The sequence below is a fragment of the Xenopus tropicalis genome, chromosome 10, assembly GCF_000004195.4.
Source record: "Xenopus tropicalis strain Nigerian chromosome 10, UCB_Xtro_10.0, whole genome shotgun sequence".
NCBI lineage: Eukaryota > Metazoa > Chordata > Amphibia > Anura > Pipidae > Xenopus > Xenopus tropicalis.
The window spans coordinates 11573218-11716753 of NC_030686.2; the positions used below are offsets into that span (position 1 = coordinate 11573218).

Genomic DNA, 143536 nt, shown 5'->3' on the forward strand with positions numbered 1-143536 from the left:
AGTCCTACACTCACTCACCCCCCGTCTGGCCAGTCCTACACTCACCCCCGGTCTGGCCAGTTCTACACTCACCCCCGGTCTGGCCAGTCCTACACTCACTCACCCCCCCCGTTTGGCCAGTCCTACATTCACTCACCCCCGGTCTGGCCAGTCCTACACTCACCCCCGGTCTGGCCAGTTCTACACTCACCCCCGGTCTGGCCAGTCCTACACTCACCCCCGGTCTGGCCAGTTCTACACTCACCCCCGGTCTGGCCAGTCCTACACTCACCCCCGGTCTGGCCAGTTCTACACTCACCCCCGGTCTGGCCAGTCCTACACTCACCCCCGGTCTGGCCAGTTCTACACTCACCCCCGGTCTGGCCAGTTCTACACTCACCCCCGGTCTGGCAAGTCCTACACTCACTTTTATCTGATTCATTGCGAATTCTACTGCTTCAATACACATTTAACAAAGGAACTGAGTTCTATCAAGGTTAAAACCCCCAAATGGTTTCCTTTTTTTTGGCTTCACTGGGATCACCTGACTGTAGCTGAGAAGGGTGGGAGCTACAACATGGAGTTGGCCACTGCTCCTGTATAAACTATAGCAAACAAGGGTAAGTTGTGCTCAACCACTACATTTTTAACCATTCGGCAGGGGTGCAATGAGGCTGTGACAACAACATTCATACAGACAGCAACAAGAGGTCCTCTGCACTCACCCGTTATCAATATATATAGGACATTAAGCTACCAAGAAATGCCCTCCCCTTTAAACAATATACTTCAAGCTGGCCAACAACATCAAAGTCATCCCTGGAACGGTCAGTCCTACACTCAATTTTATTAACAATTCTACTCCATGGAAGATGGAGAGAGAGAATACTCTTTGGTGATCACAATATGATTTTACCTGTAAACACTTATTCATTACAAACCCAGGTGCCCCAAATAGGCCCCAAGTTTGAGTTCTGCTCAGGGTGTCAGGTTGTTTTTACCCATCTCTATGAGACAAATGTTTCTTGCAACAATAGTGAATGGAAGGCAGGGCGGCTGAAACATAGGTGAGGCACAATATATGGATTGTGGGAGTAGGTGGGAGAACTAGGTCCACCCTGTCCCATCATGCCTCACAGAAGTTCTCATAGATAAGAAAGGCTGGTTTCTGGAAGCGTATATATTGCACCAGTGAAAAGAAAGACAGTGGAAAGCACCTACTTACTGTATACACCGAATTGTTATAGAAGATTAAAGTGATACTGTCATGATTTTTATGGGGTACTTTCTATGTCTAAATGACACTGTTTACATAGCAAATAATTCCCTCTGCCATTTAAAATTTTATTCTTGAACCAACAAATTTTTTTTCTTTAGCTGTAATATTGGTGTGTAGGCGCCATCTCAGTGCATTGTGCCTGAGTCTGAGCTTTCAGCCAGCGCTACACATTAGAACTGCTTTCAGCTAACCTATTGTTTCTCCTACTCCCATGTAACTGGAGGAGTCCCAAGCCGGACTTGGATTTCTTACTATTGAGTGCTATTCTGATACCTACTGGGAGCTGCCATCTTGCTCCCTTCCCATTGTTCTGCTGATTGGCTGCTGGGAGGGGGGGGGGGATATCACTCCAACTTGCAGCGCAGCAGTAAAGTGTGACTGAAGTTTATCAGAGCACAGGTCACATGGCTGTGGCACCCTGGGAAATGAAGAATATGGCTAGCCCCATGTGACATTTCAAAATGAAATATAAAAAAATCTGTTTGCAGATGACAATACAGGATTCTGCTGGAGAAACTCTATTAACTGATGGGTTTTCAAAAAAAACATGTTTTTCCATGACAGTATTCCTTTAACCAAAATGCAGTAAGATGGCAAACCCATCATTTCTTATAGAGAGGATATATGTTGTTTATTCCTTCATTGTTTCCCAAAGTCGCTGAATCAGTATAATGAAATGTGATGATTAAGCGGATGCTTTCATTTCAGTATCAGCAACTATTTCCTTTACAAACAGATTGAAGTCAATGAGCTGAAAGAGAATAAAATGGCTAAAGTAGTTTCAAATAGGACCAGACAATCTTAATTCACTTCCATTAGGATCAGCCATGCTCAGTATTTGCACCTGAAAGAGGGATGATTGCTTTCAATGTTCACCCTGCAGCTGGCTGTAAAAAATCTGACCACTGATTGGTTGCTATGGGTTACTGCCCAGGTGCAAATTTGCTCAATGTTTATGAATGAGCCCCATTATGCTATTATGGCAACAGGACAGTGGCCCATTGACTTCTACACGACCTCAACAGCTTTTAGTTTTTTAAAGTTTTGTACTAGTGGTTTTCAGGGTTTTGACGCTTAATAAATTTCAAGAGAAATTCACGTTTTAGCACAAAAAAATAAAACAATTAGGGATGCACCGAATCCCGGATTCGGTTTGGGATTCAGTCGAATCCCGGCGTTTTTTTTTAGGATTCGGTTTCGGCTGGATCTGTGGTCCCGGTCAAAATTTGCGCTAATTAGGATTCGGATTTGGTTTGGGATTCGGCCGAATCCTTCTCGGTGGGTTTGGAGGTTTGGCCAAACCCAAAAAAGTGGGTTCGGTGCATCCCTAGCAATAAAATACAATAGTTAGTAAATGCCCCCTTAGATGGGTTTTTCACCTTTGAGTTTTAGTATGATGTAGAGAGCATTATTCATAGAAAATTTGCAATTGGTCTTCATTTTTTATTACTAGTGGCTTTTAATTTTTTCTCCAGTCTGAAATTTTTATCAGTTATCTGGTTGCTTCAGTCCAAATTACCTTAGCAACCAGGGAGTGGTTTGAATGAGAGGAGAGGACTTAAATAGAAAAATAAGTAATAAAAAGTAACAATAACAATAAAATTGTAGCTTCACAGAGCAATAGTTTTTTAAAGCTGCAAAGAGTCAGAAAAAGAAGACAAATAATTACAAAACTATACAAAATAAATAATGAAGACCAATTAAAAAGTTGCTTAGAATTGGCCATTCTACTAAAAGAGAGTAAGTGAAGGGGAAGGGGTATAGGGTATAGGTACCCCAGGTAGCTATAAAAAAAAGTGACAGACATGGGTTTTACCTGCCACATTGGTAGGCCCCAGGGCCGGAACTAGGGGTAGGCTAGGGCACGATGCTGGGGGGCACTAGGCACTTCTTCTACCCGCCTATTCTGTGCCCTTGCCCCCCCCCAGTCCGCTTCTTTATGGTAATAGAGCGGGTGTTGCACTTATCATAGCGCACTCATCTCATCCCCCCTCCCCTTGCTGCCAGTGTGCATAAAAATGTGCCCGAGAACCAGTGCACATATGCGTGTTGACTGAGAGTAGGATAACGCAACGGGAGAGGGGCGGTGGGTGAGCTGCCTAGGGCGCCCAGCCACCCAGGCCCGGAACTGGTAAGCCAACATATAGGGGTGTTACATAGTAAGTTAGGTTGAAAAAAGACATACGTCCATCACGTTCAACCATAATGCCTATATATAACCTGCCTAACTGCTAGTTGATCCAGAGGAAGGAAAAAAAACCCATCTGAAGCCTCTCCAATTTGCCGCAGAGGGGAAAAAAATCCTTCCTGAATCCAAGATGGCAATCGGACCAGTCCCTGGATTAACTTGTACTAAGAGCTATCTCCCATAAGGCTGATGCCACACGTGGCGTAGGGCTGATATTTTCGGCAAGCAGAAAAACGCTTGGTGAAAATTCAGCCCTACGCCTACTACTTGTGCTTGCACCCGAATGAACGGAATACACTCGGGTGCAGGCACATGTAGCCGATATACGCATGAAAACGCGTGAGAATGCAAAGTCTCGCGTTTTCATGCGTATATCGGCTACATGTGCCTGCACCAGAGCGTATTCCATTCATTCGGGTGCAGGCACAAGTAGCAGGCGTAGGGCTGAATTTTCACCAAGCGTTTTTCCGCTTGCCAAAAATATCAGCCCTACGCCACGTGTGGCATCAGCCTAACCCTGTATTCCCTCACTTGCTAAGAAGCCACCCAGCCCCTTCTTAAAACTACAAACAAAGCAGCAGGTGGTGGCCAGGACTGTAGGGGGTCCAGTAAGGCCCTATTTAATGAGCAATTTCACTATACCTTGGTAGAATAAATCACATTACTAATGTTTTGGGGCCCTAAATTGAATTTGCTGTGGGACCCAGTAACATCTAGTTACACTTCTGCCCACATACAAGCACATGCTGCTACATGGACATGTCTACCATGCGTAGGCCTACAAAGAAGAATACACATTAAAGAGTAGGAAACAAACACATCTCGGACCTTCAGAAAGGACATGAGCTGTCATTATGCTCGGATATGACTGTGCTCCTGTTTGAAGTCAGCGCCACCGCAGGATTAAAGGCTGTGCTTAGTGCAGCTGGAGGAGCGGATGAACGCTCAGCACAGTCTCTCCACCGGGGGAATCACAGCAGGCACAACAATTACCTGGAACTCACAGGACTGCGCACGAGGACAGACGTTGCTTTGTTGTGGGTAATGACACACCTTGGGAGCGTGGTGATGACAAGCCAAATAAGATCAGTGCAGCGAGGAGGAGATGAGGCAGACAGACTGCTGCTTTCCTTTCTTCCTGTGTCTCTGTATTACAGTCTAGATTCATTGGACACTATGGGGGCAATTCCGATTTGAATTTTTCAAGATTTCCAATGTGTCCAATTCGCCGGCTAAAACTTAGTAGAAGTCAGCGGCAGATGTCCCTTTCCTGATCAGATCTTTTCATGGTGGTTTTTGTTTTCAGACAATTTGAAAAATTTGAGTTTTCGAGGTGACAATTTCGAAAAAAGTCTTCCCGCGCTGGCTTTTTCGGTTCGCATTTTTTTTGTAAATGTCATTTGTAGAAATAAATTTAGCCACATTTTTAAAAATAAACTTTGAAAATTGTTTCAAAGAGTTTTCAAAGAGTTTTAGTAAATCTGCCACTATAGGAATTTATATTTTTTATACATACATATATATATATAAATAATATACGAGGACAGTGAATATTAAATTGATTTAATATTATTTAATATTAATTTAATATTATTTATGTTAAGTATATATATATATATATATATATATATATACAGGTATAGGACCCGTTATCCAGAATGCTCGGGACCAAGGGTATTCCAGATAAGGGGTCTTTCCGTAACTTAGATCTCCATACCTTAAGTCTACTAAAAATGCAATAAAACATTAATTAAACCCAATAGGATTATTTTGCATCCAGTAAGGATTAATTATATCTTAGTTGGGATCAAGTACAGGTACTGTTTTATTATTACAGAGAAAAGGGAATCATTTAACCATGAAATTAACCCAATAGGGCTGTTCTGCCCCCAATAAGGGGTAATTATATCTTAGTTGGGATCAAGTACAGGTACTGTTTTATTATTACAGAGAAAAGGGAATCATTTAACCATTAAATAAACCCAATAGGGCTGTTCTGCCCCCAATAAGGGGTAATTATATCTTAGTTGGGATCAAGTACAGGTACTGTTTTATTATTACAGAGAAAAGGGAATCATTTAACCATGAAATAAACCCAATAGGGCTGTTCTGCCCCCAATAAGCGGTAATTATATCTTAGTTGGGCTCAAATATAAAGCACTTTTTTATTTTTACAGAGATAAAGGAAATCAATTTTTAAAATCTGAATTATTTGAATAAAATGGAGTCTATGGGAGACAGGCTTTTTGTAATTCGGAGCTTTCTGGATTTTGGGTTTACGGATAACGGATCCCATACCTGTTGTGTGTATATTATTTAAGTGCTTAGTGATGTTATCAGTTATAATCAGTGCTTAGCAATGTAATTTCTGTCACATGACTCAATTGAACTTGTGTATTATAATAAATAAAGTGCCCCCTGTTTTAAAATATGAGGATACTAGAAGCCACCTCGGAGTGCCATGACCTGCATAAAAGCACTTTGCCTTCTTACTGATAAGAGTGAGATTTTAGAGATAGATGCAATTTGTATGCTAGATATACACTTGTTGTTATGACTTGTTGCTAATGTAACTGCCTATGGTATATGTCAATTTCTGATTTCCCTTTTCCCCTTTTGCCTTCTGTATCCCCCATTTCAGTGTTGAAAAATAAAAATAAAGAATATTTAAAAAAAAAAAAAAAAAGCACTTGGCCTTCGGCCTCATGACTTTATATGTTCATCAAACTCATCTTATATTTTACATTAGGGGCTACATTATTCTCTCTATTATATACATGGCAGTCCTAATCGATTGTGAGCTTCCATTCTTGATGTTATGTCTGCCATACCATGATACTGGTTATCTGCTTTTGCTGATGTCAGAGAGATATCATTATGGAAATATTATATTAGCAATTCTGACATCACTCAGGTATTATATTATAAATATATCCCTAATGTACCCCCAACAACATTTGTTTCCATTTATTTACTTATTTTTTGCGATTGGTTTTCATTATTTCTCTTTTTAATAATTTTTAAATTATTTACCTTCTTCTGACTCTTTCAATCTTTCACATGTGGGGCACTGACCCCGGCAGCCAAAAGACTATTGATGTGTGAGGCTACAGTTTTATTGTTATTGTTACTTTTTTAAAAAAAAACAACTATATTTCTATTCAGGGCCTCACCTGTTCATATTCCAGCCTCTTGCCTGGTTTCAAGGGTGATGATCATAGAATATTATTGTCTACATCATACAAAAAAATAATTTAAAGGTGAACAACCTCTTTAATCTTAGATTGTATTCATTCATCAAGACTCTGACACAAGTAGGGCCTGTTCTTCTTAGTAAAGGTCCCCATACATGGTAAGATCCGCTCGCTTGGCGAGATCGCCAAACGAGCGGATCTTCCCCCGATATCGCCCACCCGTAGGTGGGGAGCTTGAAGTTAAAAAAAAAAAATAATCCGATCGTTTGGCCCTGGGGCCAAATGACCGGATTATGTAGGCGGCAATGGGGCAGTCGGTTCGGGGACCACATCAACGAGCCAATGCGGCCCCCGATCCGACTGAATCTTTTAACCTGGCCGATCGATATCTGCCCAATTTCAGGCCAGATATTGGTCGGCCAGCCCGCTCGTTTCTGCCCCTACACGGGCAGATAAGCTGCCGAGTCGGTCCAAGGGACCAATATCGGCAGCTTCTATCGGCCCGTGTATGGGGGCCTTAACTGTGCATCAGTATTAGAGCATAACTGACAGTCCACAGTCATATAAGAGTCCCATTATCATATAAAGGCACAAGGCCGTGGCAATATTATGTATTATACCCCTGTATGTACCCCTTTTCTATGTCACTTGGGCTCATTGCCACAGGCTGAATACCTTTATACAGGGCACATAATTAAAAGATGCCTTTTATTAATCTTGTACTTTTGCATATGGGGCACATAGATATATTAAAAAGCACATGTTACTATTTTGGAAGCCATAAACAAAATAGATATTTAAAGCCAGCCACCTTACGTAAGGTTTAATTCCGATTACACTAACAAGGTCAACTCATTCTGTTGCCATTAGATCATGGCAGATGTGCTCAATGATTAAAGACTTTCAGCACTGGTGTCTGCAAAGACTGGAATTCCCATTATTCAAGGCAGTTTTTCCTGGAAAAAAAAGCAGTGGCAGCTAGAAAATGCAGTTTTCTGCTCGTATCCCTCAAAATCCTCTCTGGTTATGATCTGTAAATGGTACAGAAAGTCTACAAGCCCCACAATGGGCCACAAGGCCCTCAATGAGAGGAGGGCACATTCTGTAGCAAGAACTTATAGCTCTGGCTGTTTGGTTTTACGTTTCTCACGTTTTTACGTCTTCCACGTTAGCCTTACCGAACTGGCATGCATAAAATAAAGCTGTTTATAAAGGGAATCCTGTACCCCCCCCCCCCCCATTGTATTACACGTGACACTACTAGGAATTGAATATAACTAATTACATCTCTAAGTACTGCTTTTATTTAACAGGTTATTCATGTTTTAAGGAACAGGAAGCTGTACTGATAAAAAAGGTCTTTTTGTAGAATAAGGTTATTGTTGTACGGGTATCGGACCCTTTATCCAGAATGTTCGGGACCAAGGGTATTCTGGATAAAGGGGTCTTTCTGTAATTTGGATTTCCATACCTTAGGTATACTAAAAAAAATCAGTAAAACATTAATTAAACCCAATATGGTTGTTTTGCATCCAGTAATGATACATTATATCTTGGGATCAAATACAAGGTACTGTTTTATTATTACAGAGAAAACGGAAATCAATTGAGAGACAGGCTTTCCGTTATTTGGATCTGGATAACAGGTCTTCGGATAACGGATCACATACCTGTACAGTAATTAATATAAATATTATTTGTCATTTAGCTATAATGTACGGTATATGTTTGCAGCAAGATATCAGTAAAAGATTTTTTTCCCCAAATATCTTACACTAAGGATGGGAGACTACTCATACAATGGGAATGAGCAGCCCCTGACCACAGGGTCTGTTCCCGTTTTGGGTATAGGATCCCTTATTCAAAAACCCCCTTTTCCGAAAGCTCTGAATTACAGAAAGGCCATCTTCTATAGAGTCCATTTTAAGCAAAACTCTCTAATTTTTTAAAAATGATTTCCTTTTATGTTCTGTAATAATAAAACAGTACCTGTACTTGATCCCAACTAAGATATAATTACCCTTATTGGGGCAGAACAGCCCTATTGGGTTTATTTCATGGTTAAATGATTTCCCTTTTCTCTGTAATAATAAAACAGTACCTGTACTTGATCCCAACTAAGATATAATTACCCCTTATTGGGGGCAGAACAGCCCTATTGGGTTTATTTCATGGTTAAATGATTCCCTTTTCTCTGTAATAATAAAACAGTACCTGTACTTGATCCCAACTAAGATATAATTACCCCTTATTGGGGGCAGAACAGCCCTATTGGGTTTATTTCATGGTTAAATGATTCCCTTTTCTCTGTAATAATAAAACAGTACCTGTACTTGATCCCAACTAAGATATAATTACCCCTTATTGGGGGCAGAACAGCCCTATTGGGTTTATTTCATGTTTAAATGATTCCCTTTTCTCTGTAATAATAAAACAGTACCTGTACTTGATAGTAACTAATCTGCAAGAATCCATATTTGTGGCAAAACAATCCTGTTGGGTTTATTTTATATTTAAATGTTTTTTAAAAGACAAGGTAAAATGATCCAAATTACAGATTCATTATCTTTAAAACCTCAGGTCCTAAGCATTCCAGATAATGAACATTTGCCCTTCTACATACACTTAAAAGCCCAGCTTGAAGGTCAATTAGGGTGAAATTTTGGGTGAATATTTGCTGTCCTACATAATCTTGGAAATATGAACAGTCCTATTGGGTTTATTTCATGTTTAAATGATTCCCTTTTCTCTGTAATAATAAAACAGTACCTGTACTTGATCCCAACTAAGATATAATTACCCCTTATTGGGGGCAGAACAGTCCTATTGGGTTTATTTAATGGTTAAATGATTCCCTTTTCTCTGTAATAATAAAACAGTACCTTTACTTGATCCCAACTAAGATATAATTACAGCTAATACAGGTATAGGACCTATTATCCAGAATGCTTGGGACCAGGGTCTCCATACCTTAAGCCTAAATATTGATTAAACCCAATAGGATTGTTTTGCCTACAATAAGGATTATTTATATCTTAGTTGGGATCAAGTACAGGTACTGTTTTATTATTACAGAGAAAAGGGAATCATTTAACCATTAAATAAACCCAATAGGGCTGTTCTGCCCCCAATAAGGGGTAATTATATCTTAGTTGGGATCAAGTACAGGTACTGTTTTATTATTACAGAGAAAAGGGAATCATTTAACCATGAAATAAACCCAATAGGGCTGTTCTGCCCCAATAAGGGGTAATTATATCTTAGTTGGGATCAAGTACAGGTACTGTTTTATTATTACAGAGAAAAGGGAATCATTTAACCATGAAATAAACCCAATAGGATTGTTCTGCCCCCAATAAGGGGTAATTATATCTTAGTTGGGATCAAGTACAGGTACTGTTTTATTACAGGGAAAAAGGAAATCTATTTGAAAATGTTGAATTATTTGATGGAGTCTATGGGATGTGGCCTTCCCGTAATTTGGAACTTTCTGGATAACGGGTTTCTAGATAACAGATCTCATACGAACACTAATATTTTTTTCGACATCTAAACTTCAAGGAGGGCCCTAGACTAAGGTTGAACATTTAGGTGAGGCTTAAACTTGACATCCACTGCTCTAAGAAGTAGGGTTCTTGCCCAGAATTCCTATTTCCTGCTTTTTTTTACTCTGGTGGCTGTTGGGTATGGTAGACATAAGGATATATTGATCCTGCCCAATGAATACCAGATAACATTGCTAATTAATTAGTTAATTGCTGGCCTTGTTCACAATCCACTCAGGCCCAATCAGACTGCTGCCCTGAATATATTTTCTCTGGTGGCCAATGATAATTTACATTTGCCAAAGTGGCGTGCAGATGGAAGGATTTACTAACATGCCTGACTGAGATCATAAATCATCTAATTTAAAGGAAAACTATGCCCCCCGAACAATGTAGGTCTCTATAAAAATATATTGTATAAAACAGCTCATAAGTAAAACCCTGCTTTATCTAAATAAACCATTTTCATAAAAATATACATTTTTTAGCAGTATGGGCCATCGGGTAATTCTAGAACACTAAAGGGCTGCCTCAGGATCATACAATTCACAGTGCACACATACATGCTAGGCCCCATCAGCCAATGAATGGACAAAGTTCTGCCTGTTACTCCCACACTACTTCCTGTTACAGTTAGAGCTGCATTATTTCCTGTCAGCTGATCTCTGAGGGAGCACACAGCCCAGCACAAAATGGCGGCTCAAGGGAAAAGATGTAAAAGGGCAATATTTACTGATATATATTTTCCAGGTTGGAGAGATTCTTTAATAGGCCACTTAATATGATATAAACTAACTGTTGGTTAAGTATTCATTCTGGGGATATAGTTTTTCTTTAAAGAGGAATGAAAGGTATGATCACTGGGGCCAGGGGTGTATTAAGTAAGTAAATACACCCCTACGTTGTGTGTGTGAGACGACCGCCCTACTCCCTCCCTAGCTCTGTTGTTGCATATTTTTTTTAATAAAAAAGAAAATATATGCCCCCAAGGGCCATCCCCGAAAATCTGCCACCCTAGGCACAGGCACTCAGGTACCTTATTATAAATATGGCCCTAACTGAGGGGTGCCACAATGTAAGGCATCCCACAGTGATTGTAATCGCTAACCTGATACCCCAGGCCCGGGGGGTACCTATGAGTGATCCTCTTCCTTCTTTTGTCTTTGTGCCAAAGAGCCGAACTGTACCGCACAGCCCCGGAATGAAAAACAAATAAGACTGGAGGAAGAGGATTGCTTGCACACAGGCAGGGCCGGAACTAGGGGTAGGCAGAAGAGGCAGCTGCCTAGGGCGCAACGACTGGGGGGCGCCAGGCAGCAGCCTCTCCTGCCTACCCCTAGTACAGTTTGCGTCGCACTGCTTCGTATCGCGCATCGCACACCGCGCCGCGCTCGAACTGCGCATGCGCGTTAAAACATACAGGGGGGGGTGCGATGTAGCAGTGCAGGGGCGAGGTAGCCAACCGGGTTGCCTAGGGTGCCTGGTCGCCTCGGCCCGCCCCTGCACAAGTATGAAAATTGGCTAAACTGGGTAAATCTTAATATATGTGTATGCATGCAGCTGTAATGAAAACAGGCTCCTTGGGACTGTCTGGCCCTTAGATGGCAAAGCCAGAGGCTGTTGGGAAATGCTGGGACTATAAGTAAGAAGGATGCAGGTTGGTCAGCCCAGATTTAAATGGCAACACCAGCCTTTGATGTTGTATATAAATAATAATGTTCAGTATATCATTAGCAGCTATTTTCATCTTTCATCCTCTCCACCCCCAGCGCACACACACACAAATTGCTACAGTAAATCTGCTTATAAAAATCAAACAAAAGCAACTTAGCACATCAAACAGAGAGAAAAGAAATGACAGGCCACGCGCTCTGTAAAGGTCAATTAAGTAAAACTTTATTTCTATACTTTCCTTTTCCTCATGCTACACATTGAATTAACAGGCGAGGAGAGACAAATCTGCTTTATTCCTCTTTTTAAAAAAACATAAATCCCTTAATGTGGTAGGAAGCCAGAATGAAATTTAATTGCTCTATTTGCCAGACTGGGCTAGGTCTTAAAGGGCCGTCTTCATATTTTATTTTTCCAGGTGGATTTTTTGCAATTCAAGTGAATAGGATTTGGCATTGGCTTCTCCATAGGTGAATATATGCTAGTGACCTAAGTGCAGTGAAGACACACAGAGCTACTAGTAGCAGCTACTTGTCACGGCTACTAAACACAAAAAAATACACTGCCATAGACAATACTGAGAATTGCCTCTGCTAAAACACACATAGTTATCAACTGACAGTTATCAGTAAATGATCAGCATTATCAATTTCTGTAGCCTCGACAAGTAGCTCTGTGCTTCTTCGCCCTTAGGGTGAAGACACACAGAGCTACTTAGTAGCAGCTACTTGTCATGGCTACTAAACACCAGAAAATCCCCTGCCATATACAATACTGAGAACTGCCTCTGCTAAAACACATGAAGAGACAATTATCAGTAAATGATCAGCATTGTCTATTTCTGTAGCCTTGAGAAGTAGCTGCTACAGGTAGCTCCGTTTGTCTACACCCTTAGGGTAAAAACCTAAGGAGCAGATGAGTCGTCAACGATAGATCGCTCTTATTGTTGCAGGTGGAAAGCCTTTTCGGAGCTGTTTGTGGGCCATGATAGCAGAGATCTATCATGGGTGACTCAACTGCTCCACAATTCCCTGCATGTCAATAAGAAAAGGAACACAGTGCAATGCATTGTGGGGTATGTAGTTCCTGCATGCTGTCTGTAAGCTGTGGAGAAGTTGTTATAACCTGTAACATCAATGTTTTAGTTCCTCCTCCCCTGCCAGGATTTCAAATCATGTAGAAAGTGAACAACTGTTTTGCAGCTGGATTCCAGCATATAAAAATTGTATTTACTCATATTTAGGAACAGATTACAGTGATAGGGATATTAGGGGTTTCTGTGTTGTGTTGGGCTCTTTAACAAATTTTGGTTTGGAAGCTGGAGTTCCCCTTTACTTACAAATAATTCTGGTTGCTGGGGGTTTGCATACACATGCCAGTCTGCAGAGCTGCAGCAGCTACAGTTATACAGTTGCAAATTATCTCAGAATATCAGTCTTCGTTGTAATAAAAGAATATTACAAAGTGAACTGGCCCTTTAAATTAATTCCAGTGGAGCCCGTAGGACTTCCTCATACACAGGATGTCACGTTTGCATCGCTCAGTGGAGCAAATAAGGACACGGCAATATTCTAATAACATAAATACACACAAATACTCCAGTTTAGACTCCAGCCTGAACTGGCTTCTCCCTTCTCCTGACTCCATTCAGCTGCTCCTGACTCCCCTCCTCACGTCTAGAACATAAATCTGTCAGTCAGGACCTGATGCCTCCTGGAAAAAAAGAGACATCTCCGCAGCGATTAGTGACTCCGTCTGCTAAACACTAAATCCCAGTATAAAATAACAGGGCATCTTATACAGACTGAGCCCAAATGTTGCTTCATAGGTGCAAGGACAGAGCCAAGATTCCATTAGACAAGTAATAAAAGTCACGAGCAGCAAAAAAAAAAATAAATAAAATATGACACTTACTACATTGCAGATTGTGCATAGTGCATTTTTGACACCTGCTTAAAGGTGGTGTTTTTTTGCCACAAAAATTGCCGGAGATGGTAATTCCTACTGGCACCAATGCAAAGGTATTTTCAGGAGATTTGTTGCCCACAGGTAGCGCAGATTTCCCGTGGCTGTCAGATATTCCTTTATGCCATAACCCTTAAGGGCAATGAGACATGGGGTGTTCTTTCTCTGTAGCTGGAGAATGCCTCAGATAATAAAAATACACAAAGGTGGGTCATTTACAAAGGGCGAGAGCATGCCCTTTAGCACCCATTCTAAAAGTGTTTGTGTCCAGGGTCTGGCTGGGCTCGAGCGCTAGATTGTTACCTATTGCCAATGGGCAGAAGGCAGCCCTATTCTTACTGCCTGCCATAAAGCAAGAGGGCTCTGCTGTGACCAGCCGGCACTGCCTAACTTGCTGTCTGGATGAAGTGGATGGGTAAGGGAAGCCTAAGCACCCCTGCCCATATACCAATCATGAATAAAACACTGCTGAATGCAGGCAGCACTGTATTCACACATACATGTCAACGTCCCTGGTTTCCATGTGAGTTACCAGTTTTATAGCCCATCCCCTGCACTCCTGTCGTTACTGCCCATTCCCCTGGTATTTTACAATTTTAGACACGTGACAGGGCCAGGTACTAAGGTGCTTAGTGCAAAGAACATGGCAGAGTGAACTGACTGACTTATTAGCACATTAATTATTCATTATTTATATGAACTGCTGATTAGAGAGAGCTGTTTATATTTGGTTCTATTTACTGAATTATATCAGCATCTCCTACATGAACTTTTCAGCAGGGGAATGTTATGTAACTAACATATAAACTCCACTGATCCACCGCAATTAAAAGACTGACTTATTAGCACATTAATTATTTTTACTATTTTTATGAACTACTACTGACTGGTTATTGGGCCTCACAGGAAGTTCATTGGGGCCCTATATTTATGCAGTTTGTGTAACTTATGCAAAAACTTATATAACTTCCATATCAAGCAATCAGAACACAGAGCAGGGGCAGGTAGGTGGGATGGGGTTAAAGCTAGGCTGAAACTCCACTCACCCATAGTAAACTGAATGATATTTTAGCTCATTAATCAATGGAACTCTGTATATGAAACTCCAAACATTTTGGTACTGCGTGTTTGTGTTCACGGGGAGGATCCATATAAATAACTTGTATGGGGCCCCAAAGTCTCTGATGGCGGCCCTGAGGGCAGGCTTAGGAATTTCTGAGTTTCCATACAGCGTGTGGCGAACGAACATGAAAATCAGACAAGATCTCTGTGGATTAAAGTGATATGCAAGACCCCAAAGTCTCCCACCTGTTCCCAGTAGGAAGCGCAGGAACTCCTCCACCCCATACACAGTCTAACCCACTGGCAGACATAGAAGCAGCTGTGTCAGGATTAGTGGATGCAACAAAAGTAGATAATAGGCACATCCTGTGCGCTGTCTGCAGCCCTGAAATTACCCGGCAGCCTGTAATTCACAATCAGACAGCCAGAAAAGCAGCACTGGGCACCGCATCAAAGGCATGTTGGCTTGTAGAGGACAGCGACAGGAGACAATATAACAGGGAAGGATAGGTGGATTGGGGACAGGACTCATAAGTACTAACCCTGTATCTGTAGAGATGCCTCATCAGTCCCTTATTTACCCTTTAAAAGTACAGTGACACTAAAACATATTTGTATTCTTGTATTCTTCTTGCAAACCTTTTCTTATGCCTATTGCCCTGCAGTGAATGGATGCCTACCTACCAGAAATGGTGCAACTTGAAACCTATAGGTTTCTATGTATGAGCAAAGGATGGTTCCCTGTACCCCCAATACAACACTGGTTGCCCCCAAACACCATGCCTGATATCACTACCCACTACTACTAGGCCCTCGATCCACTTATGCCTCATACCCCCGTGTTTATAATTGTGGAATAGTCACTTTATATTGCAGTTAGTGATGTGCAGGTTGGGCCAAACCCTGCGGGACTGGTGGGTTTACCTGCGGATGCGGATGGGGCAGGTTTGGCCGAACCTTCACACAACAGTCGCGGGCAGGTTCATGCCAAGCTCTTCCTGTCACCCTCCTCACCTGCGACCTTACTGAGCCCTGCTTCTTCCTTCGGCAGCGTTATAGGCTTGCGCCTATCCCCACCAGCTCCATGATGCCAGAGATGGGTGGGTCAAGCACGGGTCTATAGACGTAGACCCTCAGGTCGGGTTGGGAGCAGGCAGATTAGGGTCAGGTATGTGTAGGAATATTTGTTTACCTGCATAGTTTTCTTGAACTTTTAATGGGAAAGAATGACTTCTTTGTGCACCCCCCTTTGCCTCCCCCTTCCTATGGTGTCCAATTCATATCTTTGGAGGCTACTGGGAGATAAGGTCCCTTAAAGCTGAAGGGTCACGGGATGAACAACCATAATGATTTTGTAGAACAGAGATAAATAAGGTGACAGGGCAATCCAGACTCCAAAAGAATGTTAGCAACCACACAGATGATTTAAAAATGAAGGCATATGGGACTTTGTAGTTAGGGGGATGGAGCAATCCATTCACAGGTCCCCCACATTAATACAGTTTTGTGAAAATAATGGTATTTTTAAAGGGTAACTATGCTTGCAATTAGCAAGCATGTTTGAGGCATCGCACCTTATGTAGCCACTGTACCTTCTGCTAATGCACAGCACCCAAGCTGCTATCATTTTCAATTTCAATACCATATATTTTTTAGTGAATTGAATTGGATTATTTTTCTCCCCGGTAAATATCCCTATACTCAGTCTGTTGTTTAAAAAAAGGGTGTTAAGTAACGTTCTGTTCCCATTATATTTTACAGGTCAGGAAAAAAAGGTACAGTCAAGCTTTGGCTCCTTTCCAGCTCATAAAAGCCACCACACAAGATAATTGTGCTCGTAATGCCATGTACAGATCAGCTCACTGGTTCTCCCAATCCCACAAGTCACTGCCCCTCCACCGCGCATGGAAGATGGAAGCGAGGCAAGTCAGGGCTGGCACCGTGGATGTTTCCTGAAACCATCCCTCTCTACATCAAAGCCAAAGGTAGCAGCGGAAGCAGCGCTAAAATGTAAAATCCCATCATCCCCGGCCTCCTCGTGTAACCTTCCTAGTGAGGAGAGAAGTGTACAGACTTCCAGGGGCCACTGCCAAATTCTGCAGCATTACCAAAAATATGCAGTTTCTGAATTAAATATTTAATTCAACAAGAATATATTTTATAACAACAGCTTTACAATCCTCAAAAAGCAAGGACACTAAACCTATCAAGAGCACAACTCCCATGATCCTCAGCTAGCTAATGTCCACTCAGCAATGAGGCAGACCTGACAGGGAACTGAAGCCAACTTTTCCTGAGTAAATGCAGAGTTGTGATTGGCTATTCCCCTGCTGTGCTTCTGGCAGGGACCAACAGGCCATGTCTACCACTCACATCAACACAAAGGATTGGTGAGGAGCTCCAAAAAGGGGTCATTTTTAAAGGGATACTGTCTTGATTTTTATGGTATAATTTTTATTTCTAAATTACACTGTTTACAAACAAATAATTCACTCTGCCATTTAAAATTTTGTTCTTGAACCAACAAATGTATTTTTAGTTGTAATATTGGTGTGTAGGTGCCATCTCAGTGCATTGTGCCTGAGTCTGAGCTTTCAGCCAGCGCTACACATTAGAACTGCTTTCAGCTAACCTATTGTTTCTCCTACTCCCATGTAACTGGAGGAGTCCCAAGCCGGACTTGGATTTCTTACTATTGAGTGCTATTCTGATACCTACTGGGAGCTGCTATCTTGCTCCCTTCCCATTGTTCTGCTGATTGGCTGCGGAAAAAAAACATGTTTTCCCATGACAGTATTTCTTCAAAGTTATGAAGCTGACACATATATTAATCATTACTTTTTAGACTTAATTCTACTTGATACTGTACTCATCATTAACTCAGACAGGCATTCGTTTCAGATTCCCGTTGCAAAGCAGCATTATATTATAGTGTATTTATTGAGGCTAAAATGTATTAAATACAGCATTTCTCCATTTAATTAAAGAACATTATCCGACTGATGGGAAAGAAAAGCCCCCAGTCCTGAATAAGAGTGACTATTGGAATTATTTTGCATACTTAGCTACACCCTCATTGGCTACAAATAATGGCTGCATCAAGCAAGTTTTTAAACAGTTTTTATTGGGTTTTCAAGGTGTGAACAGATAATTGTCACATTTACAAGACTGTTTGCAATAAAACAAAAATGTCACGGGGCGTTGTAGTTACATTTCCTTTATCCCCCCAGGGGTGGAGATAGAAAGAGAGAGAAAGATAAAGAAGAAGGAGGAAGGCAAGGATAGAAGCAAGAGGGTGGGAGTTAGATCTACTCGACCAGAGCATGGCCAACTGGCCAGACACTCTAGGCAACCCCGCTGGCCACCTCACGCCACCCCCCCCCCCACATTTTTACAAATGCGTGTATGCACAGTGATGACACCAGGGGAAGCACACAGTGACAATGCCAGCAGCGGCAAGAGAGCCCGGACTGGGAGTAGGCAGAAGTGCCTTCCCAGTGTCCTACCACCATTGCGCCCTAGGCAGCTGCCCACACAGGGCTTACATTTAATAAAGTGTCAACATATTCCACAGAGCTGTACAATAGAAGGCTGTATACATAAAATAGACACAAGGTTGGACTGGGCTGGTGGGACACTGGGAAAAAACCTAGTGGGCCCCAACGACCCAGAACTGATCCCCACAGGATGCATTGGCGCTCCACCTCAGACTTCCCTCCACCAGTTGTACTTGAGTTAAGTATGAGATACTGGTGCTTGGGGGGGAAGGCAAGCGGTGGGGGCCCCAGAGGGGGTGTGTGTGGCTCCTGAGGTGGCACACCCCAGTCCAACCCTGAATATACAAATGAAAACTGGTACCAAGAGATAAAGAAGGCCTTGACAAAAATGCCTGCCTGGATCCAAGAGCAGCTTGGCCACTCCTGTCATGCCCCAGTGTTTCCTATTCCACTACTTTAGACAACATTGTAGCATGTAAGTTAGGCTGAGAGTTCAGAGCCTTGCCTTTGAGGCACTTTGCAAGGCAAAAGGTAACATTTTTTGGTTGGCTATCCAAAAACAAACATTTGATTAATTGCTATAGGTTACTTTGGTAGAAATAATATAAACGCCAGCTATCAACTAAATGGTAGTTTGTTGGGGGTTTCCTTAATGGAGAAGGATCTGGGGGTTTATGTAGATAACAAGTTGTCTAATTCCAGGCAGTGTCATTCTGTGGCTACTAAAGCAAATAAAGTGCTGTCTTATATAAAAAAGGGCATTGACTCAAGGGATGAAAACATAATTTTGCCTCTTTATAGGTCCCTGGTAAGGCCTCACCTTGAGTATGGGGGGCAGTTTTGGGCTCCAGTCCTTAAGAAGGATATTAATGAGCTGGAGAGAGTGCAGAGACTGCAACTAAACTGGTAAAGGGGATAGAAGATTTAAGATATGAGGTTAGACTGTCAGGGTTGGGGTTGTTTTCTCTGGAAAAGAGGCGCTTGCGAGGGGACATGATTACTCTGTACAAGTACATTAGAGGGGATTATAGGCAGATAGGGGGGGGTTCTTTTTTCCCATAAAAACAATCAACGCACCAGAGGCCCCCCCCTTTAGATTAGAGGAACGGAGCTTCCATTTGAAGCAGCGTAGGGGGTTCCTCACGGTGAGGGCAGTGAGGTTGGGGAATGCCCTTCCTAGTGATGGGGTAATGGCAGATTCTGTTAATGCCTATAAGAGGGGCCTGGATGAGTTCTTGAACAAGCAGAATATCCAAGGCTATTGTGATACTAATATCTACAGTTAGTATTAGTGGTTGTATATATAGTTTATGTATGTGAGTGTATAGATAGGTAAGTATAGGTTGTGGGTGCTGGGTTTACTTGGAAGGGTTGAACTTGATGGACTCTGGTCTTTTTTCAACCCTATGTAACTAGACCCTGCAGAGCAGAGGCAGCAAAGCAAGAACAGATTTGGCTGAAGGTTGAGCATGAGAGGTGCGTGGGTGGTGGGCCCTTGAGTTGGGCACCTGAATAGCCCATTCTGAAAAGGGTTTACTACCCCATACCCACCATGGCTTTTTTTTAAGTGGATTATATATTTGAGAATAATTGAGAAGGTAAGGTTGGCTGTGGGTAGAAGTCTAAGGATCATGAAGTAAGAATGAAACTGCAAGCTGAGCCAGTGGGAGAACCACTGAATATATGGGATTAGTGGTCACTGTTGTAACTGACAATTATCAGAACAAAATTGAAGTACCTTTCCCTCTGCAAAAGCTGCCATTTATAATAGCTGGGAAAGGCTTTGGGAAAGGCAAAGACCCCTTAAAATGGACATATTATGCAAAAAACAAGAATGCACCATTTCATTATATTCCTCTAAATAGAAGGAATGTGCTGGGAAAAGTTGTGTTTTAGCTCTTCAAAATTCCCCTCAAACCCCGCTAGTCTCGCCCAACTGTTCCACCTCCTGCTGGTTGTTTTTCCAAGCTGTGCGGGGAAGCCAGTGCTACTCAGCACACTGCACTGTGGGACAGAAACCAATCAGCAACTAGGCAGACCTGACAGGGAACTGAAGCCAAGTTTGCCTCAGTAGAAGCAAAGTTGTTATTGGCTATTCTCCTGCTGTGCTTGTGGCAGGGACCAATTGCACACTAGGGATGTAGCGAACCCGCGCAAAAACGTTCGTGAACCCGTTCGCGGACTTTCGCCAAAACTCGCGAATATTCGCGAACTTTGCGAACCCCATAGACTTCAATGGGAAGGCGAACTTTAAAACCTAGAAAAGCCATTTCTGGCCAGAAAACTGATTTTAAAGTTGTTTAAAGGGTGCCACCACCCGGACAGTGGCATGCAGGAGGGGGATCAAGGGCAAAAACTTGTAAAATACTTGTAAAAAAAACGCCAAAAAAAAGCGCCAAAAAAAAAAAAACCGCAAAAAAATAACGCAAAAAAAAAAACGCCAAAAAATAACGCCAAAAAAAAAAAACGCAAGCTATTCCTATGTATATGCATAGGCGATAAAACGAAGCGGAAAAAACGCGGCGGAAAACCAAGGAGAAAAAACGCGGCACCAAAAAAAAAACGCGGCGAACCCAAAGTGGCGAACATCGGCAAACGTCCGCGAATTTGCGCGAACGCGAACACCCGATGTTCGCGCAAATTAGTTCGCCGGCGAACAGTTCGCTACATCTCTATTGCACACATCCATTACTCATATAAAACAAAGACAAGGAAACAAAGAAGATCGATGGGAGCTCCAGAAAGGGATCATTTTTAAAATGAATGATCATTTTTAGCCTTAAGTAAAAGCTAACACATTTATCATTCATCATTGTCCACAAGCTAGAAACATGTTTTTTTCAAAACCCATCAGTTAATAGAGCTTCTCCAGCAGAATCCTGCATTGTAATCTGTTTCTAAAAAACACAGATTTTTTTAAATTTCATTTTGAAATTTCACATCGGGCTAGCCATATTCTTCATTTCCCAGGGTGCCACAGCCATGTGACCTGTGCTCTGATAAACTTCAGTCACACTTTACTGCTGCGCTGCAAGTTGGAGTGATATCCCCCCCCCAGCAGGCGATCAGCAGAACAATGGGAAGGGAGCAAGATAGCAGCTCCCAGTAGGTATCAGAATAGCACTCAAAAGTAAGAAATCCAAGTCCAGCTTGGGACTCCCCCAGTTACATGGGAGTAGGAGAAACAATAGGTTAGCTGAAAGCAGTTCTAATGTGTAGCGCTGGCTGAAAGCTCAGACTCAGGCACAAGGCACTGAGATGGCGCCTACACACCAATATTACAGCTACAAATACATTTGTTGGTTCATGAATAAAAGTTTAAATGGCAGAGGGAATTATTTGCTATGTAACAGTGACATAGAAAGTACCCCATAAAAATCATGACAGAATCCCTTTACCATGTTATGCTATATGTCTCCTTTAAAGCAATACCAAGGTTTTAAACATGGAATAAGCACTTTATTTAACCTGCCATATGTTCTTGGAGGTTTTATATATAAAACAGGTGATGCATTTATTCTACCATGGGTTCTGGGTATGAAACATAGAACTGTATCTATCCTGCCGGGTGAGCTAGGGTGTATTATAAATCGAATAGGCACTGTGTCTAAGAGATACAGTATATTTTCATGTTAATGGGGATCCTATTGTCGTATTATTTACAATAAATCTTAATCCTATTTTGTCAGTGTAGCAGTGATGCACATGTACTAATTATGGCCGCACTTCCATGAAAAGAAAGCCAGCAACCCACATTATATCAACCCATGAGTGGTGTATTAAGGGTAGGGCTTAGCACCTATTTTCATTTATAGCTTGTGGTGACCACTTTAGTGACCACAATGACGTTGGTATGGCCCTGGACTTAGCACCTTTGTCCGTGTCTGAGCTATGGTGAGTTTACACGCAGCACACAACAACACATTTAGTTAAACCTCCAAAACCTTCTATTATTTTCAGCATATTCCTCCCTGATAAAAACCTAAAGCATAGCTGGACTGCAGTTGTGTGCCACCTGATGGTCAGAATCAAACGCAACAAGCTCAAGTCAGATAGACCGAAACGCATTGAATAAGTTGTTTCCAACATAATTGTGTTTCAGTAAATGGCACACAAGTTGCAGGCAACATTTGGAGTCACTTTTGGCATGCCAATACATGGAGCGTTGGCATTAGCATGTGATTCACATGGTACTTACTCAGTTACAGATATTGATACATCATATGAAAAGGACCCCAGAATTACCAGCATGTCTAGGGTGGCAGTGACTGCAAGGTTGCATTTATATGTGCAATCTACAAAACCACATAAAGTACACATAGCTCAGGTCTATTATGAGAAGCCAATCCCTTGGATGAATAGCTGGTATGATGGTGCAGATGGACTCTAATCTTGAATTTCTGAACCAGAACCAGAATCCAGTCTCCAATCCCTTGATGCTCTCTACACCAGAAGAAGAACTAAATAGACTCCTTTGCCCCATTCTTGAGAGGGAACAGGAACAAATGCTTCTTGATCTAATAAAAGCTGAAGATAACAAAGAATGACCTAACTCTACATTCTTGGGGAAGGGACAAATAGGTCTTTGACTGGAAGGGAGGTAAAACTCCCTTTTCCCTTCTTTGCAGGATGGCTTGAACCCAGCGATCTGAGACATATCTTCTGCAAGTATGAAAAAAAAATTTGCTTCCACCTTTCCTGCTTTAACACACGGGTAGTCAGGAAGATTTCTTGGGAGACTGAGATGACTTTCCAAGCTAATCCAGACTGACTGCCTTTCCAGGTAAAGGATGAAAAGAGCTCCCTAGAGCCCCTGGCTCCTTGCTAAACAATCCCTGAGCCTCAAAAATATTGCATTTAAAAGCATAACGTTTGGCTTCCTTTTGTCAAAAGGCAAAAACTGTCTTTTTCCTCCAGATGCCTTTGTAATCACCTTTTCCAGTTTGGTCCCAAAAAGGCACAGCCCCTCAAAAGTCAAGGTGCATTAACTCACTTTGAAGGACACATCTGACAACTATAAATTAAGGCACACTAACTGATGCACATAAACTGAGAAAGCCATGGAGCTGAGAACCTTGTAAAGTCAGCTGCTCCCAGAGTAGCCACCCAAGCATTAAGCTGATACCTACTAAAGATTTAAAAAATGGGAGAGTGCCTGAACTATGGATCCCTGCGCCAAGGGGTTGTTTTTTGAACCACCAACCTGACACTCAACTTTCATCCATTTTCACTGAACACAGACTCTGCCCTCCAAGACAGTCATCTACAAATCTTTGCACAGAAAGAAGGTAGACCTGCAGTGCTCACATAATGAATAAGGAACATTATTCCAGCCAAGAAAACCACATAAAAACTGATCAGAAGAACATGAAATAAACAAGATGTGGTATGTTGGTTAGTGGTCCCTGTCACAAAGTTAGCTAGGAGAGGGACATTCTGACCTGGGGAGGGGGCAGGAGGACCCCAGGTGTATATGCTGACATAGAGTGGCCTGGAAATGACGTTTTTTTATGCCATTCTAAACATATGCCTTTATGCTTGCAGTAAAATGGGATTCCTATGGCAAGAGAAGAAATGTTCACAAGCATTACAGTTATACATTGCTTGTATGGGATATACATGAGGTATAGCCGGCTTGAGCCAGTGCTACCTCTAAACTATTAACGAGTTTAGCAATAGCAAAACATTTGCACTTCCTAAAATGATGTCTAACTCAATGTATTTTGTAGAGTTCAAGCTCCCTCTGTTGGCCAAATATAGAAATCAGAAGTAAAAGGGATCTGAAGCACGAGACACTGGCAGCTATAAGGGGAGAGGAGAAGCACATCATACACGAGGTTGGCCCTTGGCAGCCTTGGGCACCGTATCTCTTGTCCCTACTCGGATTTATTAGTTATTACTAAAGAATTCAAATTCATGTTACACGGAAGCATAGTCAACTTTTTCAGATTCGGCCGAACCCCCGAAACCTTCGTAAAGGATTCAGACGAATATTGAACCAACTCCTAATTAGCATATGCGTGACAAAAAGTCGCATGATTTTTAGGATTTGGATTCATTTTGGCCAGGAGCGTGGATTCGCCCGAATCCAAATCCTGCCAAAAGCCGAATCTTAAACTGAATCCTGCATTCGGTGCATCCCCAATAGAAACGTGCATCGGAGTTGATTACGAACACTGTAGCATCAACTTCCTTGACCGATATAACCTCACTTTTTGCTAATGTCTTTGCTAAAGTCTGTTCATGGGTAACTGTGGCTGACAGGCGATACGGTCTAACTCCTCTGTGAAACAGGGGAAACCCCTGCCAGCACTGGTCTTCACCAACACCCTTTTGGGGCCCCAGAACATTCTGCTGCGGAACTAACAGGGAAACCTGCACATATTGGAATTAGGACCAGAGGAACCAAAGAGGAAAACTTACTCTTGGCCAAGTTCACCCACTGTCTTCTCCTAGACTAGCCATTGGTCCCTAAATTTTGAAGTCTGACCCTTGTTTCTGTCAAAAAATACCCCAAAACACTGGAACCCTTAAGATTACTTCTGAAATTTTTCAGTCATTAGATTCTCCTAAATAAGCCCATACGTTGTCCATAAATTGTGAAACATAGTCATTATTGTCACTTAAAGCCCCAGACCAGAACTCAAAACAAGTCTGTTCATGGGTAACTGTGGCTGACAGGCGGTGCGGTCTAACTCCTCTCTGAAACAGGTAAACCCCTGCCAGCACCGGTCTTCACCGACGCCCTTTTGGGGCCCCGGAACTTTCTGCTCGTGGGTAACTGTGGCTGACAGGCGTTGCGGTCTAACTCCTCTGTAAACCGGGGAAACCCTTGTTAGAACCGATTTTCACCAACGGGGCCCCGGAACTTTCTGCTGCGGAACTAACAGGGGACCTGCACACGTCGGAATTAGGACCAGAGGAACCAAAGAGGAAAAAATACTCTTGGGCAAGTTCACCCACTGCCTTCTCCTAGACTAGCCATTTGTCCCTAAATTTTGAAGTCTGACCCTTGTTTCTGTCAAAAAATACCCCAAAACACTGGAACCCTTAAGATTACTTCTGAAATTTTTCAGTCATTAGATTCTCCTAAATAAGCCCATACGTTGTCCCTAAATTGTGAAAAATAGTCATTAACTTCACATAAAGCCCCAGACCAGAACTCAAAACAAGTAAAAGTCTGCTCGTGGGTAACTGTGGCTGACAGGCGGTGCGGTCTAACTCCTCTGTAAACCGGGGAAACCCTTGTTAGAACCGATTTTCACCAACGCCCTTTTGGGGCCCCGGAACTTTCTGCTGCGGAACTAACAGGGGACCTGCACACTTTGGAATTAGGACCAGAGGAACCAAAGAGGAAAAAATATTTTTGGCCAAGTTCACCCACTGTCTTCTCCTAGACTAGCCATTGGTCCCTAAATTTTGAAGTCTGACCCTTGTTTCTGTCAAAAAATACCCCAAAACACTGGAACCCTTAAGATTACTTCTGAAATTTTTCAGTCATTAGATTCTCCTAAATAAGCCCATACGTTGTCCCTAAATTGTGAAAAATAGTCATTATCTTCACATAAAGCCCCAGACCAAAACTCAAAACAAGTAAATCTGTTCATGGGTAACTGTGGCTGACAAGCGGTGCGGTCTAACTCCTCTGTGAAACAGGGGAAACCCCTGCCAGCACCGGTCTTCACCGATGCCCTTTTGGGGCCCCGGAACTTTCTGCGGCGGAACTAACAGGGGACCTGCACACTTTGGAATTAGGACCAGACCAGAGGAACCAAAGAGGAAAACATACTCTTGGCCAAGTTCACCAGCTGTCTTCTCCTAGACTAGCCATTGGTCCCTTAATTTTGAAGTCTGACCCTTGTTTCTGCCAAAAAATACCCACAAACACTGGAACCCTCAAGATTACTATTGAAATTCTCCTAAATAAGCCCATATGTTGTCCCTAAATTGTGAAAAATAGTCATTATCGTTACATAAAGCCCCAGAAGAAAACTCAAAACAAGTAAGTCTTTTCATGGGTAACTGTGGCTGACAGGCGGTGCGGTCTAACTCCTCTGTGAAACGGGTAAACCCCTGCCAGCACCGGTCTTCACCGACGCCCTTTTGGGGCCCCGGAACTTTCTGCTGCGGATCTAACAGGGGACCTGCACACGTCGGAATTAGGCCCAGACCAGAGGAAACAAAGAGGAAAACATACTCTTGGCCAAGTTCACCCACTGTCTTCTCCTAAACTAGCCATTGGTCCCTAAATTTTGAAGTCTGACCCTTGTTCCTGCCAAAAAATACCCACAAACACTGGAACCCTCTAGATTACTGTTGAAATTCTCCTAAATAAGCCCATATGTTGTCCATAAATTGTGAAACATAGTCATTATTGTCACTTAAAGCCCCAGACCAGAACTCAAAACAAGTCTGTTCATGGGTAACTGTGGCTGACAGGCGGTGCGGTCTAACTCCTCTGTGAAATAGGTAAACCCCTGCCAGCACCGGTCTTCACCGACGCCCTTTTGGGGCCCCGGAACTTTCTGCTGCGGAACTACTAGGGGACCTGCACACTTTGGAATTAGAACCAGAGGAACCAAAGAGGAAAACTTACTCTTGGCCAAGTTCACCCACTGTCTTCTCCTAGACTAGCCATTGGTCCCTAAATTTTGAAGTCTGACCCTTGTTCCTGCCAAAAAATACCCACAAACACTGGAACCCTCAAGATTACTGTTGATATTCTCCTAAATAAGCCCATATGTTGTCCCTTAATTGTGAAAAATAATCATTATCGTCACATAAAGCCCCAGACCAGAACTCAAAACAAGTCTGTTCATGGGTAACTGTGGCTGACAGGCGGTGCGGTCTAACTCCTCTGTGAAACAGGGAAACCCCTGCCAGCACCGGTCTTCACTGATGCCCTTTTGGGGCCCCGGAACTTTCTGCTGCGGAACTAACAGGGAAACCTGCACACATTGGAATTAGGACCAGAGGAACCAAAGAGGAAAAAATACTCTTGGGCAAGTTCACCCACTGTCTTCTCCTAGACTAGCCATTGGTCCCTAAATTTTGAAGTCTGACCCTTGTTTCTGTCAAAAAATATCCCAAAACACTGGAACCCTTAAGATTACTGTTGAAAATTTTCAGTCATTAGATTCTCTTAAATAAGCCCATACGTTGTCCCTAAATTGTAAAAAATAGTCATTAACTTCACATAAAGCCCCAGACCAGAACTCAAAACAAGTAAAAGTCTGCTCGTGGGTAACTGTGGCTGACAGGCGGTGCGGTCTAACTCCTCTGTGAAACAGGGGAAACCCCTGCCAGCACCGGTATTCACCGACGCCCTTTTGGGGCCCCAGAACTTTCTGCTGCGGAACTAACAGGGGACCTGCACACTTTGGAATTAGGACCAGACCAGAGGAACCAAAGAGGAAAACTTACTCTTGGCCAAGTTCACCCACTGTCTTTTCCTAGACTAGCCATTGGTCCCTAAATTTTGAAGTCTGACCCTTGTTCCTGCCAAAAAATACCCACAAACACTGGAACCCTCTAGATTACTGTTGAAATTCTCCTAAATAAGCCCATATGTTGTCCCTAAATTGTGAAACATAGTCATTATTGTCACTTAAAGCCCCAGACCAGAACTCAAAACAAGTCTGTTCATGGGTAACTGTGGCTGACAGGCGGTGCTGTCTAACTCCTCTGTGAAACTGGTAAACCCCTGCCAGCAACGGTCTTCACTCGGCGCCCTTTTGGGGCTGACAGGCTGACAGGCGATGCGGTCTAACTCCTCTGTGAAACAGGGGAAACCCCTGCCAGCACCGGTCTTCACCGATGCCCTTTTGGGGCCCCGGAACTTTCTGCTGCGGAACTAACAGGGGACCTACACACGTCGGAATTAGGACCAGAGGAACCAAAGAGGAAGAAATCCTCTTGGCCAAGTTCACCCACCGTCTTCTCCAAAAGTAAATCTTATTCTGTCCTTGAATTGAGTAAAATCTTTCCCTATTTCACACTAAAAATGAAAGCTCCGGAGACAACGCCACAAAAAAAGCGGGGGCAAAAAAAAAAAAATCCAGTTTAGACTTAATTCTACTAGATACTTTTTGTGAATTTCCCCAACTGCCTTCTCCCAAATAGTTTCACAAAAACCCTATAAATTGTACATTATTTCACTTTGCACTAGGTTGCACAAAACTCTTAATAAGATTGCGCTCTGAGGGCGACAAGGAGCAGCAATAAACGTATATTTTATTCCCATTAACAAGTCAGACCCCCTGAGGGAACAATATAAATCACTTCTGGGAACTGAGATTCTGTGGGCAGCAGGCAAAGCTGCTGCAGGCTAATACACACTGCGTGAAGCCCTACTATGGCGGCTAAAGATTACGTAAACCTCAGTTACGCAGCCCCTCCCCCTACGCGGCTACGTGACGCCTACGTGCTGTCGTGACGCCCCAATCTCGCGTGATGAGACTTGTGACGTCGGGATTTCCTGTAACACAGGAGCCAAGGAGCTTGCGATTAACGGCGCTGCGGGGCGTGTAAGTAGCGATCCGGGGTGTGGTAAATACATAGATTCTGTCGCACAGATAGAGGGACGGCTATATTATTAAACTTACCCAAGCTAGGCTTCCTAATGGCCTTGGGACTGGAGTCCCCATTTCCTCCCCAGTCAGCAATTACCCCCATGTACTGCACAGCTGGTGTGTAAGCAGATACTGTATATAACCAGCCCAGGATATACTGCCTGAGCCACACTAATAAGCTGTACACTGTGGCTCTATACAATGCTGTGTTTATGTGTTACTGTAGGGATATGTGTAATCATTACAGCAGGGAAGTACTGAATCCATAGCTTTTGGATTGGACTGAATATGTTTGAATGTCCAAAAATGTAACAAAATAGATAATTGAATATATTTGTTGCCTAATATTAGTCACAGGGGTTAAGTAGCAGCCCTGGCAAAAGTGCTGAGATGCGTCCCAAACCCAAGTTAGTGATACCCCGGAACCGACAGAACATGGTTTCATCCAATAGAATAATGGTGTGTATTTTATTTTGGACCAGCTGACTGAGGGACAGAAGCTGTTTCTTTAACTGAGCACTCAACCCAAACACAGCTTTTTGAAAAGAAAACCTAAGTTCAGGCAACTTTGCAATATACATCAATTAAAAAAAATGCAGCCTTTTCATGATTATTAATGTAATTTGGAACAGTTTCCTAAGCCCCGCCCCCTGCTGATCTGGCTGACTACTTTGTCACTCAAATAAAATGTAACAGTAGCGCCTGTCCACATTACATTACATTAACATTTATTTATAAAGTGCCAACATATCCCGCAGCGCTGTACAATAAGTGGGTTACATACATTGGACATACAGAGTAACATATAAAGCAATCAGTAACCGATACAAGAGGGGAAGAGAGCCCTGCCCAAAAGAGCTTACAATCTACAAGGAGAAAGGGTTGAGACACAAGGTGTGGGAATGGGCAAGACCAGAGTTGTGAGAGGTGGGGCACAGGGTATTGCTAAACTAGGGTAAATTAGGGTAAGCTTCTCTGAATAAATGTGTTTTTAGAGATCTCTTGAAGGCAGAGAGATTGGGAGAAAGTCTGACAGTTTGTGGGAGCGAATTCCAGAGAAGGGGGGCAGCCCTTGCAAAGTCTTGAATGCGAGCGTGTGAGGAGGGAATGAGAGAGGAGTTGAGGAGCAGGTCAGTAGAGGAGCGTAACAAGCAGGTTGGATGGTACCTAGAGATAAGTTCAGAGATGTAGGGTGGGGCAGAGTTATGAACTGCTTTGAATGTAAGGGTCATTAGTCCTCAGCCTGCATCCTCCCAATCCCACAATTCCCTGCTGAGCACGTGATGTCAATAAGGAAAGGAACATCCCAGTGCAATGCATTGTGTCTTATGTAGTTCCTGCATGCTGTTTGTAAGCTGCGGAGAAGTTGATATGAATTGTAACTTCAATGTTTTAGTCCCTCCTCCCCTGCCAGGATTTCAGATGATGCAGAAAGAGAAAAACTGTTTTGCAGCTGGATTTCAGCATATACAAATGGTATTTATGCATACTTTGTAAAGTAACAGATTACAGTGATAGGGATATTAGGGGTTTCTGTGTTATGTGGGGCTCTTTTTGGTTTCAAAATTTTGGTTTTAAAGCCCGAGTTTTCCTTAGGCGAAGACACACAGAGATAGTAGTTGTGGCTACTAAAATAGACAGTGCTGATCATTTACTGATAATTGTCTATATGTGAGTTTTAGCAGAGGCAATTCTCAGTATTGTCTATGGCAGGGGATTTTCTGGTGTTTAGTAGCCTTGAAAAAGTAGCTGCTACTAGTAGCTCCATGTGTCTTCACCCTTAAGAACGCTAGAGCACTGAATGCTATGTACATATTAATATCTTTCAGTTTCCTGTATGTTGTGATTAAATAAGTAATGTCACGTGACTGGTATGGTAGTTTTTGACTTTATCTACCATCAATTTCTTCTTCCAGGTCAGTATGACAGCAACAGCTGCCGTGAGTCCAAGTGAGTACCTACAGCCAGCTGCCAGTGCCGGGCAGGTAAGTAAATGTGGCATAGCAGCGCACTTGGGCTCGGGGGGTGTTGGGCCCGTGTTTTGCAGGTAGTTTAGTGGCGGGACAATAGCCATTCCAGTAATGAACATCTAATACTCTTTAGATAACAAGTGCTGAATTTCCTCCTGTGTTATCTAAATCTCCCCTAGCACAGAGCAGGGAATGGAGCACGCAAAGCTACTGTATGTTTTCTCCTATTTATTAATATGTGCAAAGGAAGCTAGGCAATACCATGGGTATTCAGCAAGCCAGGAACACACAAAATGCCTTTCATTGTTTCGTCTTACAATGCCAGTAAAAGGCTAACAGCTGATTACATTTTTGTGCATTATTGGTGAACAGGCAACAATGAACTCATTATATATTGAGGCAACATCCATGCATATAGTGATTGAGCCAAGATGAACTATTCCAGCTCTGCCTTTCTTGCGTTGTTGTATAATGGTGCATGTAATTTTACTTTTACTTCACTCATTCTTTACAACAGGATGCACAGCCCTCACCCCTGGCTCTCCTTGCAGCCACATGCAGTAAGATTGGCCCCCCCGCTGTTGAATCTACTGTGACATCTGCAGCGCCACCTCGACCAGCACGCAAGAGATTGGTACCTATTAAGCCAGCCCCTTTACCCCTGAGCCCTGGCAAAACTAGCATTGGGCTGTTTTCCCAAGCCAAAGGAAATATTATTCAGCTCCAAGCCCCTCAATTAAGCACAGTGGGCACAGGGAGTGGGCAGCTTATCTTCACCATCCAGAACCCAGGGGGCAAGATCGGACGATACCAGACTGTACAGAGCACCAACCAGGGTCTGCAGAACAGCTTTGGTAATCAAATCCAGCTCATAAGTGATGGTGGGACAGCTCTTCTTTCCCCCTCTACTAATACATCCAAACATGTGCCCATCAAGCCTGCACCTCCTCAACCAAGCAGTACCCTGGTTAAAGTGCCAAACAATCCTGGCACTGGCCTCACCCTAACACTGCCCATTAGTAATTTTTCAGATTCCACCACAGATACTGGCACTCAGCTCGTCTCAGGAAAGCAGAACAAAAAAGTACGTAAGAAGCCACCCCCTTCAATACCAGTTCCTGGTTCCCCCAATCAAGATCAGGTGGAGACTGTGGTGATTGAGACAACAGCAGAGAACATTTTGCAAGCAGGGAACAACCTGTTAATTGTACAGAGCCCTAGCACTGGCCAACATGCTGTTCTTCAAGTGATGCAGCCCAAGACGGACACCCAACTGGTGCAGATCCCCCAGCAAGCTCTGAGAGTAGTTCAGGCTGCTTCTGCAACACTACCCACCGTGCCACAGAAGCCAGTACAGACTCCAGAGTGTACTCCCACACAGGTAATTAAGCTTCCTCTGCGTCACTTCCCATCTACTCTTTTTTTTTTTTTTCAGCCATCTGTGTGAATTTGGATTATTTATATAATTTCTATGATTACAGGAACTGCCTCTTTCCTTTTCCCATGTTATTCTGGGTAATAAATTTGTTCTTCTCTTTTACAGCTATATATTCGAACAGCGTCAGGGGATGTACAGGCTGTAGTGATGCAGGAAGCTCCAGCTGCCCCCCAGCCTTGTTCTTCTAGTGCAGGACCTATTGTAACACAGACTGGGACTCCTGTAAAGAACCCTTTACGCAAAGAGCGGTCCCTAGCCAAAATTGCTCCAGCAGGGAGTCTGATTAACCTGAATACAACACAACTCACAACTGCAGCCCAGGGCATACAGACCATCAATATCAATGGAGTTTCAATGCAGATGCCCGTCACCATTACCAGCACTCCAGGTGTGTATCATTTTTAGCTACTACTAGTATATTAATAAATACTGGTAATTTCTGTCTGTTTGAAACCTAGGGTGCAACCAGAGACATAATACAACTGTCTAATTTCTCGTGACAGTTGCTTAGTATTTACTCTGCAATTATGCATAATAAAGTGGATTCCAGATCTATGCCTTAAGGGCAATGGCTCACGTGGAGATTTGTCGCCTGCCGTTAATCTCGGCTAACGCAGGCGACTTATCTCCCCAAAATGCCTTCCCACCGGCAATAAACTGAATCACTGTTGGGAAGGCGTACTCGGTGTTTTGTTCTCCAAAGTCGCACAAAGGAGGAAACAACAAAGCGCAGCATATGCTTTCCCACTGGCAATTCACTTTATTGCAGGTGGGAAATCTTTTCTGGGAGATTAACTGCATGCAGTAGCTGAGCTTTAATCACAGGTGACTAATCTACCCATGGGCATTGCCCTTAGGAACATTACTGAGGTGCTGATGCTAATAGCAGCCCTGTGACAGAACAAAGATTAAACTGCAGTTAGAGTTGCAATGGAGGGGTGTATGGAAAGGTCAATACTTATTTCCTAATGGACTACCATCATTTCTGAGTTGATTTTATTTCTTTTATGCATGGAAAGTGCTCCCACATTTACATGCCCACGTGACTCAACAGAAGGGTAGTCTGCAAGGCCTGTAACTTTGCAGTGGCAAAAAAAGATTCTGATTTTCTTGTGTTTTCTCTGCCTGTAATATATGATTTGGCAGACTTTAATTTCACTGCAGTCTTCCCAGAAAATGCACTGTTATCATTTCCTGTTGTGGCATGTTTGGCAGTGCAGGAGTTAAGCCTCACCCTGCCTGCCTTGGATACTGTTGCTGTTATCTGTAGGTGTAAATCTCCCTCCTTTAGGTATATAAACTCAATGACATTTCTGCATTTATTTTCACGTATCCTTTTATTGACATACAATAGTTGTAACAATGTCAAAACAAGATTTACTACACTGTGCTGTATATTAGGTACAAGGCAGCTTTAAAAAAAAAAAAAAAAAAAAGTCTCAAAATAACCACTGTAAAGTTAACAATTTAATATTAATCCATTAAAACCATTAGTAACCCCTTACAGATATGGCCTAATGTGTTTCATGCTTACCCAGCACTTAATCATAGGCTCCAGGACAAAAAACACATCCCAAGGGTATATATACAGGAAAACAAGATTTACTACACTGTGCTGTGTATTAGGCACTAGACAGCTTTGCTATTAACCCTTAAAGTGCCATCAAATTGGAATCTGCGGCACCTGCATAAAAAGACAGCATTGCTAAGGAATAGTTCCCTATATTTATGAGCCTAGTATATGATCACTATATTGTATCAACCTCTCTATTCTCAGTGTCACATACTCACAGTACTTGCCTACACTGTGAGGCCAACCTTAAGGTCCCCATACACTGGCAGATCCCCTCGCTTGGCGATGTCGCCAAGCGAGCTGATCTTCTCCCGATATCCCCACCTACGGGTGCCTCTCCTAAAACACACGTAGAGACAATTATCAGTAAATGATCAGCATTGTCTTTTTTAGTAACACCGACATGTAGCTCCCTGTGTCTTCACCTTCACTTCTTAGGGCTCTGGCACACGAGCCGATGCGGTCCCCGATCTGACTAGATTTTCTAACCTGCCCGATAGAGATCTGGCCGATTTCAGGCCAGATATCGGTCGGGCAGGCCCGTCGGAAGTGCCCATACACGGGCCGATTAGCTGCCAAATCGGTCCAAGGGGCCGATATCGGCAGCTACTATTGGCCCGTGTATGGGGGCCTTAACTTAAGAGCCTCGCTTGCAGTTCTTTTAAAGCCCAAGCCGATTCGGGACCCTATGTTATTCTTCAAGCAAACAGTAACACCAAAAAATTAAAATATAATGTACTGTTGCCCGGCACTGTTACAACTGGTGTGTTTGCCTCAGATAGACTACTATAATTTATATAAACTAAGCTGCTGTTTAGCCTTGGGGGCAACCATTCAAAGGAAAAGGCACAGGTTACATAGCTGATAATACATAGCTCTGTAGAACATAATGGGGCTTTATATGTTATCTGCTAAATAACCTGTATCTTTTTCTCTGCAGCCTGGGTGCGAGTAAATGAGTGGATTTTGGTACTGAAATGCATACTCGTGCCTAAATACACCCTGTGTGCTTTCACCGGTGACATTGGCTCTGGGTGCAGGAACAGCAAAAAGCTGATGCCAGCGGGGGGCTGATATTTCCCATGTTGGATTAGCCTTAAGAAGAGACAAGGTGTGAATGGGTATCAGGTTAAGTGCAGTACTAGAAGGAAGCAGTTCCTAAAGGTGACCAAACATGGCCGATTCTAGCTGCCGATATTGGTCCCTTAGACCGTTTCGGCAGCTTATCGGCCCATGTAGGGGCACAAATGAGGGGCCTGCCTGACCATCATGTGGCCTGAAATCGGGCCGATATCAATTGGGCAGGTTAAAAAATGTAGTCGGATCTGGGACCGCATCAGCTCGTTGGTGTGGTCCCCGAACCGACTGCGCCTATTACCGGCGTTCTAATACGATCAGTTGCTAAATGACCAAATTAGCCTGAATTCACCCGATATCACCCACCCGTAGGTCTAATGTGAGCAGAGGGCTGTTCCTGCTATGTATCCACTGGAAAGGTGGCCATACTTGCACCGATATCATTGTACCAAACAAAGTTCCGTACAATAATCGATGCGTGCATGGTGGGAGACGAGTCAGCTTTTTAACGTTAGTCGAGTGGACGAACAATCTTTCCTGTGGCCAGTGGTCTTGGAAAAGATCGTAATGAAACGTGTACGGCCACCTTTACTTTACTAGCAAAAGGAATGCATTTGGCCTGCACCCAGCAGTTATCTCTGATTAAACTGTGGGAAGAGCACAGTTCAGTGCAATTAAAGTGGAGATAAGCGATCAGATTAAGTTAAAGTAAATATGCACAGATTGCTGTCTAATTACTCCAATGAGCATGTTTGCAATGTTTTCTGCAATAATCATGTGAGAGGCATTGCGGTAATTTGGCCGTGCCAGTGACCCAGTCTGCATAGAGTGCGCTCTTCCTCTCCTTATCTTAACTCTATCCTAATCACACGTAAAATGCCTTCATTTGCCTTATCTATCTACATACATACAGTATATACTTTATTATGATTGTAATCTTTTGAAACTTACAAAGGTAGATGCAAAAGTTATATATAGGCCTTGCTTTTACCCCAATAGTACTATATTTATGTAACGTTGAACCAGCCTGGTTTACACATTGAAGGCATTCGTTTCTCTGTTCACGGGGGACAGCTGTGTAACACGTTAAAGGTGGTTTACTTTTTTCCTAGCAACTTTGCAATTGGTCTTTATTATTTTTTTTTTTTTATTATAGTTTCTGAATTATATGCCTTCCTCGTCTGCATATTTTCAGCTTTCAAATGAGGGTTGCTGACCCCAGCAGTAGTGATGTGCAGGTCGACTAAAAATGTCAACCCACACCCGACCCTAACCGCCCGCTCCCACCAAGGCAGCTGTATTATAGACTTGTGCTGCCCGCCCCAACTCTGATGTCACAAAGGGGGTGGGGCTGGCAGGTGCATGCTCATAAATATATGTGATTTTCACTGGAGTTGGTTATCCACCCTAAGGGCCGTGGCACACGAGGGAGATTATATCGGGGAGATTAGTAGCCCGCAACAAGTGAGACTTGTCATGGGCGACTAATCTCCCTTGTGTGCCACGGCCCTAAGGGTGAAGAGACACTGAGCTACTGGTAGCAGCTACTTTATCAAGGCTACTAAAGTCCAGAAAATCCCCTGCCGTAGACAATACTGAGAATTGCCTCTCCTAAAACACACGTAGAGACAATTATCAGTAAATGATCAGCATTGTCTTTTTTAGTAGCAACGACATGTAGCTCCATGTGTCTTCACCTTCACTTCTTAGGGCTCTGGCACACGGGGAGATTAGTCGCCCGCGACAAATCTCCTGTGTCTCGGGTGACTAATCTCCCCGAAATGCCATCCCACCTGCGAAAATGTAAATCGCCGGCGGGATGGCATTCGCGGCGGCGCAATCTCACTGAAATCACGCAAGTTTCCTCTCGACTAATCTCCCCGTGTGCCAGAGCCCTTAACAGTTTGGATTAAGGCATAGTACATGTCCAGTCCCTGCCTCTCCGCTAACCTAGACAGGTGTGTGTATGTCTTGGCTAGACTATACTTTTAGAGCTCTGGCACACGAGATTAGTCGCCCGCGACAAATCTCACTGTTCGCGGGCGACTAATCTCCCCAAAATGCCATCTCACTGCCGAAAATGTAAATCGCCGGTGGGATGGCATACGCCGCGGATTTCAGTGAAATCGCGAAAGTTGCCTTGACACTTATCTCCCCATGTGCCAGAGCCCTTACACATCCCACTTCTTCTGCAGTCCTTTATATGTACTGCTAAGAGAAATGCTGACACAGCAAACCTTTACTAACTGTCAGCACCCAGTCTAGACTTGCGGCCACAGCAGTAACAGCTGTGCTGAGAGATAAGCCAGGAGAGAACTGGGTACACAAATGTGGGAACCTGATAAGTGCATGATGGATAAGACCAGGCTACACAAGTGCATTTGTTATGTAGGCTGAAGTGAACACACAGCTATAGCTTTAATAAATAGTGCTGCAGTACATAGGAAACTGTACAACAACCTTTTAGTCTTTCACCATCAACTGTTTAATTGATTTCCTGTATGTATGCAAATAAATGTTTGTGTATTTCCCCACAGGACAGCCACAGCTCAGCGTGCAAAATGTAAGCAGCGGTAACGTGGCCATCAGTGGTCTTAGTCCCTCCCAGATTCAGCTGCAGATGGAACAGGCCTTATCCGGAGAGCTCCAGCCTGGAGAGAAGCGGAGAAGAGTGGCCTGTACCTGCCCAAACTGCAAAGATGGTGAAAAGGGGTGAGTGACAGAAGGGTTTCATTCTCTGCAGTGGATTTACGGGAGGGTAGGAAGCAAGTGAGTTGTGGGCAGAGGAGAGACCATCTCTCCTTCTTAGCAGGTGGGGCCCCCCTGGAAGAAAAAGACACGTGTGTCACATTCCTGAATGTGGGAGAACGTTTCGCAAGACGTCCCTCTTGAGAGCCCATGTCCGCCTGCATACTGGGGAGAGGCCGTTCGTGTGCAATTGGGGATTCTGTACTAAGAGGTTCACCCGCAGCGACGAGCTGCAGCGGCATGCACGCACGCACACAGGTGTGACAGGTGTGGCTTCATATGTAACAGTAGCACTTGAATGCATTGTATCCATCTTACACATTTAGACAAATGGGGTGGCACAAAATAAATTTACTTTGCTGTTCATGTCTAGGTGATAAGCGCTTTGAATGTCCTCAATGCCAGAAGAGGTTCACAAGGAGCGACCACGTCTCCAAGCACTTCAAGACACACCTTGCCCTAAAGAAGCTGTGATGCCAACAGAGCCCCCAGCCCAGTTATGCGGAATCCTTGGACTGACGCCATTGTGCTCCACTTGGAGAACCCCATTACCATAAATGTGGGCCAGTAAGCCTGAAATCTGTTGGAACACAATGCTTTGCCAATGGGATTCCCAGTAGATAAAGGCACCAATCCTCTTGCGCTGGTCAGTTGGCTGGGGGAGGGATGCAGGTAGAATGCTCGGTAGTGAAGCAAGCAGGGAGAGTAGAACCATCCTTCCTGCACTCGCCCTCCACCCCTCTCTTTAGACAAGATTTTCGGTTCCGTTATAAGGGACCGTGGACAAAACATTTTGCACAGACTATGGAGAACTTCTGGAAGTCAGAAGAATTAACCCAAGGAGAGGCACAATATGTTAGTGACATCAACTTGCCAGCCAGGCTAGAACATTCCCAGTTTTGTACTGCTTACCTCTGCAGGAAGGTGCCTTATTACTTCCCATCTACCAGTAATTTTATGTTAAAGCGTATTTGAGCTATGCTTTCCCTTTCCCACCCCCCCCAGAAAATCCTGCGCAGGAGGAGCAAAAAAGGTCAGGCGAGTGTAACAGGATATGCCCCTCCTTCTGTAATTTCCTTTCGAGGCAGCTATGGCTTGAAATCCCTACCCCTAACACAGACTCACCCATGCTCTACAGCATCGCTGGCTATTTCTGAGCTATTAAATAACAGGGGGACTTTGCTTGTTTGGGTTGTTGTGTGTTCTGTTGTCATCTGTTCATCAGAGCGTCTGTATGGCTGGAGGCACTGGGGTTTATAGAAACAGTTCAGTGTAAAAATGAAACTGGGGTAAAATGGATAGACTGCGCAAAATAAAAAAATATTTGTATTATAGTTAGGCAAAAATGTAATCTATCAAGGCTGGAGTGAGCAGATGTCCAACATAGTGGCCAGAACACTACTTTCTGCTTTATAGCTTTAAAGTCACTAACTAAAGGTGGCCATACACGTTAAGATACGCTTGCTTGGCGAGGTCACCAAGTGAGTGGATCTTCTCCTGATATCCCCACCTACGGGTGGGCAATATCGGGTAAATTTAGGCTAATTTGGATTAGAACACCGGTAATAGGCGCAGTCGGTTTGGGGACCGCATCAACGAGCTGATGCGGTCCCTGATCCGACTACATTTTTTAACCTTCCCGATTTCAGGCCAGATATCGGTCGGGCAGGCCCATCGTTAGTGCCCCTACACGGGCCGATAAGCTGCCAAATCGGTCTAAGGGACCAATATCGGCAGCTAGAATCGGCCCGTGTATGGGGACCTTAAGAGGCTAGAGAGCTGAAAGCAGGAAGTAGAGTTCTGGCCATTATGTTAGACATCTGCCCATTCCAGCCTTTATAGATGACATTTTTGCCTAACTAACTATTGAAAACATTTTTTATTTTGCACAGTCTATTTTGCCCATTTTCATTTTTACACTGAACTGTTCCTTTAACCTTTTTTTACATTTTAGATCTATATCCGGTTTGGCTTCAGACATTTTCATGCTGATAGCACTGTAAAGGCTTTGTGCCTCTGTAATAGAGATGCCAAAATATGACCTTATAACTGGTGTCAAGCTCCACCTCCCAGAATCCTCTGCCACAGGGGCTAGGGAAATGCAGTACAACAATGGCTGAAGGACTGCAGGTTGCATAGCCAAACGTTACTTTGGATTGTTCAATTTTAAATTCTAAAAAGGTGTAAAAAAAAAATACTTTTATTGTTTCATATTTACAGGAGGCATTAAATGTCACGCTTATCTATACACTCAGGGGTAGCTGAGTACCCAGCACCTTTTTTTTTCCATTTATTGCAGCTGCACCGATATGGAGTTTTCAGATCTGTCCATGTACCACAGTGTGAAAAACATTTTCCTCCGACTCTGCACGGCTGCCTGACCTAGAATCACATTGGCAAGTGTATGGGCAATAGCTGCAACAGTCTGTTAGAGGTTCTGCCAGTGCTCAGCTATTCTGTGGCACAGACTGTGGCAGCAGTGGTTCAGTTCCCCTTATTGCAGGGACTTGTGTCTTTTCTGGTTGGCTGTGACCCTTTTGAGCAAGTAAGCCAGAAGGTGTCCGTGGGCAGTGCTTTGCTCCTCCTTCCGTCCAGTCAATCCGAATGGACATCTTTTTTACTGCTCGGCGGGACGTCCCACACTTACTGTTTATCACAGCGTTAAAGTTACAACCGCGTCCACAGGCCCTTGTAACATATGCTAGAGAGCAAGAAAAACAAAATAGCTATTCAGTGATTTTGTACATGTTACAGTCCATGTCTAACCAGGGGGTAAAAGCTCCCATGGCCAGTCTGGCATTGTGTTCTTAATTTGGAATCTGTACTATTGTCGTTTTAATAGCATGCAACCCAAAAACTATGGCTTATAACTAGTATAAAGGTAACATCATTACTTAGATGGTGGAGTTTAAAGGGAGACCCTAACCAAACACAACTTAAGAAATGTAAATATAATTTTAAGCAACTTTGCACTATACATCAAGTAAAAAATATGCAGCCTTTTCACGATTTTTAATATAATAATCTGGTTTGGAACAGTTCCCTAAGCCCCGCCCCCTGTTCCCCTGCTGATCTGGCTGACTACTTTGTGACTCAAATAAACTGTAACAGTAGCGCCTGTCCTCAGCCTGCCTCCTCCCAATCCCACAATTCCCTGCTGCACACGTGATGCCAATAAGGAAAGGAACATCACAGTGCAATGCATTGTGGGTTATGTAGTTCTTGCAGGCTGTCCGTAAGCTGTGACAAATTGTAACAACTTCTCAACATGTTTTAGCCCCTCCTCCCCTGCCAGGATTTCAAATGATGCAAAAACAAGAACTGTTTTACAGCTGGATTTCACCATATAAAAATAGTGTTTATTCAGATTACAGTAATAAGTATATTAGGGGTTTCTGTGTTGTGTGTAGCTCTTTAACAAATTTTGGTTTGGAAGCCGGAGTTCCCCTTTGAGTACAGTGTGCCAACCGGTGCCATATAAACTTCCACGTGTATTGCAGCACGTAGAGCTGAGATGGCAACCTTTGGTATTTGGGTATTTTCTTGTACCAGTCACATCATGCAATAACATGCCCTGGTATGCCACTAGCCACATGGCTGGAATGAGTCTCCGTGTCTCATAGTTAGGGGGAAGTGGGAATAAGACAAAGGTAATATGAAAGTGGAGTGCATTACACAGGAAACTTTTGTTATGTGTAAGCAGATGGCATCTGGGCATGAAAGTTACTACATTCCATATAACATATTTACATGTGTTAAAGGAAAAGTAACACCAAAAAGTGAAAATGTATCAAAATAATTAAACTATAATAATACTGCTGCCCTGCACTGGTAAAAGTTGTATGTTTGCTTCAGAAATACTACTATAGTTTATATAAAAAGGAGAAAAGGCACAGGTTATATAACAGATAAAACACCATTGTATTCTACACAGTTTATCTGTTATCTGCTATGTAACTTGTGCCTTTTCTCCCTTTTTTCCAGCTTGAATGGCTGCCCCCATGGCTACACAGCAACTTATTTATATAAACTACAGTAGTATTTCTATAGCAAACACACAACTTTTACAAGTGCATGGCAACAGTACATTATATTTTAATTACTTAACACTTTCATTTGGTGTTATTGGTGTTAAGCAAGCCTTGTTTGGGTTGTGTGTATAAGTAAGGCTGATTTATTAACGTGGGTGCAAAGTTACAACAGTGCATTTGAAAATAAGTAGTTAATTTTGAGTTGCAAAAACAGTCACTCGATTACTACAACTGGGGCAATAGAGATTCTTGTAGCTTAATCACTGCTGAAGCAAACAATATGTGCATAGTTTGAGCTAAGCTGTCAAATCTCTGAGTATGCAGTAAAAGGGGAGAACAAATATATCTCCTGTTGCTAGGAGACATTTGGTTATAGAAACCCACAGAAGACAGTTGTGCCACCTTAGGCTATAACCCAAAGGTCAAGGAAGTAAAGCTCCAGCTGTATACAGTCCCCCAGTTGCCATCACTGCTTTTCTTGTTTATGCTTCTGACCCCTGAGAATTATCAGCAGGGAGAATGTATATCTGCTTTATTTCTAATATCAGAGCAGAGAGATGAACAGGCGACATGATCATTTTCAGGGTCACATTTGGCAAATAATAGGGCTTAATAGGTTAGTGGTAGAGGGCCCTTAAAATGAATTTGAAAAAAATATTCACAAACTCTAACTGCACCCTACTTAAGAACTAGTTTTTGTTATTTGCCTGTAGACAATATATAGCAGGGCTGAAATGAGTGGTAGGCAAAAGGGGCACGTGCCTAAGGTGCAACACTGGGCAGGGGCACTAGGAGACATACCTCTTGTCTGCCTACACCTAAACCAGCCCCTCCAGTCCTGCTCATAAAATCTGTGTCGCTACTCTTCACCCCTCATTATTATGATGTTGGGGGGGCCGTTGGGTGGGAGTCAGGTTTTCACGACTTGGCCCAGCTATGGAACTGTGTTCTTGTTGTGAAGTGCTATTCTCAAACCATACAGTAGATGGCGCTTTAGAGTGCTCTTTGAACACCATTCGTTGTGATACACTGGTATTTCCCAGAGGGGGTGAATTTTACATATGGTTATTTAAAAAACAGAAACAAACAGTAAGCTGAAGCACCGACAACACAGACATTAAGGCTCCTGACCTTTGATGGCAGTGACCACTTTATCGGGCAGTCGTAGCGGTTTTTCCATTGTGGTATTATTGTGAGCTATGCGCTGCCCTGTTGCTGATGATCGAGCTAGTGTCTCCCGGGAGAAGAAGTAATCTAGAAGTCTCCGGGTCATGAGTTTAGGCTTGTCTGGGGGGATATGAGAGAGATCCTCTACCTGCTGGTAGGTAATATACACGCCAGATGATGGTACCAACTCCAGTTTGGGTCGACCATTACCCTGAAACAGGTGACATTGCATTAGACAATGTATAAGAGGAGAAACCTTGTTTAGGAGCAGTATGTACTTATATAGACCTTTACTCAACATAAGCACAAGAAATAGTAATTTTGTTGTAAATGTATTCTGCCCATTCTCTTAATTTAAAGGGGAACACAATTTAAGATTTTTGAAAAGTAAACATAATCTCAAGCTACTAATTTCAGTAGTTGACTGTCCTCAGCCTGCAACCTCCCAATCCCACACGTTCCTGCCCACGTGATGTCAATCAGAGTGCAATGCATTGTGGGTTATGTAGTTCCTGCATGCTATGTGTAAGCTGTAGAGAAGTAGTTTGTCAGTGTTTTAGTCCCTCCTCCCCTGCCAGGATTTCAGATGATGCAGAAAGAGAAGAACTGTTTTGCAGCTGGATTTCAGCATATAAAATGGTATTTCTTCATACTTTTTGAAGGAACAGATTACAGTGATAGGGATATTAGGGGTTTCTGTGTTGTGTGGGGCTCTTTAACAAATTTTGGTTTCCCTTTAAAAACACAAAACATTTTTCCCAGTTATCTGCTATTATAAACTACTAATAGAAATGTGTTCCCCTGCCCTATGATCAGAGTATTGTGCAGCCCTGCAGAATATGTTGGAGATCTTTTTACCAGTGCAGGGCAGCAGTATATTATAGTATAATTACACTGACACATTTTCATTTTGGGGTGTATTACTGTTTCTTTAAGGTTACACACAGAAGTGGCTCTTTGCCCCCCTTGTTTATTGTTTAAAATCCAATGTAGCATTATGGGGTATGAAAAGGTCAATAAGCCTAAAGCTATGAGTGAAGGGAATTGGTAATACCAGCGTTGTAAGCTCTTTTAGACAGGGCCCTCTTTATTGCTTGAATTAGTTGTTTGTGAATCAGTATACTACATGTATTTACTATTTATTGTACAGTGCAGTGGGAATACATTGGTGCTTCATAAATACATGATAATAGGAAGGGACAGATGCTTTCAGTAGCAATTACATTTACAAATTAATTTTTATATTAATAAATCAACTGCAACACAAAGTTACAAAGAATTAGTAAAGGGGCATCATTATGTGATTCTCTTTAGCTTACTAAGAATATTTCCAGGTCTTATTTTCTACATGATGCAACTGTGCAGCTGCAACTCTCTGGACCAGTATTTCCAGGTACTTAAACCAATCTGCCCATGTCTTTTACCGGTACATGTGCCGAGTCCTGTATGTACCTACATGCGGATAGTTCGGTCTGTTTTATATTATGCACAGAAATCATTCTTAAAGGAGAACTAAACCCTAAAAATGAATATGACTAGAAATGCTACATTTATATACTGACCTTACTGAACCAGCCTTAAGTCACCATCTCTATAGCAGTATTGATCCAGTATTTCAAAGTTGTCACAGGGGTTACCATACAGGAACCTGTTAGAATGTGTGCACTGGGCTGACATCGTGAAGCTAAGTTTAGGGGTCGTCGCAAATTATCAAGCAGAAAATTAGGTTTGACTGTCATATAAACAGGCTGATTATTCAATACTGACTAATTGCACTGGTTTCAGAGCTGCCATGTACTAATAATCTGAATTATTTACTAATTGGCATTATATTGTGACATTTATATTCTATATATACAGTATAGTGTGCCATTTATATTCTATATATACAGTATAGTGTGCCATTTATATTCTATATATACAGTATAGTGTGCCATTTATATTCTATATATACAGGATAGTGTGCCATTTATATTCTATATATACAGGATAGTGTGCCATTTATATTCTATATATACAGTATAGTGTGCCATTTATATTCTATATATACAGTATAGTGTGCCATTTATACCCTATATATACAGTATAGTGTGCCATTTATATTCTATATATACAGTATAGTGTGCCATTTATATTCTATATATACAGGATAGTGTGCCATTTATATTCTATATATACAGGATAGTGTGCCATTTATATTCTATATATACAGTATAGTGTGCCATTTATATTCTATATATACAGTATAGTGTGCCATTTATACCCTATATATACAGTATAGTGTGCCATTTATATTCTATATATACAGTATAGTGTGCCATTTATACCCTATATATACAGTATAGTGTGCCATTTATACCCTATATATACAGTATAGTGTGCCATTTATATTCTATATATACAGTATAGTGTGCCATTTATATTCTATATATACAGTATAGTGTGAGTGGGTCCCCAAGCTCAGGTAAGTGACAGCAGCACCGAGCATGTGCAGGGAATCGGAAGAAAAGAAGATGGGGAGCGACTGGGGGCACTGATCTTCCCTGCTAAAGGGCTGTGGTTGCCTTAGGCTGGTTGAGAAGCCCAAAACATAATGTACAACATTTCTAGCTTATTCTTAAGTTAAACTTTAGTTCTCCTTTAAGTCATAAGCTGAGTAGGTCAACATAACCAATGAGGCATTCTTTCTCTAGAATATGCTGGATACTCACCACATGTCAATAAGATAATCAGCTTTGGGGATTCATTACACACCAACTGATACTTACCTCAACAGGGGAAGCCCAGGCAGGACTACCATCTGGCAGTGTCTCTTGTAGAGGTTCATCCCACAGCACACAGGATTCTGGGAGAGTGTTTTCACCACTCTCATCCATTTTCATCCAGTACTGGAAGCCGCTGGTTACCCCACTGACTCTGAGCATCCCTTCATTGGGGGAGTCGGAAACCTCTGCTGGTGTAATAGTTGGTGGTCCTGGCTCTACTGCCTGTGGGATAACTGGAGAGATTGGAACCTCTGGTCTGGTGAATTTAGGATCAGTTGGTGGAATGGGAGAGGAGGAGGTCAGTGATGCAGACATCTGTAATGAACAAAAAATGCAGATCACAATGATGGAAACTACTTATAAAAAAAGATCTGGCTTGTGTCTAAGTATATGATACCACAACCACTGCCTCTTAACTCTACTGAACATAACCAATCCCTACCATCTTCACTTACCGGTGGGCTAGAGTTTGTCTCCAGAAAGCCGGTCAAGTTCTTCAGGAAAGATATATTACTATCATTGACAGCTGAGAAAAGAGACAAGACATGGCAAGTAATTAGGATAAAATAAACAAAGCAAGAACATATTCAGGTTGTAATGATGTATTGCATTCTTAGCTTTTCCAAAACCATTGTATCGTGTCATTTGGCATAAGGTGTACATAGAAATCTTCACTTGCATAAGAAATTTACCAGCAAAGTGTATTAAGAATTCCCTCCACCCTCAGGTGTGAATGGAGCTGGAAGAGAGCTGCTATTTGAAGCTTTTAAAGGAGAAGGAAAGGTAAAAACTAAGTAAGCTTTATCAAAAAAGGTATATGTAAATACAGTTATAAGCACTTACAGAAATGCTGCACTGAGACATGCAGCTCTCTGCTCTCTCCTGCTTCCCCCTCCCTCAAGAATGCTAAGAACTCACTCCCCCCTTAGGAATGTGGATATGGGCCAATCAGCAGGCTGACTCATAGTCTAACTAACTGAGCATGTACACTGGTCTGGGTCTGGGTGCAGGAGCGAGGCATTATGGGAACTTTCTTTACACAGCTCAGCGTTTTTTCTTCCTGTTTGGCTTCTGATCATCTGAACAGGAGAAATATGGGGAGACTTAAGGGCACTATTGAGAGAACTGAAAGTATGCCTGGAGCTTGAGATTAACTCTTTATTAGCCTTTCCTTCTCCTTTAAGAATTCCCACCACCCTCAGATGCGAATGGAGCTGGAAGAGAGCTGCTATTTGAAGCTTTTAAAAGCTGTGTGTGTGCAATCCCCGGTTATATGATCAAGCAAAATTCTCACCAACACAATGGCTTTCAGGCCCAACAAGTCGATCCCCGTCCCTTGGAGCATCCTGGTGCCCGTGGGACAGTTCATCATTCTGTTCTTCTAGACATTGGATTTGTCTCTTTAGTTCTTGGTTCTCAGCTTCCAGCTCCTGGATCCTCCACTCTCTTACAGCAGCCGTCTCATCGCGAGATGCTAATATTTCATGGAGCTCTGCTACTTGTGTCTCGAGCTCTCTTACTAGCTCTGCATACAGTGCTGTAACCCGGCTCCCTGAGCGTGTAGCCCAGCAGTGATCTCCCTGTGCTGCTTGACTTGAAAGTACTCCTTGGTCTTTTACTCTAATTGTGGCCCCTGCAGTACATTCACCAGATCGTACAGCCTCATGTTGAGGTGCGGACAGACGCTGAGCAAGTACAGGGCAGCACATGGATGCATTTGAGGTCCTCAGACGCTTTCTGCAGAGAGGGTCTTCATCAGCACTGCGATGGGTGGATGCTGGAAGAGCACTGGAATAAAATAAGTAAAGACATCACACAAATATCACCCAGCAGGATACACTGGTAAAAGGCAAAGGGATCAAACAGTCCAGTAAAGTTATTTTACTCAGCACCAAGTAGCACTGGCACGTGAGCAACATACAATAACAGAAGTATGACAAACCTAGGAGTTAGTAGGCCCTTTGTGCGGCCGTTCTTGGGAACTTGGAAGCTGTCGCCGCTCAGGGCAGAATCTGACTGGTCAAACCTCCGCTCTCTGTCAGTCCTTGCCGTATCACCGGCAACGAGGTCCATTGGTGCTGCTTGGGATAGGCAAGCCCTTACCAACGGGAGACTTGACTAACCTGCAGCAAAATAAGCAGTAAATGAACACAGACAAAGGCCAAAACATAGATAGAAACAGAATTGCTGCGGATATATATGCCAGCCATCTTTCATTTACTTGACATTGCAGGTATTTTATATTCTCCATTCCAGGGAAGTCTTTAAAACAGAAGCTTAGGCTAAGGAACGTAGGCTTCAAAGATGCCCCTAGACATCACTATGGTACTCGTCATACATGTTTCACTATCCCTACAGTGCACTGATATGCTTAGCAATCATTAAATATAGAAACACTGATAACCTGGGATAATTTCCATTCATATATAAATATTTACCATATGATGGATCAGATCAGGTATTATTACCCCATACCTCTCCCAACACCCTCCCATCTCCTGTACTAAATTATCTGCAGCCGCTACTGCACTAGAACTCCCACATCGGATCTGGCAGAGGATGCTGGGAATTGAAGTTCATACTAAGAATCCAGGCTTCCCTATGGAATGTTGTTTTTGCAGGTCTCTCACACAACCCTTGGCCGCATATTACATGGAAGGGGCTTCAGATCTCTTCCACTTGTACTCACCTCCATCCCAGGTTCCCTGCGGCCCTTCTTCTCCCACCGGGGCCGGTTGTTCCGTGACCCCTTCTCCTCCTGCCCCAGATCTCTCACCTACATGTGTCTGTTTACATTAGGAGCAGTTTCCGGGTCTTGAGTCCCTGCCCTCACGTCCAGACGCTTATTATGTGATTGGCCGGAATGCTTTTCTATTTGAAGTCCGATTGGTGGGAAATAATTGACTCCACCCCTTTCCTCTGATTTTATTGGCTAGCCATCACGTCAATACCGCCCTTTAGCCGCTTCTCTCTCGCTTTCCGGAAGCGACCCAGAGCCCCGCCTTTCGAACTCGTAACCACGGTAACGGTCCGTGGAACCCTCCCCACGGTGACGCGTCCGGGTTGTCATGAAGCTGAGCTCTGTCGCAGCATGTGGCGAGTCATAGTGACGTCACTCCGCCGAGTGGTTCAGCCTGTCAGGCCGGTTGGTTCCCGAGTGGTCAGCGGCGCCTCTGGAAGTGACGTCATGGACCTAGGTTCTATGCGGAAGCGTTACCGTAGTGATAATGAGGTGAGAGGTCATGGCCTTGAGCTAGTGGGGTCAATTCATTCATTGCATTTTGTATGTATCTCTATCCAATACATTTTATATGTGGTAGGGGAATTAAATTGTAAGTTCCTTTGGCAAAAATTGTGAAAAATAATGTGCAATATAAATAATGCCCAGTAAGACCCCTCAGATGTTCTGGTTACCATAACCAAGATGGCAGAAGGGTGGCACTCAGAATGACCAGGCTCCTCCCAACTGCAACCTGACTGGTCTTATAATTGATCTTTCCTTATGCTTGGCCAGTCCTGTTGCTTTAGGATTCACCTTTGTGACTGGAAGAGCCCCAGTGATCAGTTCATTGGTTTGGCTGGTGTAGGAGATATTATTATTATTATTAACATTTATTTATAAAGTGCCAACATATCCCGCAGCGCTGTACAATAAGTGGGTTACATACATTGGACATACAGAGTAACATATAAAGCAATACATAACCAATACAAGGGGTGAAGAGAGCCCTGCCCAAAAGAGCTTACAATCTACAAGGAGAAAGGGTTGAGACAACAGTCCTCTGTCACAACCCCTCTATCTGTATTCAGAGCTGTGGTGTTACTGTCAAACCCTGTGTATAATTTGTGGACCTCCTAAACTTTAAAAACAAGCGATTGTCCCTTTGGGTCCCCCCAGCAATTGCACATTCTGCTTCCATTATAGTTATGCCTCTGGTTAGAGCATACGCTAGTTATAGCTAGACCTCAGCCTCCACCTATCTACTTGAAAGGGGAACTCCGGCATCTGAACCAAAATTTGGTTCCTTTCCTTATTGATGTCACGTGGGGGAATTATGGGATTGGGAGGATGCAGGCTGAAGGCAGGCTGAGCACAGTTGACTACAGAGTTGCCAGATTTTTTTTTCCAAACCAGCCAAAGTCAGTTCAAAAACCAGCCCAAAACTAGCCAAAAGCCACTTTGAAAGTAGCCCAAAAATAGGCCAATATGCGCAGTGAAAAAAAAATACTAAAAAATTAAAAAGTATATATGAGAAAACTTGCCTTTTTAAAGCGTATAATCCCTACCCATACCCTTTGCCACCTCTCCAGTTACTGGGGTGGCTGATAATTCCCTGCCCTCTGTGCCCAGTCCAGCTGGGAAGTCACTACAGAAATGGATTCTGAATGTTGCATTAACCCCAGACATGATATACATATGGGTGTGTTAAACTACAACTCTCAGAAGCCCCAAGATATCCCAAGAGTTATAGCTTAAGTATTGACTGCAGAAAGTAACAGTACAATCACATACCCTATAGAGCAGGGAGCAGGGGGTAGAACTGCCCCACATCCCAGTAGAAAGTAACAGTACAATCACATACCCTATAGAGCAGGGAGTAGAACTGCCCCACATCCCAGTAGAAAGTAACAGTACAATCACATACCCTATAGAGCAGGGAGCAGGGGGTAGAACTGCCCCACATCCCAGTAGAAAGTAACAGTACAATCACATACCCTATAGAGCAGGGAGCAGGGGATAGAACTGCCCCACATCCCAGTAGAAAGTAACAGTACAATCACATACCCTATAGAGCAGGGGGTAGAACTGCCCCACATCCCAGTAGAAAGTAACAGTACAATCACATACCCTATAGAGCAGGGAACAGGTTGTAGAACAGATGTGTTGAGCCTGAAAGCGCAAAAAGGAATAGAAATGGAAGCCTCTCCCTATACTGTCCAATTGCATGCAGGGTATGGTAGTCTTATATTAATCCTAGCTGTAGGCTAATTGTTAGATATAAACTACAATACCCAGCATGCAGTGGAACAGGCACACTAGGGGGAAAAAACTTTTGGCTAGTTCCAAACTACAAACCTGCCAAGACTCCAAAAAATAGCCCAAAACTGTACCTTGGCGGGTCTGTGCTTTGGAAACCCGCCAGGGCTTTAAATTAGTAGCAAATTTGGTAGAAAAACCGCCAACCTGGCAACCCTGGTCGACAACTGTAAAGTAGTCAGCCAGATCCACAGGGCGCGGGGCTTAGGGAGCTGTTCCAAACCAGAATATTAGTTTAGAAATCATGGAAAGGCTGCATATTTTTTAATGAATGTATATTGCAAAGTTGCTTAAAATTGTTTTTATTTTTCAAAAAGCTGGTGGAGTTCCCCTTTAGAATAGAAAATTAATTAAAAAAGGATATAAGAAGAGCACAGTGGAGGCCTGCTTCAGCTTTCGATGCAGTCCTTGCATGACACCAGTTTACAGACACATACCAATCCGGGAGGACCCCTGAGACATACATGGAACAATTTTTCTTTCCTTAACAACCAACTTCAGTGTTTGTCAAAACTGTCAAATGATCGTAAGGTTCCCATTACCTTGACAACTGTAGTTTGGTTGATTAAGCCCTAGAAACAAGACTGACTGTAATGCTGCTGTTGCTGCAATCAGCTGTATTTCCTGCATTGGATGCATTATGGTCTTGTTTTGTGTGAATGAGACGGGTATCACCTGTATATCACCAAGTATAGCCCTAGTGTTAGCAGTAAGTTACTGCTTCCCTACTTGATAGACAAATAAAAACAGCCTTAATATATAAATATTTATATTTATTAACATTTATTTGCATGGTGCCTTAAGTTGGAATATGCAGTGAAAGTTATTAAATGGGAACTCCGGCTTCCGAACCAAAATTTGTTAAAGAGCCCCACACAACACAGAAACCCTTAATATCCCTATCACTGTAATCTGTTCCTTCAAACAGTAGGAATAAATACCAATTTTATATGCTGAAATCCAGCTGCAAAACTGTTCTTCTCTTTCTGCATCATTTGTAATCCTGGCAGGGGAGGAGGGACTAAAACATTGATGTTACAAATTGTAACAACGCCGCTTAAAGACAGCCTGCAGGAACTACATAATCCACAATGCATTGCACTGGGATGTTCCCTTCCTTATTGACATCACGTGTGCAGCAGGGAATTGTGGGATTGGGAGAAGGCAGGCTGAAGGCAGGCTGAGGGACAGGCGACTACTGTTACAGTTTATTTGAGTCACAAAGTAGCCAGCCAGATCAGCAGGGGAACAGGGGGCGGGGCTTAGGGAACTGTTCCAACCCATATTATTATATTAAACATCATGAAAAGGCTGCATATTTTTTAATTGATTGAAGTATTTTTTCTTTTCAAAAAGCTTACCTAGCACCTGAAAATATCTTCCCCCACCAGAGGTGTTGGGCTAATATGCACATGTAAGTGTCACAACATGGCTGCTACATGGGGAGCTCCCCCTCCTGGCAATGGGCAGCCTAGCACAGGCGGGGGCTATTTTTTTTTTTCTTTTTCAAATAAAGCTATTGTTTCCCCGAACCGGAGTACGGGCTCTTTAAAGGTGCCCTTTAAATCCTTGGAAAGTGGCCCTTGCCACTTCCTTCTAGAAAAATGACAATACCTAGTCGCAAATTGCCCCAAAAGCACCCCATTCAATTACTAGGCAGTAGCCTGCAAACGCTTGTGCAGGTCCTCATCAGGCATAGTTGCCTAGAGGCATGGCAATTCTTCCCTTCTCCATTCAGCCCCCCAAAACACTCGGTCCGTCAGCGCTCCGAACCCTGGTATCACTCAGTGCTGTTCAGCAACATTAGTCAGAGTATAAAATCACACTCGAGCTGATCTGCTCCTCTATTCCTTATGGTGTGCTGCTGATATTAGTGGGGCCAGCCCTTGTTCAGTATTGCGAAATAATGTCATTTATCACTGGCTCGTGCCTTAATGCCGTTTGGGCAGAGCCTTTGTCAAGGTCACCTTGAAACACTCAGAATGCAAGGCAAAACATTGGTGTGAAACCCATGGATATAGTTCATATTTTTGTTCTGATACCAGAATATCCCTGCATATAATAATATTTATACTTTCTGTCTGTATTCTTATGTCTTTGTTAATATATTACCTTTTTATTCTGGGAGAGAGTAAAAATTAATATATATATATATATATATATATATATATATATATATACTGTTATGGGAAATATTATCCAGAATGCTTGTATTTTCTGGTTAAGGGACCATTCTGTAATTTGGATCCCCATACCCTAAGCCTATTAAAAAATCATTTAAACATTAAATAAATCCAATAGAATCGTTTTGCCACCAATAAGAATTAATTAGAGCTTAGTTGGGACAAAGTACACGTATTGGATCCGGAAACCCGTTATACTAAAAGATCCGGATTATGGAAAGCCTGTCTCCCATAGACTCCATTTTAATCAAATAATTCAGATTTTTCAAATGGATTTCCTTTTTGTCTGTAATAATAAAACAGTACCTGTACTTGATCCCAACTAAGATATAATTACCCCTTATTGGGGGCAGAACAACCCTATTGGGTTTATTTAATGGTTAAATGATTCCCTTTTCTCTGTAATAATAAAACAGTACCTGTACTTGATCCCAACTAAGATATAATTACCCCTTATTGGGGCAGAACAGCCCTATTGGGTTTATTTAATGGTTAAATGATTCCCTTTTCTCTGTAATAATAAAACAGTACCTGTACTTGATCCCAACTAAGATATAATTACCCCTTATTGGGGGCAGAACAGCCCTATTGGGTTTATTTAATGGTTAAATGATTCCCTTTTCTCTGTAATAATAAAACAGTACCTGTACTTGATCCCAACTAAGATATAATTACCCCTTATTGGGGGCAGAACAACCCTATTGGGTTTATTTAATGGTTAAATGATTCCCTTTTCTCTGTAATAATAAAACAGTACCTGTACTTGATCCCAACTAAGATATAATTACCCCTTATTGGGGGCAGAACAGCCCTATTGGGTTTATTTAATGGTTAAATGATTCCCTTTTCTCTGTAATAATAAAACAGTACCTGTACTTGATCCCAACTAAGATATAATTAATCCTTATTGCATGCAAATCAATCCTATTGGGTTTAATTAATGTTTTATTGATTTTTTTTTAGTAGACTTTAGGTATGGAGATCCAAATTACGGAAAGACCCCTTATCCAGAATAGTCTTGGTCCCGAGCATTCTGGATAATGGGTCCTATACCTGTACAAGGTACTGTTTTTTGGATAACAGATTTCTGGATAACAGATCCCATACCTGTACTTATACAGGTATAGGACCCGTTATCCAGAATGCTCGGGACCAAGGGTATTCCGGATAAGGGGTCTTTCCGTAATTTGGATCTCCATACCTAAAGTCTACTAAAAAATCAATAAAACATTAATTAACCCTAATAGGATTGTTTTGCATCTAATAAGGATTATTTATATCTTAGTTGGGAACAATTACAAGGTACTGTTTTATTATTACAGAGAAAAAGGAAATCAGTTTTAAAATTCGGAATTATTTGGTTAAAATGGAGTCTATGGGAGACAGGCTTTCCGTAATTCGGAGCTTTCTGGATAACGGGTTTCCGGATAAGGGGTCCGATACCTGTATATCTTTTTCTTTTTTTTTTTTAATGTGGAAAGACCCCTTATCCAGAAAACCCCTGAGCAGTCTGTATCACAGGTACCATACTTGTAATAAGCATCTTTATTTTTTTTTATCAATCTGCGACTGTTATATTTTTTATAACACAATTCTAAGTGACCTGAGTATTCTACCTGGGCCAATTGGATCACACAGGGGTGTAATGTGGTTAGTTGTAAACTGCATTTATTGGCCGATGAGGTCAGATTTCCCACCTGGCCCAGTCTGTATCAGAATTAGTGTAATTTCCAAATTAATGTAATTAATTGGGAAAGATGATTGTTTTGGTGCACACTTGGGTCAATTTTTTAGCCTTTAGTGACCGAAATGAGCAAGGGTTACCGCCTCGGTATGGGTTCTTTATGTCTGTTTAGATAGGGAAAGGCTCCTTCAGAGGTTGAAAATAGAGATGGTGTGGTTTTAACAGTGTAAAGGTCCCCAAACAGCGGCCGATTCTAGCTGCCAATATCAGTCCCTTAGACCGTTTCGGCAGCTTATCAACCCATATAGGGGCACTACCGACAGGCCTGCCCGACCGATATCTGGCCTGATATTGGCCAGATATCGATCAGGCAGGCTAAAAAATCTAATTGGATCGGGGACCGCATCGGCTCGTTGATACGGTCCCTGAACCAACTGCCCCATTGCCGCCATTGCCCATTGCCCCAGGGCCAAACGATTGAATTAACCTACATGTTCCCCGATATCACCCACCTGTAGGTAGGGATATCGGGTGAAGATCCGCTCGCTTGGCGATCTCGCCAAGCAAGTGAATCTTAATGTGTATGGGGACCTTAACAGTGTCTAAGCAACTTTCCAATTTGCCTTAATTAAGCATTTTCAATTATCTTAAAGTAAATGAATTGCAGCCTTGGTAGTTTCTTTCTGCACTTTGCTTTTCAGACTTCAGAAACAAAATGTAAAAGAAAAAAAAATCAGCTCTCCTCCAGTTAGGGTTGCCACATTTTTTTAAAAAAACAACAAATTTTGTCTGAACCAAAAGGGGAGGCGGTAGGACCATGGTTTGGGGGGAATATACCCTTTAAAAAGAAGACTTAGAGAGAGATACTAGTCCTGCAGTTTCATGGAACAAACTTCTCCTGCTCCAATAACTGTAGCAACAGCGATGGTTTCAGTGGCGGTTACTGAGTCATGGAACACTGACTGCCAGCACATGGGCTGCCATACCTGGCTACACTGCATATACAAGAGACTCTACGCTAAATAATGGAGGAGGAACTACCCTTTGTGCAAGAAATACATAAAAGCAACTCTAATAAAAGATACTTCGAAAAGAGACAATTCTGGTACAACTGGAAAGCAGAGACAATTCTCAGTTTCATAATGAGGGCTATAACCTGTTGGGCCGCGCGGGCCAATGGCGTCGCTTAGTACTATAACCAGGAGTTAAAGGGGTGGTTCAACTTCAGGTTTACTTTTAGTATGTTATAGCCTATTCTTAGCAAGTTTCCAGTCTGGCTTTATTTTTAATAGTTTTTGAATTATTTACCTTTCTCTACCGGCTCTTTGCAGCTTTCAAAAAACTATTTCTTTGTAAGGTCATAATTTTATTGTTAACTTTTTATTATTTATCTTTCCATTTTGGCCCTCTTCTAGTCATATTCCAGTCTTTCTTTCAAGCCACTGCCTGGTTGCTAGGCTATATTAGACCCTAGCAATTCCAAACTGGATAGTTTCTAAACAAAAAGCTAAATAATTCAAAAACCACAAATAATAAAAAATGAAGACCATCTGCAAATTCAGAATAGCACTCTCTACATCATAATAAAAATGTGATGGTAAACAACCTCTTTAAGGTATCTGTAACAGGTAAAGGTCATACACAGGCAGATTTCAGCTGCCAACTCGGGGCCTTCAGACTGATTCAGCAGCTTATCTGCCTGTGTATGGGCCCCCCCAATGGGCCTAAAATTGGCGAGATGACAATTGGTCAGGTTTGATTTTCCTGTCAGATCAGGGACCGCATTGGCTTATTGATGTGCTCCTTGTTAGACAGGTCCAATCCCGTAGTTTTTTGAATGAGGGCCAAGCGATCCAATTACTCCATTATGGCCCACACTAGATGGGCATATCAGTAGAAAGATCTGCTCATTTTGCCACCTTGCCAAACGAGCGGATCAGCTTCCTGAGCTGTCAGAAAATGCATATTATATGCACATTACTTTTGGATCCAGTTTATCTGTTCGTTACAGTATTTATATTTTTCATATTAAAAAGACACACATAAGTGCAGTCGCAGTGAACATTAACATATTTAACAGCCTGTGGCGTGCCGCTCTGATTACTAGGAATACATCATCCCTGGTGTCATTTCAGATCTGCTTTAGAGAGATGGGAATTACTATGGGACTACATTGTGCCGATTTATCATCATTTCTCTAAGCAGCCTCAAAGCGACAGGCCCAGATCACCAAAAAAAAAAGTATGTACCTTGCAGCAATCGGTTCCAGCCCCGTTTCTGTGTGGAGTTCCATTTGCCTCCCACACTCCAAAAACATACAGGCAGGATAATTGTCCCTAGTGTGTGTGTGTGTGTGTGTGAATGTGATAGGGACCATAGATTGTACGAACCACTGAGGCTGGGACTGATGTGGCTGCTAAAATGTATAAAAATAAGAAAGAAAACACACACACATATATATATATATATATATATATATATATATATATATTTATTTATTTATTTAGTAGAGCTGCAATTTCCAGTTGCTTCATAATGCCTTGGAGCACAATACTTTTCCTGATGACCGTCAGGTATCGAGATGTCCTGTGGCAGCTCGGTTGGGTTGCCACATTTAAAAGTTACCTTGGTGGCCATACATGGGCTTATTTAGACCAACTCGGCAGCTTATCTCCCCATGTATGGGCACCACCGACGGGCCTCCTCGACCAACATATGGCCTGAAATCAGGCAGATCTCAGTCAGGCAGGTTTGATATTTCCATCAGATTGGGGACCGCATCGCTCATTGATGCAGTTCCCAAACCGACGGTGCCTATGTCTGCCGGTTTAATTTGATCATTTGGCCCTGGGGCCTAATATCAACCACCCGTAGGTGGGTGGGAGAAGATCCGCTCACTTTGTGAACTCGCCATGTGTATGGCCACCTTTAGAGTCAAAAGTGCTCCCTTGAGCTGCACATTGCAGCCCCTAACTAAAGCTGCCAATACATGTCTAGCTTTGGTGCTGGCCTGGACTGTGATGCAAAATAGGCCCTGGCATTTTAAGTATACAGAGGCCCAAACAGCCCCCCAGCAGCCCAATAAATAGTGACTGCCTATGGCACCTTACAGCCCCCCTGGCATTCCCAGTACCCAGAGGCACAAACAGCCCCCCCAGCCCAATAAATAGTGACTGCCTATGGCACCTTACAGCAGCCCCTCTGGTATTTGCCAGAACCCACAGATTGCCAGTCCGGGCCTGGCAATGAGATGCAAAATTGCCCCTGCCTTCATACCATTAGTGCTGTGTACTATCCCTTTAAAGATGAAAAGAGAAGAAATGATTAGCCTAAGAAGAGCAAACAAAACCAAAATACATTTATCACAGATAAATGTTATCAAACCAAGCCTGTTATGGGATATGACAAAACCTTATTTAAAGGACTGATTCATAGGGTGTAGAAATGGGCTGGATGCCTTCCTGGAAAGAAAGGTATATGTAATTGGACTGATCCAGGGGTGCATCCATTTGCCATTTGGAATCCAGTAAAATCTCTTCCCCCCCCGATGGTGGTGGAGTAGTGCCATCAGAGGTGACCCAGATACTTTTCAGCTTTGCTTACTGTGGAAGATCCCTCTCATAGCAAGAATAAAAGACACACAATAGGTATGTTTAGGACTGGTTGGAAAAAAAAAGTAAAAATAGAAGCAGAATAGATTTAGAAAAACAAAAAACATCTGAGGCAAACCCATTAGATAAACAGTATTCTACTGCCCTTTGCATTCTTTTGTCCAGGGGGGATTCCCTATGACTTTGTTTTACTAATATATATATATATATATATATTATACCTCCCAACTGTCCTGATTTTCCTGGGACAGTCACAAGTTCTTATTGAAAAGTCCATCATTTCCCTTTGATCTCCTGCACTAAATACCAATAAAGATACAAAGATCCTCAAACTTAATTTGATAAGTGCCTTTTGGCAAAGCCCCTGCACTGAGACACAATTGCAACTAATAAGATAAGCAGGTCTCTTGGGGGAACTGAGACTTAAAGTGACACTCATGATCTTTATGGGGTACTTTTTATTTCTAAATTACACTGATTACATAGCAAATAATTTGCTCTAACTTTTAAAATTGTATTCTTGAACCAACAAATGTATTTGTAGCTGTAATATTGGTGTGTAGGCGCCATCTCAGTGCATTGTGCCTGAGTCTGAGCTTTCAGCCAGCGCTACAAATTAGAACTGCTTTCAGCTAACCTATTGTTTCTCCTGCTCCCATGTAACTGGAGGAGTCCCAAGCCGGACTTGGATTTCTTACTATTGAGTGCTATTCTGATACCTACTGGGAGCTGCTATCTTGCTCCCTTCCCATTGTTCTGCTGATCGGCTGCTGGGGGGATATCACTCCAACTTGCAGCGCAGCAGTAAAGTGTGCCTGAATCTGAGCTTTCAGAAGGAGCCAGCGTTACACATTAGAACTGCTTTCAGCTAACCTATTGTTTCTCCTACTCCTATGTAACTGGAGGAGTCCCAAGCCGGACTTGGATTTCTTACTATTGAGTGCTATTCTGATACCTACTGGGAGCTGCTATCTTGCTCCCTTCCCATTGTTCTGCTGATCGGCTGCTGGGGGGAGGGGGGGGGATATCACTCCAACTTGCAGGAGAGCAGTAAAGTGTGACTGAAGTTTATCAGAGCACAGGTCACATGGCTGTGGCACCCTGAAAAATGAAGAATATGGCTAGCCCCGTATGACATTTCAAAATTAAATATAAAATTCAGGATTCTGCTGGAGAAGCTCTATTAAGGAATTCTCCAGTGTTTGCTTTAGTCTGTCAGTGAATAAGTGTAGAGGTTGGAGCCCCAGCTGTAGAAGTCTTGTGTTATGTTAAACCCAGCAAGAGACGTCATGGACTCATTCTTGACAAGGGAAGGGGGGGGGCTGGTTTCTGCCTACAGGCAGTTTTCAGTTTCACCCAAGGGTGCCCAGAAGGTAGATGGCCTAGTGAGAGACATGGGTGCTGAAATACAGTGCTGTCTGCTTTCTGACAGTGTAGCGCAGCAAGGTTATGTTTCTAATCTGTGGCTTAACTTGATTGTGCCTCCTCCCCTGCCCCCTCCAGGCCTGCACTGTGCCGACAATATAGCAGACTCTACAGTCAGAGCCCCCCTGTTACCCCCCCTGTGACCGCAGATCTGACTAGTGAAGTAAAAAGGCATTATTTGCCTTTAAATGAACTTCTAGTATGACGTAGGGAGACACTTTTTCATTTTTTATTCTCTGTGATTTTCAAATTATTGGATGGAATTGCAGAAGCTATATAGTTGCTAGGGCCCAATTTAACCTAGCAACTGGGTAGTGGATAAACAAGGAGGGCCTTAATAGAAACACAAGAAATATGAAGTAACAATAAAATTGTAGCCTCAGAGAGCAATAGTGTTTTGACTTCTAGGGTCAGTGATTCCCATTTGAAAGCTGGAAAGAGTCAACCAAATAATTCAAAAACTAATAAAAAAAAATACCAATTGAAAAATTACTAATAAAAGGCCATTTTATAACATACTAACCTGAAGGTGAACCACCCTGGACACCATTGGAGTAATCAGTTCCAGACAAGCAACATGGCATCTCCCTCTTATACTGAAAAATGGAAATGCTTTCATACTAATAGCCACCATGGCAAGCAATATAGCAGCTCCCACTCCTACTTCCTCCTCACTTCTTCTATCCACATATAACAGCTCAGATATATTTCCACTTTAGTATGACCCAGCAGCAATGTATCCTGCAAATGCACAAATCAGCCAATTATATTACATTATTTCAGGGATTTAATGACTTACATGAATATCATGTCCCCTTATTAGCCTTATTAGCAGTTAAATATATGATTAAACGAGGCTTGGTTATTACAATTATACAGACACCAATAATTTGCCGTAATGACACATAGCCTGTGTATAAATGCGGATGGCTGTATGTATATGGTGAGTAATGGTCGCATACATTTAATATTAACATGCCGAGTGTCTTTAAACATCTGCCTCCTATTTATCTCCTGCTGTTCATGGCTGGAAATGATTGTATACCAACAGAGAGCCACATTGTTTATAATCTTTACTGATTCACATTTTATCTAAAATCCCTGTCTAAGAGCAAATCCACCAATTAAAGGAGAACTTAAGCCTAAAAATGGATTAGACTAGTACAGGTAGAGGACCCGTTATCCAGAATCAAGGGTATTCCGGATAAGGGGTCTTTCCGTAATTTGGATCTCCATACGTCTACTAAAAAAGCAATAAAACATTAATTAAACCCAATAGGATTGTTTTGTAATCCAATAAGGATTATTTATATCTTAGTTGGGATCAAGTACAGGTACTGTTTTATTATTACAGAGAAAAGGGAATCATTTAACCATGAAATAAACCCAATAGGGCTGTTCTGCCCCCAATAAGGGGTAATTATATCTTAGTTGGGATCAATTACAGGTACTGTTTTATTATTACAGAGAAAAGGGAATCATTTAACCATTAAATAAACCCAATAGGGCTGTTCTGCCCCCAATAAGGGGTAATTATATCTTAGTTGGGATCAAGTACAGGTACTGTTTTATTATTACAGAGAAAAGGGAATAATTTAACCATTAAATAAACCCAATAGGGCTGTTCTGCCCCAATAAGGGGTAATTATATCTTAGTTGGGATCAAGTACAGGTACTGTTTTATTATTACAGAGAAAAGGGAATCATTTAACCATGAAATAAACCCAATAGGGCTGTTCTGCCCCCAATAAGGGGTAATTATATCTTAGTTGGGATCAAGTACAGGTACTGTTTTATTTTTACAGAGAAAAAGGAAATAAGTTTTAAAATTATGAATTATTTGATTAAAATGGAGTCTATAGGAGACGGGCTTTCTGTAATTTGGAGCTTTCTGGCTAATGGGTTTCCGGATAAGGGATCCCATACCCGTACCTTATACACAGGGCTTACTATACCAGCCTAGAGTTAATGCTGCTCCAGGACAGTGAAGATCCATGGCTTCAGAGGTGTCATGTTATATGCATGCTGCAGACTACACTGCTTTGTCTCCAGATGCAACTGAACAGCAACTAATCGGCCTAATCTACAAATCCGTGTATTTTACAGTTGTTGGTTTAAAGGGATAAAGTTGCCAGAACGTTCCTTTTAAAACATTTCTTTAAAACGATATGCCTATAAACCGCTAAGCGACGCCTCTGGCCCTAACAAGGGAGCCTCAGGGCCTAACAAAGAGCCTTCCATTTGGACACCCACGCTGCTGTATGATTTTATGAAGACTGTGAGAAGACCTTGCCCTGCTGTAGACAGATCACTTTATGGCCCTGTTCAGTCGGCCCTGCCTTTTGTGTGGTTTTTTTTCAGTTTCTAATTTTGACTGGCGTTGCAGATTTGCTTTATTTGTGATTTTATAGGCTGGGAGGTGCCTTGGGTAGGAGTGTGGTTCAAGGTTTCCCTGTCTGTATATCCCCTTGGATCCCATAAAGGGGTAGTTTAACTTTTAGTATGTTATAGATTGGCTGATTCTTAGCAACTTTTCAGTTGGTCTTCATTTTTTGGTCCAGCTTTCAAATAGGGGTCACTGACCCCGGTAGCAAAAAAACTATTGTTCTGTGTGGCTACAGTTTTATTGTTATTGCTACTTTTTTTTTTTACTTATCTTTCTAATCAGCCCCTCTCCTATTCATACTCCTGTCTCTCTTTCAAACCACTGCCTGGTTCCTAGGGCAATTTGAACCCTAGCAACAGATACCTACTGATAAAATGCAGCCAAAGGACCAGGGCTGCTGGACTGCTGTTATTGTGGAACAGAATGTTGGCTATTGGCACAGAAATCACCACCACATTCACTATGGATATTAGCAGATAAATACTCACTAAATGCTCACTTTATACAGGCCCTGTCTTCAGACTAATGGTGGCCATACTTGTTAAGACCTCGCTAAACCAGCAGATCTCTCTATATACCCATCTAAGGTGGGTGATATCAGGCTAATTGGCCCTAGGGCCAAATGATCAGAATTACAATGCTGGGTATAGGAGCCGTCAGAGCAAGGGCCACATCAATGAGCCGATGAGGTCCCTAATACAACGGGGAAAATCAAACCTGCCCGATCAACATCTGCCCAATTTTCGTCCCATCATGGGTCCCCATACCTGGGCAGATAAGCTTCCAAATCATCAGCTTAAATCTGCCCATCTATGGCCAACTTTACAGTCATTTATTCATCACCTTTCTTATTGTGAAGTGATGGATTCTGGGACTTTGCTTTCCAGAGAATCTGTGCGCCACCAACAATGGGTAGCAGGGAGATCGCAAGCTCCTGAATCCATCACTTTAACATGGAACAAGGTGAGGGAGGAGTTCAGCGATTCTGCCAGCGGAATGTGGGTGGGGAAATGGTCCCTACAAGTCAGGGGCAGGCTATCATGGCTTCCTCTCAATCTGTGAAATCAGGTATATGCAGGTTAATGGCCACCTTAATACAAAAGCGTTGTAAATTCTAGAACAGGGGTGGCCAATACGTCGATCGCGGTCCACCAGTCGATCCCCCGTGGATTTCTGGTGGGCCGCGATCAAGCCGGGGATGCGGAAGTGCTGCGTGAATGCGTACATACGCTGCGTCGCTTACATACACATTCACTCCGCATTCCACAGCGGTCCGGTCGATCCCAACCGCAAAAAGTCTGGCCACCCCTGTTCTAGAATGCTGCTACTGTAGGTGACACCCTTGGGTGCTGACTAGTCCTTTTTTTTTTGCAGGCCTTTGAAGAAAAACACTTGGTTTCCCTTGATCCTATCATACAGTTTAATGCCTGGTTCCAAGAGGTCACTCAGTGCCCTGCCATCGAAGAGCCGAATGCTATGTGCCTAGCCACAGCTACCAGGTTTTCATCTCCTATATCTTATTCACTATCTATAACTTCATTCCTGTACATATCCACCAACACTTCCCATGTCTTCCCATGACAATGGCCTTTGCTTTATTCTCCATAGAGACGGAAGGCCTTCGGCCCGCATGGTCCTCCTCAAAGGCTTTGGCCCAGATGGATTCCGATTTTACACCAATCGGGAGAGCAGAAAAGGGCTAGAACTGGTAAGAATAAGTGAAATCTAAGTTTAAAAACATAATTCCAAGCAACTTTCCAGTGTGAATTTATTGAAAATATTTAGTGCTTTAAAAGTTATTTGTAAATGTAATTGCTGGTTGTTACTTTTTAAACAATGTTGCAAAGGTCAGTCTCCTCCAGCGAGGCAGGTCTGTCAGGCTGCTGCCTTGTGTTACATTGTTTCATATGCCAGAGCCCCCAGGGCAGAGAATAGAAAGGGACAGACAAACACTGCTTCTAATAGCCATTATATATACAAATAGGTAAAAAACCATAGCAAATTTGTAATGAATTTATATTGCAAAGTTTATAATTATGTTTTCTTTTATTAGGTAAAACAATATATTTTGGGTTGACTTGTCCTTTAATTGGAAAAGCAGTAGGTTCCCTGCCAGATCAAGTAGGGAAACACCACTGAGACAGCAGTCTCCACTTATAACTCTCACAGTTCTTCTTCTTCTTCTATCCTCCATGTTTTATTACCCATAGTTCATAGCCATGTTGTGTCTTAGTACAGGTATAGGACCCGTTATCCAGAATGCTTGAAACCAGGGTTATTCCGGATAAGGGGTCTTTCTGTAATTTGGATCTCCATACCTTAAGTCAATAAAACATTAATTAAACCCAATAAGATTGTTTTGCATCCAATAAGGATTATTTATATCTTAGTTGGGATCAATTACAAGGTACTGTTTTATTATTACAGAGAAAAGGGAATCATTTAACCATTAAATAAACCCAATTGGACTGTTCTGCCCCCAATAAGGGGTAATTATATCTTAGTTGGGATCAAGTACAGGTACTGTTTTATTATTACAGAGAAAAGGGAATCATTTAACCATTAAATAAACCCAATAGGGCTGTTCTGCCCCAATAAGGGGTAATTATATCTTAGTTGGGATCAAGTACAGGTACTGTTTTATTATTACAGAGAAAAGGGAATCATTTAACCATTAAATAAACCCAATAAGGCTGTTCTGCCCCCAATAAGGGGTAATTATATCTTAGTTGGGATCAAGTACAGGTACTGTTTTATTATTACAGAGAAAAGGGAATCATTTAACCATTAAATAAACCCAATAGGGCTGTTCTGCCCCCAATAAGGGGTAATTATATCTTAGTTGGGATCAAGTACAGGTACTGTTTTATTATTACAGAGAAAAAGGAAATCACTTTTGAAATTCTGAATTATTTAACTAAAATGGAGTCTATTGGAGACGGGTTTCCGTAATTCGGAGCTTTCTAGATAACTGGTTTCCGGATAAGGGATCCCATACCTGTATAATGTATTTGCACCTGCTAAATGTTTCTAGTGCATAAAAACCAAAGGTTCTTGAAGGTGCAGACAAAAATGCTTTGCTATAAGTACAATAGGTGCCACCCAGACACAAGGTGGGGGGGGGGGGGGGCTAGCTTTAGATTAGTTGCTGAAGCCGTACTGTGGTGCATTATACATGAGCCCCTCTGTGCGCAGAAGGTACTTGATATCCGCCGCTGAAAGAAAATCACTCCGTGGATTTAAAAATACTGAAACAGGTTCTGGTCACACACACACCTTTCTGTCAGTAAAACAGGAGAGACAAATACGTTAACAGGCGCACCTTACATTTCCTTAAAGAGCCATAGGCAGATTTACCCTTAGGGTGAAGATACAGTAGCAGCTACTTGTCACAGCTACTAAAACAGACAATGCTGATCATTTACTGATAATTGTCTCTACGTGTGTTTAGCAGAGGCAATTCTCAGTATTGTCTATGGCAGGGTATTTTCTGGCGTTTAGTATCCATGAAAAAGTAGCTGCTACTAAGTAGCTCCATGTGTTTTCGCCTTTAGGGTGAAGACACACAGAGTTAAGCTGGCCATACACCATACACCATTCAGGGCTGAATCGGCAGGTAAGGAGGTAGAAACAATAGGATTTCTACCTCCTTCTGCCGGTTCAGCGCTGAAGGGAGATTTTGGTCAGGCGCCTTCTATGGCGCCCGATCAAAATTTTCAAACTGGTCTGATCGGCAAGTCGGCCGATAACAGCAGCTTCCTCCCATATCGGTCGACTCGCCGACATACCATACACGCACCGAATATCGTACGAAACGAGGTTTCGTACGATTTTATCGGTGCGTGTATGGCCACCTTTGCTAGTAGCAGCTACTTGTCACTGCTACTAAAACAGACAATGCTGATCATTTACTGATAATTGTTGCTACGCAGGGCCAGAACTAGGGGTAGTCAGAAGAGGCAGCTGCCTAGGGCGCAACGATTGGGGGGCGCCAGGCAGCAGCCTCTCCTGCCTACCCCTAGTACAGTTTAGCTTCACATCGCACACCGCGCTGCGCCCCCCCCCCCCCCCCCCCCCCCCCCCGATGTAGCGGTGCAGGGGCGAGATAGCCGACCGGGTTGCCTAGGGCGTCCGGTCGGCTCGGCCCGCCCCGCCCCTGTTGCTACGTGTGTTTTAGCAGAGGCAATTCTCAGTATTGTCTATGGCAGGGGATTTTCTGGCGTTTAGTATCCATGACAAGTAGCTGCTACTAAGTAGCTCCATGTGTTTTCGACTTTAGGGTGAAGACACACAGAGTTAAGCTGGCCATACACCATTCAGGGCTGAATCGGCAGGTAAGGAGGTAGAAACAATAGGATTTCTACCTCCTTCTGCCGATTCAGCGCTGAAGGGAGATTTTCAAACTGGTCCGATCGGCGAGTCGGCCGATAACAGCAGCTTCCTGCCATATCGGTCGACTCGCCAACATACCATACACGCACCGAATATCGTACGAAACGAGGTTTCGTACGATTTTATCGGTGCGTGTATGGCCACCTTTACTAGTAGCAGCTGCTTGTCACTGCTACTAAAACAGACAATGCTGATCATTTACTGATAATTGTTGCTACACAGGGCCAGAACTAGGGGTAGGCAGAAGAGGCAGCTCTCTCCTGCCTACCCCTAGTACAGTTTAGCGTCGCACCGCTTCGCATCGCACACCGCCTGATGTAGCGGTGCAGGGGCGAGGTAGCCGACCGGGTTGCCTAGGGCGCCCGGTCGGCTCGGCCTGCCCCTGTTGCTACGTGTGTTTTAGCAGAGGCAATTCTCAGTATTGTCTATGGCAGGGGATTTTCAGGAGTTTAGTAGCCGTGACAAGTAGCTGCTATTAAGTAGCTCTGTGTGTCTTCACCTTTAACCTTCCTTATACTACAAAGACATGAAACTGGCTGATGCAGGGATGCTACTTATTCTGAATTTCAAGTCTCATTATCGTTAGCCAGCTTGTAGCTGGCCGAGGATGCTGGGAAAGGAGTTCACAAAAGCCAAAGGATGAAGCACTTCCCATTCCTGGTACAATACAGTCGTCACCTGATTTCTGTTGTGTGAGGCCGTCGCAGTGATTCAGACTGTTTACCTTTCCAAACCACAGCACTTTATGAGCGCGTTTATGAGATGGTTTCTTAGTGCTTTAGACTTTGGACGTGTCATATTATTGCCGCTGCAGTTAAAGGGCAACTGACATATAATAATATAAAATAATAAAAGCCACCCATATTATCTGTTAAACACATCTGTGTTAGAGATAGTAGTTTAATAACATGGATTTATAAAATGCAAACATGTTCCGCAGTGTTTTACAATTAACATCAAACATACAAAAAAAACAGCCAATAGAGGAGGTAAAGAGGGACACGCATTGCATTTTGGGTAACGAATTTGAGTTTGTTCTTGGGTGAACTTTTTTATTTCTGCTGCAAACAACTCACTCCTGCTGTTGCCCTAGGCCAGGGATCCCCAACCTTTTATACCTGTGAGCCACATTCAAATGGAAAAAGTGTTGGAGAGCAACACAAGCATGGACATGGTTCCTGGGGGTGCAAATAAGAGCTATAATTGGCTGTTTAGTAGCCCCTGTGTGGACTGGCAGCCTATAGAAGGCTCTGTCTAGCTTTGCATTGGGTTTTATGCAATCAACACTTGCCTCCAAGCCTGAAGTCAAAAACAAGTCCCTACTTTGAGGCCAATGGGAGCAACATCCAAAGGGTTGGTGAGCAACATGTTGCTCACAAGCCACTGGTTGGGGATCACTGCCCTAGACCAATAGTATTAGCAATTTGTTACACTAGGTAAAGAGTTAAATTGAGGGAATGCTAGTGAGTGAATCTCCTGGACTGATTCTAGGGCAGGGATTTTAAATGTAAAAAGTGTTGGTAAACCACACAAGCATGAAGAATGTTCTTTAGGGATGCCAAATAAGGGCTGTGATTGGCTATTGGGTAGCCCCATGTGGGCTGCTGGCCTGTTGCTCCCGAGCCACTGGTTGGAAATACCCCGTATGTCCTTATCCACCACAGAGATAAAGAGGCCATATAGAGTACATTGAGTTCTGTCAAGACAACCAACCATTCATTGCTGGGCCAGGCCGGCAGGGCACCCTAGGCAACCTGGCCAGCCAACTGGCTCCACCCCCGGCCCCCAGTGTGAGCATGCATGGAAACACACTGTGATGGTGACTGGGGTGGTGTAAAAATGAGTGCGCAGAGGGCGGGACAGGAATCATGAGCGGGACTGGTGGGGATTAAGGGCCAGGACTAGGGGTAGGACTAGGGGTAAGCATACAAGTGGTATATGCCTAGCACCCGCAGCATTGCGCTCTAGGCACGTGCCTCTTCTGCCTACCCCTATTTCTATCCCTGATTCATTGTTCTACATGTAGGAGAGGTGTAAACAGATATTAAAAAGTTATTTGCCTCTGCAGGAGACCAACCCTGTTGCATCACTGCTGTTCTACTGGGAGCCCTTCAACCGCCAGGTGAGAGCTGTCTGTGCTATCCCAAGTAACCTTCTGTCGTGTAAATGTCCTGTATGTGTTGCCATACTGACTCCTTGATCCTGGCACTGCCGTGTTACCAGGAATAAAATGAATTGTAGATGTGGCTATTTTTCTGTGATTCTGTGTTTAAATACTGAAATATCTTTGTCAGACCCAGACTGTGTGTGGCTCCAGTCCATTATTTGCGGCTGACTGTTTGCCCTTCTCTTAGGTTCGGATTGAAGGCTCTATTGAATGCCTTTCTGAAGAAGAGTCTGAGAAGTATTTTCACTCGCGTCCAAAAAGCAGCCAGATTGGGGCAGCTGTAAGCAAACAGAGCCAAGTCATCCCTGACAGGGAGGTGAGTACAACAGCAGGGTTACAGTTCAGTGCGGGTTGTTCACTTTTGCGTTAACTTTTAGTACGACGTACAGAGTAATATTCTGAAACAATTTGCACTTGGTCTTTATTTGTGTATTTGTATTTTTTTTAGTTATTTCTGATTTTTTTTGTTCAGCAGCTCTTCAGTTCAGAGTTTCATCACCTATCTGGTTGCTAGGGTCCAAATTACCTTAGTAACCAGGGAGTGGTTTGAATGAGAGGCTGGTATATGAATAGGAGAGGGAATGAATAGATAAAGAAGTTATAAAAAGTAACAAGAACAATAAAACTGTCAGTAATCCCCATTTGAAAGCTTAAAAGCAAAGAAGAAGGCAAATAGTTCAAAAACTATAAAAAATAAATAATGAAGACCAATTGATAAGTTGCTTAGAATTGGCCATTCTATAACATACTAAACGTTTACTTAAAGATAAACCACCCATTTAAGTGCCATGGTCATATTAACTACTGTGTCTTCTGCACTTACTTCCCTGCCTACTCACTCCATCCTACTAACTCTCACCTTTACTATAGTATCTGCGCCAAAAGAATGCTGAACTGGAGGCGGAATACAAGGACAGAGAAGTGCCCAAACCTCCTGAGTGGTGAGTGAAGCAGATGAGGTGGTGAAGGAAACGTCAGGTTTGTGTTATATTTTGTCCTATTTACAGGGTTCTCTCTGACTCCGCAGGGGTGGTTATGTTGTTCATCCAACTGTCATAGAATTCTGGCAGGGACAGACCAATCGCCTCCATGACCGTATTGTGTTTCACAAGCAGGAGAAAGATGAAGAGCTAGCTCTGTGGACTCACCGTGGAGAAGGGGGTTGGGTGTACAAGAGGCTTGCCCCATAACCTCAGAGAATGGAGCCTCGGTGTATGAGTTGTACATGTCTTAAAGCAATGAGTCTCAATAATGTTGCCAATCATCATTTCTACCTCTAGACCCCATTTGTTGGCGTCCGCCATGAATTTTCTGCAGCACATTATTGCCTTGGGAAATGTGTTTGAGGTGCAGCATGGCTATTGGTGCTCAGTGGGCTCTCGTAATACTGCGTCTGTTTCCTCTAGGCGTTCGTTAGTGACTGTGTGTCTGTAACTTGTAATGGAACCTTCAGATTGCAGAAATAATCTGTGCTGCTGTGTTGATAATTTGGTGCCTCTAATGCAGGGATCCCCAACCTTTTTTACCCGTGAGCCACATTTAGGTGTAAAAACACTTGGGGAGCAACACGAGCATGAAACATGTACCTGGGGGTGCCAACTAAGGACTGTTATTGGCTACTTGGCAGCCCCTATGTGGACTGGCAGCCTATAGGAGACTCTGTTTGGCAGTACACCTGGTTTTATGCCTCCAAAACTTGCCTCCAAGCCAAGAATTCAAAAATAAGCACTTGCTTTAAGGCCACTGGGAGCAACATCCAAAGGGTTGGAGAGCAACATGTCGCTCACGAGCCACTGGTTGGGGATCACTGATCTAATGTATAGTAGTAAGTGAATTTTATCAAATAAAATATATTGTCATTGTAAAGTTTTACTTTTAATTGCTAATAAATTATGTCACTGCCAGTATTTGTCAGTACGTGTCATTAGTTGCTACAGAATCCAAAAACATAACAGTTTCTACCCATGCATCATTTAGGTGCCGTTGTTTCTAGAATATATAGATATATATTTGCAGATTACAGTCAGGGACTATGTGGAATGCCTCAGCAGGAGGAATCAGTATGGCTCCCAGCAAAGGAAGAGACGCAGTGTACAGGTCTTGCAGAATGCTTAGGACCTGAGCTATGGTAGATGCTCTTTGTTACAACTGGTTCCTGGATAACAGAACCCATACCTGCACTGTGAAACAGCAATTAGTTCTTGTATTTTTATAGCTAAAGCCAAATGTTTTGTATTGATGGTACTTGAGTTGTAGAGCAGGTGTATATGCTGATAGATATGGCAACCATGTCATACAAATACTGTATCCCTCCTTCTATGCTCTATATGGCACCTGTGCTGCCAGCCTAGTGTATGGGCTTGCCATGATGGTGTACTTTGCTTTGTAATTGGTGTATGGTAAGTCCTGATTGGCACACGTTTCACTTGCACCTCTAGAGAGGGAGTTAAGGAGCTGGATTGGCAAGTTAAGGGACAAGGCTGCTCTATGTTTAGGGCCAGGTCTGAACTGGGATTCAAAATAGGCCCTGGCATTTCCAGTACACAGAGGCCCAAACAGCCCCCCAGCAGCCCAATAAATAGTGACTGTCTGTGGCACCAAACAGCCCCCCCCCAGCCCAATAAATAGTGACTGTCTGTTGCACCAAACAGCCCCCCCCCAGCCCAATAAATAGTGACTGTCTATGGCATCTTACAGCAGCCCCTCTGGCATTTGCCAGAACCCACAGATTGCCAGTCTGGGCCTGTTAGGGCTTTCTCTCATACAAGCATGTTCAGTTTTGTGGGGGCTTTAGTTACCCCCCCCCCCCCCAAAAGTACCTAAATCTGGACCCGATTCTGCAGTGTCAAAAATGCTCAAGGTTGTCTTTCCCTGAAATTGAGTTTAAAGGGATTCTGTCATGATTTTTATGGGGTATTTTTTTTTTCTAAATGACACTGTTACATAGCAAATAATTCTCTCTGCCATTTAAACTTTTATTCTTGAACCAACAAATGTATTTGTAGCTGTAATATTGGTGTGTAGGCACCATCTCAGTGCATTGTGCCTGAGTCTGAGCTTTCAGCCAGCGCTACACATTTGAACTGCTTTCAGCTAACCTATTGTTTCTCCTACTCCCATGTAACTGGAGGAGTCCCAAGCCAGACTTGGATTTCTTACTATTGAGTGCTATTCTGATACCTACTGGGAGCTGCTATCTTGCTTCCTTCCCATTGTTCTGCTGATCGGCTGCTGGGAGGGGGGGGGGATATCACTCCAATTTGCAGCGCAGCAGTAAAGTGAGACTGAAGTCACAGGTCACATGACTGTGGCACAGTGGGAAATTAAGAATATGGTGGAGAAGCTCTATTAACTGATGCTTTTTAAAAAACATGTTTTCCCATGACAGTATTGCTTTAGTTACTGTTATACCTGCAAGTTACACGGTGGCTACAAAATCTGCAGGTTCCATGAACTTTGCTCTTTGAGTAACTAGGGGAACGTGACCGCCAAGAAGGTAACATATCAGTCAAGCGTTCTCAGGTGAGTCACAATGGAACACCTTGTGCAAACAGCAAGAAGGCAGAATACGGTGGCAATAAAGATGTGCAGGGGAGAGGTTGCACCTGTGCCTTTCTGGAGAATGTGGAAGGCTGGTCCCAGGAAAGTAGCACTTAAAAATGACCTAAATGGCCACGGCGTACCAATATACAGGTATGACACAGATGCTGTTAATATCAGTGGCAGGCAATCAAGGCCCGTGCTGAAATCCAACCATCTTATGAGTAATATGTAAATGAAACAGACAGTTAAGTCCCAGACAGGCGTCATTAAATAATTAGAGCACATGGATCCCAACCCCCCATCCCTTGGCTGCTCATATGCCAACATCGCTGGGAACACAAATACTTGCAATGTCTAGAACAGTGAGTCACGACCAATCAAAATACCCATAGCATGCCAGTATAACAAAGCCAGAAAGGCAATGTGGTAAACTGGTATTTCAGAGATCAAAGGAGCCTAGTCTCTAAAATAAGGGTTTATTTACTCACAAAGAAGGGAAGACAATGCTTTCTTGTTCCGAGCCCAAAGACACACCATGAGGCAGGAACCATCTTAGCACTACCCTTTTTTTGGAATAATGCATGAATATAATAACCCAGTATTTTTTTTTCTAATATGTTCCCTTTGCTGCCATTGTACCACCATCCCCTTTTTTGCTTTTTGGGAAGAAGTGAAACGGGAAGTTGGAACACAGCCAGCCATCACACATGTAGGTAAAGCTTGGCCAAAGGCACACAAGGCACCCGGTGTATGTAATAAACAGTGAAAAATGCAGATTTAATAGAATCCATAAGTCCTAGGGGAATATGAAACATTGAGGTGCAGGTTCCAATACTGTACTGACGTCAGATTTACAGAGAAACGGAGATGCATTTATGCACCAGTAACTCATTGCACTAAAAGCTGTTCACTTTGCACTACTGTGGGCAGAATAATTTACAACTAATACAGAAGAAAAAGATTTTATAGGATTCTTCCCTGTCTCATGAACAGAATCAAGCTGGGATATAGTATTGAGTAGACAAGGATATGACTAGGGCAGGGATCCCCCACTCAAAGTGTTGTTGTGCCACACAAGCATAAAAAAAGTTCTTTGGGCCAAATAAGGACTGTGATTGGCTATGTGGTAGCCCCATGTGGACTGCTGGCCTGCAGGAGGTTCTGCTTGGAGTAAAACTGTGTCTCTGGGCTTCCAAAACTTGCCTCCAAGCTAGAAATGTAAAAATGGCACCTACTTTGAGGCCACTGGGAGCAACATCAAAGTGGGTGGTGAGCAACATGTTGTTCCTGAGCCACTGGTTGGGGATCACTGGGCTAGGGCCTTGGAAATCCTTGAAGATGGCAAGGCATGTGTAAGGGCCACAGGGCTGTATTACAAAGGCCATTTTTAGAAAGAATACAGTGGTACACTAATTTGTTTTCAGAATTCTGCGGCTCAAGTAAATTGAAGAGTGGCACAACCATACATGTTCCTCCATTAAAGCAAGAGGCAAGTGGTACACCCCTATTTGCTCCTATGTGCCCTAGAGCAGAGCAGCCTGGCACACCAACGAATGTGTGAGCATAGAGATGAAAGGTCTAAGAAGGAAAATCCACATAGAACCATGACAAAAATAATCATTGAGCAAGAAGTTGTGTGCAATTTATTAGCAAAAGGAAATGTCAAAAACATAAGGCCTGCTAGCCCTGCGAGTACAAAACATTGCATGTGTACATCCTTACATTGTATGTGAAGCGTGAATCAAGGCTGAAATCAAGGTTTGCGCTAACTGTGCCGACAGACGTGACAGCTCAACCGGTACTAAACATACAACATATCTAAGTGCATGTGGAAAGGATAGAAGTCATGGACAGGACACAATGCTTAGGCCTGGGCTGGCAATCTGTGGGCTCTGGCAATGCCAGAGGGGCTGCTGTAAGATGCCATAGACAGTCACTCTTTATTGGGCTGGGGGGCTGTTTGTGCCTCTGGGTACTTGAAATGTCAGGGCCTATTTTGTATCCCAGTCCAGAACTGATAATTCTCCACTATGAAGCAGGGAAGGATAGATACAGGCCCAGACTGGCAATCTGTGGGTTCTGGCAAATGCCAGAGGGGCTGCTGTAAGATGCCATAGACACTCACTATTTATTGGGCTGCTGGGGGCTGTTTGTGCCTCTGGGTACTTGAAATGCCAGGGCCTATTTTGACTCCCAGTCCAGGCCTAACAATGCTTGTGCAGAAGATGTACTGTATCTAATACTATACAGATGTACGGTATCTGACACTATACAGTGTAAACGAATCAAATGATTAATCTGCACACAGTGAATATACATTCCCTGCGTCTGAATAAATACAAATAACAAAAGCACAGCAAATGAGACACAATGCGTTTTGCTTGCACGTTAAAGAACGATAGATTTTATGTCAGTTATACAAGAGCGATTTACTTGTAAACATAGAAGTCTATTCCTGAGCCTTTGTGGTTTCGGAGCTGGCAGAATAGCACTGTAATATTGAAATAAAAAAAAAAACAGGTATTGCATGGTTAGGGGTCAGAGATGGTTATTTGCCTGGAGAGGTGGTGAGGTGCACGGGGGGGGGGGAAGTGATGCATTAATTATTATACAACCCAGCGGTCCCCATTCTTTTTTTATAAATGAGCAACAGTCAAATGTAAAAAGTTGTAAAGAGTTGGTGAGCAACATTTAACCACTGTTTGGGGATCAATGATATAAACGGACACCAGTGTAGGATATGTGATGCATTGGGGGATTAGTGATGTGTGTGTTTTATATTTTCATTGCAGTGAGGTGATACAAGTAAGTAAATGTAGCTGATATGCCAAACATTTGGCCAGTGTTTCAAAACGAAATGGTGACCAAGAGTCATTTGATATTTGTGTAGAGGCATATGGTGCATAGGATGAGTAGGAAGGAGAAGCAGTGTATGAACAGAAAGGAATATTGCCTAAAAACCCATTAATGGGAAGGAGAAGTAGTGCATAAACTGCCTGGAGCATTAGGTGATACATACATTAATCTAGAGGAGACGCAGTGCATAAATTGCCTGCCGTGTTGGGTGGTACATTAGCATGAAAGGAAAGCAATGCAGACATTGTGTAAAGGAGAAGCAGTGCATAGAAATGCATAGTGAGGTACCCACAGATCTTACCAAATCTTACAGCCTGCAAAAATCTTTTTACCAGTAACCCTGTGGGGATCCAACTCACTGCAGGACTGTAATGTGGAGTGCATGGCTGGATAGGGTACGTCTGAAACTGTAGGAGTGTATGTAGAAGTATGTGTAGGGTGGGCATTGCATATACTTTAGAGATGATGATAGTGAATGCATGGCACACTGAACCTTTAAATAAAAGCTATAAATAATATAGCTACACCTGGCAAAGCCAGAGGGGCTTCCTTTCCCAAAAATGATAAGCCAGTTCCCCATATACCAGATTCAACCTTTACAAACACAAGGGCTGAACAGGCAGTGCTTACATAAATATACAGGCAGTGATGGAAAATATAGCAGGTGCGCCCTTCTGCTCTGCAGAATATGTTAGGGCTTTCTACTTATAGGAATGGGACCTGTTATCCAGAATGCTCGGGACCTGTGGTTTTCTGGATAAGGGATCTTTCTGTAATTTGGATCTCCGTACCTTAGGTCTACTAAAAAATATTTAAACAGTAATTAAGCCCAATAGGACTGTGTTGGTTCCAATAAGTATCCCAGTCAAATCTTAGTTGGGATCAAGTACAAGGTACTGTCTTATTATTACACAGAAAAAGGAAATTATTATTAAAAATATTGTTTGTTTCAAATGGAGTCTATGGGAGACAGCCTTTCTGTAATTCGGAATTTTCTGGATAATGGGTTTCCACATAATGGTTCCCATACCTGCACCTGATGATAATAACAATATTTATTATTCTGTCGGTTAGATATATAGGTGGAGGCAGTCATACGTACAGTTAATTGATTGTTACACATTACTGTATATCCATTTGGCAGTGCTGTAATTAGATGTTACTAAGCCCCATAGTGAATAGTATTTTAGGGCCCCTAAAGCTTATGGCAGTTGACCAGGTTTACTAATATAAATAATGACTTTGCTTATTGATGGACCCTCTATGCTCCAGGGCTCCTACAATCGCAGGGGGTCACCTTCTTTTCTAGTTCCACCCCTTGCATTGGGTGTGAGTGGCCTTGCAGTCACATGAGGGATCAGGACAGACTAAACACGGAGAAGACAAAAGCAGCATACGCAGACATACAATATGAAGAATGAATGCCTCTGCTGGCAAGGGCCGGAGCTGTGCACGCACCCTGTAGCACAATGCGTGCATCATTTAATGTGATTGGACAAATGAAAGCCGAGTATTCACAAGCACGGTTGGCTAGAGGTCATGCATGAACAGCCATGGGCAAGGTGTTGCCTATTTATTCCAGCTGGGGTGAAAAGGCTGGAAGGCGGCTTTGTAAAGCCAGGTTTGTTTTTGCGTAGGAAGACGTCACAAGGGCAAAATTTTATCCTCACTTCCGTCGGCTGATTTATTTCACCAGTTTACAAAAGGAGCAATCGGTTTAAAGCAATCAAGTAACTATGAGCCCCCCCACATATGTTCATGAGGAAGGGGATCCCGCTGGAATTTTGCCTGGCAGGGAACTCGATACACAGTATGGGGGTCCTGCTGCCTTATTGCCTTGCATGTTTTTTAGCACAGTCTCTGTTCGTCAGCTGGAACCTCATTGCCCTGGTGGTGGTTCGGGACAAAGTCCTGGGGTCTCATTAAGCGCAGGGCGAACCTTCTTCCTTTCTTTAAAACGTCCCGAGTTGGACACTTTCACGTGTTTACCCTTAGTGTTCTTATCCACAATTCTCTCTAGTCGAGCAGTGTAGTTATTTTCTCCTTGGTTTTCCTCCGGTGCTTTCTCATCGCCTATGTGCTCTGTCACAGACTCGTACACAACCTTGGGGGTGGATTTCTTCTTGCGCAGAAAGGTGAGCTTCCACCAGCTGTGCGAGGCCTCCGCCATGGAGACAGGAGGTGGCTGGAAAGGGAAGAAAGCATATGCTGAGGAAGATAAGGAGACACCGAGTGCTTTAGTGGGACATGCAGGAGATACCCTTAAGAATCATAAGGATATTTACTGGGTCCCACTGCATCTGTGTGACCTTGTGATGTTAAATAAACACTAAGGTGTCATACCATAGGTCAGGGGCCCCCACCCTTTCTTGCTCATGAGCCACAGTCGAATGTAAAAAGACTTGGGGAGCAACACAAGCACCATAAAAGTTCATGGAGGAGCCAAATAGTGTGCATAGAGGCTACGTAATAGCCAATTATAGCCCCTATCAGCTTACAGGTAGTAATTCTTGTTTTTATTCAACCAAAACTTGCCCCCAAGGCAGGAATTCAAAAATAACTCCCTGGTTTGGGGGCACTGGGAGCAACATCCAAGGGGTTGGGGAGCAACATGTTGCCCCTGAGCCACTGGTTGGGGATCACTGCTCTAGGGTATTACTGTGTCTCGGTTAAAAAAGAAATCTTTTGGTGCCAGATGAAATTGAGAGCAGTGGATTCCATGCTTCAACAAACAGACCTTTTTTGCTGTGACGTTCTACCTAATGATTATTAAAATGGCTCCTTCCGATTTGCTTGGGGCAAAGCACTGTTTGTAGAACTGAGATTGCCCAACCTACAGCCTTTTTTAGTTGGTGGAGGATGCAGGGATTATTATCTGCATGGCCAAGGACCACAGTAATATAAAGTGTTATAGTTGCCATCTTGCCCTGCTGCCTCTATTTTTCCCTACTTTACCTGCAGATCCCAACTCTTCCTACCAACATCTGCTGCTGTGAGGGGCCAGGAGTACCTACAGTTTTGTTTTTGTACCCCCATAAAGATAGCTCTGCTTTGGCCATAGTAACTAAGTGGAACTAAGTGGAAACTAAATGTGTCTTTCCAAGGGAGGGAATATAACATTTTATAACATTTATGCCACTCGTGTTCCACTTATTTCCTTGACATAAACATTTTAAATTCCCCAACCCAGGGACTTGGAGCAGTGGCAGTGGGGGTTATGAAAGGCAGTTTGGTGAAGGGTTTGTGGAGAAAATGTATTTGTTCTCCTATATCAGTGATCCCTAACCAATGGCTCGCGAGCAACATGTTGCTCCCCAACCCCTTGGATGTTTCTCCCAGTGGCCTAAAGAAAGGTGCTTATTTTTGAATTCCTGGCTTGGAGACAAGTTTCGATTGCATGAAAACCAGGTGCCATGCCAAACAGAACCTTCTGTAGGCTGCCAGTCCACACAGAGGTTATCAATTAGCCAATCATAGCTTTTATTTGGCACCCCCAGAACGTTTTTTCATACTTGTGTTGCTTCCCAATACTTTTTTCCATTTCAATGTGGCTCACACATATAATAGGTTCTGGACCCCTGTCCTAGATATACCTGAAAGCCTAGCTTGAGTTCAGTTGGAGTGACATTTGGAAGTAAGAATGTATTTCTAGAGTTGGAACCATGGCTCATATACTGATGTTTCCTAAATCTCTAACATAGTTATGAGCTGAGGGGGTATTTCACCAAAGCTTGGACCTCCATGGTGAATCTTGAACTAAATAAGTTCAACAACCATATCTACAGCAGATTATTGGCCCATTGCATGGAAACAGTTACGGCGTAGCAAATGATTAATTAAATACAAGTTGCTCCACTGATTTGGATGGATTGTTTCCAAGAATATATATGGGGCCACACTCCCACACTGATCTAGGCTGGGTACAGGGAAACCAAGGACAAGGGGATGGTGGATACAAATTTTAAAAAGGCGTAAGGAATGTAGACAAGAATGGGAGTAAAAAATGTATTGTACATGGTAACAAAAATATGCTTTTATATGTTTCTGCTTGGAAGTAATGTTGGGTTGGTAGTGGCACACAGACCAGAAGTGCTAGGGAGAGAGCAAGACCTGAGGAGATGCAATGAGAATACCCAGGGAGAAGAGACAGGTTGGGAGGGAGCACAGAGGGAGTGAGGATCAATGACTGGGGGAGGGCAAGTAAGAAAGAAGAGAAGTACTGTATACCTGAACAGTGTGTGTTTGGGGGGGGGGGTGAATATAAAATGAAGGTGTCACAAAAACCTGGTAAAACGTAGCGATCAAACTAACCTGTTCCTGAGAGTTGTGTTATTAGGCTGGGGAATGTACGTTGCCCCTCTCCTATCTGTGCCCCTCGGCGATGGCAACTTGTTCCTTGGTGCGTCAGCACATATGTTTCCCCTTCAGCTACAGAGTTGTCCAAGTAGTAAGGCCTCCTCTTATCCACTGTCAGATGGTTATTCCCAAGTCTGCCCTCTAGAGAGGTACTCTAATCTCTCTCTGTGTGCCAGGTACACAGGATGCCAGCGAGACTGCTGTGTGAATGAAAGTCTCTCCTGCACCTTTGAAGGTGCACAGGTGTCAGTTTTATTCCCCCAGGCAGGAACTTTTCTCCTTCTTTTTAGGTGCCTTAAGCTGTTTTCCTGCTGCTGTCACTTTGCTGCTCTTTCTTCTTGCAGTCTCTAGAGCTCCCTTTCTGCTTTCCAGTCATAAATTTGGTATCTAAAGTACTGAGAACAGGGTTGTCTTAATTTCTGTCTCCAGGAGAGACAGTCTCTTTCTAAGCTGCAATATCTTTGCCTTCTCCGTGTTCACCTCACAGGTGTGTTTCTGTCTCCAGTATGCAGAGAACCCTCTTTCGTCCCCCCCAGGTAGGGATGTCTCTCTCTGCCAGTTTATAGAGGTGATTCGCTTTCACTGGAGTCTCAGCCTGGTACAGGTGTCTCTGCCTCTTTCTGAAGGTTAAACCTGACCCTCCCAGCTCAACAAACAGGAGAGAGCAGGAACTGTGACATGAATATTTATAGAAAGGACACACCTGTCACTTTGTAACCAAGTCCAGCAGGTGACTGTGTGGCACAGGAATGTACTGCAGTCTAAACAAGGGCTAAGTATCACCACACGCCCAAAATGTGAATAGTGGAGGAATGTAGAAAATCTTTAAATCTGTACTACGACACTAGCCTATTAGGGTTACATCGGGGAACTAGGGAGAGACCGTTTTTGCCCGCCAGAAAAATTCTTCAGCCTTGTGATTGCAACAGCAGTGTCAGGAATCCATGTTGTGCAACTATACTTATTAATATGTGTGGTGTTCTCCGTTACATGGGTTTATACTCTCTCGGGGATCAGCGCTGCCTTTTGCATAGCGTGTAGTCTGTGTTGTACCATTAGCCCCTAGCAGTTTGTATTTGTGCTTACACACCTATACAGGTATGGGATCTGTTATCCAGAATGCTCAGGACCTGGAGTTTTCTGGATAATTCGTCCATAATTTGGATCTCCATACCTTTTAGTCTACCAAAAAATCATTAAACATTAATTAAACCCAATAGGGCTGTTCTGCCCCCAATAAGGGGTAATTATATCTTAGTTGGGATCAAGTACAGGTACTGTTTTATTATTACAGAGAAAAGGGAATCATTTAACCATGAAATAAACCCAATAGGGCTGTTCTGCCCCCAATAAGGGGTAATTATATCTTAGTTGGGATCAAGTACAGGTACAGTTTTATTATTACAGAGAAAAGGGAATCATTTAACCATGAAATAAACCCAATAGGGCTGTTCTGCCCCAATAAGGGGTAATTATATCTTAGTTGGGATCAAGTACAGGTAATGTTTTATTATTACAGAGAAAAAGGGAATAATTTGTAAAAATTTGAATTATTTGTTTATAATTGAGTCCATGAGAGATGGCCCTCCCATAAATTCGGAACTTTCTGGATATAGGGTTTCTGGATAACGGACCCAGTATCTATATGTATGTTTGCTACTGGGAACAATTCTCCCTTCTTTTTCTGCATTGCTGTGGGTCTGAAGGCAACACACTTATAAAAACCACCACTTGGTATCTGGTCTGTTATCCAGAAACCCATTATCCAGGAGGACCGACATGATGCAGTGCTATTAGGGCTCTGGCACACGGGGAGATTAGTCGCCCATGACAAATCTCCCTGTTCGCAGGCGACTAATCTCCCCGAAATGCCATTCCACCGACGAAAAATGTAAATCGCCGGTGGGATGGCATACGCGGCGCCGCGATTTCCCTGAAATCGCAGAAGTTTCCTCGCAAGACAACTTCCGCGATTTCAGGAATGGCATTTCGGTGAGATTACTCACCTGCGACAGAGCCCTTACTGTATTGTATAATTTAAACAATCAATTTGTTTTCAGTTTGACTGATTGGGTAAAGGAAGGGGGGGGGGGGGGGGGGAAGGGAGCAAAGTTACACCCCTTAGTGCTCATACACTTAGCATTTGCATCTTTGTATATGGTGTGTACTGCTGCACCAGAATGAATACGTTGCTTTTGGGTGCTGGCTTTGGGTGCTTCATCATCTGGCAGGAAATCTCCTCTCCTGCAGGCGCCTAAAATAGCTGCCCCTTTACATCAGTAGGAATCCAGGTAATTGCTAAAAAATTCCCTCTTTCCCATTTTTGGGTGGCAAATTACAATAAAGTAACCCAGTGAGATGGTAAAGCTGGGCATGCCTAGTAAGAGCCGCTTATTTGGAGAGGGGTGATCCCTGGGGCCAAAAGATAATGGGGGCAGAGGGTCACATCTTCCCAAAGAATGGTTAATGAGATATTTATATTTTTTACTTTAGGGGCATTGGTGCCCAACTTGGCAGAGGTCACTTTTTTCTGCTCCCTTACTTACATGAGGCTGAAAATAAAGAAGACTTATGGGGGAATGTAATAAAAATCGCAAGCGGTGTGTAAAATGGCGTTTTTGCAAATGTTTAGCGCTGCTTGCCATGTAATACTGCTCACTAAACATCTATTACATTGGGAATGTTTAACACATGCTTGAAGATCACCTATAATCAGGGTCGGACTGAGCGGCCCGGACCCTGTGGGGGGTGCAGCGGGGGCATCTTGGGGGTTTGGTAGCAGCGGTGGGCCCTGCACCCCTCAGTCCGACGCTGCTTATAATTGGTGCTTAGTGAAGTAAGTTCTGTCACATGACTTACTGTGTATTATAATAAATAATATACCCCCTTTGGCCTCATTCTTGCACTGGTCATCGAATGCCTCCATTACTTATTATGTGCCTATATTTTGCATTATTCACTATATAATCATAAGTACTCCAATAGAAAGCGGTCTATAGGTAGCCTCCCCCAACAACGTCACCCTCCCCTGCACCCCTGTTTAAAGGACAAACAAACCAGAAATAAGGAGGGCCTGGCAATTTGTTAAGAACCTCTTTTGCCAACCTGTGGCGCTTTGCTTCATAGCACAACTGTGCAACTGTTGGCCTCAGTACAGTAATGTATGTGCCAAACACAGAGCCACCATGGGAACCTCCCCAGCCCAAGGCAAGGGAATTCTGGGAGTCAAGGAGCCCAAGTTCATTGGCCTGGACTAAGGTCCTGAACTGAGATATTGATGCCTACTAACCTAACGTTACCTATCCCTTAAGGTAGGGGATGAATCAAATTGTGTCCCCAAATTGTGTTAGAGTGCTATGCAATAAAATGAATGACAAAAACACATAAAAGCAACAACAGAAGAAACCCTTTCATTACCCAGTGACAAGCAGCTGGGGAGCATTTCTTGTGTCTCCTAATAGACATTTTTTTCACAGAGACAAGATCATCGGAAATCACTGTATGCGCTTGGAAACACTGTGTAATGACCAGCATTGTCTTGTTTAGTAGCCATGACAAGTAGCTGCTACTAGTAGCTCTGTGTGTTTTCACCCTAAAGGCAGCCATAGACAGGTCAATCTGACACACTCCCACCGATCAGCCCACAAGCTATGGCTCCTCTTCCCTTGTCATGCACTGGCTGATATGGTGCATCAGCAAATGTGATTGTAAACCTGCCCCACCCCTGACTGATATCTATAGTACAGGATTGGTTGGCCACTTCCTACAATTTTAACTTTGTAGAGTGTAAGCTCTTTTGGGCAGGGCTCTCTTCACCTCTTGTATCGGTTACTGATTGCTTTATATGTTACTCTGTATGTCCAATGTATGTAACCCACTTATTGTACAGCGCTGCGGAATATGTTGGCGCTTTATAAATAAATGTTAATAATAATAATAATAACTGTATGTGTATGGCCACCTAAAGGGGGTTAGGAAATGGTTCCTACAAGTCAAAGACAGACCTTCACTCGGGAAGGTGATTAAAGGTGGCCGTACAAGCACTGAGACAGAGTCTCAGCTTATTTGCCCATGAATGGGGCCAGTCCAACTAATATCTGGCCGAAAATTGCCCAGATTATAATTGGGCAGGTATAAAAATGTTGTCAGGATAACATTTGGCTTGATGTTTTCCTTGCCCAACAGCCCGCATAGCGTTGTCACGATTGAATTGTTTGGCCCTCAGGTGGGCATATCGGGGAAAGATCTCACCAAACAAATGGATATTTTTATGTATTGAAAGCTTTAGATTGGGAAGCTTAGCGGGGCAAAGGAAACAACTACACTGTTTACCACTAGGAATTAATTATAAAAGCAAAAACAATGAAGCAGATATTGTAAAACAGAGATATTTTGATGGCAGTGTTTTATGTATTTAACATGTAAGTTTATTATTTAGGAGACAATGGTGTTGGCTGTATGGTGCTGCTCCTTGAGGGAAATCAATAGCTGAGATACAATTTGCATTATATGAAAGAGCTGCTTGTACCATTCACCAGATTCAGCGCTTGCACAATCCGGGAAGTCTTATTGTGCAGCCATTGTGTACATAGCAGCAAGCCTGACTCAGAGCTAACACAGCCGGGGGGAGGGGGGCCAAGACAATGGATTCTACTCACTCAGCTCCCAAAAGGTGACAGATCATTTAAAATCTCTTTTCTTTCCAGAAAAGCAATTATATACTTACAAATATTGCATATTAGCTAGAGATAATGGTTAGCAGGGATCTCCACTGAAAACTGTGATTTGCATGAATTTAATTGCTATTGGCAGCATTATCTGGCGGGTTATATTGCCTGTACTACTGGTTTCAACTACTAAAATAATGACTCAAGGAGTCAAGCTGATAAAAAAAACAAAAACAAAAACAAATAATGCCGGGATTCATCTCAAAACCTTTTCATTGTGGTTGAGTAATGATGAGAGAAACTGGCCTATTTTGCTTTGCTGAACCATGGGAAATCGCAGCCTATTGGCACAAATGCATTCGAGTCAACGGAAAGGTGGGATTACATTGCGGTTTAAGTGTTTTTGTTGGGGACAATCTGGATGGCGCACTGTTTTTGCAAGGCTTCCTGCTCAGTCCAATTGACACTTGCCAGACAGCAACTTAAAGGGCAACTACGGCTTCTGAACCAAACGTGCCCCCCACACAACACAGAAACCCCTAATGTACCTATTACTGTAATCTGTTCCTTCAATCAGTATAAATACCATTTGTATGTGCTGAAATCCAGCTGCAAAACAAAAACAGTTCTTCTCTTTTTGCATCATTTGAAATCCTGGCAGGGGAGGAGGGACTAAAACATTTATGTTTGAATGTCTTCAGTTCAAATGACTGGTGGGGAATTCCCCGGCATTTAAACCCTTGCGGGTAGTACAGTCACAGACATCCAATCACAATGGTTCCATTGAACTTGTTCAGTTAGGTGTTAGCTGAAATTGACAGGTGTAAGGAGGTAAGATCCAGTCACAATGGTACCATGACCCTCATTGGTGCAGGGGTTAATCCTTCAAAGTACATGGCTGGAAGTGTGAAATGTTGTGGGGTAAGGATGTCAAAGCGACATTGTATATTGATGACAAGCGGTGTTGCAGGCCCCCTCCTTTGTTCAGGGCTAGTTTTTCCATGGGATGGCTAGCCATGCTAGCTTTCAGCAACTCCCAAACAGCCTTTAGCTAAAAAAGTATAACGGTTGTTAATTCATACCTTTAGCTTCATTCTACCCCATCCCTAAAGGGCCGCTCTGCTGCTGGGTTCTACTGCAAAGGATTGCCGTGACATTAACCTAGATGTCCTGTCTGGATTCCTCATTTGGAAATCCAGACAGGCAGTTTTCACCCAGACAGGCCCTCTGAAAACCTGGCTGTGTGGGTGAAAGCCGGACTAGTGGCAACCCCATGTTTAGCCTGTGCAAATGGAATAATATCAAGGTAGAGCTGTCAACGCCCCATATTTTTTTGTGAGTTACACAATTTTGGCTTCTCTCCCCTGGTATCCCATCACCCTATGGCATCCTCCAAAGTTTTTGCACATTTTCCCAAGGTTTCATGTTAAATTCCAGGTGTGCTTGCAGAGGTAAGCATTCATTGATGTCATAGGAAGCTATTGTACATGTGTGGGCATTTCAGTAGCTTCAGGAAGGCATTTGTGTGCTCTTCACGTCACTTCCGGCAACAAGTCAACGCATGACATCACTTCCGGAAACATGCGCTTACACTTGACATCACTTCCGGAAACATGCGCTTACACATGACATCACTTCCGGAAACATGCGCTTACACATGACATCACTTCCGGAAACATGCGCTTACACATGACATCACTTCCGGAAACATGCGCTTACACATGACATCACTTCCGGAAACATGCGCTTACAAATGACATCACTTCCACATGTTGGCCTAAGTTTTCTGCCAATATTACTCCAGGGCTGACTACTCTTAACAGGGTGGTCACTCACATTCACCAACCTGCGTATGAATGGCCACCACGTTTTCATTGTCCCATTTCTATGAATCCGTTAAGGATCCCCAACCTTGCTTACTCGGGAGCCACAGTCAAATGTAAAAAGACTTTGGGAGCAACACAAGCACCATAAAAGTTCATGGAGGAGCCAAATAAGGGCTGTGATTGGCTATTAGGGGCCTCTATGCACCCTATCAGCTTACAGGGGCTTTATTTGGTAGGAAATCTTGTTTTTATTCAACCAAAACTTGCCCCCAAGTCAGGAATTCAAACATAACTACCTGGTTTGGGGGCACTAAGAGCAACATCCAAGGGGTTGGGGAGCAACATGTTGCCCCTGAGCCACTGGTTGGGGATCACTGCGTTGAGGGGAAGCAGCCCAAATGGAGAGCCACAGACAAAACAGCCAAAAATATACTGGCTTTCTATATTTTCATAATTCATTCCTATTATTACTATTGGCATCATGCACCATGTTTAGCAGGCAGGAAGCAACCCTAGCAGGGAGCCTACAGATCTCATAGTGTGCCCCTGGCACAGGGCCAGCTTAGGGGCTCAGTGGATTGTTTTCCATAGTACCCAGCTGCTGTAAACACGGTAAAGCATAAATAAATAAGTGGCAAGGTGAGGTAATTATATAAAGACACATGAGCAGCCACTTTCTGACTGAATCCTACTGCAACGTACTATTTACAGGTCCAAACCCACAACACAGAGCTTAGCGCCCCCTGCCGCTACGTTTACGGAATTACACCCCTCTGGTTATTGACAGTCCCCCTTGTGCTTTGATTGGCTACATTTTTTTTATGGGCGGGATGCGAGTGTGACACGGCGCGCTGTGATTGGCCAGCCTGGCTGTGTCCGGTACACGTGGGCTGAGAGCTACCGGAGCCGGGATGCAGGTAATGGTTGGGCTTTGGGTGACGTCAGTGTTTGCTCTCCGGGCGGTGAGGGACGGGGAATGTGACGTGTTTGCTACGGGGCTCGGCTTCTGCCGTGACAGCGGTATATAGGGTATAATGCACACGTCAGAAAGCCGGGTTGTTCTGTCCAGCTGGTGTAAACAGCCTGCGCCCTGTCAGATTCCAGCTGCCCGGAGCCTTGGGCTTGGCGGGCCCGTTCTAATAAGGCTTTACCTCACCGTAATCCTATTCATTGCTGCACAGGCCCAGCTGAATGAGGGGGGAGGGGCACATTAAAGGCAAAATAACCCCCTTTTTGACATGAGCTTATCCAGTTGGGCTTATTGCATAAACACTATATGAGCAGTCATATTTAATACAATATTTACACAGACTGAGGTAATAGTGCTCACTGAGCCCATAGTAGGGTGACCTGATCACCGGCACGTCTAATAAATCCATATTGCAGGGCAGTGTCCGACTGGCCCACAGGGATACCAGGAAAACTGTCAGCGGGCCCTCCTGCTGCTAGCCATTTGGTCTAATTCATAGTCATTTCTCTATGGGGACAAAATAACTATACAGAAGAATAGATTATAGTATATAAAGATAAAAAAAATAGGAAAATATAGAGACTGAGTAAGAAGCGGTGGGCCCCTGGGGTCCCAGTCCGACACTGTTGCAGGGCAGCACTGATTACATTGAAAATGAACTGCAATCAGTTTAGCCCTGCAATCAGTTTAGCCCTGCAATCAGTTTAGCCCTGCAAGCTGGATTTTGTAGACGAGTCCCTGGGCACCCTAGAACATTTCCCACTTAGGTTCACAGTGGCATGAAACCCCTTCCTCACCTTGTTCCCTTGGAAAGTGATGGATTTGGGGACTTAAAGATCCTCTGCCTTCCCTGTTAGGTGTTGTATGTGTTTGAAAGCAGAGAAACTTAAGTCCCAGAAACAATCACTTCACAATGGTATGAGGGAGGGGTTGCAGGACACTGTGAGCCTAAGGAGGGTGGGAAAAGGGTCCTTGCAAACACACCATGTTTATATACACAATGCATGTTATTTTTTGCACTGGAGATAAAGGCAAGGTGTGGCTGGTGAGACATAATAAATGCCCTAACAGAAGTTGCACAGGGTCTAGGGGTGACCAACGGTAGCAGAGCCAATGTGGCAGTGGCCCAGCATATCAGAATGGGAGGCCAAAGGCTCTGCTGCTTCATTGTCAGTGCTCCCCAGGGGAGTAAGGGAGAGAATGAGCCCGGATCTGGGTGGACGTTGGACAGATGGAGGGAGAAGAAACGTAGCTTAGAAGGATTATAGGCAATAGCACCTTAGCTTGTATCTCTGGACAGGATGGCTGCCATGGAAGAAACAACTAATCACCTACAATATTATTGCCTTATAGGACATACAGAATGTGCCGATTGATATACAGACGAGCCGGCTACTTGGTAAGGGGAAATAAAGTTTCTGTGGAAGCAATTATAGGCTGTTTTAAAGGAAAATTAGGGTTTTTATTTTCGCCGTGTAAAAACAAGGAATGAATAATGTAGTGACCAAACCCCAAGTGTTTAAGGCACTACCTGGCCTATCAGTGAGCCAGCCCGCCCCCTGCATACTCACAGCCCACCCCCTTCCTTCCATTGCCACCAGTAGCCACTCCTTCCCCATCCATCTAGCTGTCACTCACCCCCCCCCCCCCCACCCTGATTGTCATCACTGCCAGTAGTCACCCATCCCCTTGAGCTGTAACTTACTCTTCTGCTGGCGGGCTTTGGGTCAGTGGTCTGCTGGGAACTGTGCTCCCCCCCCCACGTGCCTACCCTGCCTAACCCTAAATCATATGTGCAGTCAAGTCAACTGAAGAGAAATGCAGAATTACAATTCTTCCATAGTCATTGTGCATCAACAACATTTTGGATAAAATCTGCCCTCCATTTCTCCCAACATAACACTCCCTGCTCCTTTGTGCATTGTGCTAGTTATAAGTGAAAGGGGCCCTAGTTACCATAACTATTTGGGCAAACATGCCCTATAAGTTTCTTGTATCACTTGCCAAATGGATATATATCTCACCTTATTATTACTAATATATTGTTTTCTCAACTTGTATTTATTTTATTATCAAGTGTTTTTTTCCTTTTTCTAGGGTTAAAAAATGTCTCTAAAGCAAATAGCCATAGTGTACAATATAAAGCAGCTACACAAAAAATTGTGGTGTGCACTGACCCATAAGATTTCATTCCCTTCATTTTAATAGGATTTCAATGTGCCTACAAATGTAATAAAACAGGGAAATATAATGGCTGCTCGTGTGTTGGGCCCTGAGGGGATGAGGTCACATAGGAGCAGAAATACATAATATTAACCTCCTGTGGTGCAGGCTGACAGCTGGCTAAATTCTCCCTGCAGGGAGACAACTATTCTGCATGGGCACTGTATGTGGTACCTCTGAGTGGTTCAGCCTGCTGGCACAGCAAAGCTCAGGCTAAGGTAGTGTCGGTGGGACATTTAAAAACAGCATACCTCCATTCCTCAGCCAGGCAAAATCCTTCTCCATATTTATGAGAGATGCAAACCGTGGCAAACATTCCAATGCATTAAAATAAATGCACAGTAAAACAGGTCACTGCAGATCAGTGATATGTGAGTGAGATTGACTTTGTAGCAAGTATATAGATTGTAAGCTCTACGGGGCAGGGACCTCCATCCTCTTGTGTCTTTGACTCTTAACTTATTGCAACTGTATCTTGTATTTATTTGTGCTTATTGTAATACTTTGTATTTATATATTTTAATACCCCTGTTTATATTAATGTATTCTACTGTACAGCACTGCGTACATAAGTAGCGCTTTATAAATAAAGTTATACATACATACATACAAGTAGCCTTAACAATGAATATGCCCTTTGTGCCATATCCCTCAGTATGCACGTATCCATATGTGTATCCTAGGGTGGCCAAATCACTTGAAAATTCAGGGGCACATCTAGAAAATACAGCTAGCAGGGCTTAACTGATTACAGTTTAATTTAATATCGGTAATGCCCTGCAACATGTATTTATTAGATGTGTCCCTGAATTTTTGAATGAGCTGGTCACCTTAGTATATCTGTATTAACAGGAGCTGTCTTATTCTTTGCCTTCTTTCTTAACCTGCTTCTCTGGTATTTTTGCAGATTGGCTAGTGGACCGGCGCCACTGTACCCTAAAATGGCAAAGCAAAGTATTACAGATTAGAGAGAAGATCAACCAAGCCTTGCAGGACATGCCAGAGCATGATGAGATCCGGGGTCTGCTCTCTGGGACATGTAAGTGGCAGGCATAGAATTTACATCTGAAGGATGTTGTGTTGTATTGGGCATAGTAAACACCTACTAAAGCTGGTATTAGGTAGATATTGAATATTTATGTGTCCTTGGATTTATCTGGTAAACTAACTAACTGCCTGTATATTCCTCATTTAATGGATATTAACACCCATTTTTTTTTTTTCAAACACAACTTTTTGAAAAGAAAACACAATTTCAAGCAACTTTGCAATATACATAAATTAAAAAATATGCAGCCTTTTCATGATTTTTAATGTAATAATCTGGTTTGGAGCAGTTCCCTAAACCCCGCCCCCTGTTCCCCTGCTGATCTGACTACTTTTTGACTCAAATAAAATGTAACAGTAGTCGCCTGCCTCCAAATCTCACAATGCCCTGTACATATATCATATATTTTGTATATTTTCTCTTTACTGGGGTTACAGAGCAGGGCAACCTAGTAAAGCTTGCCTTGTGTGTCTTGGTGACCTTAAATATTCATCTGTATAGAAATAGGTTTTCTACAGGTTTATAATTAGAATATATTCTGTTTAGTAAATTATTTTTTCATTTAATTTTGATGAGCAAAAGTATGTAATTTAATACGACTCTAAGTGCTTATAGTTATAAAAAGTAATTCCTTCCCCTCCGTGGTTATAATAACAGGTGGCAAATGCTGAATGATTTTCCATTGTTATTAATTAATTCAAATATTCCTACTGCCCAGATATTAATTACTTCCACTGTCTGAAGATTGTGGAGATCCTGAAAGGAACCGAAGCCGCAACCAGGAATCTGTTCGGGAGATATTCGTCTCAGAGAATGAAGGTGATTGGCTTATTCCCAGCAGTACATTCATCCTTCTGAAACCGTGAATAATGAAGCCTCACACTAACTAAATGTTCTAACCGGTTTAAATTGATTATGTGCAAATTTACTTTGGACTAACCCATTAATTAACACAAACCACCCTTCCCCAGGCCAGTGATTAGATCAAAGTAGGCTCCTGTGCTGGCCCGTTAGGAGAGAACATCATCAACACAGTGATGTGGTCCCTGCTCAATGGGATTTTCATGCCTGATGGATAGATATCTGGCTGATTTGTGGCCAGATATCTATTGGAAAGCAATTTGGCATAGACACATAAGTCGCTGACTCAGTCTGAAGGGGCCATATCAACATCTTAAGAGCCTGTTCGCATTTAAATTAACTTTTAGTATGATGTACGCAGTGATATTCTGAGTTAATTTGCAATTGGTCTTCATTTTTTATTTTGGTGGTTTTTCAGTGATGAAGCTTTTTGTTCAGCAGCTCTCCTGTTTGGAATTTTACCTTGGCAACCAGGCAGTGGTTTAAGTGAGAGACAGGAATATGTATAGGACAGGGACTGAATAGAAAGATAAGTAATAAAAAGTAACAATAATAATTAACTTGTAGCCTCACAGAGCATTAGATTTTGGATGTTGGGGTCAGTGACCCCTATTTGAAAGGTAAAATGCTAGGAATCGGAATGTTAAAGCAAATGAGAGGCAAGTAGCATGATTGTAGTAATCGGTAAGATTTACTGGCACAGCTTCATTGTTTACTTTTTATTATGGTATAATTGCTTGTTGTTCTTCTCGGCAGGACTGGCAGGAGGTGGTGTCTCTGTACCAGGCTGACAATACTTACCTGGGTGAGTATGTTATGCAGTAGCAGGTTTGTGTGTCACAGGGCAGTGATCTGAGAGCTCACCGTGTGTGTCCCTCCTGCAGGGGAGTCGGCCAGTCTCCTGATGCGCAGTGTGAGCTATGAGATCCCAGCTCTGAGGAAGCAAATGTCTCGCTGTGAGCAACTGGCTCTGGAGAGTGAGCGCAGGGCGGAAGAATGCTTGCACGGAGCAGCAGAACAGCGAGAACAATATTATAACAGCTGCAAAAACTATGGGATCAGTGTAAGAACATGAAGCCTTTGCCAATGCTTACTTTTGCCCCCAGCCCAGTTATATCCTTATGTCTTTCTCTCAATGGTCCTCTCTGATTCCCTGCAGTCTACCTCCTTATAGTCAGATTTCTTATCTAAACTGCCTGTGGCTTATTACTAGCTTGGACAAATGTTCCCCGGGGCACTAACTTATAGAGACTTTACTTACATTATATTATCTGCAGTACACAAATGAAAATTAATTTTCTGATAGGATGCCATGTAATATTGCACTGGGACTTGTGCTGCTGACAGCAAACACGCTTTCCCTTGCCCTCTCCCTTCAACTTGCTGCAACAACAAGTTGCACTTTGTAGCTGCATCATCCCATTTACTTCTGCCGTGCAGGGTGAGGATATACAAAAAGAGTTGCTGGCATTGGTTTGCGATGTTCCTTCTGTCCTGAGGCAGATCGGTGCCGACTCAGCAGGGCTGTTGCCTGCAATCCAGCTGTACCAGGCCTGTGTGGCCTTTGTCTGTGACAGGTGAGACCATAGCAGAAAGAAGGACAAATGCAGGAGTGGGACGGGGGATAAAATCATTGTAGGTATATGAGAATATCAATTTTTGTGTGCATATTATGGAAAAGAGAGAAGGTTACAGTTATCAAGAAGAAAAAGGGGACAGGTAGAACATGGTGTAGGACAGGGCCACCCGGAAGTGAGCAGCCCAACGTTAGCCTAACATATGACTAGGATCTGCCATTTTGCTTGGCGCAGATGAAGCATTTTCAGTTAATGAGAACCATAAAGGAGCCATGTTTATGACCACTATTATGAGAACTGTTACTAAAGTCAATGGAGAATGCTTGAGCACTGCCTCAAAAACAGTGTATCGTGCAATTTACTAGGATGTTTGTTTGTGAATTGGCCTTTGTAAATGGCGTTTAGGCATGTGATTTTGCATTTTGTAATGTGTATATAAACCATAAAAATATTATAAGAATTCAACCCCAACAGATTAATATTCTGTTGTACCTTTGCAGTAATAATTCATCCTTTGGGGGTAAGTTAGTACCAGCTTTTCTTGCCGCTTAGGGATGACTTGGACCCATTCTGCCAAGTAGATTTGGTGCAGGTTATTCAGGTTAGTGGGTAATTGCCCCATGCGCCATTGCTGTTTGTAATAGTTGGCATCTCTGTGGTTTCTCTCCACCAAGTCTCCATCTTGATCAGAGTTTTTTGAGTAACTGCCTTTTCAAGGAAGTGTTTGGGTTCATAACTGAACCACAGTGCCCACTGAGATATCCAAACACATGGCTATTGTTTTGTACCCTTCTCCTTATACATATGCCTTTGTGTTTTTACCTTCTTTGGCATGCATTTTCCCAGCTGTCCCTCAGATCCACAGCTTGAATAATGTTCCCTGAGGCTTATGGCACACGCATTTTGATTGCATCTTCTGTCCAGCAGAAAACAGCAGGGATACAAAGCCGCTGTCCTCCTCTCAATGCTCCTGAATGGATTAAATGGAAAGCTGACACACACATCAGCGCTGAGGTCAAGCGAGCATTTTGGCACCGAGGTCCCCCTGTCACCAATCTTAGTGTGTCACTGGTTAAAAAAAAAACAAATGAGTTTCAGTATTGTCAATGCTTTGATATAAAATTCCAAAGAGAACAAAGTTAGCAAAGTGACAGACTGGATCAAGGGAAAGGCACATGATATTGTATTGTATATATTAGGGATGCACCGATTCCAGGATTAAGTTTGGGATTCTGCCTTTTTCAGCAGGATTCAAATTAGAATCCAAGCATCTGCCCAAACCTGAATCCAAATCTTTAAAATCACGTGACTTTTGGTTACATGAAAAAGGTGCTCGCTTCTATTTAGCCCTTTTGTAGCCTAATAAGGATTTGGATTGAGTTTGGTATTCGGTCAAATCTTTCACAAAGGATTCAGGGTTTGGCCAAACCCCAAAATAATGGATTTGGTGTAGATATATATATATATATATATATATATATATATATTAGAGGAACGGAGCTTCCATTTGAAGCAGCGTAGGGGGTTCCTCACGGTGAGGGCAGTGAGGTTGAGGAATGCCCTTCCTAGAGATGGGGTAATGGCAGATTCTGTTAATGCCTATAAGGGGGGCCTGGATGAGTTCTTGAACAATCAGAATATCCAAGGCTATTGTGATACTAATATCTACAGTTAGTATCAGTGGTTGTATATATAGTTTATGTATGTGAGTGTATAGATTGGTAGGTGTGGGTTGTGTGTGCTGGGTTTACTTGGATGGGTTGAACTTTATGGTCTTTTTTCAACCCTATGTAACTATATATATATGTTAATACACACAGTGGAACACAAAGACCTTTGCCCCCCCTGAATTCTGACAGAGCTGTATTCCTGAGGGACAGGCTGGGGGGAGGCATTTAGGTATCCCCCACACTCCTCCCTTATTCAGGTTTGCAAGTTAGGGAACTCTGGAAGGAGCAGGGTGCTAAGGAGTTCCATACTTAATGCCTACTCTATGGGAGCTGGTTAGAACAGGGCTGCCAGTGCTGGGCCCTTGAGAGGTGCAGAGCCAGTGAGAGGTGCAGTTCACAGCATTGTCATAAAAGTGTCATTTGTATCTGGTGCCTTTGTAAATGCCACTCCCAATGTATTACAAGTACTACAGTGAGAAAGAATTATAAGCAATCTGCCCAAGTAAGCTTTAAAGCAGGACCTTCTTTACCTCCTATATTGGTCATTATTAAGAATGCAGGGGGGAGGCAGTTGCTAAATCAAGGTTAAGGGACAGAGATTCAGGTGAGCAAAATATTTTCTGTAATATGAAGGCAATTCAGGCAGACAAGGGTTAAATCAAGGGTTAATAAAGACACTGGGGGAAATTAAATAGACAGATTTATGTACAGAAAAGTTGTTTATTGATTTCATTTCCCCACGCAGCTCTCCTGAAGAGGCCCTTCCTCTCCTCCGGCATGTACAGAAAAGTGGGGACACCACCATCTATGAGTGGCGCGTAGGGAAGGCACCAGAGAGAGTAGAGCGACCTGGGAAAGAGGAGCAAGAGACCCCAAAATGCCTAGAGGATGAAGAGGTTAGTGCACGGTGCTACGATAAGGGAAGGTCCTTCTCTTACAGGGTCTTCAGTTCTTGTGTTGCTGACCCTTGTTTTTCCATTATAGATCAACTGGGGAGATTTTGAGGTGCAACCATCGGCAACTGCTGAAACAGAAGCAGGGCTTGACAGTACGGGGGATATTGACTGGGGCATCTCCGTAGAGCCAGAGGTACAGGGAAAATGTAAAGTAGAGATGACCAGTAAAATGTAGAGGATTCTGCTACATTTGGAAATGGAATTGCATGAAATTGTTAAAACAACTCTTTGTGTTTGGCACTACCTAATACATTGCTCCAAATATCTTCTCAGGCTGCAGAAGGGGACGGCATAAACTGGGACATAGGGGAGGAGCCTGCTGCAATGATCACTGTGCTCGAGACTGGAACTGATGGTAGGAGCTGTGCTGTTCTGCTCCCAGCAGGTGTCACTGCATAGCACCCTTGGTAAACTCCAATGAGCAAAGTATCTCTTAATTCTCTTAATACTGTAAGTTTATTGTTCATTAAATTGTGTTGCATTTCTTTAATTGGAAACAAGTCTTCCGAGAATCAGGAAAATTAGGTCAGCTTTTGTTTCACTTGCTGCAGGGCCATTAGCAGCATCTAGCAAATAGTTTTGGATCAAGGGCTGGTACTTGGCCCCTTTGCTTTTAATATGGTGTCTCCCTGTGTATTTGGCTTAGTTGTGTAGGTGACTCTGCATAATCCCCTTATGACCTGGTCTCACAGTGACACTTAATGAGTCTTTGTTTTGGTTTAAGTCATCTTGGTGACATTTTGTGACACTATCCCTTCCTTGGTTTTGGTTGCACCAGGTGAATTTGCCCTTTGGGGCAACTGAGACCAGTGGGACACTATCTCATCTTTTCTCCCAGCTGCCCCAGAAGAGAGACTTTCTCACCATTTGTCTCAGTTGCCCCAGAAGACTTTGTCTTGGACTTGGTCTCATTTGCCCCAAGTAACTGAATCTTTCCCATTTTCTTAGTCCCCTCAGGTGTTGCTCGTGGTGTAGATGCTCTGTCGGTCCTTGAAAACACAGACACAAGAAATCAGTTTGTGGATGAATTAATGGAGGTGAATTTTCATTCTGTTACTTTTCTCTCTGCCACTATTTCCCATCTCCCCTGCACAGTGTAATTTCATCACTGCGTCCCTTTGCAGTTGGAGTTGTTCCTGTGCCAGTGGCAACAGAGCATGGACTGCGACACAGACATTGTCACCGTAACACAGTTCCAGACAGCCCCATCTATCCTGCAAGCACAGACTCAGGAGAAAGTGCTTGCTATGTTATCTGTTGTACGGGGCCTGATTAACCGACTGACCGACACACGGATGCGCCAGCTGTTCCTTATTCTGGCATCTCCCAGGTGAGTCCCTGTGTATTCATGGAATAGGGATACACTTCCATGTGTCCTAGTTGGGGGGATGCATGGATGTGATTGCACTTACTCCTTGACACTGGGCAGTTGAACCATGCGAGGAATTAATAACACAATGCTGTGTTTAGATATGTGGACCGTGTGACGGATCATCTGCGCCAGCGCCTGCGGCAAGCACAACTGCTGGAGAGGAAGAGTGAGTCTTGGGTGGAGAGAGGCAGGGCAGCGCAGGAAGAGAGACAGAGTCTGGAGCCCAGACTGTCCCTACTACAGGAGAGAAGCCGGGAGCTAAAGAAGCAGGTGAGCAGGCAATACAGTAAATCGCCTGTGGGAAGGCAAACGTGTTGTTTTGTTTTCCAAAGTCATGCAGAGTTTCCTTCTGCAGGAGATTTAACCGCGGGCGACTTGCCCAAAGAGTCCTGAGCAGAAACCCTTAAAGATATAGGCCTACCTCTCTCTGTTCTTTATGTTTTGCAGATTGAAGCAGACCTATCCAAGAGATACAACAACCGCCCTGTCAATCTCATTGGCACAGGCCTCTGACGTTTATGAACTCCAATTAAAAAAAAAGCATTATTTTGGTAAAGTCTGAAAGTTTTTTTATCCTGAAAGGAAAAGTAGCCTCACTGCACCACAACCACTGCCTTCCTCATTGTTTGCCCCGCTCACCCCTCTCTTTCATTGTCTTTTATTCCCTCCAGTCCTCTCCTCCCCTTCTCTTATCATACATGCCTGTGACGTTCCCCTATTCTCTCATCCTCTCATATCATACCACACTGGGTGATACATGCTTTTCCCCTCTCTCTCGCTCCCTAATTACATCCCATCAGAATGACAAGTGACCTGTCATTGCTCATTATTCTGGCTGCTTGTTATCTCCACGCTCGGGGGGAGCTGCCCCCTCCAGCCGGACAATGAGTGATGGCATCTATTAATCAGCATCCTCACGGAGCATTACCGGAGCACAGTGCTCTGCACACTTTGTGCCACACTGGCAGAGATGTGGGCGTGCACCATGCAGGGCTGTGGCCAATGATATGTCTGGGCTCCCTTAGGATCTTTGTGGCAGGAAACTGGTTAAAATTCTGGTGCTGATCCAAACCCTGGTAGAGGGTGGCTGCCCTGTGAATCCATATATGACAACCTCTCATGTTACACGCTAAGCTTAGTGAGATTTGTCTGGGTCCTAATAAGGAAGAATGGTACTGTATATGGCTCCAATTGGATCGGAACACTTTAAACAGTCATGCAGGGGGCCCCTTAAGTTATTCCTATAAAATGGCTTTTGTTCTGTTGTTGAACTGCAGCCCCCAACAACTCCAAACCATAGATCCTTGGGTGAGAGGACATGGGGGCAACATATTGCTCGCCATCTCCTTTGATGTTGCTCCCAGTGGCCTTACAAAAGTAGGTGCAATTTTTACATTTCTGGCTTGGAGAAGCTCAGAGACACAGTTTTACTCCAAGCAGAGTTTATGTGGCTCACCAACACTTCCACATCTGTCTGTGCTTCACAAGTAAAAAAGTTTGGGGATGTTGTAGAACAGCAACTCTCATTATTCCTCATCTTCTAAGTCACAGAGCAGCTGGGAGATGTAGTTCAGCAGCAGGAGAGGTCCAATATTTATGTTTTTTTCGAAGAGATGCAGGATATATTCATTAGGTAAGGGATCTACGTGTATACGGTGTATCGCTGGATCAGTATCCACCTGTGTTTTCGGGGGGGGGGGGAATCCATGTCTTGGTATAATGATGGCAAGCGATGGGGCCCAATCTAGAGAGTAATACGCTGACAGATAGATGCGGAGAGTGAAATCCATCTCTGTGCCACGGCATTTATCTGCTACGCCACAGGCCGGAGAGGGACAAATGTTTTGTTCTAATTAATGAGTTTATGTTTCTCCCTGTTTCTCATGCAGGGAAGGTGCGGGCATAGGGGTTCCAGGGTGTAACATTCCTGTGCGTTGCCCTCCATACTGTTGGCACCACATGGGTAAGCCGTATGCCAGCCTGATGGTACAGCCTTACATAGCATGGGATCTCTTCCCTTTGTGCCACAATGTGCTTGTAGTGAATGCACCTTATGGCCAGACCCCTCCTGTTTTTTTTCTCCCAAATTACCCAGCATGCTGCTGTGTTTGGGGGTGTGCAGCTAGTGACATGTGACAGACTGCGTGACATGGCTGCCCAGGACACAATGGTTTCTCAGCTGGCGTGTACATGGTAATTACCAATTAGGGCCCAGTCCATCTGCTCGTGGGTGACTCGCAGGCCTTTCTCTTAATTAAACCTCTGGTGTTATCTTTCCTCAATTATGTGGCGCCGGCAGCCGGAGCACATGGTGCTTGTGTGTCATCTGAATATGCAAGTGTGCCCCCCCTCCACACGTGTGTGCCACGTCTGCTTCCTTCATGCCTCCCTACCTAGGTACAGCCTGTACTGCAGTGCACTGTATGTTCTGACTGCTGAGCTAAACGTGCACCCTGTGCCCCCCTCTCTGTATTCTGTATGTATCTCTCTGCTCTGCCCTCTACACACCATCCTGGCACCTAATAACTCTGTATCCTGTACCCCTTCTCTATACTCTCGCCTCATCTGCTTTCCCTTTGTTCTGTGCTCTCTGCACACTGGGAGAGCTCTCTCTGCTTACTGTGCTTTTTAAACTCTCTCTCTGCTAACGGCACACTCTAAGCTCTCTCTCTGCTAACTGCACACTCTAAGCTCTCTCTCTCTGCTAACGGCACACTCTAAAGGTGGCCATACACGTGGCGATCTGACGATGTTTCGTACGACCATCGGTCGCACAAAACATCGTAAGATCCGCCACACACCATTCAGGGCTGAATCGGCAGGTAAGGAGGTAGAAACAATAGGATTTCTACCTCCTTCTGCCGATTCAGCTCTGAAGGGAGAATTTTGGTCAGGCGCCTTCTATGGCGCCCGATCAAAATTTTCAAACTTGTCCGATCGGCGAGTCGTCCGATATCGGCAGCTTCCTGCGATATCGGTCGACTCGCCGACATGCCATACACGCACCGATTATCGTATGAAACGAGGTTTCGTACGATAATATCGGTGCGTGTATGGCCACCTTAAGCTCTCTCTCTGCTAACTGCACATTCTAAGCTCTCTCTCTGCTAATGGCACACTCTAAGCTCTCTCTCTGCTAACTACGCACTCTAAGTTCTCTCTATGCTAACTATGCACTCTAAAGTCTCTCTGTGCTAACTATGCACTCTAAAGTCTCTCTCTGCTAACTATGCACTCTAAGCTCTCTCTGCTAACTATGCACTCTAAGCTCTCTCTATTCTAACTACGCACTCAAGTCTCTCTCTGCTAACTACGCACTCTAAGCTCTTTCTGCTAACTATGCACTCTAAAGTCTCTCTATGCTAACTATGCACTCTAAGCTCTCTCTGCTAACTATGCACTCTAAGCTCTCTCTATGCTAACTATGCACTCTAAAGTCTCTCTGTGCTAACTATGCACTCTAAAGTCTCTCTCTGCTAACTATGCACTCTAAGCTCTCTCTGCTAACTATGCACTCTAAGCTCTCTCTATTCTAACTACGCACTCAAGTCTCTCTCTGCTAACTACGCACTCTAAGCTCTTTCTGCTAACTATGCACTCTAAAGTCTCTCTATGCTAACTATGCACTCTAAGCTCTATCTGCTAACTATGCACTCTAAGCTCTCTCTGCTAACTATGCACTCTAAGCTCTCTCTGCTAACTATGCACTCTAAGCTCTCTGTGCTAACTGCAAACTCTCTTTGCTAACTGCACACTGTAAGCTCTCTCTCTGCTAACTGCACACTCTCTCTGCTAACTACACACTCTAAGCTCTCCCTGTTGGCTTAGTGCTCCCCTCTGTCTGACAGTGTGCGCTCTATGCTCCCCTTTCTCTGCTAATGCTGCACTAAATGCTCTGCTCTCCTTTCAGTGATCATTAACCCTCCTTCCCCCATGTCTCACTCACCCCCCCCCCATTCCTGGTATCACTTCTGTCTCTGATCCCTAGTACTTCATTTCATTTAACCCTACATGCCTACTAACACTTCAGTCTCCCACACATACCCTGTCCCTAACCCTTCGGTCTAACTCACACTCCCACATCCGTTAATGCTTTGCTCTCACTCACCCCACCCCTGTGACTACTAACACTTCAATCTTAGGGAAATGACAGTTGGGACGTTTTGTCACCTGCGATTAATCTTGGCTACAGCGGGCAACTAAACATCCCTTCTTTCCTTTCCACTCGCTAACATGCGAATCCCCACTGGGAAACATATGGGACGTGAATTTGCCTGAAGTTTCCTTGCGAGGAGACTTCAGGATACTTTGGAAAGTAGCGACACTGCGTATGTTTCCCCAGTGGGGATTCGCATGTTAGTGAGTGGAGAGGAAACAAGGGGCGTTTAGTCGCCCGCTGTAGCCAAGATTAATCGCAGGTGACAAAATGTCCCCACTGTCATTGCCCTTATGCTCCCCCCATCACTGCTATCGCTTCGGTGTCATACACACCCTGATCCATGGTATGGCTTCCGTCTCCTGCATCTGTCGCACCCACCATTGCTATCAGATGGACCTTACAGCCCCCCTTTCCCATTTCATAAATGCTTTCCCCACATCCCTGCTAGCACTGGCTACATGAAATGCTCCTAGCATTGACTTCTCTGCTACTGTGCTATTATCCTTACTGTATAACTGCACCATTCTCAGCCTACACTGTACCCTGGGTATTCACCTGCCATGCCTACACTGTACCCTGGGTATTCACCTGCCATGCCTACACTGTACCCTGGGTATTCACCTGCCATGCCTACACTGTACCCTGGGTATTCACCTGCCATGCCTACACTGTACCCTGGGTATTCACCTGCCATGCCTACACTGTACCCTGGGTATTCACCTGCCATGCCTACACTGTACCCTGGGTATTCACCTGCCATGCCTACACTGTACCCTGGGTATTCACCTGCCGTGCCTGCACTGTACCCTGGGTATTCACCTGCCATGCCTACACTGTACCCTGGGTATTCACCTGCCTGACCCTCAGTTGTAATACAGTATATTAGGAACTTCCATCTATGGCTTGCAGGACTACAAATCCCAGTGTTCTGTGAGAGGAGGCTGGGAGCTGTATACAGTCCCTGTGTAATGCCCAACCTGTGTGTTTCTGATGCTGGTTTGATCCCCTTTGTGGATCTGGTTAGTGGGGAGAGTGGTTGCCCCCACCCCTTGGTTCCTATTTAGCCAGCGCTTCTCCTGCTCTTATTGTTCGGTTGATTCGGGTCTCTGCCTTCCTGGCAGTTCTCACATTGATCATTTATGGTCTCTATGAAAGCAGAGTGTGTGACAAGGTGTCTCCTGAAGCAGCCTGACAGCTGGCACCTCTCCTATTGGGGGGATTGTTTGGGTGTCAGCCCCCGTCACTCACAGAGACAGGGGGGAAACAATGAAAGTGTCAGGGAACAAGGCCGAGCTGCAGACTGGCTGTCGTGTCTGTTCCCCCCTCCAACTTCTCTATTGACTGCCTCCATGTTTGCCTTTCCCTTATGTGTGTGTGATTGCTATGATTCCGTGATATCATACACTGCCTTTTATTTACGCCTGTCATCATTATCAGGCTCCAGCTCAGCCATTGTAGCGTGCCTCTGTCTGTTACAGGGCCTGTCTATCTGCCTCTCTCCTCCAGCAAGTGCCATGTCTGTCCCACTCAGCAGTCCGTCTGTCTCTGGGAGCCAGAGCAGCGTGTCTCCATTTCTTTCTTTAGTCGCAAGTGTGAGCACAATGGCAGATATATAGGCAGGGGGGTTAATATGTGCCTGCAAGTGTGCCCTCTGCAGGATAGATGATGTAGTGCGGAACTCGTGGTATTTGTGATAAACCAGAACACAGCTTCATTCTCATAGGATTTGTATACTAAGAAAATGCAGCCGGATGAAGTCGGAGGCGCATGTTGTTACTGGGTCCATTTCAGTTGTTCTGCTTTGACACTGGATAGAGCCACCCAACAGATACTGTTATTTATTTATTTATTTCCTTGTATTTATATAGCAGCGACACATTCCCTCAAAGCTTTACTGAGATTATTCCTATCAGTCCCTTGCCTCAGTGGAGCTTACAGTCTAAGGTTCCTATCGCATTCACACACACAGGATCAAGTTAGTTAGAAGCCGTATGTTTTTGGAATATGGGAGGAAACCCACACAAACTCCTTGCAGACAGCACCCTGGCCAGGATTGAACTCAGGACCCCAACACTGCAAGGCAGTCACTGTGCTGCCTGTTATAATGCATTATACCTACACTTCTCTAGCTACACCAACCTTATGGACATTGTATGAAGGGTTGTATCTAGAGAAATGATGGTGGATCTATGTTAAATGTGTGTTTGTCACATCAGTGTCCCATTACCCAGTATCTAGGAACGTCTGACCCACTCACTTTTTATTGCTCTTTCTGTCTTGACAAAGTCACTTCTGAGCTCCCCCCTCAAACATTAGGGCAGCCAATACCTTCTTAGAGAAACTGGCATTGTGGACAACTCAACCAATGAATGATTAGTCCAACCCTGTCTGGCTGCCATCCAGCATTCTAACCTCAACCCCCAGCAGCCCACGTCCAATCAAAGCCATTCAAATCTGCATTATCTCAGGAGTGGGGGTGGTTTCATAGCCTCCCGAGTCAGGAGAAAGAGAAATGGGGGATAAGATAATTGTGATGGTATTAAAGATAAGACGTTGGATGATGCTGGCCGGCAGGTCTATGTTTACTAGTCTTGAGTTGAATTTTTCAGTGTATGTTGGAGTACCCCTACTAAGGCAATGGTTGCACCCCAAGAGGCTTTATAATTGCCTAATGGCTTGAAAGTGACTCTGAACGTTCTATGATCGTGTTCTATTGCATTATGTCTGTTACCCTAATGTTCCTAAATAGATTTAATGTGCAGTGGGAATCCCCCGTGGGCTGCTGAGCATTTCATGGATTCAGCCAGTTTAGGGACGTTTCTGTTGTTAAAGCTTGGGGAGGCCAAGGTAACATGAGCGGGCACCATCACATGGCACGGCTGGGCTTTATGCCAATGGAAGGCTGGCGAGACATGGCCAAATGAATGTGGCGCCTGATATTTACACACTAGGGAAACTGTTTGTTCTGGAGGCACTGGGAATAGAGAGACGTATTTACATCAGGGCGGCTGCTTCTGGGCTTCTTAGTGCCGACAGCTTTAATATAAGCACTGTGCCAGCTCACTACTGCCCCCTGTCTCCTAGTGCCGACTCTGCAGCTTTAATATAAGCACTGTGCCAGCTCACTACTGCCCCCTGTCTCCTAGTGCCGACTCTGCAGCTTTAATATAAGCACTGTGCCAGCTCACTACTGCCCCCTGTCTCCTAGTGCCGACTCTGCAGCTTTAATATAAGCACTGTGCCAGCTCACTACTGCCCCCTGTCTCCTAGTGCCGACTCGGCAGCTTTAATAAAAGCACTGTGCCAGCTCACTACTGCCCCCTGTCTCCTAGTGCCGACTCTGCAGCTTTAATATAAGCACTGTGCCAGCTCACTACTGCCCCCTGTCTCCTAGTGCCGACTCTGCAGCTTTAATATAAGCACTGTGCCAGCTCACTACTGCCCCCTGTCTCCTAGTGCCGACTCTGCAGCTTTAATATAAGCACTGTGCCAGCTCACTACTGCCCCCTGTCTCCTAGTGCCGACTCGGCAGCTTTAATATAAGCACTGTGCCAGCTCACTACTGCCCCCTGTCTCCTAGTGCCGACTCTACAGCTTTAATATAAGCACTGTGCCAGCTCACTACTGCCCCCTGTCTCCTAGTGCCGACTCTACAGCTTTAATATAAGCACTGTGCCAGCTCACTACTGCCCCCTGTCTCCTAGTGCCGACTCTACAGCTTTAATATAAGCACTGTGCCAGCTCACTACTGCCCCCTGTCTCCTAGTGCCGACTCTGCAGCTTAAATATAAGCACTGTGCCAGCTCACTACTGCCCCCTGTCTCCTAGTGCCGACTCTGCAGCTTTACTATAAGCACTGTGCCAGCTCACTACTGCCCCCTGTCTCCTAGTGCTGCTGTTTACTACTGAAATATACACTTAAAGGGGAACTCCACCCAAACACAACTTTTGTTGTGTTGTGTTGTTAAGCAATTAGATTTTTAATGTAAGAATATGGTTCCCTAAGCCCCGCCCCCTGCTGATCTGGCTGACTACTTTGTGACTCAAACAAAATGTAACAGTAGTCGCCTGTCCCTCAGCCTGCCTCCTCCCAATCCCACAATTCCCTGCTGCACACGTGATGTCAATAAGGAAAGGAATATCCCAGTGCAATGCATTGTGGGTTATGTAGTTCCTGCATGCTGTCTGTAAACTGTGGGGAAGCTGTTACAATTTGTAACATCGATGTTTTAGTCCCTCCTCCCCTGCAGCTGGATTTCAGCATATAAACATGGTATTTATTCCTACTGTTTGAAGGAACAGATTACAGTGATAGGGATATTAGGGGTTTCTGGGTTGTGTGGGGCTTTAACAATTTTTGGCTCTGAAGCCGGAGTTCCCCTTTAAGCTGCCCGTACACAGGCCAATAAAAGCTGCAAGCTGGCCCTCTCCAGCTTACAGATGTATGTGGGGCCCTTTAAATTTAGGCTTGCCCTTAAAATTGGCCAGTTCTTTCGGGCAACTCCCAGCGTACTCAAGCCCAAAGAATGGCCAAATATGGCTTGGCACATGATTGTGTAGCTGCCAGGCAGCTGTGGGGAGGTATATTAAGGATTTAAGCCCTTTCTGCCAGATTTGGCAGCTTATTTTCCCCTGTATTGGGCCCTCCGCATGTGGGCAAAAATCCTGTCAGATCGAGGACCAATTGGCCTGTGTCCCCACTGTCATGATTTGGGCTTAGGGCCAAACAATCGGATCAGCCCGATATCATCTACCTTAGATGGGCAAGTTTGGGAAAGATCTGCTTGCCCTATCTTTACGTGTATGTCCAGCTTTAGTCTATCAAAATTCCATTTCACTCAGCACTTGTACCTAAGCCCCATTTCCCTCCTTTACTGCCCACATTCTGTTATTCCCTGTTTCTTTGCCTTACTGATCCCTTACTGTCCTGCTGCGCCTGTGTCCCCGTGCCAGCTTTGGCACCCCCCGTGTGTGGTTTCTAAGGAGATAAGTACGGCTGCACTTTGGCTTCTAACCAAGTCTCCCTGCTCAGATTCGCCTTCCCACAGTCGCCATACAATTCTTCCCGCGCCAGTCCTACAGGGACCCACCAACAGCGCCGGGCATGGGATTTCCCAACACAGGTGGGGCTGTCAGAAAGCACTGATTTATGGAGCTATTCTCCAGAGCCTGAAAACCTGCCCTGTCTCCTGTTAATGAGGAGTTAGCAGGCAATGCTCTATATGTGTAACCAGGGCCGGACTGGCAATCTGTGGGTTCTGGCAAATGCCAGAGGGGCTGCTGTAAGATGCCATAGGCACTCACTATTTATTGGGCTGGGGGGCTGTTTGTGCCTCTGGGTACTGGGAATGCCAGGGGGGCTGTAAGGTGCCACAGACAGTCACTATTTATTGGGCTGGGGGGGGCTGTTTGTGCCTCTGGGTACTGGGAATGCCAGGGGGGCTGTAAGGTGCCACAGACAGTCACTATTTATTGGATTGGGGGGGCTGTTTGGGCCTCTGGGTACTGGGAATGCCAGGGGGGCTGTAAGGTGCCACAGACAGTCACTATTTATTGGGCTGGGGGGGCTGTTTGTGCCTCTGGGTACTGGGAATGCCAGGGGGGCTGTAAGATGCCATAGGCAGTCACTATTTATTGGGCTGGGGGGCTGTTTGTGCCTCTGGGTACTGGGAATGCCAGGGGGGCTGTAAGGTGCCACAGACAGTCACTATTTATTGGGCTGGGGGGGCTGTTTGTGCCTCTGGGTACTGGGAATGCCAGGGGGGCTGTAAGGTGCCACAGACAGTCACTATTTATTGGGCTGGGGGGGCTGTTTGGGCCTCTGGGTACTGGGAATGCCAGGGGGGCTGTAAGGTGCCACAGACAGTAACTATTTATTGGGCTGGGGGGCTGTTTGGGCCTCTGGGTACTGGGAATGCCAGGGCCTATTTTGTATCCCAGTCCAGAACTGATAATTCTTCACTATGAAGGAGGGAAGGATAGATACAGGCCTGGGCTGACAATCTGTGGGTTCAGGCAAATGCCAGAGGGGCTGCTGTAAGATGCCATAGGCAGTCACTATTTACTGGGCTGCTGGGGGGCTGTTTGTGCCTCTGTGTTCTGGAAATACCAGGGCCTATTTTTAATCCGAGTCCAGGCCTGTCTGTATCTCTGTAGCCTTGTACCCAGTGCAAGATGAGAGTGGCAGGACTCATGGAGTTTCTAGTTCAGTCCCAAAAACCTTTCAGGCTTGAAATATACAGTGACAAAAGCCCTGCCTCAATGGCATCTGCCTCTGCATTGGCCCATGTTCAAATGTGCTCAGGATTAAAACAGATTCTGATTGGACATGGAGGTAAAACGGTTTGAATGATGATCATATTGACTTGTATGGGTTTCCCAGATCTCATTGCTTGGCACTGCCGACCCCCAAACCTGCTTCTTTGCTATGGTAAAGGGGCACATCTGCCCCAGGGTGGCCGGGAATAGGGTAGGCAGCGCAATGATGAAATGCCTCACTCATAACCAGGGAGAAGATGCAGTTGAGTTATTAGAGCATATCTAAACTCTATCCACTTTTTGTAATAAAAGGAACTAAGTTTGCCCAGGAGCAGTAACCCATAGCAACCAAAAAGATGTTTGCATTGAAACAGGTGACCAGTAAATGTTACCTGCTGATTGGTTGCTATGGGTTACTGCTCCTGGGCAAACGTAGTGCCTTATATTACATAATCCCATATTTTGCTAAACATGCCCTTAAAAATCCTATATGTGAATAAGGAGCAGACTGGAAACTCCTATTTGTGACTTATATGCCCCCTAGTGATAAACTATGGGAGTGCAGGGAAATATGCCAAGCGCAGAGTCGCAGCTTCCACTATAAGCCCTTTACTCTTCATGCCCCTCGGCCTTTGCTTGCCGGGAGTCTTGTGTTCTGTGTATGTCCACATACACAGAACAACAGGCACTTGTATCCAGGAGTACAGACTCCTGGGTACAAGTGCCTGTAGTTCTACAGGGTGTAATGGGCGGCACCCATAATACAGTGAAACTAAAGAGCAGTGCTGCATCCCGGGCACTTGTGTAATGAGTACACTGGGCCCCTTCCAAGGGGCGGCTCAGATATCTCATGTCTCTGACTGTAAGGGGAATGATATTTAAGTTGTTTCTACACCTGAAATAATAGGGTAAATAATGTGAGGGTGGAACTGTGACTCGGCGCCAGCGCTTTCCTGGCAGCGATGTTAGAAATGAGGACAGGGCTAGAGAAGTTGGGGGCTCTGTAAATGCTGGAGGAGTGAACTGAAGCCCCACATAGCCCCCTTTCTATAGTAAGGATTCCCAAGCTGTGGGGAAAGCAGAATGGGGGGCTGATAGTAAGGCCTGGGGTAAATATAAGCATATACCAACCTAGTCTGCCCAGCCCAATAAATAGTGACTGTCTGTGGCACCTTACAGCCCCCCTGGCATTCCCAGTACCCAGAGGCACAAACAGCCCCCCAGCCCAATAAATAGTGACTGTCTGTGGCACCTTACAGCCCCCCTGGCATTCCCAGTACCCAGAGGCACAAACAGCCCCCCCAGCCCAATAAATAGTGACTGTCTGTGGCACCTTACAGCCCCCCTGGCATTCCCAGTACCCAGAGGCACAAACAGCCCCCCCAGCCCAATAAATAGTGACTGTCTGTGGCACCTTACAGCCCCCCTGGCATTCCCAGTACCCAGAGGCACAAACAGCCCCCCCAGCCCAATAAATAGTGACTGTCTGTGGCACCTTACAGCCCCCCTGGCATTCCCAGTACCCAGAGGCACAAACAGCCCCCCCAGCCCAATAAATAGTGACTGTCTGTGGCACCTTACAGCAGCCCCTCTGGCATTCCCAGTACCCAGAGGCACAAACAGCCCCCCCAGCCCAATAAATAGTGACTGCCTATGGCACCTTACAGCAGCCCCTCTGGCATTTGCCTGAACCCACAGATTGCCAGTCCCGGCCTGATATATTACAAACACTTCCGCTAGCAACCAGGCAGGAATTTGAATGGTAGATTGGAAAATGAATAGAAAGATCATTCTGAATGGAGATATAACTTACTGCACAACCAAATAGCATTCATTAAGTCATTAGATGGAGATTAGAAAGGCAAAGCACAAAAAATAGATATATAAAAAAGACCAACTGTAAACAGTCTGCTTCATACTGAAAGTTGCTTCTACACTATGAGTTCATATTGGACCTTGGTCTACTGTACTGTGGTCTACACTGCTGCAAATATAGCTAGAATCTAAGCCATAAAGCATGGTAGAAGTGCTGCAATGTGAGAGAATAGTAATAGCCTTCATTATCTGATTACTCCCAGACAAGCACAGAAGGCAGGGCCACTCCTGCCATGAGGGAAGGTGAGAACGTTTCCTGCAGGGAGTGGTCAGTTACCAGGGGGGGGCAAAAAGCTGCCTCTAGTAACCTTAAAGGGCTGGTTCACCTTTAAGTTAACTGTTAGTATTTTATAGAATGGCCAATTCTAAGCAACTTTTCAATTTCTCTTTATTACTTATGTTATAGTTTTTGAATAACTTGCCTTCTTCTTTTTTAAATGGGGGGTCACTGACCCCTGCAACGAAAAAACATTACTACTACTTCTTTTTCTATTCATGCCCTCTTCTATTCATATATCAGTCTTTCATTCAAACTACACCCTGGTTACTAAAGTAATTAGGATCCTGGCAACCAAATAGCTGCTGAACGAAAACTGAAATAATTGAAAAACTATGAATAATAAAAAATGAAGACCAACTGCAAATTGTCTCAGAATATTGCTCTACGTCATGCTAAAAGTTAACTCAAAGGTGGAAGAGAGGGGCGGCAGCAGTCCCTGGGTTGGCACTGACAAAAGAAACTGTCATTCCAACCATTCGGCTATTGGATACTGTGGGAAGCGGCTCTGTGTGCGCTGGTTTACGCGCTAGTGGCCGGCACATTACCATACTGGGCCTCTGGGTACTTCAAATGCCTATTTGGACTCCCAGTACAGACCTGCTTTACATTCTTCATCCTCCTTACTCTGTGCCTGTGACTGGGTGGGAGTCTAGGTCAGTGGGGCCTACTGGGTTTTTCCTGGTATCTCGCTGGCCCAGTCCGACCCTGCATGTTACAGTATGTACAGCTCCATGTTCTGCAAGGTATAAGTCTGGCCTGTTTGTCCTACAATATATATGTAGTCATTGCTGGAGGAAGAATGGTGACAGGATACTCGCACAGTGTATGTAGGTGGAGGAGTCAGCACTGCAGCGGGTCAGATACCTGTGGGTAGATTTGGCTTGCTGGCCTGCGGGTCTTACCCACAGCGTCAGACTGGGCCACAGGGGAACCAGGAAAAAACCTGAACCAGACCCAAACCCCCCATGGAGCTCCTGTGATCTGCCGGTCTCCCTCCCCCGACGCACCACAGGTGAGTTTCATTTAGCCGCACTGGGGGAAGGGGATCGTGGGGTGTGTGTGAAGGCGGTGGGATCCATTGGGGGGTGCAGGGGCCCCTGTGCCCCTTAGTCCGACCCAGCTTACCCATATTTCTTATTTTATAGTACCTATAATATCTTCATTTTACCCCTTTGAACATTTTTTAAGCTTTTTTTTCCTACCTCTTCTATGGATGTCACTTCCAGTTTGCAGCAACTTCCTGTTCAATGGAGGTCAGTGGGTTGTGGATAAGGCAGTTGAGGGTCAGATACAGGTCTTGAAAATTGGTTCTGCGCTGGACTTTAGTAGGTGGCACAGTGCAATCCAGTGAATATAGTGCTACTGGCAGGCAAGTGGGCCAGGAACCTGATTAAGTAGCTTCTTTGTAAATGAAATTCAGACAAAGTATAATAAAAACTCACCCAGAGTGGTATGTACACAGCACATTACCTGTATAATATACATCTTTCCCCATATAGGGAACTGTACCTATATTAGCTAGAGATTTTACCACTAATCAATATTAGGCTGATACAAATAGTCTAATTACATTACACAAGCTGTCACTATCATTGGAAATATTAATGACCTTATTGATACAATTCACGTGGATAAAACAAGTATCTAATAATAACCAGCAGTGCAGTTTGTGCCACAAGGGGAGAAACTGGGCACAAAAAGCTGCCCCTGGTAACATTAAAGGGTTGGTTTACCTTTAAGTTAACTTTTAGTATGTTATAGAATTGCCAAAGCAACTTTTCAATTGGTCAGCATTATTTATTTTAAATAGTTAATTACTTGCTTTTAAATGGGGGTCACTGACCCCGGCAGCCAAAATACTATTGCTCTGTGAGGCTCCAGTTTTATTGTTACTTTTTATCACTTATTTTTCTATTCAGACCCTCTCCTATTTATATAACAGTCACTCATTCAAACCACTGCCTGGTTGCTAAGGTAACTTGGACCCTAGCAACCAGATAGCTGTTGAAACACCAAATTTAAGATCTTCTGAACAAAAATGGAAATAAACTACAAATTAGCAATGAAGACCAATTGCAAATTGTCTCAGAATATCACTCTCTACATTAGCCAGTTATTAGGGTTGCCACCTTGCCCCTTTAATACTGGCCATGTATTAATATCGCACCCTTCTTGGATAATTAGCGATTCATTTAGATGCATGCTGCAGACTAAACCGATTAATGTGCAGCCATGCATCTAACTTAATTGCTAATTAGCCATGCAGGATGTTAGTGAGGTGTCAATCCTACCAGTTATTGTATATCAGCATCTGAAGGCTACTTCTCAATGCTGAAGCAAGCTAAAATCAGTATTGGATGTATAATTGTACATTTACCTATTTCTGCTCATTTTCAGGAAGCCAAAATTCAAGTCACTTGGGCACTCGGCACCTAGAGGGTTAAACGGAGAATATGCCCCATGCTGGGGCATTTGTATCAAGAGCATTTGTTTCTGCGCTTCCCTTCAGTGGTGTTCTCCTGCGTTCCAGGGTAGCGCAGAACCTAATGAATTCTGTTCTCCCCCTGTTCCACCTGGTGCAGTGCTGGAACCCCCTCCTATAAGAAGTATTGTAGCTTTTTTATTGTCAAAATGAATGGGCGCCAATATATTCCTATACGTCTGAGTGTTGGTTGAACAGCAGGTGGCGCCACAGGATCACATTTGGAAACCAGTGCAATTCTATAGACTGTATAGGCCAGTGTTTTTCAACCTTTTTTGGGCAAAGGCACACTTGTTTCATGAAAAAAATCACGAGGCACACCACCATTAGAAAATGTTGAAAAATTTAACTATGTGCCCAGCAGCAGTGCCCCCCACACTAGTGTGCCACGGAACAGTGGTTGAAAAACGCTGGTATAGGCAAACTGATTATTAACAACAAGCTGCCAACATATACTGCAGTGCTGTACAATATAGGGGTGACTACATGAAACATACACATTACATACCTGATACAGGGGGCACTGCTCACAATCTAAAAGGTGCTGAATTTTCTCCTTTTGTAAAGCTACAGTATAAGATCTGCTCATTTGGCAACCACACCAAATGCCCCCGGTATGCCCACCTAAGGTGGGTGATATCATTCTAATCTGATCTTGACCCTAGGGTCCCCAATCCAATGGGAAAGTCAAACCTGCCCCATTGACATCTTGGCCATTTTCGGTCAGGTAGGCCTGTCGGAGGGCCCCATGCCCAGGCAGATAAACTGCCGAACTGGCAGCTTAAATATTCCCGTGTATTGTTGCCTTAACTCTGCTGAAGTTTGCATCAAAATCAGGTTTATTTTCACTCTTAAATTTGCTTAAAATCTGAGTTGCGCCATTGTGAGTGTAACATGCTGAAATTGTGGTGGTGCTAATGCTTTGCACAATTACCCCACTGTATTTTTGCTATATAACTATGGGCTAATCTGGCTAATTTCCGCCATAAACAGCCCTGTATTGTATGTGGGACATTAGCATGGTCACACATATAGTAAATATGCCCCGTTATATAAAAAGATATGGTAGAATGTTTTTACATGAACAGACCCCAGTGGTAGTTTTACCCCAGTGATAGTTCTTAGGGCCTGGATATCCCTCTCCCCAATGGGCTGTTAGGCTCTGAGGACTCATAGTGACTGTGATGCCTTTTGCACGGATGCATTTATTGTAATTATTGCTTTAAAGTCTCAGGCTAGGACCACATGAACATTATCTGTACCCAAGCATAGGAAGGCCAGAGCACATCTGCTACAATACAACCTTCAGCCAGCAGATGGCGCTGTTAAACCTGCTACACTCAAAAGACCAGTTCCATGAAAGCTCATTCCGGGCAGGCAAGGAAGTTTAACATGGCATTTATAGTACACAATTCCCCAAACCAGTCCTAGGCCTAATATAAAGCCCCAGTCTGTGGCAACCCTCAGCAGCCCCCCTGGCATTTGCTAGAGTTTGGTGATTGCCAGCTCAGGCCTGTAGTTGCCACCTCTATACACACAAACCCACATGTCCAATTAGCAGTTAATGTGGATGCTGGAAATTGCTCATAGGAGGAACAGAATGGCGCTTACAGAGCAGACACAGTGAATGTTCTCCTGGGCCTGTAAATTGCTCATTAAGCCCTGGGAGTAGCTGTTCCTTTGCTCCCAACTACTAGACACTTGGGGATCATCAATTTCTACTAGTTTTTTCCCATGCAGTGGGGGCGCTTAGCATTTGAGGCTACAAAGGAAGCCACCCTTTAGCAAAACGCCTGAGGAAATCCACACATAGGGTATACCAGCCACATATTAAATCCACATTCTGCAGGCCTAGGTAGTAATTAATTTAGATGCATGCTGCAGACTGAACTGATTTATGTGCAGTAAATTAATTACAAACTAGGCTGCAGAATGTGGATTTAATATGTGGCTGGTATACCCTATGTGTGGATTTCCTCAGGCATTTTGCTAAAGGGTGGCTTCCGTTGTAGCCTCAAACTCTAATCGCCCCCACATCCATGCAGAATGTAGATTCAATATGTGGCCTATATTAAAGGGATGAGGTGGCAACTCCTCTAGCCACACACAAATCTACATTTAGGGCTGAATTGGCAGCTGGAGGTAGAATTTCTACATATCTGATGATTCAGCCCTGAACGTTAGTGCAGGGTGGGAACAATCTTTCCTGCAACCAATGGTCACAAGAAAGATCGTTATTGCTACATGTATGGCCATCTTTACAAAAAAATGCAATAAGTGTTGGACCCCTGGGGTGGGGCCCAAAGCAGTGAGAGGGAGGGGCTCAGCCTGAAAATGTTGGTAAGAACACACACACACACTAGAATGCTGTTGGAACTGTAGCAAAGTGACCCAAAAGGTTGGCCTTGGATGCCCTGGGTAGCAATCAGTGGCCTGAGATATCACGCCTTGCTAAACATGAAACCCACCGGTGGAACATCAGTGGAGCTACTTGCATGAACATTTGGTTGAAAGCTGTTTTTTTTCTCTTTATTTGGGTGCAGTGCCAGGCCCTAATTACAAAACTCATTTGCAGAGACATCTGGCCATGTTTTCCAACAATAGAAATAATGACACTTATCCAAAGGGGTTCTGTATAGTTGGGAAATCTCAAAGGCACGGCTCGGCAGCTGCCAACAACTACAACCCCCAGCATGCTTAGCTACTCAACTGACACAAGTCTGATATAAACAGACATTAAAGCAAACTCAGCTGTGGCACAGTGGAATAGCAGGACAAGCAGCACACTTTCCAGGCTTGCACTACGACTGGTCTTTTTGGGATGTGCCCTGGTCTCCGCTGCCAGTCAGATAGTCAAACAGCACAAAGCCGAAGGCAGGTTCCGAGATGGTCTGTAACACAGACATTGCATCATCAGTGAGAGACAAAGCAGTGAAGAGACAGGGTACGGGAAAAGGGAGGCTGTGCTGGGGCACAAAGCGTGTGTGTGTGAGAGTGAGTATGTGTGTATACTAGGGGGGCACAGTGTATGGCCACCTTAATTCTGGCCCTGGTAAACTTGACCACGCTTGTTTGGATCCAACAGAACTATATAATCAATGTCCATATCTGGGCATAATGGGTACTTGTGTCCATACTGAAAGCTAAGATGTGGCAAAAATTACAGCTTCTATCACTAAAACCTAAACCCAAACCTTCTGCTTAGGCAGGGAAGGGCACATTGGAAAGGTTCAGTTTTAATTGGATGAGATGGGTGAGCCTAACAATAGTGCTCAGGTATATTTCCATACTAGGCATTAGAAGTACATTTCTTACTCCTAAAGGGGAAAATGTTCCCTTTATTTCTTTCTACCCTTTGGAGGGGAAATGGGCCCAAGAGGAGACAGACAGGCTAAAGAGATTGCTTCCTTACCTTGAAGCTGAGTCGCTGCACAACCTGCTGATAATCGCTCTCTAGAATCACCCTGAGAGACAAGGGAACACGCATTGAGTAACCCCTTAAAATATCTATAAATTACAGGCATCTAACCAGCAGCTCCATGTTGTTTTTTGACTACAACTCCCAGCATCCTCCAAGAGAATGAGGAATAGTTCAATAACCAGCTGCAGGCTGGACATCTTTACCGGATTCTCTAATCAAGGCTGTCCACCTGAAAAGCAAGGGTTCGCTATAACCCATACTGTGAATTTTGGATAATTATACCCCTACATTGAAACATGTGATTGTGAGATTACACAGTATTTTATTCTGCTCTCACCCCTGGTCTATGATCTCATCCAGGACGAGGAAGGCTGTATCCATGTTCTCCAGCAGGGAGCTCCGGTCCACATGTTTCCTGTAGGGAACATTTCCATTGGTGCAGGAAGCATAAACATGGGGAATAGCTAGTCCCTCAGGCAAAAAGTGCACTAATGGTCATGCCCCCAACCCACCCCTTTTTTAGTAGCCACAAACAGTGTTTAGTAAAACACTACAGGACCCCATGCTTCCTCTGGGCTGCTGGTAGATACCTTCTAGCCAATCAGGCTAGTTCTCTGGCAGCAATGGCTGACCAAGAGCATGTGGCATTGAAGCCAATCTTGTCCTGGCTGCTTCTGGTTAGCAATCACTGCCAGAAAGCTAGGGCTAGGAAGTCAGACATGGCGACCAGCAAGCATTCTCCCCTATTCTTCCTTTAATATCAGATACAGGGGAATGTGGGCAGTGCAGTTGGGGAAGGATTCCTCTACTGGGGGATGACATCTGGCTTCATCTTCATCCACACACTCTAATGCAGGGGTGGGCAAACTTTTTGGCTCACGGGCCACATTTACTCACTCCCGGGCCGGACCGGGCCAGGGCGGGCAGGGCCAGGCCAGCGTTATGCCCCCTTCGTCTCTTTAATTCCGGCACGCCAATGACACCAAGTCTCGCGTGATGAGACTTGGCGACGTCGGCGGGCCGGATTAAAAAGGCCAAGGGGCCGGATGTGGCCTGCAGGGCCGTAGTTTGCCCACCCCTGCTCTAATGGCCCAAGTATGTAACTCTCAGACTTGTGAATAACTTTGCTTTATATAACAAGACAAAGTATACTAACCCCCAGATGTAATAAAAGGCACTAAGTTTGCCCAGGAGCAGTAACCCATAGCAACCAATAAGATGCTTGTTGTTAAACAGGTGACCAGTAAATTCTCCCTGCTGACTGGTTGCTATGGGTTACTGCTTCTGGCAAACATTAGTTATTTCCAAACACTTCCAAAATGAAGTTTCTGTAGTTTATATAAGTATGGTGGGCTGGCTACATGCCCTGTTCCCCTGGTTACACGAGCACCTCTGAAATGATGCAGTAAGTTGGATGAGCAATGGAGTCTGCCGTGCTTTAAAGGGGCAGTTCAGTGTAAAATGAAACTGGGTAAAATAGTTTGTTTGCGCAAAATAAAAAATGTTTTCAATATAGTTAGGAAAAAATGTCATCTATAAAGGGCTGGAGTGGGCAGATGTCTAACTTAATGAGCAGAACTCTACTTTTTGCTTTACAGCTCTATAAGCTGTTAGCAGTCATTAACCAATCAGTGACTTGAGGGGAGCCATATGTTCCATAACTGTTCAGTTAGTTTGCATTTGAATCTGACCTGCGTGCTCACAAACTAACTGAACAGTTATGTCCCAGGTGCCCTCCCTACAGTCACTGACTGACTAAGAGGTTAGAGAGCTGAAATCAGGAAGTAGTGTTCTGGCTATTATGTTAGACATCTGCTCAATACAGCCTTTATAGATGACATTTGTGCCTAACTAACTTTATTAGAAATATTTTTCATATTGCACAGTCTGTCTGTTTTACCCAGTTTCATTTTTACACTGAACTGTTCCTTTACTCTGCTGGAATAAGAAGATTTAGAGATGCCAGCCAATGAAACCTTGCATTACTGAGGTACATGGGTGACTAAGCAAAGCAGAAAGTTGCTCTTATCCTGAGACCAATCTGGTGTTAGCGTGCACACATCAGTTCCGTGCGTGTAGCTGAGAGCACACAGTGCACACACGTGGCAGCAGGAATCCCATGCACACACACACACACAGGAAAGCTTGGCACTCACCGCAGCATGTGGCACAGACTTTCACAAATACAAGTCAGGGCAGCTAGAAGGAGAAGCTGGGGGTGGAGACTGTGGTTAAAAAACTGCCCCCCAACCAGAATCACCCTCAGTGGGATTATATAACACTCTGTCATCATTTACCTCATTCTCGTGGGGGCCGCCAATGATGTAACACGTGATGTCGGATAATTTCTGACACAAGGCAGTCACACTGTCCACAAGCAGCACTTCATCTGCGGAACAAATAACAATGGTTTGGGGGGGCCCATGTGGGGAGAAGGAGTAGGAACCCAGTGGCACGACTGGATTCCAGTGGTATCTACCTGGCCTGAATATTATTATATGATGGGGAATTTTGCAATATACATCAGTTACAAAATATGCAGCCTTTTCATGATTTTTTAATGTAATAATCTGGTTTGGAACAGTTCCCTAAGCCCCACCCCCTGTTCCCCTGCTGATCTGGCTGACTACTTTGTGACTCAAATAAACTGTAACAGTAGTCGCCTGTCCCTTAGCCTGCCTCCTCCCAATCCCACAATCCCCTGCTGCACACGTGATGTCAATAAGGAAAGGAACATCCCAGTGCAATGCATTGTGGGTTATGTAGTTCCTGCATGCTGTCTGTAAGCTGTGGCAAAATTGTTACAATTTGTCACATTAATGTTTTAGTCCCTCCTCCCCTGCCAGGATTTCAAATGATGCAGAAAGAGAAGAACTGTTTTGCAGCTGGATTTCAGCATATAAAAATGGTATTTATTCATACTTTTTGAAGGACCAGATTACAGTGATAGGTATATAAGTGGTCTCTGTGTTGTTGTTGTGTGGGGCTCTTTAACAAATTTTGTTTTGTAAGCACAAGTTCCCCTTTAAACTATAACAGGGAGGATAACAACTACATAATAACTACGTTTTTAAATAGCTATAACCTTGTTATCAACTGAGGGAGGATGATCAAATGTTAGACACAAGGGGTGCCTGTATCCAAGTTTTGCTTAAGGAATATTTGACATTAATCAATATAGATAAGTCAGGTATAGGCATGCTTGTACATATGTCAATACACACACACACTGAAGAACTCAGCGCCATCTTACTGTCTGCTTTATAACTCCTTCTGAAAATCTGCTTCTCAAACTCTTGCTGCTCTGCCAAGGATGGGTAGGCATCGCCGTAGTACTGGGTCACAGAGGAAAGAAAAGGAAAAGTAATAATGTGTAATGTACTCCGTATCAGTCACGCACGGCTGGGCAGTGGAATGCAGCCCGGCCTGTCTTACACAATGAGCCCAGATCTACACAAGCATCCCTGCACATAAGGATCTGAAAGACTTGAGGGACATGCTATTAGCCCTCCCAATCTCATAATCCCAGACTGCAGAGCTCACTCCGGGGATGCTCAAAGATGTGTCCCTCCAAGGTATATACAGTATATGACCCACTGCCTGTGCCTGAGCTCCACAGACATTATGTTATAATGTGGCCTACAAACATGGCGTATATCAGCTAACTGGCAAATTTAAACAACAGGAATGTAAGGGAAACAAACACATTGCCACATTAGGATCATTATATATTGGAGCTGCCTACAAGGTAATGTAAAGTATTTCCCAGCATTTTACCCAGCAACTAAATATTCTGAATTGTTACATCAGTCTGTAGGGACAATGGGGCAGATTTATCAGTGTGAGATTACAGCTCCCTACAAAAAAACCTCACCCACTTTCTATTCATATGGTGTTTTTAAAAGCGTATTTATAAATGGGTGAAAGTTAGATTTCACCATTTTATAAATACGCATCTAAAAATCCCATAGGAAGGAATAGAATGTGGGTGAATTGTTCTGTTGTGAGTTTTAATCTCACATTTTGATAAATCTGCCTCTACAACAATGCTGTCCTACTTGGTACAGAAAACCAGAATTATTCTGACCTGGTAGAAGGTTGATAATGGAACCAGTTTTGACCACTCCCTTTTTAAAACCACACCCATATTTTTCTAAGAGCTTTTTAGACCCCCATTAATTATGGTAGCACGCTTTACTCATATGTGAGAGAAGTTTATTATGTCATATTAAGACACACCCTTTAATCCATATGCCTCTCCCCTGTGGGTAGCACAGCAACCCCCAGCACATAATCACACACCTTAGGGAGCCCCTTACAACTTCTTCCAAATGCTAACAAACTCCCAGAACAAACCCATGTTCACCTCCACAGGCAGCATAGGGCAGGCAGAGTATGGCACACACAGGCTGCATAGGGCAGGCAGAGTATGGCACATACAGCCTGCATAGGGCAGGTAGAGTATGGCACACACAGGAAGCATAGGGCAGGCAGAGTATGGCACACACAGGCAGCATAGGGCAGGCAGAGTATGGCACACACAGACAGGGTAGGGCAGGCAGAGTATGGCACACACAGGCAGCATAGGGCAGGCAGAGTATGGCACACACAGGCAGCATAGGGCAGCAAGAGTATGGCGCACACACAGGCAGCATAGGGCAGGCAGAGTATGGCACACACAGGCAGCGTAGGGCAGGCAGAGTATGGCACACACAGGCAGGGTAGGGCAGGCAGAGTATGGCACACACAGGCAGAAGTATGGCAGACACAGGCAGCATAGGGCATGCAGAGTATGGCACACACAGGCAGCATAGGGCAGGCAGAGTATGGCACACACAGGCAGCATAGGGCAGGCAGAGTATGGCACACACAGGCAGCATAGGGCAGGCAGAGTATGGCACACACAGGCAGCAAAGGGTAGGCAGAGTATGGCACACACAGGCAGCATAGGGTAGGCAGAGTATGGCACACACAGGCAGCATAGGTTAGGCAGAGTATGACACACACAGGCAGCATAGGGCAGGCATAGTATGGCACACACAGGCAGCATAGGGCAGGCAGAGTATGGCACACACAGGCAGCATAGGGCAGGCAGAGTATGGCACACACAGGCAGCATAGGGCAAGCAGAGTATGGTACACACAGGCAGCATAGGGCAGGCAGAGTATGGCACACACAGGCAGCATAGGGCAGAGTATGGCACACACAGGCAGCATAGGGCAGAGTATGGCACACACAGGCAGCATAGGGCAGAGTATGGCACACACAGGCAGGGTAGGGCAGGCAGAGTATGGCACACACAGGCAGCATAGGGCAGGCAGAAGTATGGCACACACAGGCAGCATAGGGCAGGCAGAGTATGACACACACAGGCAGCATAGGGCAGGCAGAGTATGGCACACACAGGCAGCAAAGGGTAGGCAGAGTATGGCACACACAGGCAGCATAGGGTAGGCAGAGTATGGCACACACAGGCAGCATAGGGTAGGCAGAGTATGGCACACACAGGCAGCATAGGGCAGGCAGAGTATGGCACACAGGCAGCATAGGGCAGGCAGAGTATGGCACACACAGGCAGCATAGGGCAGGCAGAGTATGGCACACACAGGCAGCATAGGGCAAGCAGAGTATGGTACACACAGGCAGCATAGGGCAGGCAGAGTATGGCACACACAGGCAGCATAGGGCAGAGTATGGCACACACAGGCAGCATAGGGCAGAGTATGGCACACACAGGCAGCATAGGGCAGAGTATGGCACACACAGGCAGGGTAGGGCAGGCAGAGTATGGCACACACAGGCAGCATAGGGCAGGCAGAAGTATGGCACACACAGGCAGCATAGGGCAGGCAGAAGTATGGCACACACAGCCAGCATAGGGCAGGCAGAGTATGGCACACACAGGCAGCATAGGGCAGGCAGAGTATGGCACACACAGGCAGCACAGGGGAGGCAGAGTATGGCACACACAGGCAGCATAGGGGAGGCAGAGTATGGCACACACAGGCAGCATAGGGCAGGCAGAGTATGGCACACAAAGGCAGCATAGGGCAGGCAAAGTATGGCACACACAGGAAGCATAGACTCGACCCGCCTGTGACATCACAGAGGGCCTCTAAATAGACACTGCCAGACCCGAAAGCGGCAGGGATGGGCAGAAGGGCTCAACCTGCTTTTGATGTTGCATTGACGGCCCAAACCCACCCGACCCGCGGGTAGGGGGCCGGCCCACACATCACTAGTCGGGGGATGCATGCAGCCCACAAGATGCCAGTTGGACAGGACTGACCTACAATGATCACACCAACTGTAGTTAACCAGACAGCTTGATTTAGTTGCAGTCAGAAGAATTATATGGTCATGGCCATATAAACCTGGTCTTTTCGTTTCAGCAGCGTAGAGCTATCTAATTAACCCCAGAAAAGCAGAGGCCTATGCTTAGCATATGCTAATTAGGATTCGGGTCAGCCAGGACCGCAAATTCAGCTGAATCTGAACCCTGCTGAAAAAGGCAGAATACCGAACCGAATCCTGGATTCTGTGCATCCCTAGTATAAACCATGGTTGTCAAACTGCAAGCACATGGGCCAAATGATTTAGTAGAAAGGCATTGGGCAGCCGTGGGGAGAGGGTTTTTTTTTATTTACGATACAGACACCCGAGGGCCGCCCCCTTAAAGCTGCCGTCCAAGGCATGGGCCCTCCAGTGTCTATATCGTATGTATGGCCTTGAGCAGTGTTACCCTACGCATCCCTACACACGCATGTTGCCATTTTGCTGAGCCGCACACAGACCTATATGACTTCAATGCACTGGTAGTTGCCCCCCCTTGTAAACAACATCTTGGATCTATAAAGGGGACAATGAGTTATGTCTGCACAGGGAGGAAGGAAATTTACATTCGGTCAGTCAACACACAGCTCCTCTACATGGAAGCAGCTAAATGTATTATAGTGCAGAGGGAATCCTGAGTTACACACAGAGTCAAGGAGCAAGCATTTATTGTGCACCTTAAAGTGCATTAACAACACAGGCCAGTCCGTTATTTACCCTATGGGAAGTCAGTAAGTTCTTTGAATGTAAAATTCAGTAGGTAATTTATTTACAAAAGGTCAGTTATTTACACATGGAAATATAGGGCAGACGAGGGAAAGGAAATGATATGTGCAGATGTTGGAACATTTGCTATACAAAGGAGACGTGTGGCCTTGTGTTGCAGGGGGAGCTGATGAGTTATTTACAGACATGTATGTTATGTTTCATGGAAAAGAAACATTGTGATTCCCAAGTTCATTACCACCAACAACAGAAGGTGGGTGGGCTAAGCAATAACCAACCCCGACCAACGGAAAGGTTAGAAACATGTCTGGGACAGGAAGGTGGCTGCCCATTTTGTGCGTAATGGTATGTGCTGTATTTTTAGTTGGGTCAGTTGCGGCCAGCTCTATATGCCTGTATCCCCTTTCCAATCACATGGCATAGTGCACAGCCCACACATTTAAAGGGCATTTACTTGTGTGGCACGCTGCCATAATCTGCACTAACCATGCAATGCGTTGCTATCCTATAAATACCCTTAAATACATTAAAAGTGTATCCTATGTGCTTGTGTCGCCATAGTCACAAGACAGAATAGAAAGCAATAGGGGTTATGGGAGCATACTGTCTTAGTTATTACAAAACCCCATCTGGACTTCACTGGCAGTAACACACAGGAGAATGGTCATTGCACAGAGGGGCAGATTTATCAAAATGTGAGTCTAGAGCTTAATACATAAAAACTCACCCACGTTCTATTTGTTCCTATAGGATTTTTAGAAGTGTATTCATCAATGGGTGAAAGTTAAAACTCACCATATGATAAATACGCTTCGAAAAATCCCATAGGAATGAATAGAATATGGGTGAGTTTTTATCTATTAAGCTCTAAACTTACATTTTGATAAATCTGCCCCACTAGAGTCTGTGCAATGACCATTTTCCTGTGTGTTACTGCGCAGTGAGGAAAGGGTTTTGTAATAACTAAACTTAAGTACAGTATGCTCTCATAACTCACATTTTGATAAATCTTCCCCTAGGTTTAATTGAAACACATAACAATGGTTTTAGTTAAATCTTAGGAACATTAAAGCCACCAATGCCGTGAAAAAACAGCAGCTATTTTGACTCCATGTGTGCCTTCCCTGGCTGGCAATACAGCTGGGATGAAAAATAGGCCCTGGCATTCCAAGTACACAGAGGCCCAAACAGCCCCCCCAGCCCAATAAATAGGCACTGCCTATGGCATCTTACAGCCCCCCTGGCATTCCCAGTACCCAGAGGCCCAAACAGCCCCCCCCAGCCCAATAAATAGTGACTGCCTATGGCACCTTACAGCCCCCCTGGCATTCCCAGTACCCAGAGGCCCAAACAGCCCCCCCAGCCCAATAAATAGTGACTGTCTGTGGCACCTTACAGCCCCCCTGGCATTTCCAGTACCCAGAGGCACAAACAGCCCCCCAGCCCAATAAATAGTGACTGTCTGTGGCACCTTACAGCCCCCCTGGCATTTGCCAGAACCCACAAATTGCCAGCCCGGGCCTGGGCACAGGAAATAAAGTTACAATATTGCCTACCTAAGTTGGGGCAGTTGGAATACACAAAGCCTTTTCCTTTAGTAAAATTTAGGCTGTACCCCTGACTCCTAACCTCATATGCCAGCGGTTCTCAACCTGTGGGTCGGGACCCCTTTGGGGGTGGAACGACCCTTCCACAGGGGTTGCCTAAGACCATCGGAAAACACATATTTCCAATGGTCTTAGGAATAATTTTATGGTTGGGGGTCACCACAACATGAGGAACTGTATTAAAGGGTCGCAGCATTAGGAAGGTTGAGAACCACTGTCATATGCTTATACAGGTATGGAGCCTATTATCCAGAATGCTTGGTACCTGGGGTTTTCTAGATAAGGGTCTTTACATAATTTGGATCACCTTACATTAAGTCTACTGAAAATGAATTGAAACATTAATTAACCCCAGTAGGACTGTAATAAGGATTAATTATATCCTAGTTAAGTTCAAGAACAAAGCATTTTTTATTATTAGAGAAAATCAGTTTTAAACATTTGAATTATTTGCTTAAAATTGAAGTCGATGGGAGATTTCTGGATAACAGATCCCATACCTGTATAGTAATACACAAAAACCTATGAATAAACTATAAAATATATCCTTATAAAAGGGGGTTAGTGATGTCAATTGTGCCACATGACTCACTGAAACGTGTGTACAGGTATGGGACCTGCTTTGCAGAATGCTGGGGACCTAGGGTTTTCTGGATAAGGGGTAATTATATCTTAGTTGGGATCAAGTACAGGTACTGTTTTATTATTACAGAGAAAGGGAATCATTTAACCATGAAATAAACCCAATAGGGCTGTTCTGCCCCCAATAAGAGGTAATTATATCTTAGTTGGGATCAAGTACAGGTACTGTTTTATTATTACAGAGAAAAGGGAATCATTTACCCATTAAATAAACCCAATAGGGCTGTTCTGCCCCCAATAAGGGGTAATTATATCTTAGTTGGGATCAAGTACAGGTACTGTTTTATTATTACAGAGAAAAGGGAATCATTTAACCATGAAATAAACCCAATAGGGCTGTTCTGCCCCCAATAAGGGGTAATTATATCTTAGTTGGGATCAAGTACAGGTACTGTTTTATTATTAAAGAGAGAAAGGAAATCATTTTTAAAATTAGAATTATTTGCTTATAATGAATGGAGTCTATGGGAGATGGCCTTTCCGTAATTCAGAAATTTCTAGATAAGGGATCCCATACCTGTAATATAAAAATAATGTAACTTTCTTGTAAAATATAAGCATTTTAGAAGTCAACCTGTGTAAAAGCACTTCACCTGACGGCTCAAACCTTTATATGGTTATAAAACTAATCTGTGCCTTCCAATATAGTTAGAATTTACAAAAGGGGGAACATTAGGTCCTATATTATAAAGGGCTTAAAAGTCTTATATATTTATAAATACATGCAACAAACTTTCCACACACATTGAGTGTTAATACGTTTGCCATGTGTAAAATTACTGAAACTTTTAGTTATGCTCTTAGAGACAAGCATTACTTTGGCGAGAAGTCTGCGTCCATCGTGGTCCAGAATAATGAAGGCTTTCACAGTGTAAAGAGATGGATCCTGCAGGAAAAACCAAAGAAGGCTGACATTGTTTAGCTTGTGGTAGAGTGTATAGGCAATACAGCAGCATTAATATACAGCAGAGAAAGCAGAGATCAGCACTAGGGTGGTGCTAGCTAGAAAAGACTGATTAGTGATAGATCTTGACCCCTAATTAGGGCAAAGACACATGGGGCTATTAACAGTAATTAGGGGCACTAGCTCTGGCATTCAACATAATGGGTAGTAGTTAATTTGAGACCCATATGATAATACAGGTATGGGACCTGTTATCCAGAATGCTCGGGACCTGGGGGTTTCCGGATAAGGGATCTTTCCGTAATTTGGATCTCCATAACTTAAGTCTGCTAAAAATCATTTAAATACTGAATAAACCCAGTAGGCTTGTTTTGTCTCCAATAAGGATTAATTATATCTTACTTGGGATCATGTATAAGGTACTGTTTTATTATTACAGAGAAAAATGAAATAATTTTAAAATATTAGAATGATTTGCTTATAATGGAGTCTATGGGAGATGGCCTTTCCGTAATTCGAAACTTTCTGGATAATGGGCATCCGGATAAGGGATCCCATACCAGTATGTTTGTAGGGAGTTTATCAGTGGCTCTGCAAATGTTTAGAAGTCACAGACGAGAGAGACAGCTCAACTGAAGCCTTCTGTGTAATGAAATAAGTGCTTAACCCTGAGTAGGGCTCAATATACCGTAAGTCAGTGATCCCCAACCAGTGGTTCGTGAGCAACATGTTGCTCACCAACCCCTTGGAAGTTGCTCCAAAGTAGGTGTTAATTTTTGAATTTCTGGTTTGGAGGCAAGTTTTAGTTGCATAAAGCCCAGTGTAAAGCCAAAGAGAACCTTCTTTAGGCTGCCAGTCCACATATGGGCTACCAAATAGCCTATTATAGCTCTTATTTGCACCCCCGGGAACTTTTTCCATGCTTGTGTTGCTCCCCAACACTTTTTCCATTTGAATGTGGCTCACTGGTATAAAAGGTTGGGGATCCCTGCCGTAAGTGCAAGTGTGGGGCCGGGCAGGCTCAGTGCAGTCTGCAGCATGCATTTGTGCCGATTACTATTCATTACGTGGCTTTATCATGTGATAAGCCATACAGTGTCCGACTGGCCCAGCAGGATACCAGGGAAACTCCTGGGGGGCCCAGCTGTCAGGGGGGCCTCCTGCTCACCCAACCATTTGCCTTGTATGCCTATACCATGACCATTACTCAATTGGAGGATAATAGCTGGCCGGGATAGGGTGCTGAGGATGTTAATAGCTGGCTGGGATAGGGTGCTGAGGAGGTGTATAGCTGGCTGGGATAGGGTGCTGAGGAGGTTAATAGCTGGCTGGGATAGGGTGCTGAGGAGGTTAATAGCTGGCTGGGATAGGGTGCTGAGGAGGTTAATAGCTGGCTGGGATAGGGTGCTGAGGAGGTTAATAGCTGGCTGGGATAGGGTGCTGAGGAGGTGTATAGCTGGAAGGGATAGGGTGCTGAGGAGGTTAATAGCTGGCTGGGATAGGGTGCTGAGGAGGTTAATAGCTGGCTGGGATAGGGTGCTGAGGAAGTTAATAGCTGGCTGGGATAGGGTGCTGAGGAGGTTAATACCTGGCTGGGATAGGGTGCTGAGGAGGTTAATAGCTGGCTGGGATAGGGTGCTGAGGAAGTTAATAGCTGGCTGGGATAGGGTGCTGAGGAGGTTAATAGCTGGCTGGGACAGGGTGCTGAGGAGGTTAATACCTGGCTGGGATAGGGTGCTGAGGAGGTTAATAGCTGGCTGGGATAGGGTGCTGAGGAGGTTAATAGCTGGCTGGGACAGGGTGCTGAGGAGGTTAATAGCTGGCTGGGATAGGGTGCTGAGGAGGTGTATAGCTGGCTGGGATAGGGTGCTGAGGAGGTTAATACCTGGCTGGGATAGGGTGCTGAGGAGGTTATTAGCTGGCTGGGATAGGGTGCTGAGGAGGTTAATACCTGGCTGGGATAGGGTGCTGAGGAGGTGTATAGCTGGAAGGGATAGGGTGCTGAGGAGGTGTATAGCTGGAAGGGATAGGGTGCTGAGGAGGTTAATAGCTGGCTGGGACAGGGTGCTGAGGAGGTTAATACCTGGCTGGGATAGGGTGCTGAGGAGGTTAATAGCTGGCTGGGATAGGGTGCTGAGGAGGTTAATAGCTGGCTGGGATAGGGTGCTGAGGAGGTTATTAGCTGGCTGGGATAGGGTGCTGAGGAGGTGTATAGCTGGCTGGGATAGGGTGCTGAGGAGGTTATTAGCTGGCTGGGACAGGGTGCTGAGGAGGTTATTAGCTGGCTGGGATAGGGTGCTGAGGAGGTTAATAGCTGGCTGGGATAGGGTGCTGAGGAGGTTATTAGCTGGCTGGGATAGGGTGTTGAGGAGGTTAATAGCTGGCTGGGATAGGGTGCTGAGGAGGTTAATAGCTGGCTGGGATAGGGTGCTGAGGAGGTGTATAGCTGGCTGGGACAGGGTGCTGAGGAGGTTATTAGCTGGCTGGGATAGGGTGCTGAGGAGGTTATTAGCTGGCTGGGATAGGGTGCTGAGGAGGTTATTAGCTGGCTGGGATAGGGTGCTGAGGAGGTTATTAGCTGGCTGGGATAGGGTGCTGAGGAGGTTATTAGCTGGCTGGGATAGGGTGCTGAGGAGGTTATTAGCTGGCTGGGATAGGGTGCTGAGGAGGTGTATAGCTGGCTGGGATAGGGTGCTGAGGAGGTTATTAGCTGGCTGGGATAGGGTGCTGAGGAGGTGTATAGCTGGCTGGGACAGGGTGCTGAGGAGGTTAATAGTTGGCTGGGATAGGGTGCTGAGGAGGTTAATAGCTGGCTGGGATAGGGTGCTGAGGAGGTGTATAGCTGGCTGGGATAGGGTGCTGAGGAGGTGTATAGCTGGCTGGGATAGGGTGCTGAGGAGGTTAATAGCTGGCTGGGATAGGGTGCTGAGGAGGTTAATACCTGGCTGGGATAGGGTGCTGAGGAGGTTAATAGCTGGCTGGGATAGGGTGCTGAGGAGGTTAATAGTTGGCTGGGATAGGGTGCTGAGGAGGTTAATAGCTGGCTGGGATAGGGTGCTGAGGAGGTGTATAGCTGGCTGGGATAGGGTGCTGAGGAGGTGTATAGCTGGCTGGGATAGGGTGCTGAGGAGGTTAATAGCTGGCTGGGATAGGGTGCTGAGGAGGTTAATACCTGGCTGGGATAGGGTGCTGAGGAGGTTAATAGCTGGCTGGGATAGGGTGCTGAGGAGGTTAATAGCTGGCTGGGATAGGGTGCTGAGGAGGTGTATAGCTGGCTGGGATAGGGTGCTGAGGAGGTTATTAGCTGGCTGGGATAGGGTGCTGAGGAGGTTATTAGCTGGCTGGGACAGGGTGCTAGGGTGCTGGGTAAGTGTAAGCGCACTTGGCACCGGTGCAGTCAGCATGTGGGGCAGTCACTTGACTGCGCAAACTACGCTAGGGAGGGAACAAGCACACGCTGGGGAGGGAACAAGGACACGCCGGGGGAACTCATGGTGCGAATGCCCCTTCCATACCGGCACACTGTCCGTGAAGCTCATGTTTAACTCTCAGGCGCTTCCCGACTACAAGCCACGCCCACTCCCCCAACCTTCCTGTCACTTTCCCTTCCGCACACTGAACATACGCCAGGCGCAGTAATACGGTCGGTAGGCGTGCCGGCGCTACATATATATAAACACTGCGACACCACACAAGGGACTTCATCCCAAACAACCTAAAGTATCGCTAAGGTGACATCACGCCACATGTTGCCGACATTGCGCAACGTCTTTGTTATGGACACGCGTCGACGTCACACGCACTGAAGCTTCTAGAACGTGTGACGTAAGACGCAATCTTTTTGCAAGTCACTGTGAGGCCCAAAGCGGCTGGTTTTCCGGCTTCTAGTTCATGTAGTGTGGTTTTATTCAGGTGTCAGGCATGGTTTGTGTGTCGGCTGCACAGCAGACCCGGCAGGAAGTAGGCTGAGGAGTCAAGCGGGACTGTAAGCTTAGCTTCCTGGCGGCAGTGGGTGATGTAACCGCTAGTAACTTACAACGCTATCGTGCGATTGGCTAACTGCGTGACAGAGACAGCTTGGTGACGTAGCTTTCAGCTATCGTCTTATTGGCTGGTTGTGTTATTGTTCTTTTGCCATTGGTGATCGCTGATGGGCTCAGTACTTCCTTCCTCCTGATTGGCTGCCGCTGCTGGCTTTCAGTGTTGCCGGGTGATGCGGAAGTGAGAGTCTGGAGCTGGGAGACCCACGGGCGGGACACACACGAGGAGAGCGGAAGAGAAACGGGTGGGTGCTCGGGGTCCCCGGACTTGGGGTGCGGGTAGGGGGGCCGAAAGCTTCTAGTCACGGATCTCTATTCTGTTCATCCATTCTACCGCGAAAACTGGTATTTCCCCACCGCGGAAGTTATTGAGGTTATGGGGCATAATGTTAGCAGGCGTGGGGGTGCACAGTTAGGCTGTGACTGAGAGGGGGGGGGGGCACTGAGTCCTGGGGCAGGGGGGGCACTGAGTCCTGGGGCGGGGGGGGGGGCACAGTTAGGCTGTGACTGAGAGGAGCAGGGGGGGTTCTGTCACTGAGAGAGGGGTAACCAAAGGGCAGGGAGTCTGAGTGGCCCCGGGGAGTTTGGGCTTTAGTATTCAGAATAGTTATAATTCCCATAATGATTTTATGTATAATAATTGGGTGGGAGATTATCATTATCTGCCGATCAGAATAATACTTAAATGCTCTATTTCTTAACCTTGGGTCAAAGATTCTGTAGAACTACAACTCCCTTTATGCTTTATTCCTTGAGGTCGGAAAATACTGGGAGTTGTAGTTCACCAACGTCTTGATACTCAAGGTTAATAATCAAGGACTTTACTGTTACATAAATCTCCCTGAATAGGGAGGAGTCACTTTCACTTTGTGGTCTATACCACTGGGGTTATGCAATAGGCCCACACTTGGCTGCACATTTATATTGCTTTCCATGATTTGGTGCAGACTTGTTCCTATGTTGGGGTAAAATAAAGCATTGCCTCTAGGTTAGTGTTGTATCCAGGCCCGGACTGGCAAATGTTGGGTTCAGGCAAATGCCAGAGGGGCTGCTGTAAGGTGCCATAGGCAGTCACTATTTATTGGGCTGGGGGGGCTGTTTGTGCCTCTGGGTACTGGGAATGCCAGGGGGCTGTAAGGTGCCACAGACAGTCACTATTTATTGGGCTGGGGGGCTGTTTGTGCCTCTGGGTACTGGGAATGCCAGGGGGGCTGTAAGGTGCCACAGACAGTCACTATTTATTGGGCTGGGGGGGGCTGTTTGTGCCTCTGGGTACTGGGAATGCCAGGGGGGCTGTAAGGTGCCACAGACAGTCACTATTTATTGGGCTGGGGGGGGGGGCTGTTTGTGCCTCTGGGTACTGGGAATGCCAGGGGGGCTGTAAGGTGCCATAGGCAGTCACTATTTATTGGGCTGGGGGGGCTGTTTGTGCCTCTGGGTACTGGGAATGCCAGGGGGCTGTAAGGTGCCACAGACAGTCACTATTTATTGGGCTGGGGGGGGGCTGTTTGTGCCTCTGGGTACTGGGAATGCCAGGGGGGCTGTAAGGTGCCACAGACAGTCACTATTTATTGGGCTGGGGGGGGCTGTTTGTGCCTCTGGGTACTGGGAATGCCAGGGGGGCTGTAAGGTGCCACAGACAGTCACTATTTATTGGGCTGGGGGGGGGGGCTGTTTGTGCCTCTGGGTACTGGGAATGCCAGGGCCTATTTTGTATCCCAGTCCAGAACTAATAATTCTCCACTATGAAGGAGGGAAGGATAGATACAGGCCCGGACTGGCAATCTGTGGGTTCTGGCAAATGCCAGAGGGGCTGCTGTAAGGTGCCATAGGCAGTCACTATTTATTGGGCTGGGGGGGCTGTTTGGGTCGCTGTGTACTTGGAATCCCAGGGCCTATTTTGAAGCCCAGACTTGGTTGTATGATCAGTATGGGTATCTAACAGCAACCACACAAGTGTAAGTTGTTACTGTAATTGCACTACAATATTCTAGTTGTTTCATTTTGTGTTTGCAAATAGAAATGGATGTTCAAACTATAGTCTTTGTGCGGCATTGGGCTTCCCCCTGCCAGCTGAGAATGCCGGGGGATGCTGGGACTTGCAGTAAAATAGACAGTTGGTATATCTGCTGACTAGGCTATTATTAAAACAAGTTACCACTCCGGAGAGATTGGTTCTTAGCCAAGTTGCAGGAACTGTGAGGCTAGAAAATGAACTAGGTGTGGCTTTGGGCTGGAGAAGTGTTCACCTGCCGGAATGTATATATGAAGCTGGTCTGTGTGTAAGTCCTGCAGTGTAGATTAAGGCGTATATTCCCCCCCCCCCCCCCCAATCAGCTGTGTGTATGTTGGTTGCCTTGAACAACAAGAGACCAGTTTAGAAGTGTTGTCGGGCCTCGGTGGCACTGGAATCTGAGCAAGTGATAATCTTCTGTGGCATTTATCCTGTGAGCCCCTCTCTGAATAGCACACGCCTCTGCATTAAGTCACGTGGATAGACAAATGTATTGGGGGCTCTTGGAGCAGGAAGGGCCGATCTGTGTTTGTGAGGAGATCAGCAAAGAAAAAGATATGTGGATGTTCTAGGGCCAGCTTGGGATAGTGGGTGCAAGTGTATATAGAGAGCTAGGTGCATGTATTATATGTCATTTGGCTTAGATGGGGGCTTTTAAAGAAGAGGCAGCTCTGTGACAATGAGAGGATTACCCTCTGAGCGCCGTTTAGTGGCACAGGCCAAATGGAACGTACCGGATATTCGCTGTTGCTCTGTGTATTTATAAAGCACATAAAAAGACTAACAATGTTGTTTAAGACCCCTGACACAGCCCAGTCGCGTGCATGCAAAGGAAGGGTATGGGGGGCTGTGTGATGGTACTAATCTATTTGTCAGATAAGGTACAAGGACAGTCAGTTAGATAGATGTGTGCGTAAGGCGATTTATATCCTGGAATGCTTTAAACCATAGAGAAATTCCCAACAATTTTTTTCTCTCCTATATAATAGCCCTTTGAAACGAGAGAATGCTAAACTACTACTCCCAGCACTTTTTTTTTATATTACAGGCCAGGCATTTCAGTTTAATATTTTCACTGCCCATTTTTTTGTTGCGGCCCTTAAGGGGAGCAATGAATGAATGGCATTGGCACTACATATGGGTATAAGCTAGAGAATTTGTTACACAAATACACATGGTTTTAGTTGCTTTTATAAACTAAATACAGTGTCCTTGACCACTAATATTAAGGGGTTGTTTACCTTTAAATTCACTTTTAGTACGATGTAGAGAGTACTATTTTGAGCAATTTTTGCAGTTTACTTTCATTTTTTATTTTCAGTTTTTGAATTATTAAGCTTTTCTTTCTGCAGCTCTTCAGTTAGGAATTTCAGCAGCTATTTGGTCTTGTAGAGACTGGTATATGAATAGGAGAGGGCCTAAATAGAAAGATAAGTAATAAAAAAAAAAAAAAAGCTGGAAAGAGTCAGAAGAGAAAGGCAAATAATTCAAAAATGATATAAAAAAATAAAGACCAGTTGAAAATTTGCTGATAATAGGCCATTGTATAACATGCTAAAAGGTGAAACCCCCCTTTAAAGGTGGCGGGGGCAGTGCAGAAGAGGGATATATGAGAAAGGTATTGCATCCTATGGACTTGTTTACTTACCCAGCGTGGAAGTGATTTGTGAGTGCTGAGAGTTCAGTTATGTGATAGGGCAGAGGGTGGGGAGAGGTCTATATGTTACCTAACTGTCTCTATTCTGCTTCATTTTGTTCTAGGTAAAGATTGTGTGTGTTTTGGGGGTCCCTGCTTCTTCGGGGCTCCCAGACATGCTGTCTCTGAAGAAGTATCTCACTGAGGGTCTGATACAGTTCACCATTTTGCTGAGCCTGATGGGTGTACGTTTGGACCTGGATTCCTACCTGCCCTCTCATCTGCCCCCTTTGCATGAGATTATTCTAGGACCTACCTCGGCCTACACCCAGACCCAGTTCCACAGCCTAAGAGGCACTTCCGACGGCTATGGGGTACATCCCAAGAGCGTTGATCTGGACCAGTTCTTCACTTCCAGGCGACTGCTGGGCTGCGTGAGAGCACTTGACCGCTTGACCGTGCCAAGCACAGAAGTAGATGCCTGGCTTGTACACAGGGAAACCGAGGGATCTGTGTCAAGTGCACAGACTGGTTCCAGCCGTCCCTCGGACAGCCCACAGGATCTTAACAGCTCTGGATCAGAACCAAATCGTGACGGGCAGGGGCTAGAAGAACTGGGGGCAACTGCTCAGCCTGGAAGTTCAGATTTGAGCAAGGAGGTAAGCTCAGTGTTTGGGTACAATCATAATTTATTTGCAGTGGGTTCTGTTAGTGGTTGTGCTTGTAGTCCCTAAATCTTATAAACTGATTGGGTGCTGTAAAGGAGCATAGCTCCAGATTCTGTTGTTCGTTTGTGCAACACAGCTGCTATTGGCTGTCACTCTGGCCCCATGACAGGAGGCGGCAGGTGTGTCGGATCAGGTCTGGGCCCACACAATACCGTAGGGCAGTGCTGTCCAACTTCTGTTGTACCGAGGGCCGGAATTTTTCCGACCTACGTGGTGGAGGGCCGATAATGGAAGCCAGTTTTGACCACTCCCCTTTTTGAAACTGCACCCACTTGAAACCACACCCATGTTATCACATGACCATACCCATATTAATGGTTGTAGTACAGCAAAAACCTGCCATACTCTGCCTGCCCTACCCTGCCTGTGTGCCATACTCTGCCTGCCCTACCCTGCCTTTGTGTGTGCCATACTCTGCCTTCCCTACCCTGCCTGTGTGTGCCATACTCTGCCTGCCCTACCCTGCCTGCGTGCCATACTTTCACTGTGTGTGCCATTCTTGGCTGGTTTGTGCCATACTTGGCCTGTGTGTGCCATACTCTGCCTGCCCTACCCTGCCTGTGTGTGCCATACTCTGCTTTCCCTACCCTGCCTGTGTGTGCCATACTCTGCCTTCCCTACCCTGCCTGCGTGTGCCATACTTTCACTGTGTGTGCCATTCTTGGCCGGTTTGTGCCAAACTTGGCCTGTGTGTGCCATACTCTGCCTGTGTGTGCCATACTCTGCCTTCCCTACCCTGCCTGTGTGAGCCATACTCTGCTTGCCCTATGCTCACACACAGGCAGCCTACAGTGACACAATGCTGGCACTGCTCCTACAGTCTGCACAATAACTATATATTAAAAAACTTTTTAATTGCAGTACCACCTCAGTATATGTTCTTTTTGTAGTGTGCAGGGATTATTTGTGGGTTTCTACTGCTCCTGAGGTGTGAACAGGGGAACAATGGGGGTGATTACAGCCTGAGCCTGAGGTGTGAACACTGCAGGGGGTGAACAATGCAGAGATTAAAAGGTGTGAAAAACACAGGGAATTACATATTTAAACAATACAGCCTGATTACAGCCTGAATCTGAGGTGAGAACCATGCAGGGGGGGGCAGTTAATCTCAGTACTGATACCATTTAAAGTTTACACAAGAGTAAGCCATCAAAGCAGCCAGACAGGTGGGGGGCCACACAGAGGGGGGTCGCGGGCTGCATGCGGCCCGCGGGCCGCCAGTTGGACAGCACTGCCGTAGGGCGCACAGGCAGGAACAGCCATGGAACCTGTTTATATATCAGCTGGTGAGTAAAACCCAGACACGGGGCTCATACACAGACAGGGACAGTCATATGACTTTGTTTATAAGGATGCAGTTGCGGCACAGATACAGGGCAGGGTAACTATCTGCTTGCATCTTAAAATAAGTCTGAACATACTTCTTCTTAGGCTGCCAGTTGGCACGAGGGCTTATAAGCTGTGACTGATCAGAGAGTTTTACTTCAGAGAAACAGACTTTGCCGGCACAGACTAGTAGTCTCTAATATATGTAGTATGTGCATAGAGAACTAAACGTCTAACACTGCAAACTGTGGCCTTGCATTTTGAGGAATGAAAAGGGCAGGCATTCCCATAGCACACATCCAGTATATATTAAAATAGGAATAAACATACACTTACAAGTATCAAGAATATTGTACAGGTATAGGACTTGTTATCCAGAATGCTTGGGACCTGGGGTTTGCCAGATAAGGGGTTTTCCAGTAATTTGCATCTTCATACCTTAAATTAACCCAATAGGATTGTTTTGCCTCCAATAAGGATTAATTATATCTTAGTTGGGATCAAGTACAGGTACTGTTTTATTATTACAGAGAAAAGGGAATCATTTAACCATGAAATAAACCCAATAGGGCTGTTCTGCCCCCAATAATGGGTAATTATATCTTAGTTGGGATCAAGTACAGGTACTGTTTTATTATTACAGAGAAAAAGGAATCATTTATCCATGAAATAAACCCAATAGGGCTGTTCTGCCCCAATAAGGGGTAATTATATATTAGTTGGGATCAAGTACAGGTACTGTTTTATTATTACAGAGAAAAGGGAATCATTTAACCATGAAATAAACCCAATAGGGCTGTTCTGCCCCCAATAAGGGGTAATTATATCTTAGTTGGGATCAAGTACAGGTACTGTTTTATTATTACAGAGAAAAGGGAATCATTTAACCATGAAATAAACCCAATAGGGCTGTTCTGCCCCCAATAAGGGGTAATTATATCTTAGTTGGGATCAAGTACAGGTACTGTTTTATTATTACAGAGAAAAGGGAATCATTTAACCATTAAATAAACCCAATAGGGCTGTTCTGCCCCCAATAAGGGGTAATTATATCTTAGTTGGGATCAAGTACAGGTACTGTTTTATTATTACAGAGAAAAGGGAATCATTTAACCATTAAATAAACCCAATAGGGCTGTTCTGCCCCCAATAAGGGGTAATTATATCTTAGTTGGGATCAAGTACAGGTACTGTTTTATTATTACAGAGAAAAGGGAATCATTTAACCATGAAATAAACCCAATAGGGCTGTTCTGCCCCAATAAGGGGTAATTATATCTTAGTTGGGATCAAGTACAGGTACTGTTTTATTATTACAGAGAAAAGGGAATCATTTAACCATTAAATAAACCCAATAGGGCTGTTCTGCCCCCAATAAGGGGTAATTATATCTTAGTTGGGATCAAGTACACAATACTATTTTATTATTACAGAAAAAAAAATTGAATTTGATTAAAATGGAGACTATGGGAGATGGCCTTCCTGTAATGCAAAATTTTCTGGATAACTGGTTTCTGGATAACGGATACCATATCTGCATATCTTTGAGGAAGTCAATTTTTTACTGATAAAGCTTGATAGGATCTACAATCCACCAGGGGTTTAAAGAGTTAGGGCTCTTACACAAGGGCATTTCTTCCTGCATCCCCCTTTGGTGGATATTTTGTGTGTTTGACCGCAGGGGAACACAGGAAGAGACGCGGCCAGTTCATATGGCCTGTCTGTGCCTTGGTATGATGCCATTTAAAAGGGACATCCAAGGGGCCATAGGGGGGTGCAGAAAGAAACGCCAGTGTATAAGAGCCCTTAAGGTAGCCATGCACGGGCCCATATGGTACCTGACTGTTAATGGACGGAAATCGTACGAGTGTCCTGCCACACATTTTTGTAACTGAATGCAAAAACACATGATTGGGACTGGGTAAAAAGACAACATGCTCATAACTGGGTAATGTTCCATGTGGGTAGGTGAATTGGGATAAAGGTGCAGTTAGTTTCCCCTTTGAATAGGCACTAATCCACCTCCAATGTGAGTGAGAGAGATCCATTCATTTAGAAAGTGAAAGGCCCAGACCGTAATAGAACACTCCTCTCCCCACACACTGCTTGCCAGTTGCTTGCCTCAGGCTTCATCGACTCAGGCGAAGCGCGACGCACCCTTACACAATGCAGAACGCGAAACATAAAGGAAGCCTAGAATTTATACAGTAATTCAATACTTTCCCCAAGGCTGGAAGCTATGCGACACTCTTTCTTCCTATTGGGCAATAACTGTACATTTCTCCTCTTAATTTTATCTTTTTTTTTTTCTTTTTCTTCTTCCCCCCCCCCTGCCCCTTATTACTGTAATGTTGCTGCTAGGATATTGACCTGATTGATATATTGTGGCGCCAGGATATTGACTTGGGTGTTGGGCGTGAAGATTTTGAGAATCGGCAGCAGCATAATGAAAACGAGGAGGTGTGGGAGTCCCTAAGAGATGGCCATGAATCGGAGCCCCTGGAGCCTGCTCTGCAGGTGGATGGAGAGACGGGGGAGAGTATACCCCAGGTAGGTAATTCTATGCAATAGTAGTGACCTCGCTGTGTCCAAGTGCAGAGCTGAGTGTCCTTGTCCTCACAGGATCAGACTGCTCTCTCCTTGGAGGAATGTCTGAGTCTCCTGGATGTTACTTTTCCTTTTGGTGACTCTCCTGAGGTGAGTTGCTGTGTGCTCCCCGAGCCTCTGCTAGTGTTGTGCCCTCAGCCTGCTGTGCCTAATTACCTTCTCTTTGCTTCTCTAGTTCCCTGCATCTAACACCTCTAGCCTTGTGGATGCCGAGCAATGCCCCATGGTGTCTGATGGAACAGACCGCCTATTGTCCCCTTTACTACCGGATATGAGGGCCTCTTTGGACCTGGAAGAGCAGTGGCAGGACCTAATGTCCCTCATGGAAACACAGGTATAATCAACCAGCATTTTAAAGACCACAACTGTCATTTAGCAATATATAGCAAAAAAAACCCAGAAAAGTGAACATCATTTTTGGTCATTTTGAAATTGTTTAAGGAGTTAAACTTTGTGCTTTGGCTTTTTATCATGTTTTTTTCCTTTCTGCAGTGCAGTTATTGATTGCTATTTATGTATTCTCAGGCAATGGAAGTAAATAACTCAGCTGAGGATCCCTTGTATCTGAGTTTGGATCCACCCCTTCAGCAGGATGTGAATCTGGATCAGGCTTCCCTCCCAGGCTGCTCTCACAATGCCTCCTCCCTTTTCACTCCCATCCTAGAGCCTTTCTCGGCCTCTGAGTCTCCTGTGCCACAACTTTCTTCCCACAATTCCACTGACCTAAACTCAACATTTGGCTTTACTAACCTGACTGGAATCCTCTTCCCATCTCAGCTGAACAATACAGGAAACATCACATCCCCTACCACCATGCCAGACCCTCTTTGTGGGCTTCTAGATGAAGCTCTGCTGGATGAAATTAGCTTGATGGAGCTGGCACTTGAAGAAGGCTTCAGCCAAGTTCAGGCTTCACAGCTTCAGGAAGAACTGGATTCAGATTCAGGTCTGTCCCTGGATTCTCATCACAGTCCTTTGTCTCCCAGTGGATCTGAATCGTCCTCTTCTTCTTCTTGCTCATCATCATCTTCTTCATCATCTTCATTCTCTGAAGAGGGAGCAGTGGGTTACAGCTCCGATTCTGAAATGATTGAGCACGAGGAGTCTGAAGGAGCGAGCGGTTATCAACCACAATACAGCAAGTTCTGCCGGATGAGCTCCCAGGATCCCAGTCGTTTCCGACATCTGCCATTCCTGGAGCACGTTGGGCACAATCACACGTACAATATGGTGCCTGAGGAGCCAGAGGAAGTACAGCCAGTAGTGGAGAGGAGTGTCCGGAGACAGTCAGGTTTTCTAGAAAGGCAGGCTGGACGTGATGATCAAAGGGCCAGGTCTATGAAAATCCCATTCAGTAATGACAAGATCATTAACCTGCCTGTGGAGGAGTTTAACGAGTTGCTTGCCAAGTACCAGTTAAGTGAATCGCAGCTCTGTTTGATACGGGACATTCGCAGGAGAGGCAAGAACAAAATGGCCGCGCAGAACTGTCGCAAGCGCAAGTTGGATACAATTCTTAACCTGGAGCAAGAGGTGAAACGCCTTAATCGGGAACGGAGCTCACAGCTTCGCGAGAAAGGAGAAAACTTGAGATCATTGCAGAGAATGAAAGAGGAAGTAGAGCATCTGTATCAGGAAGTGTTTAGCCAACTGAGAGACCAGAATGGCCGTCCATATTCTCCCCAGCAATATGCCTTGCATTACACAAGCAACGGCAGCATTATACTCTCACCTCGCACTGCTGAGGGGCAACAGGGCCGCAGGCCTGAGAGGAAGGATCGGAGGAAGTGAGGGGTCTGTATTTGACTTCAGGAAAATTACAGGACAGGGGGTGTGGGCTGTGCTTTCATTCAGGCCTCTATCAAACCTTTCACACAAGATTGACCCCGGTGAGTGACCAAGAAGAGGTCTCCTCAGTCAGTATATCAAGGGCTGTGTCCTGTCTGGGTCTTAGCCCATCTGTCCAGAAATGAGAAGGAGGCCTGCCTGGCCTGAGGACTTAGGCTAGCCCAGGAATTGCAAAGCTTAAGAAAACCGACAAAGGGAGGGTGAAAAAAAAAAAAAGTTTTTTTTTTATTCTTGATCCTATAACTTGTCTAAAATGTAGTCAGCTGTGTGTTAGGGACTGAAGTGTCATCTTGCATGAGAAGGAGAAGGTGGTGACCCCGTAGAGTCATGTCACTGAGCAGAGACCTGGGGTACGGTGATCCTGATGGGTCACGAACAGAGATCCTGAGGATTAGGTGGGGCAGTAGGTTTTGTATGCACGCTGCCAGTTATAAGGAAGATAGGGTATCCTCAGTCCTGCGAGGCGTAGTGTTCTCCCGCTATTAGCGCTGAGAGATCTGCCAGCAGAACGCCAACGTAAGTCGAATGCTATCGAGAGGGGATGTTTTTTTGGGGTTTTGGCATGCACGGATCATCCTTTTTGTCCAAAGCGAGCTAAAGGGTAATCAACATCCTTACAAAAGTTTCTAACGTTTCCCAATGTCTGTCATGTCCTTCCACTGGGCACGGTATAGCCCGCCAACATTGCCTTAACCACGCGTGGCTCGAGGCCTTGTTTCCTGGGCAGTGTCTTCAGAAGATCCCGTGTAGTAGCCAAGATGGTGTGTTGTACTATAAATCCTATGTAAGAGTAGCAGGAAGTGTATTTATTGAAAAAAACAGCAGTGACGAAAGGAATCCTTTTCACTTTTTATAGAATAGAAGAAATCTGTTAAGATTTAGAGCCGTACATCTCCGTGTCAGTCCTCGGGATATACCAGTACGGGCCGAGATTTAAAGGCTACCATTGGCATCAGTGTTATAATTCCATTAGCATCCGCGGCTGCCACAGAGCCAAAACTGCTTCCTGCCAGGAGAAGCTTTTATTTGAAGTTTTAGACATTGCTGGTTATAGCGATAGCTTGTGCACTGAACTTAAAGGAGAAGGAAGGCTACTGAGGTAGTGTATTGCCAATATATTATTCACAAAATGCTATATTTATTCTATAGAATGCTTTACCATACCTGAGTAAACAGCCCTAGAAGCTCTCTCTGATAGCAGCCATTTTACCTTGGTCTGATGTCACTTCTGTGCCTGCAGGCTGCTATCTGGTAGCTCTGGTCTCAGATTACAGCAGGGAGGTGAGGGGGAAGAAAAGGAGAGAGGAGCAAACTGTTCATGCTCACGCCTGAGCCCTGAAAGTAAGCTGAGAGAAGGAAGTCTGATGCAGAAGCTCATGTGTACAGAATAGAAGGGAAGAAATATTGTTTTTCACAGAGGACTCAGAGCAGCATTACTGTGAGTGCTTATGGCTGTCTTTACATAGACCTTTCTTATGAAGCTTACTTAGTTTTTACCTTTCCTTCTACTTTAAAGGAACAGTAACACCAAAAAATAAAGAGATTTAAAGTAATAAAAATATAATGCACTGTTGCCCTGCACTGGTAAAACTGGTGTGTTTGCTACAGTAACACTACTATAATTTATATAATAGGCTGCTGTGTAGCCACGGGGGCAGCCATTCAAGCTGGAAAAAAGGAGAAAAGGCACAGGTTACATAGCAGATAACGGATAAGTTCTGTAGAATACAATGGTGTTTTATCTGTTATCTGCTATGTGCCTGTGCCTTTTCTCCTTTGAATGGCTGCCCCCATGGCTACATAGCAGCTTATTTATATAAATTATAGTAGACTTTCTGAAGTAAACACACAACTTTTACCAGTGCAGGGCAGCAGCACATTATATTTTAGTTACTTTTATATACTTTTATTTTTTGGTGTTACTGTTCCTTTAAGGCATAAAGGGCACATATACCCCACTCCTTAACAGCAGCTTAATGAATAGGGCTTGTGCTGAACATTTACCTTTTGTTCAAATTAAGGCTTGTGCTAGGTTTTGGTAATTTCTTGTACTGAGAGGGAACTTGAAACCACTTTTACTTTCCAACTTCCTTGGCAGTAAAACAAAATACCTGCAGAGAAGCCCCCAGCTGGCCCTTATCTCAAGGCCTGACAGGCTGCAGCTTACGGAAGTAAAGAGCCACTATCCCCATTTAAACAAATGACCCTGTTTACAAAAGGGGGTACAAATGCTGTAAATCTGTTGTAATAGTGACCCATGTGGGTCTATTCCATTGGCATTATCCGACCAGAGATTTAGCCTGCAGTTTCATACTTGCCTAAGCAGCCATTGTCTCAACTACTCTCCGCACTGATATCAAAGATATTTCTTTAGCCAAGAGAGAACTGGTCTGATGACCCAAGCACTAACATGGAGATTGATTGGCTTGAGGGTTTGCTGTTTGTATTTTTTTCTTTTTCTGAGTGATATGAATATGCACGTTCCATATGTGTCATCTCGGAACTTGTTAAGCATTGTATGAAATCTGATCTTTGCCCAAAAAAAACAAAGCAAACTTTTTGAGGAATAAACAGAATTTGAAATATTCTCTTACTCTGCAACCTTGTCATTATTCTGTGAGATAATTGTGTTCTCGTTAGAGCTGTACAGGCCCGGACTGGCAATCTGTGGGTTCCGGCAAATGCCAGAGGGGCTGCTGTAAGGTGCCATAGGCAGTCACTATTTATTGGGCTGGGGGGGCTGTTTGTGCCTCTGTGTACTGGGAATGCCAAGGGGGCTGTAAGGTGCCACAGACAGTCACTATTTATTGGGCTGGGGGGGCTGTTTGTGCCTCTGGGTACTGGGAATGCCAGGGGGGCTGTAAGGTGCCACAGACAGTCACTATTTATTGGGCTGGGGGGCTGTTTGTGCCTCTGGGCACTGGGAATGCCAGGGGGGCTGTAAGATGCCATAGACAGTCACTATTTATTGGGCTGGGGGTGCTGTTTGGGCCTCTGGGTACTTGAAATGCCAGGGCCTGTTTAGAATCCTAGTCCGGGCCTAGTACTAAACATATATAAACTTTTATAAAGATCATTTTACTGTATGGACTATAAAAGAATTTTAATAGACAGGCAGTTTCTTCTTTTGAGATGCTATTCTACATATGCTCCCTCCCACAGTACCGGCAGCTATAAGGGTAGGATCCGGCAAAATAGCAAACCCTAATATTGCCACATACAAAAGCAAAATTAAATTGCATCATCGGGGGGTTCTTTAAGGCTAATGCCCCACGGAGCAAGTTAGTCGCCAGTGATAGATCTCTGCTATAGCAAACGACTAACCACTCCAAAACACCTTTCCATAGGACAATAGCAGTTGCCGGTGGTAAGGCGTACGCATTGATTTGGCTTTCCAAAGTTGCACAAAGTCTTCTCCTGCAGGCTGCTTCGGAAAGCCGAGAAGTATAAATCCATATTGGTGGCAAAACAATCCTATTGGGTTTATTTCATGTTTGAATGATTCCCTTTTCTCTGTAATAATAAAACAGTACCTGTACTTGATCCCAACTAAGATATAATTACCCCTTATTGGGGGCAGAACAGCCCTATTGGGTTTATTTTATGTTGAAATTATTTTGACCAGACTTAAGGAATGGTAATTCAAATTACGGAAAGATCCCTTATCTGGAAACCCCCAGGTCCCATAACTGTACAAATCTGTTCCTACAGGAATGTGTCTGTTAGTGTTACACTGATTGCAGGCCAGGTGTGCTCGCTTTAATCACTGCCTATTTATATCATTGGGTTTTCATGGTGCTTTTCCTTTAAAGTGAAACTGAAACATTCGCATTTATTTGTTTCATCTTTAACCTCAGCAAAATCCCCTGTTCCTGTAACAGCGAGTGGCTGCCGGGGAGTGACTGCACTACAGCAACAGTTTGGGGACCTTAATAACTTTCAAATTAGATTTACATAAAGACATAATATATAAGTATAAAGGAAAACAAGAAAAGCATTGAGGAGAGAAGACAATACTACAGTGTTTTCCCAGAATCCATCTTATGATCGTATAAAGCAGCACTGTCCAACTTCTGTGGTACCGAGGGCCGGCATTTTTCTGGCCTACATAGTAGAGTG

The 143536-nt window shown here is 44.3% G+C and overlaps 7 protein-coding genes across 17 annotated transcripts; 4 read left to right on the top strand and 3 right to left on the bottom strand.

Moving 5' to 3' along the window:
* Positions 1-28879: 28879 nt before the first annotated feature.
* On the top strand, positions 28880-38947 carry sp2 (Sp2 transcription factor). 6 transcript variants are annotated; one of them, NM_001016806.2, is given in 7 exon segments: positions 28880-28906; positions 30868-30936; positions 31439-32302; positions 32465-32747; positions 37547-37721; positions 37822-38024; positions 38131-38947. In NM_001016806.2, coding segments are annotated over 6 exon segments (1689 nt in total). In that variant the 5' UTR covers positions 28880-28906; positions 30868-30873; the 3' UTR covers positions 38232-38947.
* A 992-nt stretch (positions 38948-39939) lies between these two features.
* On the bottom strand, positions 39940-48606 carry LOC100494818. The gene is made up of 7 exons (XM_002938026.5): positions 48410-48606; positions 47663-47843; positions 47015-47508; positions 46176-46246; positions 45724-46035; positions 42920-43166; positions 39940-40458 (listed from the first exon to the last, which is right to left on the bottom strand). The coding sequence occupies exons 2-7, from the start codon at positions 47791-47793 to the stop codon at positions 40205-40207; spliced, it is 1509 nt and encodes a 502-aa protein (XP_002938072.1). The 5' UTR covers positions 47794-47843; positions 48410-48606; the 3' UTR covers positions 39940-40204.
* A 146-nt stretch (positions 48607-48752) lies between these two features.
* Positions 48753-70510, top strand: pnpo (pyridoxamine 5'-phosphate oxidase). Its single transcript, NM_001126544.1, is given in 7 exon segments — positions 48753-48952; positions 63422-63546; positions 63656-63755; positions 68508-68561; positions 68794-68922; positions 69477-69547; positions 69634-70510. Coding segments are annotated over 7 exon segments (687 nt in total). The 5' UTR covers positions 48753-48907; the 3' UTR covers positions 69797-70510.
* A 6153-nt stretch (positions 70511-76663) lies between these two features.
* Positions 76664-80073, bottom strand: prr15l (proline rich 15-like). Of its 2 annotated transcripts, none has more exons than XM_031894706.1 (2): positions 79290-80073; positions 76664-77190 (listed from the first exon to the last, which is right to left on the bottom strand). In XM_031894706.1, the coding sequence occupies exon 2, from the start codon at positions 77173-77175 to the stop codon at positions 76885-76887; it is 291 nt and encodes a 96-aa protein (XP_031750566.1). In that variant the 5' UTR covers positions 77176-77190; positions 79290-80073; the 3' UTR covers positions 76664-76884. The 2 variants fall into 2 exon arrangements, with proteins under 2 accessions (XP_031750566.1, XP_012808387.1); XM_012952933.3 differs by having other exon boundaries at positions 79317-80057.
* Positions 80074-86673: 6600 nt separating this feature from the next.
* On the top strand, positions 86674-97082 carry cdk5rap3 (CDK5 regulatory subunit associated protein 3). 2 transcript variants are annotated; one of them, NM_001011442.1, is given in 14 exon segments: positions 86755-86771; positions 88178-88223; positions 89955-90086; positions 90814-90914; positions 91713-91761; positions 91841-92019; positions 92397-92533; positions 94949-95099; positions 95188-95292; positions 95433-95514; positions 96108-96196; positions 96284-96489; positions 96630-96801; positions 96979-97082. In NM_001011442.1, coding segments are annotated over 14 exon segments (1521 nt in total). In that variant the 5' UTR covers positions 86755-86765; the 3' UTR covers positions 97045-97082.
* A 17005-nt stretch (positions 97083-114087) lies between these two features.
* copz2 (COPI coat complex subunit zeta 2) lies at positions 114088-128930 on the bottom strand. The gene is made up of 8 exons (XM_002938024.4): positions 128734-128930; positions 125132-125200; positions 118260-118341; positions 117304-117395; positions 117163-117218; positions 115344-115421; positions 114998-115049; positions 114088-114476 (listed from the first exon to the last, which is right to left on the bottom strand). Exons 1-8 carry the CDS (start codon positions 128755-128757, stop codon positions 114387-114389), a joined length of 543 nt encoding a protein of 180 aa, XP_002938070.1. The 5' UTR covers positions 128758-128930; the 3' UTR covers positions 114088-114386.
* An 89-nt stretch (positions 128931-129019) lies between these two features.
* On the top strand, positions 129020-140536 carry nfe2l1 (nuclear factor, erythroid 2 like 1). 4 transcript variants are annotated; one of them, XM_012952814.3, is made up of 6 exons: positions 129020-129043; positions 133034-133567; positions 137324-137512; positions 137585-137659; positions 137745-137903; positions 138095-140536. In XM_012952814.3, the coding sequence occupies exons 2-6, from the start codon at positions 133085-133087 to the stop codon at positions 139358-139360; spliced, it is 2172 nt and encodes a 723-aa protein (XP_012808268.2). In that variant the 5' UTR covers positions 129020-129043; positions 133034-133084; the 3' UTR covers positions 139361-140536. The 4 variants fall into 4 exon arrangements, with proteins under 4 accessions (XP_012808268.2, XP_002938061.3, XP_004918720.2 ...); XM_002938015.5 differs by lacking the exon at positions 129020-129043 and adding an exon at positions 129341-129503; XM_004918663.4 differs by lacking the exon at positions 129020-129043 and adding an exon at positions 129341-129503 and having other exon boundaries at positions 137357-137512.
* The last annotated feature ends 3000 nt before the right edge of the window (positions 140537-143536 follow it).

Excerpts from the sequence above, each read along its gene's own strand:
- sp2 (XM_031894103.1), top strand. The coding sequence starts at position 29,342 with ATGCGTCCCAAACCCAAGTTAGTGATACCCCGGAACCGACAGAACATG. Across the intron at positions 29,411-30,867 it reads TTTCATCCAATAGAATAATG|GTCAGTATGACAGCAACAGC; the intron begins GTGTGTATTTTA and ends TTCTTCTTCCAG. Across the intron at positions 30,937-31,438 it reads CAGCTGCCAGTGCCGGGCAG|GATGCACAGCCCTCACCCCT; the intron begins GTAAGTAAATGT and ends TCTTTACAACAG.
- LOC100494818 (XM_002938026.5), bottom strand. The coding sequence starts at position 47,793 with ATGGACCTCGTTGCCGGTGATACGGCAAGGACTGACAGAGAGCGGAGG. Across the intron at positions 46,036-46,175 it reads AGACAAACTCTAGCCCACCG|ATGTCTGCATCACTGACCTC; the intron begins GTAAGTGAAGAT and ends TGTTCATTACAG. Across the intron at positions 43,167-45,723 it reads CCTGGGCTTCCCCTGTTGAG|GGTAATGGTCGACCCAAACT; the intron begins GTAAGTATCAGT and ends CACCTGTTTCAG.
- prr15l (XM_031894706.1), bottom strand. The coding sequence starts at position 77,175 with ATGGCGGAGGCCTCGCACAGCTGGTGGAAGCTCACCTTTCTGCGCAAG.
- cdk5rap3 (XM_031894068.1), top strand. Across the intron at positions 92,534-94,948 it reads GTGGCCTTTGTCTGTGACAG|CTCTCCTGAAGAGGCCCTTC; the intron begins GTGAGACCATAG and ends TTCCCCACGCAG. Across the intron at positions 96,490-96,629 it reads CTTATTCTGGCATCTCCCAG|ATATGTGGACCGTGTGACGG; the intron begins GTGAGTCCCTGT and ends TGCTGTGTTTAG.
- copz2 (XM_002938024.4), bottom strand. The coding sequence starts at position 128,757 with ATGAGCTTCACGGACAGTGTGCCG. Across the intron at positions 118,342-125,131 it reads GACGCAGACTTCTCGCCAAA|TACTACGGCGATGCCTACCC; the intron begins GTAATGCTTGTC and ends TCTGTGACCCAG. Across the intron at positions 117,396-118,259 it reads AAGGAGTTATAAAGCAGACA|ATGAAGTGCTGCTTGTGGAC; the intron begins GTAAGATGGCGC and ends TTTGTTCCGCAG.
- nfe2l1 (XM_012952814.3), top strand. The coding sequence starts at position 133,085 with ATGCTGTCTCTGAAGAAGTATCTCACTGAGGGTCTGATACAGTTCACC. Across the intron at positions 133,568-137,323 it reads GTTCAGATTTGAGCAAGGAG|GATATTGACCTGATTGATAT; the intron begins GTAAGCTCAGTG and ends TGTTGCTGCTAG. Across the intron at positions 137,660-137,744 it reads CTTTTGGTGACTCTCCTGAG|TTCCCTGCATCTAACACCTC; the intron begins GTGAGTTGCTGT and ends TTGCTTCTCTAG.